Source organism: Amphibalanus amphitrite, unplaced genomic scaffold (assembly GCF_019059575.1).
Source record: "Amphibalanus amphitrite isolate SeventyFive unplaced genomic scaffold, NRLGWU_Aamphi_draft 000724F_arrow, whole genome shotgun sequence".
Lineage (NCBI taxonomy): Eukaryota > Metazoa > Arthropoda > Thecostraca > Balanomorpha > Balanidae > Amphibalanus > Amphibalanus amphitrite.
The window spans coordinates 1-121,652 of record NW_024882218.1 but is presented as its reverse complement, the minus strand read 5'-3'; the positions used below and the strand labels follow the sequence as shown (position 1 = coordinate 121,652).

At 50.2% G+C, this 121,652-nt stretch overlaps 2 protein-coding genes across 5 annotated transcripts; one reads left to right on the top strand and one right to left on the bottom strand.

The window, feature by feature from the left end:
- Positions 1-12,910: 12,910 nt before the first annotated feature.
- On the top strand, positions 12,911-68,297 carry LOC122365234 (sodium- and chloride-dependent taurine transporter-like). The gene is made up of 14 exons (XM_043336236.1): positions 12,911-12,974; positions 23,471-23,739; positions 26,885-27,016; positions 28,886-28,983; positions 31,947-32,071; positions 35,557-35,705; positions 36,488-36,606; positions 36,834-36,987; positions 39,399-39,473; positions 40,071-40,242; positions 41,138-41,216; positions 54,708-54,911; positions 56,282-56,452; positions 65,727-68,297. Exons 2-14 carry the CDS (start codon positions 23,550-23,552, stop codon positions 65,817-65,819), a joined length of 1,761 nt encoding a protein of 586 aa, XP_043192171.1. The 5' UTR covers positions 12,911-12,974; positions 23,471-23,549; the 3' UTR covers positions 65,820-68,297.
- A 53-nt stretch (positions 68,298-68,350) lies between these two features.
- LOC122365235 (ubiquitin-conjugating enzyme E2-17 kDa) lies at positions 68,351-98,624 on the bottom strand. Of its 4 annotated transcripts, none has more exons than XM_043336238.1 (7): positions 98,450-98,624; positions 97,222-97,285; positions 96,786-96,895; positions 93,649-93,754; positions 71,148-71,173; positions 69,261-69,338; positions 68,351-68,769 (listed from the first exon to the last, which is right to left on the bottom strand). In XM_043336238.1, the coding sequence occupies exons 1-7, from the start codon at positions 98,471-98,473 to the stop codon at positions 68,734-68,736; spliced, it is 444 nt and encodes a 147-aa protein (XP_043192173.1). In that variant the 5' UTR covers positions 98,474-98,624; the 3' UTR covers positions 68,351-68,733. The 4 variants fall into 4 exon arrangements, with proteins under 4 accessions (XP_043192173.1, XP_043192172.1, XP_043192174.1 ...); XM_043336237.1 differs by lacking the exon at positions 71,148-71,173 and having other exon boundaries at positions 68,351-68,619; positions 68,687-68,769; positions 69,261-69,364; positions 98,450-98,623; XM_043336239.1 differs by lacking the exon at positions 71,148-71,173 and having other exon boundaries at positions 69,261-69,364; positions 98,450-98,623.
- Positions 98,625-121,652: the final 23,028 nt, after the last annotated feature.

The following is a 121,652-nucleotide window of genomic DNA, read 5'->3' as shown; positions in this document are numbered from 1 at the left end:
ATTGGCAAAGGTCAACGACCTCCGACTCTGTTTTCCCTCATTTTCGCAGCGAACAATCTGAGCCTAAGGCGCGTGCCGTCTGCTCGAAGCCGGCCGCGGCACAAAATCCCGCAAAGATGCGCCCGCCACGTGCACACCGCTGCACGCACCCCCTCGAAAAGTTGATACGACAAACAGATGCACGCGTCCGACTTAAGTCCAAAATTTCACCCCCGTAGCCCGCACCGTTCCGGAGCAATAGCCCTTAAAGCGTGACTGACGCGTTACATACATACATACATACATACATACGTACAGACGTTTTGATGTTCCTTCAAAAGTTGAATGTTCCTTCAAAAAGGAACATTCAACCGACATGGCTATATATGCCCTTAAAGAAATAAGTGACTATTATCTGCGAAATAGAAGTCCGGTATTTGTATGCTTTCTCGATGCACGGAAGGCTTTTGACCGAGTCAACCACTGGAAGTTATTTGCTATACTTCTAGAGAGGAAAATTGAAGTGAGTCTTGTGAAGTTTCTTTCTTCGTGGTACGAGACTCAACAATTTTATGTTTTATGGGGTGGCTTGTTATCCGAAGGGTTTACGGTGACAAACGGGGTAAGGCAAGGTGGGATATTATCTCCATATCTGTTTAATGCGTACACTGATGGTCTATCGACGCTTCTTGATCGGAGTGGTGTTGGGTGTCATTTTCAAGGTAGTGTAAATCATTTATATTATGCTGATGACATGGTCCTGCTATCCCCTTCATCATATGGACTGCAGAAAATGTTGAATGTCTGTGATTCCTATGCAATTGAGCATGATATCAAATTCAACACTAGAAAGACTGTTTGCATGAAAATATGTCCTAAGTTATTTCGTGATCTCTATGTTCCTACTATCTGGCTTGGTGGCTGTGCTTTGAAATTCGTTGACTCTTACAAGTATCTTGGGTATCAACTCAGCAATGTGGGCTCTAGAGTCGATGACTTAGAAATCCGACAGCAATATCGTAATCTTTGTTGCCGTGCTAATACGATCAGTCGCAAATTTGCCATGTGTTCATACTCGGTTAAGAAATATTTGTATGATGCCTATTGTTCAAATGTCAGTTGCATGCATTTGTGGCACTCGTTTCATGTGTCTGTTCTGAAGAAATTTAAAGTGTGTTTTAACAATGCTGCTAGGACGTTATTTGGCTACGACAGGTTCTGCAGTGCTTCGAACATGTTCGTTCAAGAATGCTTGCCCGGCTTTGATGCCTTGTGCCGAAAATCAGTGTGGAACTTTATGACGCGCCTTCAGTGTTCCTCTAATCAAATCATATTTACATTGTTCAACAGTGACCTGGCTGTGACTTCCTCGATAAGGAAGGCATGGCGGCAATGTCTGTATTTAAGTTGAGGGTCTTATGACCTCTCATGATTCTTTATGGACCTAGAGTCTGCTAATAAAGGGATCTCTCTCTCTCTCTCTCTCCTCTCTCTCTCTCTCTCTCTCTCTCTCTCTCTCTCTCTCTCTCTCTCTCTCTCTCTCTCTCTCTCTCTCTCCTCTCTCTCTCTCTCTCTCTCTCTCTCTCTCTCTCTCTCTCTCTCTCTCTCTCTCTCTCTCTCTCTCTCTCTCTCTCTCTCCTCTCTCTCTCTCTCTCTCTCTCTCTCTCTCTCTCCTCTCTCTCTCTCTCTCTCTCTCTCTCTCTCTCTCTCTCTCTCTCTCTCCTCTCTCTCTCTCTCTCTCTCTCTCTCTCTCTCTCTCTCTCTCTCTCTCTCTCTCTCTCTCTCTCTCTCTCTCTCTCTCTCTCTCTCTCTCCTCTCTCTCTCTCTCTCTCTCTCTCTCTCTCTCTCTCTCTCTCTCTCTCTCTCTCTCTCTCTCTCTCTCTCTCTCTCTCTCTCTCTCTCTCTCTCTCTCTCTCTCTCTCTCTCTCTCTCTCTCTCTCTCTCTCTCTCTCTCTCTCTCTCTCTCTCTCTCTCTCTCTCTCTCTCTCTCTCTCTCTCTCTCTCTCTCTCTCTCTCTCTCTCTCTCTCTCTCTCTCTCTCTCTCTCTCTCTCTCTCTCTCTCTCTCTCTCTCTCTCTCTCTCTCTCTCTCTCTCTCTCTCTCTCTCTCTCTCTCTCTCTCTCTCTCTCTCTCTCTCTCTCTCTCTCTCTCTCTCTCTCTCTCTCTCTCTCTCTCTCTCTCTCTCTCTCTCTCTCTCTCTATCAGTATCGGCCGCAAAATTAAATTTGTCATGTGGCTATGAGACAGGCCGTGTGATCAACAATGGATTTTCAAACGCACGTGCACGCATTGCTTCTGACGAGGGTATTTCCAAGAGAAAAATCTGGCGGGCGGCGGTTTAACCCTATTAGTGGCAGCGGGGGTTGTTTTTATCCACCCCTCAGGTTTTTCGGGAATATCTCCGAAACCGCTGAAGCTACGATGCTGAAATTTTCTGACTTTTCCTAAAACTAAATTGGGCACATTCCCTGAAAATTTCAAGTTCATAACTTTACCAGGGGCGGCTCCAGAGCACTGGGAATTGGGGGGTCCTATTCGTGAAGCGAGTCATTTGGGCGAAGATAACGATGCTGCACCAGTTTTACGAACAGTGAATGAAAGGTATCATGTGATAACATATACAAAGTTATTGTGCATCCTCTTTTGACACGTTTTTGCTATAATAGGCGGCTCCAGGCGTCCAAAAAGGGGGGTTATTTTTTACCTCCCAACATAGGTGCCCTGACACCGCCTATGCATGACCAATACAATTTTAGTCGTTCTCTCATAAGAAAATTGTAACATAACAAGACCATTGCCACCCTTTTTAGAAACAGTACCAACAAAAACCTTATTTACTTTACTTTTTGTGTACCCCCAATCTCAATGATCTGTATCCGCCTATGATTTTTGAAAATGCATATTTTTAGGATCCATGTGAATTCCTGGTTCATTCTCTATCGATCGGCAAAAGTTGCGTTAAGATTGGTTCAGAAACCTGGCCGTGATAAACAGTTTAAAATGTATCTGCAATTTGCCCGTTTTTACCCCCCTCTACCCCCCTATTGACATTTTTTTAATTTTATTTTTTTTAGAAATGTAGATCTCGTTGAGCCAAATCGAATGCCGTTTGAATTTTGAAAATCGGCCGGTTAGATCTCGAGATATCAAGGGGGGGTCGTAAACAGCCCCCCCCCCCCCTGCCACTAATATGGGGTAGTCAGGAGCCTGCCACTAATAGGGTTAACCCGCTCCCCACTGGGGGTCCTGGATTTCCACGCCCTGCTGGGGGGGGGGCGGGGATTTGAACACCCCCCTTCTAAGTCGGCTCCTGGGCCAAGTAGCGACACGCGGTAAGCGGCATCCGAAAGGACGTCAAAAACCATGACGAAAATACCCACTTGTTATTTTTTAGGTCAGGTCAAAGGTCAGGTCACCAAAGGTCATCAAAGGTCAAATTTTGTTATTTCAACATTTTTCGAAACTGCCGACGGACAACTCGGGAACCAATAGAGCTACAGCGCCGCGGAAAAGCGCAATCGATAGCTCTTTTACAGGGCTTTCTGAATAATGTTCTCAGGTTTGACCTCAGGTCAACGGTTTAGCCTCCAGAGTGCAAAAACTTCGTTTTCTTCAATAACTTTTGACTCAAGAGAGACACGACAGTATTTTTGCCAGCATGGCGTTCCTCTCGTCTAGACGCGTCGAATGAACTATAATTTGACCTTGAAAGGTCAACTTGAAAATTTGACTACAGGTCAAGGTAATGACCTGACCGGAAAAGGTCGTGCTGCATATCAGTCGATCCGCAACGTCGAGCCGAACACATCTAAGGCGTTTTCATCGCTCTAGCTTGCCTCTATCAGAATGAGAAGTTATTAGCGAAAAACTGTTAGATACCATTCGTGACCTGATATGACCTCGGGGGCATAACGAGGGGTCACGGGTGCCATTTTCTGGTTCAGCGTGTCATGTTAACTCGTAATTTAGTGTTTGAAAATGTTTAGAATGGCGTTCGTCTAAAAGAGGCGCTTTTCAATTTTCTCCCATTGACTTATACCTAATGGAGAGGTCGAAAAATTGACCTGACCTTAGGTCATCGATATCGAAATTTCAAGATAAAGTGACCTCGAGTGACGCCGGCTGCTTGGTATGGGAAGGTGTTTATCATGGACGGATCGGGGGGGGGGGGGATTTGAGGGCCATCGGCATAAGCAGTAAAAGTTCTCTGACGAAAGGGGGTTGCACCATGCACAGCCGACTTTTGGCTTAATTCTTTCCATGCATCGCCCGAAAGGGCTATGTAAGAAAAAAACTATGCCAACAAAGGCCTCCAGACACTTTCCCGAAACGTTAGTCCTTACGTACTACCGTCACAAAGAAAAGATTCTGAGACTCGATTGCGACGCCCCCCCCCATCGAAATGCTGCGCACAGCAGTATTTCGGTGGGGGGGGGGGGGCGCCAACACAAGAGACAGGGGCGCCACCACTGCCTGGCCACCCCAGTCCAATTGTCTTAAAATAGGCCCTGACGCAAAGTGCTTTGCGTAAGACGATAGGAGAGTGATGTTGCTGGGAAAACGTAGGTAACTATGACCACGTTTCCATGGGCATCACTGATCCGGATCAGTAAAAATGGATTAGCTAATCTAGTATATTTAGACACTAAATGAAAATGAAAACAAGGGATTCACTGGTTATATAAGCCTCATCCACTTTGAATTATATCATGTAGCGAATAGTTCGAGAAATATAATACGATTTAAGTTTGCTGATCCGGATCAGTGATGCCCATGGAAACGGGGTCTGTATGTGCTTTTCTACGCAAGAATTCGACGCTTCCATTCGCCAGATGCTAGAAAAGCACCCCCTGGGATTATGACAATTCTCCGCCCCTGCCCGGCAATAGGCGTCTTCACGACGGGCTATCCGGTGAATGTACCTGATTTGACCTAATCTGCACCTAATTTCTTTTACAGCAAATATCTTCATTTTATGAATTCATTTCAGTGTTTTAACCCGCGACCTGGTGGGGGGGGGGCTATTTTTTGCCCCCCTCCAGACTTTTCAATATATCTCCAGAACCGCTGCGTCGATCGTCACCAAACTTTCAGTACCCTCCCGGACATCAATTTTACACATTGTAACCAAAAATTTTTTCCAAAAGCTATGATAGGTTGGCCGGAAATGACGTCAGAGTGACGTCATGTTCTGCCGTTTTCGACCCAAAAAAGGGTTTCGCGGGAAGAGCTGTCAGGCCTATAGCTTTGCAAATACAGAAAAATGATCAGGACATAAAAGCTGTAGATTGGATAGGGCTACAAAACTGCTATCTCGGAGTTTTGAAATTTTTGGATTTTGAACCTCAAAAATCAAAAAATAGATTTTTTGGATATAATAGTCGAAAAATCCAAAAAGTTCTTTTTTAATATCGCAAAAACCGGAATAAATGTGATAGTCCTTACCGCCTTCCATCCACATACCAAATTTGAGATTGATACCTCTTTTTTTGGCGAAGTTATAGCGAAAAAACTGTTCAAAATTGATGACGTCAAATTTTCAAACACAATTTTTAGCAATTCCAGACCTTGTAGCGCAAAACAAAGACCACCATTGGACTCCTCGTGACGAGCTGCATCGAATCAATACCCATTTTATGCAAAACTATCAACTTTAAAAACTTGACCTTTTTTGGCCTGACCTTGACCTGACTTTGACCTGACCTTCACCAGAAAGTAACCTAAGCCTTACCTGATAGTCTTATAACCAACACCATTGAGTTGGAAATGAAAAATTGGCCATAAAACATGCATCACACAACCTAAGTAAAGTTGGGTTCATGTGACCTGACCTGTGACCCTTGGTGACCTGACCTGTGACCTGACCTGTTATTGTCAGTGACCTCTAATAGCAACATATCTACTAGGCAACTGACGCCCTATCGCTGATTCTCGACAAAATGCGTTTTCCTCGGTGTTATCCCTCGCATGTGTGCGGCGTTTGCCAGCTTCTAATGTGTAGGGGGGGGGGTCGGTTGGACCCCCCCTTGCCGTTTGGCCCCTGATCGAGCTAGAGCTTCGCGGAAAAAACGAGCGTGTTGCCCGTGACGAGAGGAAGCCGATGATACCCAATTTTAAGGTCCTAGGTCATTGGTTGACCTTCCAGGTCAGGTCAATGACCCAAAGTCGGGAAAATCGGGACCTGTTAGAAAGTCGTAAAGTGTGGCTACTGAGGGGTTTTTCGGGGTGCTGATCACGAATATCGTGTTAGTTTTGATCACAGATGATGTCTTTAAGCATTTAGCCCTATTCCTGGCGGGGGGGGGGGCCTCAGGAGCCCCCCTGAGGTTTTTTGGTTATTTCTCCCAAACGCGTTGAGCTAGGAAGCTCAAATTTTCTGACTTTTCCTAAAAGGCTTCTACGCAACATGTCTGAAAATTTTGAGTTGATCTGACCTCAGGTCAGGTCACCAGAGGCGGTTTGGTGACCCTACCTCAGAAAAGTTTGCAATCACGCCAGAGCTAGAGTTTTTGACCGATCAATTTCTTCTCTTCAGGGTTTAGTTAGGGTACCAGTATGTGCAATTTGTATATCTCGGAATTTTGATATCGGTGACCTAAGGTCAGGTCAATTTCGCGACCTCCCCATTATCCCGGCAGTTGCTGGGGTATTTCGCCACCCACCGTTTGCTGGGGGGGGGCGTTAAACGCCCCCAGCCGATAACTCGAGAACCAATAGGCGCAGCGAAACGCACGAGGCGGCAAACGAAAGAGCGCGACGAGACGCTTCAGATGAGTACTTTAAAGTTGAATTTTGAGGTCACAGGTCGGGTCAAGGTCAGGTCAAACACCTGAAATCGGGCTTTCAGTAGCATGGACTTCAGGACTTCGCAATGGGCGCCTCTCGCCATAAACTCTGTCAAAACGGTGCACAATCCATCTTATAAGGCCCACAAGAGTGTCAGCTCCATGTAGGGGTCAGTCAAGCATAGGTCAGGGTCAAGGTCAGGTCAACCGGGTAGGCACATATCCCCGAAAATCAAAACTGATATTCGCAGCCTGTGACACATGTTTTATAGGTAATTTGGGGCGTAGAACACGATGGTGACATTCATTTTATCATATGTGTACGTGTTTGGCTCAAAAAGTTCAGTTTAAGAAATGCATGTATCATGGTCGTGAAGTAGTCACGAAAAATTGCCAAGATTCAGTTCAAGATTATGGAAAATTCGGAACAATAATCAATAATCGAAGATAGCCATTTGATTGACCATGGTATTGGCAGTCTAATGGCGTTTACGGCATGTCTGTATGTCTATTCTGTGATTTTATATGATTTTTTGAACATATGCCGTTTTTGGTCGAAAACTCAGAAATCATGACGTCACTAAAACCTCGATATCTCAAAAATTTTCCGACCGATTTTTTTGAAACTTTGTCACAATAAACTTCAATCAATTCCCTACAGGTACCCAAAATTTGGCGCGCCTGCGGCGCGCCGTTTTTATGCTATGGCCCGGCGAAAAAAGTGGGGGCGTCTAACGCCCCCCCCAGCAACTCGCGGGTTATAAGTCAATGGGGGAAAAATCAACTCCCTGTTTTTACCACTAAAACGGGTCGGAATGGCCCCATATACCATACATGACTTCATATACGATCAACCTTCACTACCTTGAGGTCTGTTTTGCTGTTGGGCAGCTGTGAGGTCATGTGACGTCATCAAAGGTCACCAAAGGTTTTTGGCCGATAACTCCGTACAGGAACAAGATACAGACGCGTGGATGGTCTCATTGTGTTCAGCTCGTCAAGACGCATCGAATGATATACATGATGACCTCGAGGTCACGTGACCTGAGGTCAACCTTTGACCTTGACCTTTCGAGGTCAACATATATATCATTCGATGCGGATTGACGAGAGGATCACGATGATGCCCTTAGTTTGTTCCTAGCTTGACTAATTCGAAAGTTATTCGAGAAAAACTCTCTCCATATCTAGCGCCGCCATTTTGACTTTTTCAACCCCTGTGACGTCATCTTTGACCTGACCTGAAAATGACCTTTGTAAAAATTGTAGATCTTGGCCGTGCGTATCCGATGCCGTTTACCGCTTGTCGCTATCTTGCTTCGTTCTCGAGATCTCAGGGGGGGCCGAATCGGCCCCCCCCGCCAGTTTCTTGTCCCGGCGGAGCCCGCCAGGAATAGGGTTAGACCAGGTCGGGTCAGGTCAGGTCAGGTCAACCAGTAGGCGTCGTGACGGGTATTCGTAGTACGTGTCAACCGCCTCTGACAGCTTCGTAACATGTTACGAAGGCACCAAAACTACTTCGTAAATGTTCAAATGGTTGCTAAATTCGAATTCAGCTCCAAAAACTAGCCTAGAAACATGTACAGCTCGAAAAAGTGAACCGAGGTCACCCGAGGTCACCAAAGGTCAATGACCTGACCTGACCTTCAGGTGACCTTGACACCCACCCTAATGCATGGAAGCAGCATCAAATCACATGTTTGAACGTTTGAAACCACGAAAAGCTTGCAAACGCGCGGCTAATGCGAGCCGACATACGCAGAATCGCGATTCTGGCCAAACATGGTCTCGGAAAAGAGGTCACAGGTCAAAGGTCATTTGGGTCAGGGTCATGAAATTTTCAGGGTAGGTGTAAAATTGATCAATGTGAGGGTACTGAAAGTTTCGTCGCGATCGGCCGCTTTTTACGCGAGTTATTCGCGAAAAACCATGGGGGGTCCATCCGACCCCCCTACACATGCGAGGGTTATAGCGCATTCCCTAGTAGACCCGTAAACGGCGAAACATTTCATCTTTGACCTGACCTGTGACGTCATCGGTGACCCCGTGGTCAATGAAATTTGGTTTCCGTCGACAAATTTGACAGGGCTTTCGAACGCCGTTTGAATTTTGCGGATCCGTCCAGTAGTTTCGGAGATACGAGGGGGAGCAAAAAATAGCCGCCCCCCCCCCACCAGGTCGCGTTATAAACAGACCCCACCAGGGCGCGGGTTAATCGATGATGCTCTCTGATAATATGACAAAGCAGGCATATAAGCAATTAGTGCAACCCTAGCTGATAACTGCTAAGAGGCACACAGCACACTGAACCTGATTTGACCAAATCTGCACCTAATCTGTACCAGATGTGCACCAAATGTGTACCAGATGGCCGTCGTGAAAACGGGTAATATAAGTCCGGGTTCGAAGCGCGACCGGCGCTCGATAGGTATTTATGAGCCTCCTGGCGGGTATGGTTGCAGACGGTGGCAGACCGTAGACAGCCGAAGTCAATGAGGGGACCGCCGACCGGCCGTGCGCATAGGCGGCGGAACGGGGGGGGGGGGGGTAAACCGGGGCATTGTGCCCCGGGAACCTTGCCGGGACCCCGGCAAGGGCGGATCTAGGCTAAAGTTTCTTTTGGAGGGGGGGGGGGGGGTCCACAGGTCGGCCCGGGCCGACATGCCGGGTCTGATGGATGAATCCTGCGGGCTGCGAGTATGTCAAATTAAAAAAAAATTATATTCGTTGTTTCTAGATACAGTTTTATCGTTGTACCTAAGTCACTCGGCTCAGCTCAGTCTCTTTAGTAATACCTATGTAGGGTAGAGTGGGGCAAAGCGCCCTGGGCGTGTAAAACGTCCATCCCTCTACTTTGTGAAATGCTAGACTTTTCAAAGATTCCTTGATAGCCATTTTCAAGAACACAGGGGAATCTGCTTGTAGGTACTCCTTGTTTTTGGTTCCACAAGTGGGTTGTTCTGAACGTAACATAGGAAGATAGGTATATTTCGTTTTTTTAAGTAGGTACATGCTTTCTTTTTGCTAAAACTGTGTGTGATAAAATTTAAAGAAGGCAATGAAATTTTGTCATGTCGAGCCTGTGTATTTTTAAGCTATGCTTTGAGCGTTTATTTGTTTGTGACACAATCGTGACAGGCTTGATTTTAGTGGTCTTTGTTTTGAATGTGCTGTTGGGGTAATACGCCCACTTTAGTGTGGGGCAAAGCGTCCATCCTGCGCCAATGAGAGTTATACCTACAACACGGGAAATTCCGAGCATTTTGGGCTCAAACTGAGTGGCGGGATACGTTTCTAAATTCTAATGCTCAGAAAATTCTTATTAACCCATTTACGCCCTTCGTTGCGTTTTCGCAACGCAAGCAAGCGTCGACGTAATCGAAGCTTGAGAAGTGTGTAAAAGAGACTAACCGACGAGACAAGTTTCAGCGTGTGTAGCATGGTTGTGCGCATGATGCTACGCAGTTACAAGTCAGTGCGGCCGGTAAGTTACTGCCTAGAGCTCCCAGAGGGAAGTCGAAGGTTTTGTGACTGATGACGTCACGAAAACCAAGATGAGTAGGCCAAGTGCTTAATAATATCGTAATGAAAATTGTGTAAACATATTCTGCAGAGTCCCTACAATAGCGTAGATATGCGTTTTGTTAAGAAATAATGCTACAAAAAGGGTTTGTGACTATTTTCAAATATGACTACGGTCGCGTTGCGGGAACGCAACGAAGGGCACATCGGAAAGACAGCGGTGTTGCGAAAACGCAACGATGGGCACATCGGCAGGGTAGCGGAAGTATGAATATCAACAGTAGACTTCACTCGTGATACGCTGTGGGTTCTCTCTTTCTCTCCCCCATCTTCCTCCCTCTCCTCCTCGTTCCCCAACTCTCTCTCTCTCTCCCTCTCTCTCTCTCTCTCTCTCTCTCTCTCTCTCTCTCTCTCTCTCTCTCTCTCTCTCTCTCTCTCTCTTTCTCTCTTTCATTTTGTAGCCATGAGGCTGTAGCGGCGGAATATCTTCAATTAAGGGGGGGGGGGGGGCACTGCCGACTTTTGGTCCCATTCTTTCCATTTCCATTTCCATGCAACGCCTATAGGGATACCTAATGTTAAAATGGCAAAATCAAGGGGGGCACGGTGTTCTGGTGCCCCCTCCCCCCCCGCTCCGCCGCCTATGCCACGAGGGACGTGTATAGGATAGGTATGTTTAGTGCAAGGTGCGTTCGCACGTAAAATGTTGCGACACATTTCATATTTGCTGGCTCAAACAGCCACAAACACTCCTTTCTTTTTCTCTCGCAGATTATCGGCCTCGGGCTGTTCGTTCACCAAGCAATGTGTTCCCATGCATCTGAAAATCACATGGTAGGAAAAGGACCCATGCATCAAACGGTCGGCGATGCTAACGGAGCTGAGAGATAATTAGGTCCTTTGGAAATTGGATCTACTATGTACATTGTGCATAAATAATGAATAACGGGGACGTATTCTGGTATTAGGCGACAGATAACTAGGCATCGCCATTCTCTGGATAGAAACTGCTGACTACCAACATTTACGTTAGAAAAGATAACTGAGGGTCGGTAAATAGTGGGATAGGCCCCCTCTGGGGGTAGCTGAGCCCTTCGGCAGGGGTAATGAGGGCGGACCTGGAAAAATAATAGTTTTTAGGATTCATAACTCGCATAGATTCATAAGCTGCTTGATGTGGAGTATACGCTTGTTTTCTTACTTTGATAAGCTTTTTATCTAATCAGACCATTTTTAGAGCTAGCAGGATTATTGGAATTAGGGGAGACATTTGTCCGACCGGACACGGTTAATCGTAGACTGGAGACTGAGCCCAGCCAGTGGGCAGGCCACCCATGACCCACCTCCTTCCCCCTCCCAAGCACTCACTGCACCCGGCTACAGGCGCGCTCCGCTGCCCGATTGCGATATACGTTGCCGGTCCAGCCCGGAACAGGGGGTTGAGGCGTGGAGGAGGATTCAACTATCCTGAAGATGGAAAGGACGGATTGACGTCGAATCACCATTCTGTCCTGGCATTGTCTCGAGAAAGAGGTTACACGTGAAGGTCGCTGAGAGTGGGGCCATGAAAATTTTGGATTAGGTGTAAACATGATAAACTGGGAGTCGATTTGTTGTGATGCGCTATACCTTACGCGGGTAATTTGTTAGAGCCGGATCGGTCCTTTTTTCTTTTTGCTGAGAGTGGGTACGACTAACCTGCAATGGAATTTAGCTTTACTCCTAGGAGGGTGGTTAACAATGATTGCGGATATACGCGCATACGTGAGGCACTGGTTTACTCCCAATCCTCCGTTTAATTGTATTCACTTATTCAGTGTGGGGTCTGATAGGTGGGGGTAATGGCTCTGTCTAGCTTCCAAAAAGAAAGCATCACCCTGGATACGTGTCGACCACAACTTTAAATGAACAGCAATGGACAACGTAAATGGTTGATAATGACCGTGTTGCCATCTCCCCGTTCGCGAATCATGAAGTTATGCTTCCTCACCGAGGCTCTTAGGCGGGTTATAGAGCACGACGGATGTGGGTTCCGCATTTTCAAGCAATAGTTGTCAACAGTTGATTGATGTTTTGTCAAAACATATTAGCATATACGGCAGTTCAGTGTACTTTATGTCCGTCTGATGTGCCCGTCGTTGCGTTTTCGCAACGCTGATGGCGCCCGGTGTGCCCTTCGTTGCGATTTCGCAACGCATGTTTTTTACGTTTTTCTCGAAAAACTTTTCCTGCAGGCAAAAATTATTTTCGGTTCCATGCAAGGCCCTGGTGGGAGCATAACATATTTTGATTTCGTCGATTTTCATTATGGTCAATATTCCTGGGCATAAATGGGTTAAATATGCAATTTTCTGGTTAGTATCGTCTGGAACGATTTATGCAGCAGGTACCTCCATGTTCTGCAGTAGGATCTCCATGTTCTCCAATGCCTCTGTTTTCTGCAGTGTGTCCATGGTTTTCTCCGTGGGTTGTCGTCCCGTCGCGTGTGCTGCGTTTCCAAGGCTGCCGCGTCTGTTACCAATCAGTCGGAATGAGCTAAACACTCGGGTTTCCGCTCGCCCCCCCCCCCCGTCCCCCGGCGGGGGGGGGGTCGTTTTGACCGTCACCGCCGAGTGCCGGCTCTCAGTCGGCGTGGCTCCCAGTCGGACCGAGCAGCTGTTGAGTCGCCGTGCCGCCGCGCCCCGGAAAGGTAGGTGCCCGTCTATCACAGCCTCATTAGAGCATCTCAGTTTGATGTCTGAAAAGTCAGAAGCTTATACAGCTTTTCATGTTTCTATTTTTCAATTGATTTTGTAGGGTTACGATGGCTTCTAACTGAAATGCCAGTTCTGGATGTTGCACATAAAAACGATTAGAATATCGGATTTCTGAGCTCGAGCGGCAGCTCTAAGGACAAATTTGGGCGAAAATATCACATTGTTTCCCATGAGCAATCCAGTGACATTCCATGGACATTCGATGTCCATGGAATGTCCATGAGGGAAAATCAACTGATCAATAGCTCGATCAGGGGCCAAACGTGAGGGGGCCGTACCTACCGCCCCCCCCCCCCTGTGCCATCGAAGGACGCAAAATGGCCTCTGTCGGCGAGGGTTAAGAAGCTTTCAGTTTTTCCTCAGTGTTTTTTTTTTGTTCGACCTTCGGTCACCCGGGGTCCCATATCTCTGTGGTTCGATGGAATAAGTGAGGAACACTTGTGTACTCCATACCATGAGACTTCTTTTATGACTAGCATGAATGTGACACTTGTGGTACCCCTTAACCCGGCAGGTGGTGGGCCTCCCGGCCACCTAATTTTTTGCCCCCCCCCCCCCCGTATCTCCGAAACTACTGGACAAGTGGACAGATCCGTACAATTCAAACGGCGTTCGATAGCCCTGTCGAATTTGTCGATGGAAACCAAATTTCACTGACGTCGGAGTAACTGATGACGTCACAGGTCAGGTCAAAGACAAAATGTTTCACCGTTCACGAGTCTTCTAGGGAATGCTCTATAACATCGAGTAAAACGCATTTTGTCGAAAATCAGCGATAGGACGTCAGTTGCCTAGTACATATGTTGATATTAGAGGTCACTGATAACACCAGGTCAGGTCACAGGTCAGGTCATCAAGGGTCAGCACATGAATCCAACTTTCCTAAGGCTGTGCGATGCATGTTTTATGGCCAGTTTTTCATTTCGAACTCAATAGTGCTGGTTATAAGACCGTCAGGTATGGTTTAGGTCACATTCTGGTGGAGGTCAGGTCAAGGTCAGGTAAAAAAAGGTCAAATTTTTAAGTTGATAGTTTTGCATAAAATGGGTCTTGATTCGATGCAGCTCGTCACGGCGAGTCTAATGGTGGTCTTTGTTTTGCGCTACCTGGTCTAGAATTGCTAAAAAAAAATGTAGTTTGAAAATTTGACGTCTTCAATTTTGAGCGTTTTTTTTTTCGCTATAACTTGGCTAAAAGAAGAGGCATCGATCTCAAATTTGGTATGTCGATAGAAGGCGGTAGGGACTATCACATTAACCCGCGCCGGGCCGGTGCTCTGAGATTCCGCGCCGGGCCGTGGGGGGATGTCTGAACACCCCCCCCCCCCCTTCTAACTCGGCTCCTGGGCCACGTAGCGACACGCGGTAAGCGGCAATCGAAAGAACGTCCAAAATAAGAACGAAAACACTTCGGTAATTTTTTGGGTCAGGTCAAAAGTCAGGTCACCAGAGGTCACCAAAGGTAAAATGTTGACTATTTCAACATTTTGGAAACTGCCAACGGCTATCTCGGGAACCGATAGAGCTACAGCGCCACGGAAAAGCGCATTCGATAGCCTTTTACAGACCTTTCTGAGTAATGTTCTCATATTTGACCTCAGGTCAACGGTTTAGCCTCCAGAGGGCAAAAAACCCCAAAATAGCAGTTTTTACGAAAATCGTTTTTTTTTTCGGCAATGACTTTTGACTCGAAAGAGCCATGAGTCATGACATTACTTTTGCCAGCATCGTGTTCCTCTCGTCGAGACGCGTCGAATGAACTATAAGTTGACCTTGAAAGGTCAACTTGAAAATTTGACCTCAGGTCAAGGTCATGACCTGACCGGAAAAGGTAATGTTGCATATCAGTCGATCCGCAACGTCGAGCCAAACACATCTAAGGCGTTTTCAGCGCTCTAGCACGCCTCTATCAAAAGTTATTAGCGAAAAACGTTTGATTCTGTTCGTGACCTGAGATGACCTGGGGGACATAACGAGGGGTCACAGTTGCCATTTTCTGGTTCAGTGTGTCAATTTTGCCTACATTTCGATGTTTGAGATTGTCTAGAATAGCGTTCGTGCAAAACAGACGCTTTTCAATTTTCTCCCCTTGACTTATAATGGAGAGGCCGCAAAAATGACCTGACCTTAGGTCACCGATATCAAAATTCCGAGATAAACATTTTATAGATAATGTTGCTCTAATCAATCGCTGAAAGGTTCAAGGCAATCGATCAATCGGTGTAGCTATGACGAGCATTCTTATTTTGTCTGAGGTGAGGTCACTTGGCGTGACCTGGTGACCTGACCTAGGGTGACCTGGGTCTGAAATTTTATAAACATGTGCGGAAATGATACACGAACAGGTGTGCCAAAAACCACAGGGGGGGGGGTGTTCAAACACCCCTGCCCCCGGCCCGGCGCGGGTTAATACCGGTTTTTCGAAATTCAAAAAACTTTTAGGATGTTTCGGCTATTATATTCATTTTTTTATTTTTGGGGGTCAAAATCCAAAAACGTCAAATATCGGAGTTACAAATTTGTAGTACTGGTGATTCTACACCTTTTATGTCGAAACATTTTTCTGTATCCCTAAAGCTGTAGGCCTGACAGCTCTTCCCGCGAAACCCTTTTTGGGTCGAAAATGGCAGAAATGACCTCACTCCGACGTCATTAGTGGCCAACCTATCATAGCCTTTGGAAAAAAGATTGGTTACAGTGTGTAAAAGCTATTCACGGGAGGGTACTGAAGGTTTGTGTGACGATCGGCGCGCGATTCTGGAGAAATATCCAAAAATCTAAGGAGGGGCAAAGATATGCCCCCCCGGGCCCCCCCCCCCCCACCGCCTGGATGGAAGGACCACGCATGACTGGGGTATTTTCCATAACGCGAATGACTGAGGGGGGCTCTCCAGAACCCCCTCCTATCTCCGAAACGACTGGATCGATTGTCAAAATTCAAACGGCGTCTGATAGCCCTGGAAATACTGTCGAGCGTAACCTATTTTTATTGACCTCGAGGTCATAAATGTTGTCACATTTCAGGTCAAAGAAAAAATTATCAGAATTTTTGCTTGTTCACAATTTAGACTTTGACCGCCGGCGGGCGTGTCCGATCAGGCTCATTTTTGGTTTACGCCAGGGATGCGGATTGCGAAGCCGTGGAGATTTCAGACAGCTTCGGCTCCGGCTCCGGCTTCGGAGAAATAAAATCGGCTTCGGCTCCGGCTCCGGCTCCGGAGTCCGGGGAAATGTCATGGCAGCTCTGTCTCCGGCTCCGGCTCCGGGCAAAAATGTGCCGGCTCCGACGGCTCCGGCTCCGGCTCCGCACCCCTGGTTTATGCACTCCTTGATATATGCCTTAGCCCGCGCCCTGGTGGGGTCTGTTTATAACGCGACCTGGTGGTGGGGGGGGGGGGGGGGGGAGGGGGCTATTTTTTGCCCCCCCCCTCGTATCTCCGAAACTACTGGACGGATCCGCAAAATTCAAACGGCGTTCGAAAGGCCTGTCAAATTTATCGAATGAAACCAAATTTCATTGACCTCGGGGTCACCGATGACGTCACAGGTCAGGTCAAAGATGAAACGTTTCACCGTTCACGGGTCTTCTAGGGAATGCGCTATAACACCGAGGAAAACGCATTTTGTCGAGAATCAGTGGTAGGGCGTCAGTTGCCTAGTAGATATGTTGCTATTAGAGGTCACTGGCAATACCAGGTCAGGTCAGAGGTCAGGTCACCAAGGGTCACAGGTCAGGTCACATGAGCCCAACTTTACTAAGGTTGTGTGATACATGTTTTATGGCCAATTTTTCATTTCCAACTCAATGGTGTTGGTTATAAGACTATCAGGTACGGCTTAGGTCACTTTCTGGTAAAGTTGAGGTCAAGGTCAGGCCAAAAAAGGTCAAATTTTAAAGTTGATAGTTTTGCATAAAATGGGTATTGATTCGATGCAGCTCGTCACGGGGAGTCTAATGGTGGTCTTTGTTTTGCGCTACGGGGTCTAGAATTGCTAAAAATTGAGTTTGAAAATTTGACGTCATCAATTTTGAACAGTTTTTTCGCTATAACTTCGCCAAAAAAGAGGTATCAATCTCAAATTTGGTATGTGGATGGAAGGTGGTAAGGACTATCACATATATTCCGGTTTTTTGCGAAATTCAAAAAACGTTTTGGATTTTTCGATTATCATATCAAAAAAAAATATTTTTTGATTTTTGTGGGTCAAAATCCAAAAAATTCAAAAATCCGAGATAGCAGTTTTGTAGCCCTGTCCAATCTATAGCTTTTATGTCTGATCATTTTTCTGTATTTGCAAAGCTATAGGCCTGACAGCTCTTCCCGCGAAACCCTTTCTTGGGTCGAACACGGCAGAACATGACGTCACTCTGACGTCATTTCCGGCCAACCTATCATAGCCTTTGGAAAAAATTTTGGTCACAATGTGTAAAATTGATGTCCGGGAGGGTACTGAAAGTTTGGTGACGATCGGCGCAGCGGTTCTGGAGATATATCGAAAAGTCTGGAGGGGGGGGGGGCAAAAAATAGCCCCCCCACCAGGTCGCGGGTTAGATACCTTGAAGGTACCGAACTTTTACTTCGAATTTTTAGGTCAAGGCCAGGCCATCCTAGGTCACGAAAATTGTTTATCATGTATCGGTCACGTGACGCAAGTTTTATGGTCCATTTTACTCGTAGATTTCGAAAACAATGTCGTCTGTGTCATTTGAGGTTATTTTCAACTGCATTTACCGGAGATCAGGTCACTTTCAAGTCAGAAAAGGGCAAAGTTAGAAAATATAATTTTTTTCATAAAAAAGGTGCCTATTAGATGTAGTTGGAGCTCAGGAGCACGATGGTGCCATTGATATTGCTGTACGATGTCAAAAACTTGCTTAGCCCTCGCCGGACCTATTGGTTTTCTACATACGCGCCGGCCGAGTGGAAGGGGGGGGGCGGGTACGACCCCCTCGCCGTTTCGCCCCTGGTGGAGCTAGCGCGTCGGGGAAAAAACGAGCGTGTGCACCGTTACGAGACGCAGAGATTGGTACCCGATTTTAAGGTCCTGGGTCAACCGGTGACCTCTGAGGTCAGGTCAAGTGCCCCAAGGTACGGTTCAGTTTTTGGTGCCCGAATAACTTCGCAAAAAAAAAACGGCCGCAGAGCCGCGATTTTGGCAGCATCGTGTTCGCCTCGCTCAGGCGCGTCGAATTATGTACTTTTTGTCCGGGTCAGGTCAACTTCGGGTGTTGACCTCAGGTCAAGGTCAGGTCAGCACCCCCAGGTCACGAAGTTGGTCGAAAGAGGTCATGTCGCATATCATTCGATTCGGCAGGTCTCCCTGAGTCCATTGGTGGCTTTTCCGACTCGCTAGCTCAATTTGATCAAGAGTTATTGACGAAAAACTAATATGACCTTGATGACGTCATAAATGACGTCACGCAAGGTCAACATTGCAAAAGTGACGCATCTAACCTTGCAAGGAGTGCATCAAATCACGATTCTGTGTGCTTGAGATAGTTGGAGATCGTTCCCGGCGCCAGAATAGCAGTTTTCATTTTTCCCCATTGACTTATAATGGTGAGGTCACGAAAATGACCTGACCTCATATGACCTTTAGGAAAATCCGAGATATACAAGTTGTGAGACTCATAATGGATACTAGATCCTGCAAGTTTCATTTCCCTGTGACATCTCCTCTGGCAGTGAGGGCGTTGCGAGGTTGCAACATCTGAAGACCATGCAGAGGTTCACTTATGACGTCATAGGTCAGTGACCTGACCTGACCCAAAAATGCGGTTGGTGTCAAAAGGTTCGGCTTGAATCAAAGGTCAGGTATGCCAAGTTTCAGCTCTCTATCGCCAGCGTGTTCGGAGCTATCGCGAAAAACCCTATGGGGGGCGGCACGCACCCCTCCCCCCTCGGCCGGCGAGGGTTGAAAAGGGTTTTGAAAACACATATTTGTAAAGTTTTGACCATGAAGCAAATAATTTCATGCCAATAATGCCCTGCACATGCCGTGTCCTATTCCCTTGCAAAATGCAGATCCCCTACCTTACCCTGCCCTAACCTACTCTACCCTACCTTATCTTTGTCCTGCCCTGTGCCCTGTCGATTCCCATGCCCGACCTATCACAGTGCCTTCTCCTATGTTTCAACGCTACAATTTCCCCATGGCCCATCGACTGATGTAGAGTGACCCGCCCACTCCGCTCAGCTCGGTTGGACCGGGTCTAGTCAGTTTACGTCCGCTGGCTTTGCCCTTCCTTTGCTGCTCAGCAGGGAGAGAGTCAGGGCTGGGAGGGAGGTCCCCTGCCAACTGCTCTGCAGTGTAAGGACGAATTCTGCAAGCTGATATGTCCATCTGAAATCGGTCGGTACCTACCCAATCTCGGCCCCCACTCAACAGATCTGGCAGCTCGGTACATACCCAATCTCGGCCCCCGCTCAACAGATCTGGCAGCTCGGTACATACCTAGTCTCGGCCCCCGGTTCACAGATCTGGCAGCTCGATACATACCTAGTCTCGGCCCCGTTCAACATCTGGCAGCTCGGTACATATGCATACACAATCTCGGCCCCCGCTCAACAGGGCAGCTCGGTACATACACAATCTCGGCCCCCGCTCAACAGATCTGGCAGCTCAGGCGCGGCCCCCGCCGAAGTTAGTTGGTAGCACTGCTGCTCCACGGCGTACATTTCCTACCAGCCCATAGGGTTTACATGTTAAATGGCCTGTTTTCGGCGAGCGATATCTCGGTCAACCTTTGAAGGAATCAATTGTTCTTAGTCTCAAATGATAGATCGATGAATTTTCTTTCCACAATTCCTCTACCATTTTTCACGAAACCCAGCCGATCTTCTACGGCGTACAGGGTAAAGATTTCTCTGCACGCCAGCACCCGCGATCCGCCTCTCCGATCGTCGGCGCGCGGTCCTCGGTAGCGCAGTCGGTAGCGTATCGGGCTACGGATCCGAGGGTCGTGAGTTCGAATCCTGGGAGTGGCGCGTAATTTTGGCTAGAATTGAATAATGTAGATTCTTGAATGTTTGCATAATCAATTATTAATAGCTAATTGAATGTATCTGCCCACTAATCGGCCCCTAAAACCTGTTATTTGAGAAATTTAAGAAATGAATGTCACGTGCGCGTCATGACTGCCAACCATAAGCGCTACCATATTCTAGCTTGAACTAACTTTTCGCTAGTCCCCACCACATATAGTACGTTTTCTAGTAGTTATGCTAGAAATTCCTTCCAAAGTTCGTCCTACCCTTCACTCAATATACCCTGGCTCAGGCGTGCGCTGGGACGGGCAGTTTTTTCGCTTGGACTTTCCGCGCTGAATAATTCCTCGCGAAAACGGCCGTTCGGGCAGCGCGAAACGCGAGGAACCCTGCGGGACCCCGCGAAACGGCGAGAAATGCCGAGAGTGTGTCGCGCCCTTTTTCAAGATAGCAGCTGCCATGGAGACGATGTGCAATGCATCTATGATGTTAGGATTGCTATACATGTGCTTTTTAGCAAAATATTCCGTTGGGTTGTGTAATATGCTGTGAACAACTGATTGGTATTATATGATTTTTGTTTTACTGAGGCTTTATCGAAAACGCAGTACGTACAAATAATTTTAGTCGATATTTATGGATAAATAACTAAACTAAACGTAAATCATAAATTAATAAATAAGTATTATTGAATTTAGAATGCGTTACAGCGAACCATTATATGTCGCCGCCGGTTTTTACGCACGCTCTACGAAAACTTGCCCGAACGGTCCGAGGAATATTCCCCGGTGGAGAGAAAAAACGAAAGGACCTTTCTGAGCACACGGGAAATCTAATCGAATATGAACATTAGAACATTCTGTCTAACCCGTAGATTTCAATGTTAAATTGACTATCTTCGAGATTGAGTTGTGAAAAATGTGGGACCGATACAGGAAAAGTGCCTCTTCTATCTGAGCCTTTTAAAACCTGCGCCCCATTGGGCTATGCCGAGCAACCCGTCCCGTTGGGGGGGGGGGTCCGTTTTGGCCCCCCCCCCCTAAGATCTCGAGAACCACGCAACCTAGCGACAAGCGGCAAACGGTGTTGGATAGCCCTATCAGGGAACTACCTTGTGACCCAATTTGCTGACCCAGTTCAAACCGATGACGTCACAGGTCAGGTCAAAGGTCCCATTTTCACCGTTTACAGGCATTTCAAGAAATGCGTTGTAAAATCGAGTGAAATGCATTTCATTGAAAATCATCGATGGGGAAATGTTCTTCAAACACATATTTTGCTATTTGAGGTCATTGATACCAGGTCAGGTCACAGAGGTCAGGTCACTGGGGGTCACAATATGAAAGTGTCGTGTGATACATGTTTTATGGCCCATTTTACATGACAAATGCGATTATGTGGGTCCGGCAGCCTTTCGGGCCAGCTTAGGTCACGTTTTGGTCAAGGTCAGGTCAAGGTCAGGTCAAATTAGGTCAAATTTCAAAGTTAATATTTTTGAGTAAAGTGGGTATTGAATCGATGCAGCTCGTCACGGGGTATTCAATGGTGGTCTTTCTTTTGCCGTACGTGGTCTAGAATCGCTAAAAATTGAGTTCAAAAATTTGACATCATCATTTTTGAACAGTTTTTTCGCTATAACTTGGCCAAAAAACGAGATATCGATCTGAAATTCGGTATGTATATAGAAGAGCGCAGGGACTATCACATATATTCCGGGTTTTTTCGAAATTCACAAAAATTTTGATTTTTTTAGTTTTCCTACAAAAATCAATTTTTGAATTTTTCGGGGTCAAAAACCCAAAATTTTGAACATCCGAGATAGCAGTTTTGTAGCGCCGCTTTTTGTCTACTAGACCATATAAAGAACTTTGAAATTGCTTGATAACTGTAGATTTGGTGAGCGTTTCAAGATGGCATGTTTTTTGCTCATTTTTGCTCGAACATGACCTCAGATTGACCTCAATAACTCCTGACCTAAGGTGACCTAAGACTTAAAATTTGGTGTGAAGGTGTCAAATTGATGCCCGGGAGGGTACTGAAAATTTGGCGGCGCTGCGCGGTTTTCTTGCTATTCAGGAAAAACCACAGGGGGGGGGCCAAAATGCCCCCTCTCCCAACGGGGCGAGGGTTTTAACCCTCTCCGGCCGAAGGGGGGGGGCGGGTGCCGCCCCCAGAGTTTTTTTCGCGATAGCTCCGAACACGTTGGTGATAGAGAGCTGAAACTTGGCATATCTGACTTTTGATTCAAGGCGAATCTTGTGACACCAACCGCATTTTCAGGTCAGGTCAGGTCACTGATCTATGACGTCATAAGTGAACCTCTGCATGGTCTTCAGATGTCGCAACTTCGCAACGCCCTCACTGCCAGAGGAGCTTTCACAGGAAATGAAACTTGCAGTATCTACTATCTAGTATCCATTACGAGTCTCACAGCTTGTATATCTCGAATTTTTCCTAAAGGTCATATGAGGTAAGGTCATTTTCGTGACCTCGACCATTATAAGTCAATGGGGAAAAATTGAAACTGCTATTCTGGCGCCGGGAACGATCTCCAACTATCTCAAGCACACAGAATCGTGATTTGATGCACTCCTTGCAAGGTTAGATGCGTCACGTTTGCATTGTTGACCTTGTGTGACGTCATTTATGACGTCATCAAGGTCATATTAGTTTTTCGTCAATAACTCCCGATCAAATTGCGCTAGCGAGTCGGGAAAGCCACCAATGCACTCAGGAAGACCTGACAAATCGAATGATATGCGAGATGACCTCTTTCGGCCAACTTCGTGACCTGGGGGCGCTGATCTGACCTTGACCTGAGGTCAACACCCTTAGCTGACCTGAAACAAACAAAAAAGTATATCATTCGACGCGCCTGAGCGAGGCAAACACGATGCTGCCAAAATCGCGGCTCTGCGGCCGTTTTTTTGCGAAGTTGTTCACCAAAAACTGAACCGTACCTTGGGGCACTTGACCTGACATCAGAGGTCACCGGTTGACCTAGGACCTTAAAATCGGGTACCCATCTCTGCGTCTTGTGACGGCGCACACGCTCGTTTTTTCCGCGACGCCCTAGTTCCACCAGGGGCGAAACGGCGAGGGGGTCGTACCCCTCCCCCTCGGCCAGCGCGTATGTAGAAAACCAGTAGGTCCGGCGATGTTTTTTTTTAAGTGTTTTCACTATGTGATACGGAAATCGTTGGTTATAAGGGCTAATTTGAGGTCTTACTGAATTAGTCATTTCCACGGAACTTGGATTAAATCAGATCAATGAAACACAAAAAAAAACAGAAGCATTGCCTCGGGCAATACATACGTTCGTTCATTCATTCATTCATTCATTCATTCATTCATTCATTCATTCATTCATTCATTCATTCATTCATTCATTCATTCATTCATTCATTCATTCATTCAGCCCCATCTGCCTGTTGTCCACAGTGCCGTCTGAGTCGACTCCGGACGCTCGCTCCGTCGCTCTCTCTCCGTCTCTCTCCGCTCTCTCCGCTCTCCCCGGACGATGGAGAAGCAGCCCGCTGCGCCGGCCGACCCGGAGAAGGTGGACCCCGCCGGCGGCGGACAGCAGCCCGAATACCGACAGCGCGAGACCTGGGCCAACAATGCCGAGTTCGTCCTCTCGGTGATGGGCTTCTGCGTGGGGCTGGGAAACGTGTGGCGCTTCCCGTACCTCTGCTACAAAAACGGCGGCGGTGAGTGATACATACGAGTACCGAGTACATACCGAGTACATACCGTGGGGCTGGGAAACGTGTGGCGCTTCCCGTACCTCTGCTACAAAAACGGCGGCGGTGAGTGATACATGCCGAGTACATACCGAGTACATACCGAGTACATACCGAGTACATACCGTGGGGCTGGGAAACGTGTGGCGCTTCCCGTACCTCTGCTACAAAAACGGCGGCGGTGAGTGATACATACCGAGTACATACCGAGTACATACCGAGTACATACCGTGGGGCTGGGAAACGTGTGGCGCTTCCCGTACCTCTGCTACAAAAACGGCGGCGGTGAGTACTGAGTACCGAGTACCTCTGCTACAAACACGGCGGCGGTGAGTACCGAGTACCTCTGCTACAAAAACGACGGCGGTGAGTACCTCTGCTACAAAAACGGCGGCGGTGCGTGAGTACCTCGGCTACAAAAGCGGCGGCGGTGAGTACCGAGTACCTTTGCTACAAAAGCGGCGGCGGTGAGTACCTCTGGGGCATTCCACGTCAAATCGAACAAAAATCGGCTGTTTTGCACCTTACCATCAGCGATTTCATTATAAATTTGTGAGCGAGTTCCTGTGTCGCCCCGAACATTACATTGATGTTTTTTGCACATTCTGACCACAGGTCTTCTAAATATAGGGCATCGAATTTTTACAAAATGTTGCATCTTTATATTTTTGAACGACCATAACTTTGGTTGTACTTGTTTGATTTGAATGAAATAAACCTTACTGTTTAGGTAATTTCTTAAGCATTTGTTTAGAATTGCACCTACTTAAATATATGACCTTGAAATTTGCTTAACTCTGTTCTTAAGCACAAAAATTGAAATAGCAAAAAACACGTCACCTTCGATTTGGCTAATTTTCATATATTTTATTGCCTACCATATTCTTAACAACCTGTGAAAAAATTAGAGTGGGCCATTCATAAGTTTTGAAGAAAATGGCACATATGCAAACGTATGTTAGCACGCGCAGTGGAGGGGGAAGAGTGAATTTCGCCCCACCCCTCCTGTTTTTCGCCAATATCTCATAGTATTAATGCGAAATTAATTATAGCTACCTGTCCAAAATTGAATTGCACATCTCATCGTGCAAGCAAGAAGAAAATCGGTTCACAACTGGTCTAGTAATAGCGGTGTAAAGTGAACATCCTGTCGCCGCGGCGACGCGGCGACTCGGCAGCCGGCGCAGACCGCTAGCCGCCGCCTGAATTGTAGACTGTGCCGGGACGGAACGGAACGGTTCCGTCTTTACATCGCGTTCCTTACCGCTGATTACGTTCGATTCGCGTCAAATTTTGTGAGAAGACTAAGAAATGTACAGGCAATCTTATGGTGTAAGAATTTTGAAAATCGGTTGGTAAACAATTGAAATATGAACGTGTAGACACAAAATTGTGATTGCTGCGTTTCCCGCGTCGGCCGATCCCGCCTCAGCCGGCGACATGTTAACTCTTAGCAGGTCTCTAACTGCCATATTTATTATTGGATTAACTAGAAATTCCTCACACATAATCAAAAATGTATATTCTTTCGTATAGTGAAGATAAAAGACGTGAAGATATCGTTGCGTGATAATGTTTTCGTTGAATTTTTGGCTTCATAATGGCTAATGCATTTCCACACGGCTCAAAATTCACCGCAAAATACCGTTTGCCTGAGACACTTTTACTATGGAACTTGAATGCTTGACTACGGTGACTATGTATTTCCATTCTCGCAGAGTTTGGGATATCACTAATCAGCAATCATTCATTTCAGAAAGTGTACACAAGCAAGCATGTCTTGACTCCGTCTTTCAAGGTCACGCGCGGTTGCGTGATGTTGATGCATGAAAACGGCGTTTGCCGCGAAAGTTATGAATGGCCCACTCCAATTTTTTTCACAGATGGTTAGGAACATTGTGACGGACATAATATGTAAAAATTACCCGAATCGAAGGTGACGTGTTTTTTGCTATTTAGATTTTTCTGTTTTAATTCAAGGTCAAATGCATTTCAAGGTCACTTCAATTTAATTTTATAATTAAAAATCAAAGCCTTATCAATTGCCTACAAGACCCTGTTAATATCATTTTGATACCAGAAAAGGAACCAGAGTTATAGACATTTAAAAAATTGATGTGTGGCATTTTTGGCTATATTCGATGACCTATATCTCAGCGATACTTTATCAAATTTCGAAAATATTATACATAACTCAGTTTTGAACCATGCACAGTCTGCCTACAAATTTTCAGAAAAATCGAAGGAGATGACGGATTTCGGTGTTTGATTTGACGTGGAATGCCCCCTCTGCTACAAAAACGGCGGCGGTGAGTGATACATACCGGGTACAAAAACGGCTGCGGTGAGTGACCATCGTACTTTCATACTCTTCTCTCTCTCTCACTTATTATCCTTATTTTCCTTTGAATGTCAAATTTTCATTGCCTTTCAAATAGAAGTTATCGATGACTTTGTGAGACACAACTATTGTGTGATATCATTTGGTTTTCTATGGCCAATCCCTCGCTCAGTCGTATTCTGACTTCCACTTTTTGCTCCGCCACATGTGTTTTCTGATATTTCTTCCCCGTTTACCGTTCCCTGTTCTGTTCGTGGGGATCCAGTTTCTGACCCAGCTGTCCACTGATCGGTGGCGTTCCTCTCATCCAGAGGCTTTTTTGATACCCTGTGCCATTAGCGCTTCTGAATTCTGATTACCTGTTTCTCAGGGGCGTTTCTGATGCCCTGTTTCCCTGTTCCAGTGGCGTTTCTGATCCCCTGTTTCTGCGTTCCAGGACCGTATCTGATCGCCTGCTTCCCTGTACCAGGGTGTTAATGATCCCCTGTTTCTGCCTTCCCGGGGCGTTTCTGATCCCCTGTTTCTGCGTTCCAGGGCCGTTTCTGATCCCCTGTTTCTGCGTTCCAGGGCCGTTTCTGATCACCTGCTTCCCTGTACCAGGGTGTTCCTGATCCCCTGTTTCTGTGTTCTGGGGACGTTTCTGATGTCCTGTGTCCCTGTTCCAGTGGCATTTCTGATGCCCTGTTTCTGAGTTCCAGTGGCGTTTCTGATGCCCTGTTTGCTGTTTCTGCGTTCCAGGGCCGTTTCTGATGCCCTGTTTCTGCGTTCCAGGGGCGTTTCTGATTCCGTACGCCATCTGCCTGGTGACTGGCGGTGTGCCCATGTTTTTCCTGGAAGTCGGCATCGGCCAGTTCATGGGAGAGGGCGGCATCTCCGTCTGGAAACTCTGCCCGGCGTTCACAGGTTCGAATCCCACAGAGGTCCGATATTTTCGGAACACTGCACCGTCGCTGTTTGTTATCCTACGGCAGGTACGGGCGGATGGCGTTTGTAAGAAATTGACACGGAAAAGATGATGAAAATCTAGAAAAAGGAACTCTGATTTAAATCTAAGATTTCAGCTTTAAAGAATGCATTTTATTGTTATTAAAATCGAAGGATGACGGGCAATTTAAAGGTAGTGTGCCAGCTTTCCTGGACCGTATGGAGTTAATGGCCCAGATAAGGAGAACCGGATTTTTAGAACTTATCCATACCTTCAAAACTCATGGAAACGTCTTAAATTCTTCAAATTTTGAGTACCCCAGTGCGAAATTCACCCCGACGGGTTGTCGGTCGTACCCCAACCACATTTCACACCACTATGAACAATAAATGCACACACTGAAATCGCTATTACCGATATGCTCATCCAATCAAGTTTCGATAAACCCGTTCATCATCAGCTCCTGCGGTTTCGAACACGACTGTTAGGTAGTGCGGTAGACCGCGCCCAAAGCCAGGGCCCCGGTAACGTGAGGTAGCCGAGTCAGGGCAGCGTGCGCTGACCCAAGCCGGAGCCGCGCGTCCTCCCGGTGTCATGTGATAGCCCGGAGCTGCCCGCGGGGATGCGGTAGACCGCGCCCAAAGCTGCGGCCCCGGCTTGGGTCAGCGCACGCTGCCCCGACTCGGCTACCTCACGTTACCGGGGCACTGGCTTTGGGCGCGGCTTCTGCTCATACTTTGTGGTGCGGTGGTGGTGCGTCGGGCCGCGCGCTCTGACTTCGGCCAAGAAAAATGCGTCAGCTGATCATTGTCATTTCTGCCACTTGCGTGTGGTGAAATGGGGTCATAACTTATGAGACGGCTTTTTCATATCAATTATTTTACATAAAATCATATTTCAAACCATAAATAATGTTCGACAGCCAAATAAAAGAAACAATACCAATACAGGCTTACAGTTTAAGGCTCGACATTGTGTTGTCTACGATTAGACAGCTGATAACTCATTCCCGTACGTCGTATGGTCGTAACGCTATAATGACCTTTGCTTATTGTCACATGTGCGCCGCATTCGCGATTGTTGCCGACGCCTGTTTGCGGGTGAGCCCACTACAGTTGTTATACATATCTAAAAACCGATAAACTTTTAGGCGAAAAAGGCACTATTCCAGGCCCATTTTTGATTTTTTTTGCGATATTAGGTAAAAACAGAAGCTTCTTATCCTAGGAAAAATAAAATGTGAAATCTTTCAAAGGTGGCACACTACCTTTAAGAAAGCCAAACCATGATTACAACCAAACATCTACATACAAAAACTTCGACTCTATAGCGTAAGTACTGCGATTAGGCACACTTTAAGTTGTCTAGCGTTACATACTTTGAGCCATGAGAATATCAATAAGGCATGTAGTTGAAATGTATCGTAATATCTTACATATTAGATCACTTTAATTCGGTTCAGCACGAGCCAGGGTTTGATCTTGTCTGTGCCATCTAAAGAAATATCATGACCAGTCATTCGACCTTCAGTATCGGCCCGAAGTCACTGTCTCGTAGCGCCGCGCCAGCCATTCACGTGTGTTTATATGACATTGGCCCCAAAATGTGTAAACATTTTCAGAACCTGATATGTGAGAGCTTCGTGTAGCCACTATTTGGGCTGTGTGGCGATCTAATCAAGCCCTAAGACCTCTGGGTGTTTTGAATACATGACAAGCGCCTGTAATGAATTCCTAGACGTGGTCTGTTTTGTGTCCAGTTGACTTTACATCGCTGGAGACCGGTGGTGGTGGTGAAAAGCGCTGCCCTCGCTGGGGTTCGAACTCACGGCCGCCCTATTGCGCCAGGTATCGGACTGGGAACTACGGTGATCTCCTTCCTGCTCAACATCTACTACATCGTCATCCTGGCGTGGGGCCTGCTCTATATGTTCCACTCGTTCCAGGTGGGTACCTACTCCATGCACCCGTTCAGTTAGTTCAATTAGTTCCAGCCGTGAGTGATACCACGCCCGCTCAGCTGGTTCCAGGTGAGCCCATACACCCATCAGTTCCATTTCAGGTGAGCCGTCCCAGTTCATTGTGCCCGCAGAGATCCGGATTGTGTATTGCGTTTTGTGTTGTGTTCCAGCCTATTAACTGTGCTCGATGCTGCTGTGTCCCAGTCGCCGCTGCCGTGGGCAACCTGCGACAACTGTATTGTACTCCAGTCTGTTATCATCATCATTTATTCTTATGTCCATCCATGGTAAATGGCTTTTCGGGACAAGTGTCAAAGTACATACAAAGATAGAATACACATACGAAAGCTAATAGTAACACTAAAATGCACAACACCCATACGGAAGCACAAAGTATATGTTTGAAGACACATTAGTGACAAATTCATATCAGTCGCGTTCCCTCAGCCAGTCTCTCGCTCTTTTGCGACACAGCGCTGCTGAGCGAGCCCCTGTCACACCGGCAGGGGCGCGATTCCATTGGGCGGGCGCGCGGGAAAAGAAAAACTTCCGCGCATGTTCACTGTTTACCCTGGGAATCTGCAGGGCACCAGCCACAGCGGCTCTGGTGTCCCTGGTGGAGACATCGGATCGGTGCACAATGCCCTGGGTTACGTTGGACGGCGCTTGGGGGTGATAAAGCAAATAATGCACCTGTGCAACATCACGCTCAGTGATCATTGAGTCAATGGATGGCCAGTTCATGTCTACCATCAGTGGTGATACATGGGCAGACCGTCTGGTGCCCTTCACCACCTGCGCACAGTGGTTGATAACCTTTTGTAAACGGTGGCGCTGGATCTTGGTACACCCGGCCCACACCGTGGGACAATACGAAATGTGTGGAAAGATCAGCGTTTCTACTATCATTTTTTTCACCATCTCGGGCAATTTGCCGGTCATTTTTGAGAGACCACCGAGTGTGGCATAGCAGCGCCGCACCACGCTTGAGACGTGAGCTTCGAATGTGAGTCCTCCGTCTACTGTCATCCCCAACACTTTGACTGTTGGAGAAGGTTTGATAGTTGCATTGCCAAAACGAACAGATAATTGAGACGGAGATCGTCTTCTGGTAGATTTGATAAGAGTTAGATCAGTTTTGTTGGGATTGATTTTCAAACAATTTTCATCAAACCAACTATGCGCAGTGGTCACGGTGCTCTCAACAGTCGCTTGGAGTTCCGTCAAATTATTGGACAATCCCTGGTGCAAGAACTGCACATCATCGGCGTACATCACAATTTTTGAGCCATCCATATAAGACACCAAGACCTCGACTTGAAGCAGCTGGTCACCAGTCCCACTCGTCCCGAGTCGGGATCACTGATAGACCATGTCGTGGTCCGGTCAACAGATGACGTCACCACCGCCCGAGTCATCCCCAGCAGCTGCAGCGACCACGACCTGGTGGTGGCCGAGACGCCGCTGAGCAGAGAGCGCCGCCGGCCGGCCGAGATTACCATCCGCTCCACGAGAGGTCTGGTGCCGGACCGGCTGCGTCTCGAGCTGCTGCTGGCCGACTGGGCGGCTGTGTACGACGCGGTCAGCCCGGAGGAGAAGTGGTCGGCGTGGCTGGCGGTGTGGACGCCGGTGATAAATCAGCACATGCCTTTTGTCAAGATGAGGCCTCGTCATCAGCCGTGCCCATGGCTAAACGAAAATGGCGAACTGCGCGCCCTCATGCGGGAACGAGATCTGGCTCGTAGTGCGCGGTCTGACGACCCCTCCCCAGCTAGCCGTGAACACTACACAGCATGCCGCAATAAAGTCAAGAGAGCGCAGAGTGAGGCAAGATCTTCGTTCTTCCTATCGTCATATCATCACGCGAGGAAAACGACATGGAAGGACATCCGGCGGTTTTTGATAGCGCCCAAGGGCGGGGTTCGCCGGTCCGTCCCGAGTGAACGGAGCTGTCAGTGGGCAGACGAACTGAATGCGCACTTCGCTACGGTGGGGGCGCGGGTGGCGGCCACGTTTGAGGCGGCCCGGACTGGAGCGAACCGTCTGCCTCCGCGCCCGACCCGTGTTGTCAGTGGCGCGTTCAGGGTGCGGCCGGCGACCTTGCCAGAACTGTCCGCGGCACTCAAACGTATGTCAGCGTCAAGGGCATGCGGAGCAGACGGAATTACTGTTGGGATGCTGCGCATGACTTTCGAGGTGACGGGGCCGCACCTACTTACCGTCGTGAACTCGTCCATTGTGTCTGGAGTATTGCCGCCGGAGTGGAAACTCGCGACTGTAGTACCGATACATAAGGCAGGAAACACAGAGGACCCTAACAATTACCGACCGGTGTCTGTTTTGCCGACCGTTGCGAAGCTAGTAGAGAGCGTCGTGTGTACACAGCTAATGTCATTCTTGCTGACTCATAATGTTCTCTGCGATGAACAGCATGGCTTCCGGCCGGGACGATCCACGGAGTCGGCGATGCTGGATGCTGTTGGCTATCTAATGGATGGTATGGACCGTGGGTTCATTGGTTGCCTTACCACAGCTGATACATCCAAGGCCTTCGACAGCGTCCAGCATCGCCGGCTCCTGGAGAAGCTCGGCTGGTACGGGATTGACACTCATTGGTTTGAAAATTGGCTGGGCGGTCGCAGGCAGTCTGTGAGAGGTGGAACTGGAGGTACGCTACCCATTACTCATGGGGTGGTTCAGGGGTCATTGTTAGGACCAATTTTATTTTTATTTTATGCCGACGCAGTTTATTTTATGCTGTGTTCTGTATTGTTTGCCACTGTGTTATGCTGCGTTCTGTATTGTGTTCCGGTGCCTTATGCTGTGCTCTTTATTGTGTTCCAGTGTGTAATACATACTGTGTTCTGTATTGTGTTCCAGTAGCCGCTGCCGTGTGTCAGCTGTATTGTGTTCCGGTGTGTTATGGTGTGTTCTGTATTGTGTTCCAGTCGCCGCTGCCGTGGGCCACCTGCGACAACTGGTGGAACACCGAGCTGTGCTCCACCTTCGCTAACGGCACGGCCAACGGCTCGGCGGCGGCGGTAAAGACAGACCCCGTGGTGGAGTTCTGGGAGTGAGTACCTGCCTATAGTTTTTTTTTTTTCAAAAGGCCTTTAGCAGTTGGCTCTAAGGCATGTTTTCCGAACAAGCACGTGTTTTAGTCAGGGAACTGACTAAAACGTGTTTTTTCAGGGAACGTGTCAAATTGATGCATAATAAGGTACTGAAAATTTAACGTTGCTGGCGTAACGCGTTTAGAAGTTATTGGCGAAAAACGGGAGGGGGCAGATTCTGCCCCCTCCCCCAGCGGGGCGCGGGTTAACTCCGACTCCGGGCAGAACTGTCGACTCCGACCGACTCCAGCTCCGACTCCGACTCCGACTCCGCAGCCCTGCTTACACGCTCATAATTCAAATGTTTACGGGCTGACTTTCAATTTTCTTTGACCATATGAATGTCTGCACATTTCTACGTCTTCACAAAAGATTTGACGGGAATCGATAATAACCAGCGGTAACGAGCGCGATGTAAAGACAGAACCATCCCTACACGGCACAGTCTACAATTCAGGCGGCGCAGCGGCCGCGTCAGCTGCCGGGCAACCGCGCCGCCGCGGAGGCAGGATATTTGCCTTTACACTGTTACTTCAGAAAAGTTGTAAATGAATTTACTGATTGTTTGCACGAAAAGATCCGCAATTCTATTCTGGACAGGTATAAAAAATCAACGTTAATATTTCCATAAGGGCGTGAGTTATTGGCGCAAAACAAGAGGGGTGGACGAAATTTACCCCCGCCCCCAATTCCACGGTGCGTGTCAACTGTCAAGTTCTTGTATCCTGGGACTGAGCTCCGGGATAGACGACGTGAACGGTCCCCAGTGGTGCTGACATTGCTGACATTACAGACACAATATCCTGGGATTGAGCTCCGGGATAGACGACGTGGGCATTCCCCAATGACACTGACATTGCTGACATTACAGACACAATATCCTGGGATTGAGCTCCGGGATAGACGACGTGGGCGTTCCCCAGTGGTGCTGACATTGCTGACATTACAGACACAATATCCTGGGATTGAGCTCCGGGATAGACGACGTGGACGTTCCCCAGTGGTGCTGACATTGCTGACATTACAGACACAATATCCTGGGACTGAGCTCCGGGATAGACGACGTGGGCGTTCCCCAATGACACTGACATTGCTGACATTACAGATACAATATCCTGGGACTGAGCTCCGGGATAGACGACGTGGGCGTTCCCCAATGACACTGACATTGCTGACATTACAGACACAATATCCTGGGACTGAGTTCCGGGATAGACGACGTGGGCGTTCCCCAGTGGTGCTGACATTGCTGACATTACAGACACAATATCCTGAGATTGAGCTCCGGGATAGACGACGTGGGCGTTCCCCAATGACACTGACATTGCTGACATTACAGGCACAATATCCTGGGACTGAGCTCCGGGATAGACGACGTGGACGTTCCCCAGTGGTGCTGACATTGCTGACATTACAGACACAATATCCTGGGACTGAGCTCCGGGATAGACGACGTGGACGTTCCCCAGTGGTGCTGACATTGCTGACATTACAGACACAATATCCTGGGACTGAGCTCCGGGATAGACGACGTGGACGTTCCCCAGTGGTGCTGACATTGCTGACATTACAGACACAATATCCTTGGACTGAGCTCCGGTATAGACGACGTGGGCGTTCCCCAGTGGTGCTGACATTGCTGACATTACAGGCACAATATCCTGGGACTGAGCTCCGGGATAGACGACGTGGACGTTCCCCAGTGGTGCTGACATTGCTGACATTACAGACACAATATCCTTGGACTGAGCTCCGGTATAGACGACGTGGGCGTTCACCAGTGGTGCTGACATTGCTGACATTACAGACACAATATCCTGAGATTGAGCTCCGGGATAGACGACGTGGGCGTTCCCCAATGACACTGACATTGCTGACATTACAGGCACAATATCCTGGGACTGAGCTCCGGGATAGACGACGTGGACGTTCCCCAGTGGTGCTGACATTGCTGACATTACAGACACAATATCCTTGGACTGAGCTCCGGTATAGACGACGTGGGCGTTTCCCAGTGGTGCTGACATTGCTGACATTACAGACACAATATCCTGGGACTGAGCTCCGGGATAGACGACGTGGGCGTTCCCCAATGACGCTGACATTTCTGACATTACAGATACAATATCCTGGGACTGAGCTCCGGGATAGACGACGTGGGCGTTCCCCAGTGGTGCTGACATTGCTGACATTGCAGACACAATATCCTGGGACTGAGCTCCGGGATAGACGACGTGGGCGTTCCCCAGTGGTGCTGACATTGTTGACATTACAGACACAATATCCTTGGACTGAGCTCCGGGATAGATGACGTGGGCGTTCCCCAGTGGTGCTGACATTGCTGACATTGCAGACACAATATCCTGGGATTGAGCTCCGGGATAGACGACGTGGGCATTCCCCAATGACACTGACATTGCTGACATTACAGACACAATATCCTGGGACTAAGCTCCGGGATAGACGACGTGGGCGTTCCCCAGTGGTCCTGACATTGCTGACATTACAGACACAATATCCTGGGACTGAGCTCCGGGATAGACGACGTGGGCGTTCCCCAGTGGTGCTGACATTGCTGACATTACAGACACAATATCCTGGGACTGAGCTCCGGTATAGACGACGTGGACGTTCCCCAATGACACTGACATTGCTGACATTACAGACGCAATATCCTGGGACTGAGCTCCGGTATAGACGACGTGGGCGTTCCCCAGTGGTGCTGACATTGCTGACATTACAGACACAATATCCTGGGACTGAGCTCCGGTATAGACGACGTGGACGTTCCCCAATGACACTGACATTGCTGACATTGCAGACACAATATCCTGGGACTGAGCTCCGGGATAGACGACGTGGGCGCTCCCCAGTGGTCCTGACATTGCTGACATTACAGACACAATATCCTGGGACTGAGCTCCGGGATAGACGACGTGGGCGTTCCCCAGTGGTGCTGACATTGCTGACATTACAGACACAATATCCTGGGACTGAGCTCCGGTATAGACGACGTGGACGTTCCCCAATGACACTGACATTGCTGACATTACAGACGCAATATCCTGGGACTGAGCTCCGGTATAGACGACGTGGGCGTTCCCCAGTGGTGCTGACATTGCTGACATTACAGACACAATATCCTGGGACTGAGCTCCGGTATAGACGACGTGGGCGTTCCCCAGTGGTGCTGACATTGCTGACATTGCAGACACAATATCCTGGGACTGAGCTCCGGTATAGACGACGTGGGCGTTCCCCAGTGGTGCTGACATTGCTGACATTGCAGACACAATATCCTGGGACTGAGCTCCGGTATAGACGACGTGGGCGTTCCCCAGTGGTGCTGACATTGCTGACATTACAGACACAATATCCTGGGACTGAGCTCCGGGATAGACGACGTGGGCGTTCCCCAATGACGCTGACATTGCTGACATTACAGACACAATATCCTGGGACTGAGCTCCGGGATAGACGACGTGGGCGTTCCCCAGTGGCGCCTCGTGCTGACACTGCTGCTCGCCTGGATCATGGTGTACTTCATCGTGTGGAAAGGCATCAAGTCCTCCGGCAAGGTCGTCTACTTCACCGGTGAGTGGCAGACAAGGTGGTCAACTTCACCGGTGAGTGGCAGACAAGGTGATCAACTTCACCGGTGAGTGAGAAAAGCGTTCACAGCTGGCTGAAATTCTTGCGCTTTTATGACCATGCGGGCTAGTCAAAATCGATTCAGTATCATGGCAACGTCCAGACAAAAATTTTCAGCGGCTGTGTTCAGTGAATACCGGGTGTGACGGAGTTCATAGAGCCGCGGGGCCTCTGCTGACTCCCCCTGGTCGCCACCCACGCTCGTATTTCTACCATGCCGTTCGTGTGTGCCGCTCTCTGTGTGCTGCTGTTGCTGTGCTGTGTCTGACTCTCCCTGTGCCGCTGTGGCTGTGCTGTGTCTGACTCTCGCTGTGCCGCTGTTGCTGTGCTGTGTCTGACTCTCCCTGTGCCGCTGTTGCTGCGCTGTGTCTGACTCTCCCTATGCTGCTGTTGCTGTGCTGTATCTGACTCTCCCTGTGCCGCTGTGGCTGTGCTGTGTCTGACTCTCCCTGTGCCGCTGTGGCTGTGTCTGACTCTTGCTGTGCCGCTGTGGCTGTGCTATGTGTGACTCTCCCTGTGCCGCTGTGGCTGTGTCTGACTCTCCCTGTGCCGCTGTGGCTGTGCTGTGTCTGTTTCGTTGTGCTGTTGCTGTGCTGTGTCTGACTCTCGCTGTGCCGCTGTTGCTGTGCTGTGTCTGACTCTCCCTGTGCCGCTGCTGCTGTGCTGTGTCTGACTCTCCCTGTGCCGCTGTGGCTGAGTATCTGACGCTGAACCATCGCCCACAGCCACCTTTCCGTACATCATGCTGTTCGTCTTGCTGGTGCGGGGCGTCACCCTGCCCGGCGCCAAGCTGGGCATTCTGTTCTACCTGACCCCCGACTTCGGAAAACTGCTGGAGGCGCAGGTAATTAGAAATACACTCACACTGCTGGAGACGCAGGTAAGACTAACACACTGCAGGGCTGTCTAATACATTGCCGGTAGGCTCTAACCGCTCGCTTCCTTCGTCCCTCATAGTGCTATCGCAATCCCTAAAAAGATTATTGCTCAGCACCTATCGATAGGTATTACCGACCGTTACCATGCTGACCCGTTCCGTCGCTCCCCCCCCCCCCCCCCGTTGTCGGTCAGGTCTGGATAGACGCCGGGACGCAGATTTTCTTCAGCTACGCCATCGCCCTGGGCTCGATGACGGCGCTAGGATCGTACAACAAGTACAACCACAACTTCATACGCGACTGCACGCTGCTCTCCGTGGTCAACAGCTGCACCAGCCTCTTCGCAGGTGAGGAGTCCTCGGCGACACGACACGAGATCGCACCAGCCTCTCCGCAGGTGAGACGCGCTCGGTAACACGCCACGAGACTTCCTCTTCGCAGGTGAGGCACCCTCGGCAACACCAGCTTCTTAGCAAGTGAGGCATCCTCGGCGAGACCGCAAGAGACTGGGAACAGAGCAGAACACGCGAAAACAGTTGTACCAACCTCTTCGAAGGTAAGGTGACCCGGCGATACCGCACCAGCCTCTTCGCAGGTGAGGTGCCCTCGGCGAGACTGCACGAGACTGCGAACTGGGGAGGACACGCGGCAACAGTTTTACCAGCATCTTTAAAGGTGAGGTGATCCCGGCGACACGACACGATACCGCACCAGCCTCTTCGCAGGTGAGGTGCCCTCGGCCAGACCGTACGAGACTGCGAACTGGGAAGGACACGCGGCTGGCACTACCCGCCCCAGATCGCGGATCGTTAACTTCTCAGTTTCCTGCTTAGTGCATAAACTGTTCCTTTACACCTGGAATGATCTCCTGATAACTGACAAACCCCCAGGAATCACTGATGCTAGTTGTCCCCATCTTATGTGAGATGTTTCACAACGTTTCGGCCACTTACTTCTCCGCCCGTCGTCAGGTGTTCTTTGGTCCTTAGCAGGACCTGGGTGTTGTTGGCGTTGCGCCGTAAGTGTCATGCCTTTCGAAAGTTTCTGTGGTTAGCGGGGATTGAACTTGAGTTCCCCCGGTCATAAGCCACGGTTCTAGCCACTCCACTATCGAAGCAGACAAATCAACCAACTCCCCAGGAACCCCACAGCCTACGTGTCTTTGCCGGCGACGTCTCCTGCGTCCCTCGGCGCAGTCTCCCAGTAAACATGCCGACGTCGGCCCGACGTCGGCCGACGTCGGGGTGACGTCGGCAACTCGGCATCGGCATGCCGACGTCGGCCCGACGTCGGTCCAACCTCGGCACGACGTCGGCTGGATGTCGGATATGCCCGCATGTTCCGACGTCCAGCCGAGGTCCAGCCTACGTCGGGCCGACGTCGGACCGAGATCAATTGCTGAGGTCCAGCCGACGTCGGGCCGACGTCGGGGCGACGTCGGACCGACATCGGCCGCTGTTTTGACCGTTAAAATAAGATAAAATACATGTTTCATGTTTCATAAAGAGCTTCTGTATTCAAAATATCCTCAGGAAACTCAAATCTTCCTCCACGCCGAAACCCCTGATCCGGGCTGGACGGGAAACTTTATCTCATTTGGGATTGCCCGTAAGCCGAGCTCGCCCGTAGCCGGGTGCGGTGAGTGCTTGGGGGCTGCTCGGCCTATCCTTTGGTCAGGCTCAGCCCCGGCAACTCACCAGGGCCGGGCCCAGTTCATATAGAAAGGCCAGTCGGCAAGTGTCACTTTGCCAAAGTGCCACTTATCAAAGGGACACTTTGGGAAACGTTGGTGCAGGTGTGTAAGAGTGGCTATATGAATCCATTGTGGGGTCGCCCTTTCCAATAAGTGTCACGTAACAGCAATGGGACCAGGGACTCTATATGAACTGGACCCAGGGTGCTCGTCAAGAAGACCAATGTCTCCATCATATCATCCTTCCGGCTCTGAAATGGTCTTGTCAGACCGAAAGGGCATAACCCAACAAAACAAACTCAATTCGCTATCTGGCTGCGTGGTGTAGTGATTAGCGCACTAACCTCCCGTTCAAATGACACGGGGTTCGAATCCCATCGCCAGCTGATGCTTTTGGCGTGTTGTCCCAGTAAACATGTCGACGTCGGCGACTGGCGGGCCCGCCGCCGCCGGTTGATATTTTTTGCGCGTTGTCCCAATAAACATGCCGACGTCGGCCCCGTCGGTCCAACGACAAACGATCTCGTCAACCTCGGCAAACGATCTCGGCCCGACGTCGGCTCGACGTCGGCTGGACTACGGCTGGACGTCGGAACATGCGGGCATATCCGACGTCCAGCCGATGTCGGGCCGAGGTTGAACCGACGTTGGGCCGACGTCGGGCCGAGCCTCGGCCCGACGTCGGGCCGACGTCGGCATGTTTACTGGGTCTAAGCTGTCTGCAGATTCTGGAAGTGCACTCAGCACTGTCAGCGGAATGCCTGCTGTTGAGTGTCCATGACAGGTTGGATGATGATGTAAATAATAAGCAAATTATTACAAATGCATTCAAATGCATTCTCTTTTTGAATATATATGAATGCATTTGTAACAATTTGTTTATCATTTACATCATCATCCAATGCCTGCTGTCATATCAACATCCACCCATTCCAGGGTTCGTGGTGTTCAGCGTACTCGGCTGTCTACTGTAGGTATATGGTCTGTTCTGTTGTATGATCTTCTTCTTCTATGGTTCTTCTGTTGTGTATGGTCTGTATATGGTTCTGTTCCTCTGTGTTCCAGGGTTCGTGGTATTCAGCGTTCTCGGTTTCATGGCCACCGAACAGGGTGTCACCGTTGACGTCGTGGCAAAGTCAGGTGAGAAAGTAGTCGTCTTTGGGCCGAGAATGCCATACTTGTCATAGGTATCATAGTCCTTAGAATGTAGAGCCATTGAGAACAAAAATAAGATTAAAACATGACAAGGGTAGCTTCCGCTGGCAGGACCGGGTCTGGCGTTAATCGCCCTCTCCCCCTGGCAGGACCGGGCCTGGCGTTAATCCCTCTCCCGCTGGCAGGACCGGGTCTGGCGTTAATCGCCCCCTCTCCCGCTGGCAGGACCGGGCCTGGCGTTAATCCCTCTCCCGCTGGCAGGACCGGGTCTGGCGTTAATCGCCCTCTCCCCCTGGCAGGACCGGGCCTGGCGTTAATCCCTCTCCCGCTGGCAGGACCGGGCCTGGCGTTAATCGCCCTCTCCCGCTGGCAGGACCGGGCCTGGCGTTAATCCCTCTCCCGCTGGCAGGACCGGGCCTGGCGTTAATCCCTCTCCCGCTGGCAGGACCGGGCCTGGCGTTAATCCCTCTCCCGCTGGCAGGACCGGGCCTGGCGTTAATCCCTCTCCCGCTGGCAGGACCGGGCCTGGCGTTCTCCCCCTGGCAGGACCGGGCCTGGCGTTAATCCCTCTCCCGCTGGCAGGACCGGGCCTGGCGTTTATCGCCTACCCGAAGGCGGTGTCGCTGATGCCGCTGGCGCCGCTCTGGTCCATCCTGTTCTTCGTGATGCTGCTCACGCTGGGCCTGGACTCGCAGTTCGTGGCCGTCGAGGGCTTCGTCACCGCCATCGTCGACCTCTACCCGCAGTACCTCAGGTACCGTACCCGCAGTACCTCAGGTACCGTACCCGCAGTACCTCAGGTACCGTACCCGCAGTACCTCAGGTACCGTACCGTCAGTACCCCAGGTACCGTACCCGCAGTACCTCAGGTACCGTACCCGCAGTGTCTCAGATACCGTACTACAGTACCTCAGGTACCGTACCCTCAGTACCTTAGGTACCGTACCCGCAGTACCTCAGGTACCGTACCCGCAGTACCTCAGGTACCGTACCCGCAGTACCTCAGGTACCGTACTACAGTACCTCAGGTACCGTACTACAGTACCTCAGGTACCGTACCCGCAGTACCTCAGGTATCGTACCCGCAGTACCTCAGGTACCGTACCCGCAGTACCTCAGGTACCGTACCCTCAGTACTACAGGTACCGTACCCTCAGTACCTGAGGTACCGTATCCGCAGTGTCTCAGATACCGTACTACAGTACCTCAGGTACCGTACCCTCAGTACCTCAGGTACCGTACCCGCAGTACCTCAGGTACCGTACCCGCAGTACCTCAGGTACCGTACCCTCAGTACCTCAGGTACCGTACCCGCAGTACCTCAGGTACCGTACCCGCAGTGTCTCAGATACCGTACTACAGTACCTCAGGTACCGTACCCTCAGTACTTCAGGTACCGTACCCGCAGTACCTCAGATGTCGTACTACAGTACCTCGGGTACGGTACTTGCAATTCCTCAGGTACAGTACTAAAGTACCTCAAGTACTTATCGTTAAATGATTAACGTTTGCGTGGTAACAATTATTAATCCTATACATCACAATACATCAATTTTACTCGACTGACAGATAATGAAATTGCGTGGCGTGTCCCATGTGATGTCATCTGCAGACCGTATCCAGTGACGTCATTCTGTGTCTATTTTCAGGGTCGGCCGGCGCCGGGAGATATTCATTCTGGTGACGTCACTGGTCGGGTTTCTGCTCGGCCTGTTTCACGTAACCAATGTAAGTGGCTGCCACCCGGTCTGAACGGAATATACCTGATGCAGGTAACTAGGCTTATCCTATTCAGACTGGACACGACACTGGACAGTGCAGGGTATATCACTACAGAAGCAATGCCTCGTGACATTCGTGCCCGATGAGATGAAGTGTTCTGTTTTAATGTGTCACTCATTTTGCACCGGTTAGGGGAGAGCGGGGCCAGTTGAAACACGGGGTCAGATGAAACATGGCTTTATTTTCAACAGTATGCAACATATGGCGTTGCCGACTCCACTGCGCATCCGCGCTCGACCACTTCCTTTGTCAACGGCGTTTGGGCGGCAAACGGACGGTAATTTTGATTTGACACTTGTTTTTGTGTTTTTGAGGGGCGTTTGGGAGAAATCGTTCTTATGAATATTTTGTGATATCTCATATACCTTTGTTTGCTGAAAGAAGAACTCCTGGCTCCGGAATAACACCTTATTTGGCCCTTCATTCAGCATGATGCCGTCCCTCCAGCTCGTTTGACATGTGCTTTACGGCGCGTGCGAGATGGCGGGAGCGGATGGGGTCAATTGAAACGCTTCTCTGAGGGTCAGTTGAAACAGGGCCACAGGCCGTTTCAATGGACCCCGGTGACCTTTGCAATGGTTATTGTTCAGGAGCTGTAAACATTAAAGGAAATAGTCCACCTTTGAAATGAGCTTTTAACCCATTTATGCCCAGGAATATTGACCATCATGAAAATCGATGAAATCAAGATATGTTACGCTTCTACCAGGGCCTTGCATGGAATCGAAAATATTTTTTGCCGGCAGCAAAAGTTTTTCGAGAAAAACGTAAAAAACGTGCGTTGCGAAATCGCAACGAAGGGCACACCGGGCGCCATCAGCGTTGCGAAAACGCAACGACGGGCACATCAGACGGACATAAAGTACACTAAACCGCCGTATATGCTAGTTTGTTTTAACATATATTTCACCAACTGTTGAAAAATATTGCTTGAGAATGCGGAACCCACATCCCTCTTGCTTTATTACCCGCCTAAGAGCCTCAATGAAGGAGCATAACTTAACCCTCGCCCGTAAACGGCTTTCTGCCACCTTCGCCCATGCAGGGGGGGGGGGGTTGGTGCGACCCCCCCCTTGGCGTTTGAAAACGGAGCGTCGTAGAGCTTAGCGGAAAAGACCAACGGATTGCTCTCAACGAGATCTCGCGATTGGTGGTATATTTTTTGGTCCTAGGTCAACATTTGACCTACTTTTGACCGGTCAAAGGTCAAATTTTCGGAAAAATAGACTTTTTTCAACTTTCGGCGGCGATTGCGGCAAAACGGTGGGAGATATCGACTTGAAACCTTCACTATCGTGTTCCTTGATCAATTCTCTATCGTTTGGTATGTATTTCGTTTCCCTAGCTCTAAAAATGGCGCGTTGGGAGCGCCGGAAGTCGGCAAGGTCACAGTCGGCGGCAGAAATTCGAAAAATCAAAATTTAAATTTTTGAAATCTGATTGTATTTTTGGATTTGGGAGGTCCATTTGCTCCCTATAGAAGCTAATATTGCTGCATATTCCCATTGAGGTGACAAGAATTAGCAAAATAGTGGTTCGGGCGCTTTTCAAAAATAGTACCGGACGCTGTTCCTCTTGTGACGTCATAGCTCCGTGACCTGACCTGACCCGGTCAAGTTTCTTATACCATATGATAGCCAATACCTGCCCCAACATGCATGGAAAGTTTCATCACGATCCATCAACCGATCTTCGTACCACCGGCAGGAAACCTCGGGCGTTGGCACTCAGTTTGTGAAAATCCGGCCGGAGGCTGTTCCCTTTGTGACGTCATAACTCCGTGACCTGACATGACCCGGTCAAATTTTTTTTTATCAAAAGATGCGCAAGGTTTGCCCCATAAGGTACCCAAAATTTGGCGGCGCTGCGCGCCGCCGTTTTTGCACTATTTCCGAAAAACCTCAGGGGGGGGGGTTGCACCAACCCCCCCCTACATGGGCGAGGGTTAAGGGTTCGCGAACGGGGAGATGGCAACAAACGTTCATTATCAACAACAATTTATTTATTATTTATTTATTTATTTCACATCGTGACTGTCCTTTCCATCATACAATGGCTGTTCTTGGCAGTCGTGTCCAATAATCACGGAATTGGGAATCGTATGCACATCATTCAGGACAGACAAACAATATACGACCATACAGCGTGTAAAAATATACCTCATCATGCAGTGTTCTTCTTAAACAGGGAGAACTAGTCATCGCCATACTGTTCCCTCAGCAGCATCGCCCGGTACTCCTTCTTAAATCTGTGCAGGCCTAGCTCGCGGAGTGCTGCTGGGAGGCTGTTATACATGGTCACAGCGCTATACAGAAATCGACGGCGGCCGGCCTCCGTTCGGATCATAGGCGTGTCCAGATGATCGGCTTGTCGAGTGCCGCGGCCATGCACGCTCCCTCGACACGCTATACTAGCACGCAGAACCTCGGGCTGTCCCGTGGCGAGCATCTTCTTCAGCAGCATGACTGATTGAAATCGCCACAAGTTCTCAGCTGAGAGCCATCGCAGTTCTCTCATGACGTCACTTATATGATCGAACTTTCGGCGACCCGAGACAACCCGAGCGCCGAAGTTCAACAGCCTCTGAAGCCTACTGGTCTGCGTGACACCGCAGACACCGTAAACACTGATGGCGTACCGAATCGTTGACACAGCCAAAGCCTGCACGAGCGTGACTAGCGTGTCCCTGGGTAGGTAGTGTCTGGTGTGGCAGAGGCCACTCAACACTCCTGTACATACAGCGGCGCACAACCTCGGATACGTGAGTGTCAAACGACAGGTGTGCATCAAATGTGACGCCAAGGTTCTTCGCCGTCGGTGACTGCTCTATGGTGGCGCCCATAAAATCGACCGTGATGGGTGGAAGTTGCCGTGTGTTTTGGCGTGTGCCGATGACCAATAATTGAGTTTTGTCTGCGTTAACTTTGAGACCGTTTTTACGAAGCCAAACTGCGAGCGCTGCTAAATTTTGCTCCATGCACGCCACCAGAGCGTCAGCGTCCCGGGGGCTACCGAACACGGCCAACTGAGTGTCATCACAGTACTGCACTAGACACGTGGCATGCGAGACACTCTCAGGCTGAAACAACGGCATGTCATTTGCATATGCACTGTACAACAGGGGGCCCAAGGCGGATCCCTGGTAGGTGCCAATGGGGTTGGCCAATGGTTGAGAGAGCATGCTACGACCGTCCGGTGTCCGCGTCACAACCTTTTTTTTTTTTTTTTTTTTTTTAATTTATTTCGTTCATATACGCACATATGATGTATAGGTACACGTACATCGTGAATCACATGTCACTCATGTATATGGATGCTTGCACATATTGGGCATGTCACAATGCGAGCGCACCAAACGTTCACAAAAATCGCCCCGCCCCGCATCGCCCCGCGAATCCCACATGTACTCGTTCTCGCTGGGGCGATGCCCCAGGCCGCCGGCCGGGCCCGCGACCCGTCACCCTGATAGGGTGGCGAGCCGCGCGCCCGGCCGGCCGGCCGACCCTTAATAGGGCCGGCCTCCGGTTAGCCGGGTTGGGTTAGGGGCGGGCGGGACACGCTATGCAACAGAGGCGTTTCTTAGAGAAAGCGGGCATGTGAGAGTATGTGTTTGTGTGTGATGTTTGTGTTGTGTGTATAGGTGTGTGTGTGTGTGGGTGGGTGTGGGTGTGGGTGTGTGTTTGCATTTGTGTGTGTGTGTATAGGTGCGTGCGTGTGTGTGCGTGGGTGCGTGGGCCGGAAGCTCCGGGGATGCCGCGGCGACCTTGTTTTCTCAATTAGTTGCTTTGCAGAATTTGTGCGAGTGTTCCCCACTTTGTCTGAAATTCGTTCAGTTTGTCCTTTGACTTATATCGATTGTATTCTTTTTGCGCTTCCATCTTCAGCGTATTTAGCATGAAATTGAGAGAAGGGGTGCTTTTATTCAATCGGGCCCTGTGTACGACGTATTTACAAACTGTTATGACAATGATATCTATGCTTTGCATATCGTTAAGAAAGAACCAGTTTGTTATGTTAACGTATATAGCTTTGTTATATCTTTGCTTTATGTGTGATAAAACTTCTTTGATAAATATTTTAACTTTTGGGCAGAACCATAAGAGGTGAACTAGTGTTTCGATCGGTTCTCGACAGAAGGAACATTCGCTCGACGGCTCTATTTTCATTAGATGTAGCGATTTGTTTGTTGGAAATAAGCGTGTAACTATTCTATAATGAAAATACATAAAATAAGTGGACATGGTGGCAAGTAATACATTTTTTGTCGTTCCTATGATGTGACTACCGGTATCTCGTACCCACTTTTCTTTAATCCTCCGGTCGGCTGATATGTGTTTTTGGGTAAGGGATTGAACAAATATGTTGTATGCATACTTCGAAAATTTTTGTTCATTCATCACCAATTTTATTTTAAAAGGTATGTTTGGATTATCAATTGTTATTTTTTCACCGGACCGCAAACAATTTGGGAGGCTACGTACTAAACCCTCGTAGCAGAGAAAGGACATTTTAATTTGATAACTATTTTCTATTTCTTCTCTAGAATACAATTTTTCGGTTGTTTTGTCAAACAAATCGCAAATAAAACGAAGTCCTTTCCTTTCCCATGCAGTGATGATGGTTTTGGAAAATTTAGTATGATCCGAGAACCAGATTGTTTCCGATAAAATTTCTTCTGCGGTTGGTTTATAAACTGTAGCCAGTCTCATAAGGGCGTTTATGATATCTTTGTAGAAAGTGTTAGTTATCTTGGATTTTTCCACAGACAGTTTTTCTTTCCCGTAAGTGAGCAATCTTGTCGCATCGGGTATCTGTGTGTACGCCACATGTGTCCATTCAGCTTTAGATATCATTAACCGCTTCAGCCATGCTAGTTTCATGCTATCGATGAATGCCTTAACATCTACCATCTTCAGTCCATCGCGTTCATACCTTTGGATGAGTTTGGTGCGTTTTATTTTATCCCCCTTGTTACACCATATGAAGTTGTAAAGAAGGGTTTCAATCTCTTTTATCTGTTGGGCAGGGGGATTTGGCAGTGCCATAAATATGTGTACTAGCTTGGATATTAGTAAGGCTTTAATTATGCATATTTTCCCTATTGGGGTGAGATTTCTTCTTTTCCATTGTTCGATATCTCTGTTAATATTATGAACTTTTTCCTCCAAGTTTCGCTGCGTAATATTGTCAGTATTGTTGCTAAAATAAATCCCAAGAATTTTGAGTTCCTTCACTACCTTTATATGGCACCTGGAAGATAGTTGGTCTGTTGTTAATGTTCCTATTGGTAGACATGACGTTTTGTCTAGATTTACTTTTAGTCCTGATAGTTTAGCGAATTTCATCAATATCTCTAAGGCGCCTGATATCGAGGTGCTTGTTCCGTCAAGTAACAAGATCGTATCATCGGCATATTGTGAAATTCGGATTTGTTTATTTGGGGATACATTAACTCCTTTAATTGATTTAGATTTATTTATTAACCCTGCTAAAACTTCGACTGCAATATTAAACAAATATCCTGAAGACGGGTCGCCTTGTCTGATTCCACGCTGTAACGTTATCGCTGAGCCTAAGTGTCCGTTGATCATAATTCGGGAATAGTTTTCAGGATTAAGATACAGACAGTTAATCATTTTTAAGAAATAGGGGCCGAGTTTTAGACATCGGAGGACTGATCTTAAATATGTCCACGATACTGACTCGAAAGCCGCTTCGAAGTCTGCAGCTAGAATCATTGCGTCCATATTCTTTTCTTTTACTGACTCTATTGTATCAAAAAGTAAGCGAGTATTTTCTCCAATATATCTTCCAGATATATAAGCAGTTTGGGAGGAGCTAATTATTTTATCTATTATACTCTTGAAACGAATAGCTACGGCGGATGAAACTATTTTATAGTCGACATTTAACAATGTTATCGGCCTCCACCCTTTCAATGAATGTGGTGATTTACCTTGTTTGGGAATCATTTTTATTATCCCTTCTCTGTGAGAATTTAATTTTTGGCCTTGTGTGAGTGATGCGATAAAAGCTCTGTGTAAAAATGGCCCTAGTTCTGCCCAGAAAGTTCTAAAAAATTCAACGGGAAAGCCATTTGATCCCGGTGTTTTCCCTCTTTTCATAGAACGTAACGCGTTAGTTAACTCTTCCATTGTAAGTTGCGATTCTAATCTTAAGCTATCGCTTTGAGACACTGTCTTAGTAATGTTCTTCTTCACGACTGATTCCTCAACTGTTTCGTCTTTTCTGCTGCTATATTTAGCCTCTAGATTCCCTGTGAATTCTGATATAATGTTTTTTGTCTGAGTAATAATGCGATCTCCTTCTTTTATATATTGAATATGCTTAGATTTCCCGTTCCTCTTTTCTAGCGAGAGGAAATATTTAGAATTTTTCTCACCTTGTTCGTACCATGAAACGCGGGACCGAATAATGAGTCCTTCTATCATTGGCTGTCTCATTTCTTCTAATTTATATTTCGCCAACTCAAGAGAATCTAAATCCTCCTTCAGTCTGGATTCACTATAACGTTTTTGCGCTCTGATTACTTCTTGTTTCAAATTATTTTCAACTGTTCTCTTTTGTCTGGCTTGTTGCTTGGAAAATTTGATACTTTCTCCTCGTACCATCATAAGGAGTGTTTCGTAAAAAAGACATTCGCTTATTGTCAGCTGAATAGTTGAGTATTCAAAGTGGTCGGTGTAAACGTCTGAGTGATATGTTGGCACTGCGTATTGCTTTAAAGTGTCTACTATGCAAGTTTTTATGCGTTTTATAAATTCCTCGTTGAGTAGATGCGATGTGTTCAGCATCCACATTCCATTCCCTCTCAAGTCTTGTTTTATTTTAATTGTTAGAGTTATAGCATTATGGTCGGTTCGATAACCTGGTATAATTGTTGCATTCGTGATGATATTTGCCGAGTGATCGGTGACAAAGAATATGTCAAGTCGGCCACACTGGAATGGGTTTCTGCGTTCCCACGTATATTCGCGCTCACTGGGATTCAATCTTCTCCATATATCTATTATATTAAATTTATTTGCGAGCTGCATAAACGTTTTTCTTGCGTTTACATTGTTTTCTCTTTTGTAATTGAGACAGTCTATTTTTGGGTCTACCACGAAATTTAAGTCTCCGGCAAGAATAATATGATCGACCTCAATATTTTCTAGATGCGCAAATACCTCCTCAAAAAATATTGGGTTATCTCTGTTGGGGCCGTATATATTGATGAAAACAAATATTTCCGTTGATATTTCACATATAACAATCACATAATTTCCACACTCTGAGCTAATATTTTTTATTAAAGTGTGCTGTGTATTTTTATCGATTAATATGCATGTTCCTCGACTACGTGAAGAAACACACGAGTGGTAACAAGTTCCTCTCCACAAACTATTAAAGTACGGCAATGTGCGGGATGTCATATGCGTATCTTGGAGGAAAACTACGTTAAAATTGGATTTACGAATGTAGTGCAAGACATCGCGTCTTTTGCTTTGTTGGCTTAAGCCTCTGCAATTCATAGACAAAACATTTAGATTATCCATTGTCTGTTGGTTGCCCAATTGATTTTTTGCATGTCCCCGCTGCATCCCCAGAGCTACCAGCGAATATGTGAGTGTATGGGTGTGGGTGTTTGCGTATGTGTGTGTGCGTGTGTACTGTGACAGGTAGACGCGACATAGATTCACAGCAACGATTGGGTACGACTACTAATCCGCTCCTTCCAGACCCGACACTCCCCTCGCCTGGCACGTTGCCAGAAACAGTGGGCTAAAAGAGAGCCCGGGCGGCTATCAGACAACTTATCGCCTAATAACTAATAACTAACTAGCCGGAGTGTCATAACAAAAACGACCAGAAAGACCAGAAACACGTAAGGCAACTAATAAGCCGCTCAGCCAATCTCCTACTGATATCGTAAGAAGTCATTCTAGAGCGCTACTCATTAGATGAGCATATATTCATCGCTCCAGGCAGTAACATGGCGAATATGTAGTCTTACTTAACCTAGAACACTACTGAACTTAACTGACGTGCGCAAGGTGCAAGGTACCGGGAGTCGCCACCACTGCGACCGCCGGCAGCCGGGCCGCAACGCCGCGTCACAACCTGTTGAAAATGGTCACCGAGATAGCTAGCAAACCAGCGAGTATCGACACCATACTGTTGGAGTTTCTCCAGTAGCCGGTCGTGAGGGATGACGTCGAAGCATTTGTCCATTTAAAGTACCTAGTGGTCGGCACGTACCCTGGGCGGTGCTTTCTTTTTGGAAGTAAGACAGAGCCATTAGCCCATTACCCTCTCATATGAGAACCCCAAACTGAAAACAATTTAACCGAGGATTGGGAGTCAACCAGTGCCTCGCCTAAGCGCCTATCCGCAATACAATTGTTAACCATGCCCTCCTTTCAAATGCAGGGTAGTCGTGCACACTCTTATCAAAAAATGAACCTATCCGGCTTTCACAAATTACCTGCGTAAGGCGTAGAGCGTCATAACAACTCGGCTTTAAGTTTCTCCCAGGACCCATTTTATCACTTTTACACCTAATCCAAAATTTTCATTGTCCCACTCTCAGCGACCTTCACACTTGTAACCTCTTTCTCGAAATAATGCCAGGGCAGACTGGTGATTCGATGCAGTTCACACTTTCCAAGTGTTTCGTCAATCCGTCCTTTCCATCTTCAGGATAGTAGAATCCTTCGACCTTCTCCATGCCTCAACCTTTGTTTCGAGCTGGACGGGCAACTAGGTATATCGCATTCGAGCAGCTCCCATAGGAGCACAGGTCTGTAACCGGATACAGAAAGTGCTTGGGAAGGGGGGGGGGCTGGTTCATGGGTGGCCTGGATGGATGGGCTCAGCCTCGACGATTCACCATGCCCGCTCAGACCAATGTTTTCCCTAATTCCAATAATGCTTCTAGCTCTAAAATGGTCTGATTAGACAAAAGGCCTACCCTCAGTAAACAAATAAGCAATGCTTCACATCAACCACCTTATCAATCCGTGCAAACCATGAATTCTAAAAATAAACTATTATTTTCCAGACGCCCTCATCACTCCTGCCGAAGGGGTCTGTTGCCCCCCCCCCCCCCCGAGGGGGCATATCCCACATTTGCCGCTTCTGGGAGTTATCTTTTCTAACGTAAGGGCCAGCGGATTGCATCCCAGAGAATGACAATGCTATCTGTCGTCTGATACCAGACTACGTCCCCATTATTTAGTACAAAGTAGATCCAATTTTCAAAGTACCTCGCTATCTCTCAGCTCCGTTAGCATCGCCGACCGTTTGATGCAGGTCCTTTTCCTACCATGCGATTTTCAGATACTCGAAAACCCATTGCTCGAATAGCCCGATAAGCTGCGAGAAAAAGAAATGAGTGTTTGATAGCTGTTTAAGTGAGTTAATGTGAAACGTGTCGCAACATTCACGTGCAAATGCACCTTGCACTTTACATACCTACACGTCCCTCACGACTACAAAACGAGAGAGAGAGAGAGAGAGAGAGAGAGAGAGAGAGAGAGAGAGAGAGAGAGAGAGAGAGAGAGAGAGAGAGAGAGAGAGAGAGAGAGAGAGAGAGAGAGAGAGAGGGGGGGAAGGAGAGAGAGTTGGGGGAGCGTGGAAGAGAGGGAGGAAGATTGGGGAGAGAAGGAAAGAACCCACAACGTATCTCAAGTGAAGTCTATTTGATGTTCCTATACTTCCGCTGCCCTGCCAATTTGCCCCTCGTTGCGTTTTCGCAACACCCCTGTCTTTCCGATGTGCCCAACGTTGCGTTACCGCAACACGACTGTAGTCATATTTGAAAATAGTCACAAACCCTATTTGCAGCATAATTTGTTAACCCGCGCCCTGGTGTGGGTCTGAGCCACCTTCGCCCTGGTGGGGGGGGGCCAAAATGACCCCCCCCGTCTAACTCGAAAACGAAGAGGGCTAGGAAGACGCGGAAAAAAGCAAACGAAAGCCCATAACAAGTACGTTCGAAAGTATTTAGGTCATTTTTCCGCTAAGGTCAATATTGAGGTCGCTAGAGGTCATCATAGGTCAAATTTCAGTGTTTTCGGTGTTGCCGGACATATTCCGCTGTAGCTCGGAAACTAGAAGAGCTAGAGAGCCGCGGAAAAAAGCAATCGATAGCTCTTTTCAAGCTCTTTCGCCAAGGTTCGTCAGATTTGACCTCAGCTCAACGGTTTGGCCTACAGAGGTCATGCAAGGTCAACTTGGCAAATTTCGTTGAAAATGTTTTTAACTATAGCATGCATTCACGAGAAAATAGAGAAACGATTCATGCACCATCGTGCTTGGCTCGTCGAGACGCGTCGAATGATATATAGTTTGACCTCGAAAGGTCATTTTGAAAATTTGACCTCAGGTCAAGGTCATGACCTTACCGAAATAGGTCATGCTGCATATCATTCGATCCGCATTGACGAGACAAACACGATAAACGTCGAACGGAGTCTCTATCTCTATTCAATAACAAGTAAGTGCAGAAAAACCGCTGGTGACCTCTGGTGACCAGGGAGATGACCTAGCGTGACCTCAGCGAGGTCACAAGCAAATGGTTTCACATGGGCTGTGATTTGCTGACCCAAGACACTTCAATAACGAAATATAGGAACAATCACGCCCGATTTAGCTGAAAAACAACTACTTTCCGATTCTCCCATTGACTTATAATGGGGAGCAGCGATGACCTGACCTGACCTTAGGTCACATTTATAAAAAATCCGAGATAGCCATTTTGTAGAGCTGGGTGACATCTTCAAGTACTGTAAATTTTACATCGATCGGATAAAAGCTGTGCCTTTGAGAGAGCTTTGAACTTTTTTAGAGGTGGTGTCAGTTTTGGTGACCTTGTGACCTGACCTGACCTGACCCGAACCCCCCAAAAAAGGACATGATGTAAAAATGTTGAATAAACAGCTATACAAAGTTTCAGGGCGCTAACTCAAGTGGTTTCTGAGTTATCGCTGAAAAACCACAGGGGGGGGCCAAAATGGCCCCCCCCCACCAGGGCGAAGGTTAATAAAATGTATATTCTAACTATTGTAGGGACTCTGCAGAATATGTTCACACATTATTCATTACGATATAATTAATCACTTAATCTACTTATTTTGGTTTTCGTGACGTCATCACTGACGGGACCTTCGACTTCCCTCTGGGAGCTCTGGACGGTAAGTTACCGGCCGCACAGACTTGTAACTGCGTAGCATCATGCGCGGATTCATGCTAAACGCGCTGAAACTTGTCTCATCGGCGAGACGCCATTATACACTTCTCAAGATTTGATCACGTCGACGCTTGCTTGTGTTGCGAAAACGCAACGAAGGGCGTAAATGGGTTAAACTGAAATAGTAGTTTAATAGAGCTCAATTTTTGACCCCTTTTTCTCCAGCCTTTTGCTTGAAAGCACACTATAGCCTGAGATATTTCTCATTTTTCTCATCCGCCCATTTTACCATAGTCTATGTACTTTATGTCACCTATTATGAGGAACTTTGCACTTTTAGCTTTCCAACGAGCTATTGAATGTAGCATTTGGAAAAGTAAACCGGACAAAATATCTCCTTAAGAAAGTGGCCTTTAAGAGGAAAACATCCCATTGTTAAGGATAGGTGCAATTGACCCCATGGGCTGGTTCAATTGACCCTCGCATCGGGGTCATTTGAAACGGGCGTAGAGCTGTTTTATAAGCATGCGTTTGGCAGCAAAATATGTTTGAAACATAATTTTACATATCTTAAAATAAAGCCAAAAGAGCATATTTTTCCATGGCATTGTGCATTTTTCGATATGACAACTAGATCTCGCTGTTCAGGTCAATATATAAAAAGTGGTTCAACTGGCCCCGCTCTCCCCTATTAACTACTGAATTGATCAAACCACTAAACAGGGTGCAGCTTTTATTTTACTCTCACACTATAAGACACGTCTCACTTCTTCGCATAGAGGTAGTTAAAATAGCAATACCCAATGGCGAAAGTAGCGCTCTAAGGAAAAAGGCGGTGTCGAATGGTTTCGACGGTTAAACGAATGGTAAAAAGTTATCCCATTGCTAAAGTGTTGCGCATTTACTAACGTGTTGAGTTAAAAGCTTATTGACCCAGTGAATAGCTAAGTTGTTAAAGGGACAGTATCACCATTTTGATGAAATTTGACATTGCATAGGCCCCACCTTTCTGGTCCGGGAACTGAAGACCGATCCTCGAAGCTCCACACCGTTATCCCGCTATCGCCGCTCAAAGTACGAAAGGTGTACCACACTTTGAATCGTGCTTCACTGTCTTCACTGTTTAAATGTTTGCGCCGTTTTGAATTGACCGCCAGTAGGTAATAAAACTTTTACCCTGGTCATTTCATCAAATTTTATAAAGCCAAAACGTTTTTCGCACTTATTCATCACCGTTAAATTCATTAAATAGTCGTAGGCAATTTCCGCTGTTTCCTTCGGATTCTAGCGGCTCAACAAAGGAATTCCTCCAGCTTGAATCACAATCTCCCTCCAATGTATGACGTTTATCACGTGATTGTCACGTGATATTTTCTCCCATTGTCAATTGTCACGTCCAATTGTCACTCCCTCCAATTGTCACGTTATATTTTTATAGGCAATACCTAAGGCTACCTCTCCCTAAGGACAACTCAATCAGAAGAACGACCGCGTAAGCGTAGCGTCAATAATGTATTATCTGCGCCAGTTCTGTAGCAATTTTGCATGCTTCCAAACTGGCGGCCATGCTTGAATAGTGGTGGTTCGCTCATGAAAATGAATCATGAAAATGAAATGTGGTTGCAATATTTTTCACCGAGTTCGGTCCTCAAACTATGTTTTTCTGATTCAGAAAAATAAGAAATGCTAGTAAAAAAAAAATCAGCTCCATACATGGATTTTTTTCGATGATACTGTCCCTTTAAACCCCAGTCACGTTTTCCCCACCGGGCGGAGGACGTACGCGTGTATGTACAGCCCTCTGCAGACTGCGTGGTAGGTATTCTTTTTTCGAAAAAACCGAGAATAACGCGAATACAATGCTATCGGGCACTCGGAAATCGTAGCAGCAAGATGCGCGAGACTCCGCAGCTTAGATTGGCATTATCATCGTATGCATTTTCCATCCAGTTTGGCAACAAAACCCAAAAGTCCATATTTGCCCCCAAATCGAACTTTTACATTTTGTTGCCACACAAGGCGTATGCTTTATTTATTGATAGGCCCTATCGAAGGAGTGGAGCATGGCGCATCTATTTGCAGTGAGTTTCGACCGACTGATAACATGACTTTTGAATTATTATCAGTTTTGTCGGAAAAAGAATACCTACCACGCAGTCTGCTGAGGGCTGTACGTGATGACACTGTGCCTCGGATGACGTCACGGGGCGGTGTGTTGATGCCGTGTCCCGGATATTCCACAGGGCGGTGTATACGTGTTCACGCTGTTCGACTACTACTCGGCCTCGGGCATGGTGCTGCTGTGGTTCTGCTTCTTCGAGTGCGTGGCCGTCGCCTGGGTGTACGGTGGCGAGCGGTTCTACGACAACATACAGGGCATGGTGGGCTCCCGGCCCGGACCCTGGCTGAGAATCTGCTGGACCGTGCTGACACCGCTGCTCACTGCGGTAAGTCACTGACACTGACATAGTGACATACTGACACTGACATAGTGACATACTGAAACCACTGCTGACCGCAGTCAGGGTGACCTGGCTGACCGGTGGATTGTACCCACTACCCCCACCCCAGGCCGGTGCCTCGTGACCGAACGGACACCGGCCTGGGGTGACCTCCACCCCCACCCCCGGCACCCCATGGGGTACATTCGTAATCTGACCGGCGCGGTGTCCTTCCCCCAGGGTATATTCGTGTCCTGTCTACTGACCGCTCCCCCCTCCCCCAGGGTATATTCGTGTCCTGTCTACTGACCGCTCCCCCCTCCCCCCAGGATATATTTGTGTCCTGTCTACTGACCGCTGCCCCCCCCCCGGGTATATTCGTGTTCTGTCTACTGACCACCGCTCCCCCCCCCCCCTAAGGTATATTTGTGTCCTGTCTACTTGCCGCTGCCCCTCCTCCCCCCAGGGTATATTTGTGTCCTGTCTACTGACCGCTGCCCCCTCCTCCCCCAGGGTATATACGTGTCCTGTCTACTGACCGCTGCTCCCCCCCGGGTAGGTATATTTGTGTCCTGTCTACTAACCGCTCCCCCCTCCCCCAGGGTATATTCGTGTCCTGTCTACTGACCGCTCCCCTCGGGTATATTTGTGTTCTGTCGACAGACCGCTGCCCCCCCCCCCCCAGGGTATATACGTGTCCTATTCCTGTCTACTGACCGCTGCCCCCTCCCCAGGGTATATTTGTGTCCTGTCTACTGACCGCTGCCCCCTACCCCCAGGGTATATTCGTGTCCTGTCTACTGACCGCTGCTCCCCCCTCCCAGGGTATATTCGTGCCCTGTCTACTGACCGCTGCCCCCTGCCCCCCAGGGTATATTTGTGTCCTGTCTACTGACCGCTCCCCCCGGGTATATTTGTGTCCTGTCTACTGACCGCTGCCCCCCCTCCCCCTAGGGTAAATACGTGTCCTGTCTACTGACCGCTCCCTCCCCCCCCCCCCAAGGGTATATTTGTGTCCTGTCTACTGACCACTCCCCTCCCCCTCCCCCAGGGTATATTCGTGTCCTACTCTTGTCTACTGATCGCTCCCCCAGGGTATATTCGTGTCCTACTCTTGTCTACTGACCGTTGCCCCCCCCCCCCCGGGTATATTCGTGTCCTACTCCTGTCTACTGACCGCTGCCCCCTACCCCAGGGTATATTCGTGTCCTGTCTACTGACCGCTGCCCCCTACCCCAGGGTATATACGTGTCCTGTCTACTGACCACCGCCCCCCCCCCAGGGTATATACATACGTGTCCTGTCTACTGACCGCTGCCCCCGCCCCCCCCGGGTATATTTGTGTCCTGTCTACTGACCGCTCCCCCTCCCCCCAGGGTATATTCGTGTTCTCCCTGGTGACGCACACCCCGCTGAAGTACGACGGGTACGTGTACCCGCGGTACGCCGACGCCGTCGGCTGGATGCTGGCTCTGCTCTCCATGGTTACCATACCGGGCTACCTGGTCATCAGACTGGTACTGACACCTGGCGGCAGCCTCCTACAGGTGAGGATACCATACCGGGCTACCTGGTCAACAGACTGGTACTGACACCTGGCGGCAGCCTCCTACAGGTGAGGGAGGGGTACCATACCGGGCTACCTGGTCATCAGACTGGTACTGACACCTGGCGGCAGCCTCCTACAGGTGAGGGTGCCATACCGGGCTACCTGGTCATCAGACTTGTACTGACACCTGGCGGCAGCCTCCTACAGGTGAGGGTACCATACCGGGCTACCTGGTCATCAGACTGGTACTGACACCTGAGGGGTGTTCACGGGCACCGCACACTGCTGCGTGCGGTGTGTGCGGTACGTCCAGCAGGCGTGGGGGTAGGGGATGGGTAGGCGGCTCTGACGGCTCTGCTCTCCATGGTTACCATACCGGGCTACCTGGTCATCAGACTGGTACTGACACCTGGCGGCAGCCTCCTTCAGGTGAGGATACCATACCGGGCTACCTGGTCAACAGACTGGTACTGACACCTGGCGGCAGCCTCCTACAGGTGAGGGAGGGGTACCATACCGGGCTACCTGGTCATCAGACTGGTACTGACACCTGGCGGCAGCCTCCTACAGGTGAGGGTGCCATACCGGGCTACCTGGTCATCAGACTTGTACTGACACCTGGCGGCAGCCTCCTACAGGTGAGGGTACCATACCGGGCCCTCAGGTGTCAGTACCAGTCTGATGACCAGGTAGCCCGGTATGGTACCCTCACCTGTAGGAGGCTGCCGCCAGGTGTCAGTACAAGTCTGATGACCAGGTAGCCCGGTATGGCACCCTCACCTGTAGGAGGCTGCCGCCAGGTGTCAGTACCAGTCTGATGACCAGGTAGCCCGGTATGGTACCCCTCCCTCACCTGTAGGAGGCTGCCGCCAGGTGTCAGTACCAGTCTGTTGACCAGGTAGCCCGGTATGGTATCCTCACCTGAAGGAGGCTGCCGCCAGGAGGCTGTTCACGGACCCTGTGTGCGGTCGGACCGCACACAGCCTCCAAGCTCCGCCCACTGCGTCCCTACGTCAGCCTTGCGTCACCGCACACAGCGACCGCTGTGGCCGGTCGGGACTGGCCACAGCGGACCGTCCACCGCACGCAGCCGTGACGTCAGAGCCGCCTACCCATCCCCTACCCCCACGCCTGCTGGACGTACCGCACACACCGCACGCAGCAGTGTGCGGTGCCCGTGAACACCCCTCAGGTGTCAGTACCAGTCTGATGACCAGGTAGCCCGGTACTGACACCTGGCGGCAGCCTCCTTCAGGTGAGGATACCATACCGGGCTACCTGGTCATCAGACTTGTACTGACACCTGGCGGCAGCCTCCTACAGGTGAGGGTACCATACCGGGCTACCTGGTCATCAAACTGGTACTGACACCTGGCGGCAGCCTCATACAGGTGAGGGAGGTGTACCATACCGGGCTACCTGGTCATCAGACTGGTACTGACACCTGGCGGCAGCCTCCTACAGGTGAGGGTACCATACCGGGCTAACTGGTCATCAGACTGGTGCTGACACCTGGCGGCAGCCTCCTACAGGTGAGGGTACCATACCGGGCTACTTGGTCATCAGACTGGTACTGACACCTGGCGGCAGCCTCATACAGGTGAGGGAGGGGTACCATACCGGGCTACCTGGTCATCAGACTGGTACTGACACCTGGCGGCAGCCTCCTACAGGTGAGGGTACCATACCGGGCTACCTGGTCATCAGACTGGTACTGACACCTGGCGGCAGCCTCCTACAGGTGAGGGTACCATACCGGGCTACCTGGTCATCAGACTGGTACTGACACCTGGCGGCAGCCTCCTACAGGTGAGGGTACCATACCGGGCTACCTGGTCATCAGACTGGCACTGACACCTGGCGGCAGCCTCCTACAAGTGAGGGTACCATACCGGGCTACCTGGTCATCAGACTGGTACTGACACCTGGCGGCAGCCTCCTACAGGTGAGGTACCATACCGGGCTACCTGGTCATCAGACTGGTACTGACACCTGGCGGCAGCCTCCTACAGGTGAGGGTACCATACCGGGCTACCTGGTCATCAGACTGGTACTGACACCTGGCGGCAGCCTCCTACAAGTGAGGGTACCATACCGGGCTACCTGGTCATCAGACTGGTACTGACACCTGGCGGCAGCCTACTACAGGTGAGGGTACCATACCGGGCTACCTGGTCATCAGACTGGTACTGACACCTGGCGGCAGCCTCCTACAGGTGAGGATACCATACCGGGCTACCTGGTCATCAGACTGGTACTGACACCTGGCGGCAGCCTCCTACAGGTGAGGATACCATACCGGGCTACCTGGTCATCAGACTGGTGCTGACACCTGGCGGCAGCCTCCTACAGGTGAGGGTACCATATCGGGCTACTTGGTCATCAGACTGGTACTGACACCTGGCGGCAGCCTCATACAGGTGAGGGAGGGGTACCATACCGGGCTACCTGGTCATCAGACTGGTACTGACACCTGGCGGCAGCCTCCTACAGGTGAGAGAGGGTACCATACCGGGCTACCTGGTCATCAGACTGGTACTGACACCTGGCGGCAGCCTCCTACAGGTGAGGGTACCATACCGGGCTACCTGGTCATCAGACTGGTACTGACACCTGGCGGCAGCCTCCTACAGGTGAGGGTACCATACCGGGCTACCTGGTCATCAGACTGGTACTGACACCTGGCGGCAGCCTCCTACAGGTGAGGGTGCCATACCGGGCTACCTGGTCATCAGACTGGTACTGACACCTGGCGGCAGCCTCCTACAGGTGAGGGAGGGGTACCATACCGGGTAGGGTGGCACTTAGCAATAGGGCGAATTTCATTTTATCCTATTTTTAGGCGTGCGGGTGGTTTTCTGGTTCCATCCCCGTAGAAAATAATGTGTGAAAAATGATTTTGAAAAATATTGATATTTACGGGTCGCAAATTGAGGTCAGTTAACAGTTTTTGGGGAAAATCAACTTTTTTTTTTAACTGTTTGAAACCTATTTGGAATAACATATGCGGTCATCAAACGTCATTTCCGACGTATTTTGGCCTTTATTTGTTAAGCAATTGCTTATCCCATCACTTCCGGCCGGTCGTAGCCAGTCCAGGTCAGGCCAAAACAGGTCTGACCTGGGCTGTTTTACCCATCCCAGGCCTGTTTTGGCCTGCGACCGGTGCCCTATGCGAGATATGTCCCTTTTCTGCCAAAGAGAAGGTGAAGAAGAAGTTGGAGTCAACCAATCGCAGACGGGCGAAAGCAGAGGCGAGAGTGTGCATTGAGCTGCACCGGTCTATTGTGATTTCGGGAATTTCTTCCGTGGGCGCTTCTTCCGTCTCTAGAGCCAGTGCCAGCAACAGACTTAATTCGTATATGATGTGCGGCGCGCACACGAAGAGAACGTCTTCGACGATGGCGACCATTTATAGAAAATCTAAACGTCGACTCACGCGGGTAAGCGCATGGGGGCGAGTGGGCGTCCCCAACAGTGAACTAGCCTCGACTGGACCCAACTGTCCAACCGTAATGTGTGAAGCACACGTGAACCTGCTATCAACTGCGGCTCGGAACTTAGGATACGTTTTCGGCTGAACCGCGAGTCCTGAACCGTGAGGGAAGGGGAGCATCGACCGATTATTCGTGCTGGTGTTGGAGAGGGGGGGGGGGTCAGGGTGTCGAAGCTCATCGCCGTTCCCAAACTCTCGTCCATCCAAGCACAGGTCATGTGCTCACAGCACTGGGGGACTAGGAGCTGGAGAAGCGAATCTGCGGCCTTTTCCTTCGACACCACGACGGCGAACAGCATGCTGGTGAACGGAGATTTAGCCCTCATCGAGCAAAAGTTGGATCGGCCCTGGATCGTTTCGCCGTCGACGACGTCCCGGAGAGGGACGAGGTGCTGGTCAGCTTCCGCCGCTTCCTCGACTACGCCCAGCTCCGGGAAGACTACCAAAAACTCCTGGAGCTCTGCGTAATTGCTCTCGGTGGAGTTCCAAAGCACGGCATCCGCTTCTTCGCTGCAGAGTACTCCACTGAGTTATGTGGATAGCAAAGGCCATCCGTCCTGTGGATGTCTTCCTCTTCAGGGAGCAGTTCCGGCTGACGGCGGCCGAGGCCCAGGTCATCAGACGCTGTGCGCTGTCGTCGTCTGCACTCTGCACGTACGCCGCCGCCGCCGCCGCCGCCTGGTCTCGGACTCTACTCCCCCTACTGCGCCGGCTCGGGACCTGACCTCCGTGAATGCGCTCTGCAACTACCCCGACAAGGAGCTGTCGAAGGCGACAGTCCCGGTCTTCGGCCGTCACCTGTAGTGATCGACTGGTGACTGGAGCTTTTCGACCCAGACCCTCGGGATCAATCAAGTCATGGTGTGGGTAATAGTCTTGCAGGAGAGAGAGGGGACGAGGACCCGCCCCACAAGCCCTTAGTGGACACCATGAACGCCGCTCTCGCGACCAAGACGTTGGCGAGCTTCCTCACACCATCGTTCAAACAGCTCTCAAGGATCCACGACCTGGACGCAGGGCTCATCATCAATGACCAAGACCACTGGGAGGACAGTAGCTACCAAAGCGCCGCTCGTGTGGTCCGGGAGCTGCGGGTGGTGAATGACTTCACCAGGCGCGGTGTGGCACTGATGTAGGCCTGGCACTCATGAAAGACACAGATTAGCGCCAGTTCTTCCTCCATGTCGTTGAAGATCACAGACAACGCTAGCCTGAAGCCCGAAGATCGGCTGCAACTGCTACCCAGGCCACACACAAAGGGATCTGGGTATCCACTGCCCATGATACCCCTCCCTCCAATGAGGCGCCAATAGTCTACAAAAGGGGGGAACTGGAGTAGCGAAGTACATAGACCAGTGGTCCGGTGTGACCGAAAATGCGTGGAATATCGATAAACAATATGAAAATGACCAAGAAATGCCTTATTATCATCCAAATACAGTTACATAGCAAAGTCAGAAGAGAATTTGATGATATCGAAATTTCTTACAAAAATCTCAACTTTGACCTTGATTCGCGACCTCTAAATATCAATATTTTCCCACAAAAATTTGCCTACCTTATTTTTTACGGGAATGGAACCGTTAAACCACCCGCACGCATTAAAAATCAAAAATCGATTTTTAACCCTCGCCCGCACATGCCATTTTCCCATCCTAGAACGCACATGGGGGGGGGGGGGTGGTTGCCACCCCCCGCGCCATTTCGTTCCTGTTGGAGATAGAGCTTAGCAGTAAAGACCAAAAAGATTCTTTGGGAAGAGACGAATCCAATGATACCCAGTTTTACCTTCTCAGGTCAGTCATTGACCTTCCAGGTCAGGTCAAACTAAAAAATGTTGCTGTTTTGGGTCACCGTTGGATATCAAGTGCGCTGCTTATCAAATACCGATGACGATGCTGTTTTCTGGTGCCAAGCCAGCTAGAACCCCTTTGTCACACTATCCGACCAGAATTTTGCTGCTGAGGTCATTTCAGGTCAAGTTAGGTCAAGGTCAATTATATGTGTTTGTATGTCTGTGTGTGTCTGTGTGTATACTGATGTGTGCACCGATTGTTTTTGGGTCCATATCACATGAAATCATGATCTGAGAAGCTTTTACCAAAAATGCAGTCAAAAAAATTCACAAAAAGTAAATTCAGCTTGCCTAAAACGCAATTATCTTAGATGACCTAGGTTGACCTTGACCCTGACCTTGACCCCTGTACATCGTCGAACAACATGTTCCATGATAGGTGGGAGGTAAGACTGGCAAAAAAGGCCGAAATCAGGGTGTCAAAAGCTCACAAGGCCCATGGCAAACGCAAGATGTTGAGAATTGGCCATTTGGGTCATGACATGACCTGAAAAACAAGGTCATATCTCCGAAACCAAAAATCACAGAAACTTGAAATTTTCAGGGGACATCAAGAAAGGATAGACGAGCAGCTATACGAAAAATCAGCCTTCTAGCTCTAAAAATGTTGAGTGCAGAGCAGAAAGACTGCCTGGGGGGGGGGGGTGGCAACCACCCCCCCCCCCATGTGCGGGCGAGGGTTAAGTGCCACCCTAATACCGGGCTACCTGGTCATCAGACTGGTACTGAAACCTGGCGGCAGCCTCCTACAGGTGAGGGAGGGTACCATACCGGGCTACCTGGTCATCAGACTGGTACTGACACCTGGCGGCAGCCTCCTACAGGTGAGGGCACCATACCGGGATACCTGGTCATCAGACTGGTACGGGGACCCGCAGTTGCTACTGTATAGCGACCCTGAGTAAATTGTCCCAGCACCCTCACAGGGAACAACGATAAGCTGTCAGAGGGCACGCACAGAAAACCTCAGCTGCTCTTGTACAGGGACGGGCAGTCGATATCAATGTTATCACTTGTTACTGGACAGGACAGACGGTTAGGCTTGGGGTTCGTGTACAGTAGCAACTGCGGGTCCCCGTACTGACACCTGGCGGCAGCCTCCTACAGGTGAGGGAGGGGTACCATACCGGGCTACCTGGTCATCAGACTGGTACTGACACCTGGCGGCAGCCTCCTACAGGTGAGGGAGGGGTACCATACCGGGCTACCTGGTCATCAGACTGGTACTGACACCTGGCGGCAGCCTCCTACAGGTGAGGGAGGGGTACCATACCGGGCTACCTGGTCATCAGACTGGTACTGACACCTGGCGGCAGCCTCCTACAGGTGAGGGAGGGGTACCATACCGGGCTACCTGGTCATCAGACTGGTACTGACACATGGCGGCAGCCTCCTACAGGTGAGGGTACCATACCGGGCTACCTGGTCATCAGACTGGTACTGACACCTGGCGGCAGCCTCCTACAGGTGAGGGTACCATACCGGGCTACCTGGTCATCAGACTGGTACTGACACCTGGCGGCAGCCTCCTACAGGTGAGGGTGCCATACCGGGCTACCTGGTCATCAGACTGGTACTGACACCTGGCGGCAGCCTCCTACAGGTGAGGGAGGGGTACCATACCGGGCTACCTGGTCATCAGACTGGTACTGAAACCTGGCGGCAGCCTCCTACAGGTGAGGGAGGGTACCATACCGGGCTACCTGGTCATCAGACTGGTACTGACACCTGGCGGCAGCCTCCTACAGGTGAGGGCACCATACCGGGATACCTGGTCATCAGACTGGTACTGACACCTGGCGGCAGCCTCCTACAGGTGAGGGAGGGTACCATACCGGGCTACCTGGTCAACAGACTGGTACTGACACCTGGCGGCAGCCTCCTACAGGTGAGGATACCATACCGGGCTACCTGGTCATCAGACTGGTACTGACACCTGGCGGCAGCCTCCTACAGGTGAGGATACCATACCGGGCTACCTGGTCATCAGACTGGTACTGACACCTGGCGGCAGCCTCCTACAGGTGAGGGTGCCATACCGGGCTACCTGGTCATCAGACTGGTACTGACACCTGGCGGCAGCCTCCTACAGGTGATGGAGGGGTACCATACCGGGCTACCTGGTCATCAGACTGGTACTGACACCTGGCGGCAGCCTCCTACAGGTGAGGGAGGGGTACCATACCGGGCTACCTGGTCATCAGACTGGTACTGAAACCTGGCGGCAGCCTCCTACAGGTGAGGGAGGGTACCATACCGGGCTACCTGGTCATCAGACTGGTACTGACACCTGGCGGCAGCCTCCTACAGGTGAGGGAGGGGTACCATACCGGGCTACCTGGTCATCAGACTGGTACTGACACCTGGCGGCAGCCTCCTACAGGTGAGGGAGGGGTACCATACAGGGCTACCTGGTCATCAGACTGGTACTGACACCTGGCGGCAGCCTCCTACAGGTGAGGGCACCATACCGGGATACCTGGTCATCAGACTGGTACTGACACCTGGCGGCAGCCTCCTACAGGTGAGGGAGGGGTACCATACCGGGCTACCTGGTCATCAGACTGGTACTCAGGCGCGGATACAAGGGGGGGGGGCATGGGGGCCATGGCCCCCCCCCCCTTGGCCGATTTTTTTTCAAAAATAAAATAAAAAGTTAAAAAGCTGAAAAGGGGGCCTCCTGAAAATAAAGTGGCTATTCATGTTGAGATGTTGCCTGAACAGCTAGATAAGCTCAATAGACGCAGTTTTTTTTTTGGGGGGGCCAACAAGTGGGAAGATGGGGCCTCCAACAGGTGGGATTATGGGGGCCTCCTGGTTTCTAATGGCCCCTCCCTTGGAGATTTTCTGGATCCGCCCCTGCTGGTACTGACACCTGGCGGCAGCCTCATACAGGTGAGGGCACCATACCGGGCTACCTGGTCATCAGACTGGTACTGACACCTGGCGGCAGCCTCCTACAGGTGAGGGTGCCATACCGGGCTACCTGGTCATCAGACTTGTACTGACACCTGGCGGCAGCCTCCTAGAAGTGAGGGTGCCATACCGGGCTACCTGGTCATCAGACTGGTACTGACACCTGGCGGCAGCCTACTACAGGTGAGGGTACCATACCGGGCTACCTGGTCATCAGACTGGTACTGACACCTGGCGGCAGCCTCCTACAGGTGAGGATACCATACCGGGCTACTTGGTCATCAGACTGGTACTGACACCTGGCGGCAGCCTCATACAGGTGAGGGAGGGGTACCATACCGGGCTACCTGGTCATCAGACTGGTACTGACACCTGGCGGCAGCCTCCTACAGGTGAGGGAGGGGTACCATACCGGGCTACCTGGTCATCAGACTGGTACTGACACCTGGCGGCAGCCTCCTTCAGGTAAAGGGTAGGGAGGAGCGTTAACCCTCCCTCGGACAGGGTGGTTGATATACCCACTTACTACAAATTCTCGCGTAGATAAAAGCGAGGGCGTAAAGCGGCGCCAAATTTGGCAGACCTCATGACGTTTTTTTTTGTACATATTTAATTCAAGTCTCAGTCACAAGTTTGCTTATTTACTGAAAAACGTGGTCGGGTCACCTGAGGTCAAATGGGTCCAACATCATTTTTGCTAATACATCGGCATTCAGTGAAGATAAGGTTTGAAAAATGGAGTCAATGACACCCGTGGTACACCGTCTGACACCTCTGTGGTACACCGTCTGACACCCCTGTGGTACACGGCCTGACACCCCTGTGGTACACCGTCTGACACCTCTGTGGTACACCGTCTGACACCCCTGTGGTACACCGTCTGACACCCCTGTGGTACACCGTCTGACACCCCTGTGCTACACCGTCTGACACCCCTGTGGTACACCGTCTGACACCCCTGTGGTAGGTACACCGCCTGACACCTCTGTGGTGCCCTGTCGGCAGCGCTGGAGGACGGCCACCGCTCCCGTACTGGAGCCCCATCAGCTGAGAGCGCGCGACCGGCCCCAGGTGCCCATGTACCAGCTGAGGCACTGAGAGCGCCGAACGGAAACCACGGCGGAGTTCAGATGAAGACGCCTGGGACTTCTCGTGGCGACTCGGCGGGACAGGGCGGATCGGTGGTCTCACTGAGGGAAATGGGACGACCGACGGGACGTGGTGGCTCTATGGGAGGGGGTGGGGGGACGACCGACGGGCCGTGTTGGCTCTATGGGAGGGACGACCGATGGGCCGTGGTGGCTCTATGGGAGGGACGACCGACGGGCCGTGGTGGCTCTATGGGAGGGACGACCGACGGGCCGTGGTGGCTCTATGGGAGGGAAGGGGGGGGGGGCGACGGATGGGCCGTGGTAGCTCTATGGGAGGGGGGACGGATGGGCCATGGTGGCTCTATGGGAGGGGGGACCGACGGGCCGTGGTGGCTCTATGGGAGGGGGGAAGGATGGACCATGGTGGCTCTATGGGAGGGACGACCGACGGGCCGTGGTGGCTCTATGGGAGGGAAGGGGGGGGGCGACGGATGGGCCGTGGTAGCTCTATGGGAGGGGGGACGGATGGGCCATGGTGGCTCTATGGGAGGGGGGACCGACGGGCCGTGGTGGCTCTATGGGAGGGGGGAAGGATGGACCATGGTGGCTCTATGGGAGGAGGGACCGACGGGCCGTGGTGGCTCTATGGGAGGGGGGGGGGGAAGGATGGACCATGGTGGCTCTATGGGGGGGGGGGCGCACTGCCAGCCGCTCATAGTACTGCTCACGACGGCCCGCTCTGTGGACCGGGCGGCTCACGGTGGCTCACTCTGTGGATCGGACGGCTCACTCTGTGGACTGGACAGCTCACTCTGTGGACTGGACGCGGGGCGGCTCACGGCGGCTCGCGGCGGAGATATCGGCGGTTCAGTGCGACTCGCGGGTGGACTCCGTCGTCGGCGGAGATATCGGCGGTTCAGGGCGACTCGCGGGTGGCGGCAGAGATATCGGCGGTTCAGGGCGGCTCGCGGGTAGACTCCGTCGTCTGTGTCTGAGGGTGGACGGCGGAGATATCGGCGGTTCAGGGCGACTCGCGGGTGGACTCCGTCGTCGGCGGAGATATCGGCGGTTCAGGGCGACTCGCGGGTGGCGGCAGAGATATCGGCGGTTCAGGGCGGCTCGCGGGTAGACTCCGTCGTCTGTATCTGAGGGTGGACGGTGGACTCCGTCGTCTGTGTCTGAGGGTGGACGGCTCTTTGAACGAGTCACAGCTGCTCAGGGTTGTTTTGGTTGTCCGGTTACAGGTGTCCAATGGCCCTCACAGTCACTGGCACCCTGGGCTGTGCGGGTTGGGTGTGCCATAGTTCGGCTCAAATGGCCACGGCTCAGTCATGAGTCACAGGAACCTGGGGCTCTGTGGGTTGGATGTGGCGCAGTTCGGCTCCAATGGCCACTCCCAGTCACAGGAACCCGGGCCTCTGTGGGTTGGATGTGGCGCAGTTCGGCTCAAATATGGCCACTCCCAGTCACAGGTAGCCGGGCCTCTGTGAGATGGATGTGGCGCAGTTCAGCTCAGGTGGCCACTCCCAGTCACAGGAACCCGGGCCTCTGTGAGTTGGATGTGGCGCAGTTCAGCTCAGGTGGCCACTTCCAGTCACAGGAACCCGGGCCTCTGTGAGTTGGATGTGGCGCAGTTCGGCTCCAATGGCCACTCCCAGTCACAGGTAGCCGGGCCTCTGTGAGACAGGTGCTCGGCCGGCCAGCTGTTCAGAGGCTCTGCGAGTTTAGAGACGGTTACACGACGACTCTGAGCGGCCGGATAGTGTGACTCGCTGTACCATTTCACGCTCCAGGGACCACTCACAGGGGCCGTGGATATGACCATGAGCCATCCGCCTTCAGCGCGTTACGACCCGGCAGTGGGTGGACCCGGTCCTGGAGCAGCTGACGGCGGCACACAACTGCAGTCGGGGTAGGGCGCCTTCACAGCACAGAGTGTACTGAGCCGACACACTGACAGCTGTACCCGAGGTACTCGGTAGACCTCGCCGGGTCTTGTGCTAACGACCGGGCACTGTGTTCTGTGTTCTATATGCTGTGTTCTGAGCGCAAGTCGTACAATTAACGTAAGCCGTAACCTTTCCACCTGTGTCGTGACCACCACGGCTTCAACATGTGGCTTCAGCGATATATGTCTAGCTTTTCACATTTTATATAGGATTTTACATTTGAATGGCTATGAATGGTCATTCACGTCCGCCTAGCCGTGTCATTTCAGTGCCAAATTGATGGAGAGCGCTGGAGACCAGTGAATGATCTCAAATGAGACCAGTGACTGTTCTACTGTAAGATCCAGCATTGTCATCAGGTGCCCGTTGTCCCGCCCCTGAGATGTGCGAACCCCGTCAGTGAGCTGCTTGTTCTCCAAACACGGCTGGCCAAAATGACGGCCGTCAACAGCCTATGCCATTTGATACAGATATTTTGAAGCAGTGAGGTAATTGTGGAGCATTATTAAGGCAATACATGATATGCATGCTTGATGTACGAGCTACTTTTTAACACAGGCCAGTTTGCTGGCATAATAAACACTGACGATGAGTGGTGTATACGGATTACGGTGTATTTATCTGAATCACTTTCATTGCTCCGTCCGGACAGCCAATCAAAACGCGCCGCGCGCCGCAGCGCGACACCCATTGGTCGGCTGCGCCCCAATGCCGCACCGACACTGTGAGGCAGCCAATCAAATCGCGCCGCGCGCCGCAGCACGACGCTGGTTGGACGCCCGCGCCCCGTTTCCATGGCGACGGTGTGAGATGTCGCCGCGCGCCGCACACGCCGACACAGAGTACACGGCCCGGCGGCCGGCCGCGCGCCGCCCCGCGGCCACCGACCGCACTGCAGCTGCGCCGGCCGGCCGCCAGGCGGCGGTGGCGGCGGCGCGGCGCCGACAGCGCCCCTGGTGGTCAGTTCCGCTATCACATGGCGTACTTGCGCGTCCACTCCCGGGCCACCTGGCGGACGAGCGCGGAAACACAGGTCACAAACAACAACAACAACAGAGTCAGAAACGCCAAACACCGAAGCACAGGCCCGAAACGCCAGAATACAATCAGAAACCCTTATAAGTAAGCACCAAAAAACGGAAACAGATAAAAACCGAGCACGGAAGCCCAGGTAAGAGACGCGACGGGTGATGATACGCATATACAAGGACAAAGTCGCATTATGAGGATAAAATCAACTGAAAGTGGCAAAGGCACGGTCAGCTGAGACAAGGCAACCATATGGAATTTTAAACTTCGGGTTCCACGTGCTGGAATTTCAGCATGGTCACTCAATAGCACCGGCTATATAGTATATACGCGTTTACATTACACTTCGGTACACATTAACCAGCGCATTTTTTTAGAACTGAAGATCGCCAAGCCCCGGAGACCTCTCACACCACCCGTCAGTGAGAATCGAACCCACCGCCCCGACGAGCCGGCGGCTCTCGGCTTACCTCGTTGTACTTGTCTCGGTCGGTTTTGTAGATGCGGGCGATCTCGGGCACCAGGGGGTCGTCCGGGTTCGGGTCGCAGAGCAGGGAACAGATCGAGAGCAGCACTGAAACACACAGCGACATCTGTCGGACGGAGCGGCACACAGTGGCGCTGGAGGTCGCCGCTAGGGTCGCAGAGCAGGGAACAGATGGACAGCAGCACTGAAACACACAGCGACATCTGTCGGACGGAGCGGCACACAGTGGCGCTGGAGGTCGCCGCTAGGGTCGCACAGCAGGGAACAGATGGACAGCAGCACTGAAACACACAGCGACATCTGTCGGACGGAGCGGCACACAGTGGCGCTGGAGGTCGCCGCTAGGGTCGCAGAGCAGGGAACAGATGGACAGCAGCACTGAAACACACAGCGACATCTGTCGGACGGAGCGGCACACAGTGGCGCTGGAGGTCGCCGCTAGGGTCGCAGAGCAGGGAACAGATGGACAGCAGCACTGAAACACACAGCGACATCTGTCGGACGGAGCGGTAAACAGTGGCGCTGGAGGTCGCCGCTAGGGTCGCAGAGCAGGGAACAGATGGACAGCAGCACTGAAACACACAGCGACATCTGTCGGACGGAGCGGCACACAGTGGCGCTGGAGGTCGCCGCTAGGGTCGCACAGCAGGGAACAGATGGACAGCAGCACTGAAACACACAGTAATGAGTGTATGACATACAGCAACATCTGTCAGACACAGCGGCACACAATAGTCCAAGAGGTGGCCGCTAGGGTCACACAGCAGGGAACAGATGGACAGCAGCACTGAAACACACAGCGACATCTGTCAGACGGAGCGGTAAACAGTAGTGCAGGCGGTCGCCGCTAGGGTCGCAGAGCAGGGAACAGATGGACAGCAGCACTGAAACACACAGCGACATCTGTCAGACGGAGCGGTAAACAGTAGTGTAGGAGGTCGCCACCAGAGGCTCAGCAGGGAACAGATGGACAGCAGCACTGAAACACACAGCGACATCTGTCGGACGGAGCGGTAAACAGTAGTGCAGGCGGTCGCCGCCAGTGGCACAGGGACGGAGCGGTAAACAGTAGTGCAGGAGGTCGCCGCTAGGATCGCACAGCAGGGAACAGATGGACAGCAGCACTGAAACACACAGCGACATCTGTCAGACGGAGCGGTAAACAGTAGTGCAGGAGGTGGCCGCTAGGGTCGCACAGCAGGGAACAGATGGACAGCAGCACTGAAACACACAGCGACATCTGTCAGACGGAGCGGTAAACAGTAGTGCGGGCAGTCGCCACCAGAGGCTCAGCAGGGAACAGATGGACAGCAGCACTGAAACACACAGCGACATCTGTCGGACGGAGCGGCACACAGTGGCGCTGGAGGTCGCCGCTAGGATCGCAGAGCAGGGAACAGATGGACAGCAGCACTGAAACACACAGCGACATCTGTCGGACGGAGCGGTAAACAGTAGTGCGGGCAGTCGCCACCAGAGGCACAGCAGGGAACAGATGGACAGCAGCACTGAAACACACAGCGACATCTGTCGGACGGAGCGGCACACAGTGGCGCTGGAGGTCGCCGCTAGGGTCGCACAGCAGGGAACAGATGGACAGCAGCACTGAAACACACAGCGACATCTGTCGGACGGGGCGGTAAACAGCAGTGCAGGAGGTCACCGCTAGGGTCGCAGAGCAGGGAACAGATGGACAGCAGCACTGAAACACACAGCGACATCTGTCAGACGGAGCGGTAAACAGTAGTGCTGGAGGTCGCCGCTAGGGTCGCAGAGCAGGGAACAGATGGACAGCAGCCCTGAAACACACAGCGACATCTGTCAGACGGAGCGGCACACAGTGGCGCTGGAGGTCGCCGCTAGGGTCGCACAGCAGGGAACAGATGGACAGCAGCACTGAAACACACAGCGACATCTGTCGGACGGGGCGGTAAACAGCAGTGCAGGAGGTCACCGCTAGAGGAGCCAGCACTCCTCCACTCCGGGGACTGTGGACATCAACGGAGCAGCCGTTTTGAAGGAGCAGTCAACTACGAGCATAACATATCTACCATATATATACCTACGGTACAGAACACCATGAGCGTAATGGAATCAGTAAACAAGAACACAATGTCATCTGAAAAAATCTATGAAACGCAAAAACCTTCTACGAATAAAAAATATGCCGCGAGTCACGGATGTGCTCTATTCAGCAACTATAGTACACGGCACGAGCAGTGGTCAAATATCGGCCCTCGACGGGAGCCAGACAGGGCCGGAACGGCCGCTGCTCCGTGGGAGCCGGCGTCCCCAGCAGTGGGGACAGTATTTGACCACGAGCAGTGGTCAAATATCGGTAGGTACGCCACGGGAGCCAGACAGGGCCGGAGCGGCCGCTGCTCCGTGGGAGCGATCGTCCCCCGACTCCCAGCCGGGGGAGCCTACGGACGGACCGGGACGGACGGACGGGTTGTAAAGGACGAGATCCCCACACCGGCAGCCGGCCGGTCCGACTTGTGCTGGAGCCCCCCGCCTCTCGCCCCAGAGGTTCCCAGACAGCTGGACGGACGGAGGGACGGTGAACGGGTGAGTCGGACGGACGGTGATCCGAGCTGGACGGCCAGCTGCCCGTCGGAGGGACTGTGACGACCGCCAGCTGCCCGTCGGACGGACTGTGACGATGGACCGCCAGCTGCCCGTCAGACGGACTGTGATGGACCCCCAGCTGCCCGTCGGACCGTGATGGACCCCCAGCTGCCCGTCGGACTACTGTGATGGACCCCCAGCTGCCCGTCGGACTACTGTGATGGACCCCCAGCTGCCCGTCGGAAGGTGATGGACCGCCAGCTGCCCGTCGGATGGTGATGTGATGGACCCCCAGCTGCCCGTCGGACTACTGTGATGGACCCCCAGCTGCCCGTCGGACGGACTGTGATGGACCGCCAGCTGCCCGTCAGACGGACTGTGATGGACCCCCAGCTGCCCGTCAGACGGACGGACTGTGATGGACCCCCAGCTGCCCGTCGGACTGTGACGGACGGCCCCCAGCTGCCCGTCGGACAGACCGTGATGGACGGCCAGCTGCTCGTCAGACGGACCGTGATGGACGGCCAGCTGCCCGTCGGACGGACTGTGACGACCGCCAGCTGCCCGTCAGACTGTGATGGACCGCCAGCTGCCCGTCAGACTGTGACGGATGGACGGACGGCTGCCCGTCGGACGGACTGTGATCCCCAGCTGCCCGTCGGACGGCCTGTGACGGACCCCCAGCTGCCCGACGGACGGACCCCCAGCTGCTCGTCAGACGGACCGTGATGGACGGCCAGCTGCCCGTCGGACGGACGGTGACGGACCGTCAGCTGCCCGTCGGACCAACTATACCGGGGGAGGGGCACGGGCGAGGTTTGATTTTCATTAGGTATTCTCATCACTATCATATCTACTGTAAAAAGCTACACAAATAACACATCGAGAATGTCTTTCATAGGGTCAGGAAAAAGACAATTATTTGACATCTTATGTAAGTTTCCCACAATCATACCAAAACGTCAAGGGCAGGCTCCGAATCAAAACTCAGAAGAATGACTTGCACATTGGAACTGAAAACACCCGCGGCCGGCGGGCGATAGGCGACACAATGCTGGGTCCGACAGATTTCGTCTGCTACGACGAAATTCCGCCCTTTCAGTGAGCAGGCGGTTACACCCAGTTGACGTTTAGATTTTTAATCAAGTCACTAACCCTTCTCAGTCGGGTCACTGCTTCATCTGGTCACCACCACAACTCAGGTCATTGCCCCCTCGCAATCAGGTCGCTGACCCCTGTCAGGTCACTGGCCCCGTTCCCACTCCCACCACCACTCCGGGAGGCTGGCAGCCGCCACTACCGGCCCGGCTCGGCGTGGCGTCATTGTAGGCCGGTGGCCAACAGCCGGCGTACACTGCCGCAGGCGCGGATACAAGGGGGGGGGGCCATGGGGGCCATGGCCCCCCCTTGGCCGATTTTTTTCAAAAATAAAATAAAAAGTTAAAAAGTTAAAAAGCTGAAAAGGGGGCCTCCTGAAAATAAAGTGGCCGAAATCCGATGAGTTTTTTTTTTAACCTACCCATTTAGTTATTTCTTAGAAGACTAGCTGAGAAGACTTCTTTGTTAGAAGATTGGTAAAGCTTTTCATAACTTGGAGGTCTCTTATACTCACAGAGATGACCACTTTTACAGGGCCTCCTAACCTGCACAGAGGGCCTCCAAGCCTGCACAGATGTTGAGATGTTGCCTGAACAGCTAGATAAGCTCAAAAGACGCAGTTTTTTTTTGGGAGGGGGCCCAACAAGTGGGAAGATGGGGCCTCCAACAGGTGGGATTATGGGGGGGGGGGCTCCTGGTTTCTAATGGCCCCTCCCTTGGAGATTTTCTGGATCCGCCCCTGCACTGCCGACACACCGAAACTGGCCGGTACAGCTGACACAGTACACACCGAAACTGGCCAGCACTGCCGGTACAGCCGACACACCGACAGTGGCCGGCCGAGCCGTCCAACGCCGACCAATAATAGCCAGCTGATACTACTCACTACTCACTGAGTAGTGAGTAGTGAGTAGTACTCAGCCCTCTCTTACACACACACAAAAAGACCAGCCGTAAACAGTTAACAATAGCCAAGGTAAGTCACCAATACTGGATACCCTGATAACAATACATATGTCAGCAATCTTATCTAACCAATCTTATCTTTTGGTGACAAAAAGCCATCGTTCACATGCGAGCATTTACTGTTAAATAGTCACCTTCGAATGTTCTCAATACCGCCAAGGCACTTATCGCCTCCACATACCAGACGTGCGTCAGCCACATGAAATGAACAGTCAGAAAATGGACCCATGGGAACAAACGAGACCTAGACCAATACCACGTCACATCAGTTAAGCACGACCCTGTGCTCTGACCCTGGCCCCGCCCCACGCGCACCCGGCCGGCCGCGCTCTGCCGGACCTCACGCCCTTCTTCCCTGGACAGGCGCCAACAGGTTTGGCACGCCCCGCACTACCGGGCGGCGGGCGGCGGGCGGCGGGCGGCGGGAGAGTTCCCCGCCTACCGCCCTCAGTGGTCTCGGTACTCCCCAGCAGCCACCGACCGTCCCTCCACAGGAATCAGCTGATCGGGAGAGCCGAGTCAGCTGGTAGAGGGGCCACATTACGGACCCGGCCAGTGCAACAGAGTGGCCAGAATACCCTGCGGTAAAATGGTCCGAGTACAGTCACGGATAGTTCCATCTTGGGATAGGTATTCGTCAAGGCAAACTTCAGCAACGCTCGACAATTCGTCCATGCCTTTCGATGACGGACGATACTGGGTCTAAACGCTATAAGTCAAAGAGTGGTATGACGGGGCAGACAGCACAAAAGGGTAACTGAGAAAGAACACAACCAGTGACGAAGAGACGACGAATATTGCGCAGCTTCCCAGGCAGAGCATTTACCGCGTCGGCGAGCCGATTCACCAGTCATTGCGTGATGCGTGATACGTCCACCACACCTGATATACTGGGAGTCTAATGGTAGCTCCGGTTGACCCGCAGTGAAATACGCATCAATCAGACCAGAACCAGTCACCACGACAGACAGCCAGACTTCAAAGGGGCCAATCTGTTCAAATCGTTAGAATGAGTTACCCAGTTAATTGCAAGAACAGACAGTCAATTAACTTAATAAACTCACATGACCCATCCGGCTGCCTGAAGCGAGACAGAACCAAAAAATGCATCATCCACTTGTAAAGCCCTGAATAAAATATTCAAAACCGCTAGATGACAAGCCCGGACCATCTCACACCTGAACTGCATGTTAGGTAATCGCATTCCGCCTTGTCCATGAACCGGCCAACCGCCCCCTCCTCCCTCACCTCTTCCATGGTTTGACGGCCGTGCCCCACACCGCGCGCTCAGCTGACCGCCTCCCCTCCCTCCCGCAGAACAGCTGACTGCCCCTCCCCTCTCCCCCTGAGAGCGGCGGACCAGCTGACCGCGGCCCGGTCCGGCTCTCCGGCCATACAGGTGGGAGAGGGGGAGGGGAGGGAGGGAGGTGCGGTGTTCCAAATAGCCGCACCGCTCGGCGCGCGGCAACAGGTGGCGAGGGAGGGCACCACGCTCTAACGGCGCCAGGGCAACGGAAACAAATGCCGAGTACCAGATCTCTTTGGCTTGCTATTCACCCGACACCGGCCAAACACGTGATCGCGTACCTGTCCCCCGTGTACCGTCAGGTATCGAGTACCGGTACAGCCATGAGTACCGCCATGTACCGTCCCAACATAGAGAGTAGAGTATCGCTCCTGTCCGCCGACCATTCGGTAAACAGCGGCCTGCTCAGTGCAGTCGGGAGCGCAAAACGACCGGCGATGGCGACACTGGACGCGCTCAGAACGCCCTGGTAACACAGACGGGGCTGAGCGGCGACCCTAGAGGAACGGTGGACTCCCTCAGCGCACATTCCAAACTGTGATGGAAATCTGGCAGCCCGTGTTGACAGCATGTCTGGCGGTGGGTGTGACCATTCCAGTCGCCGCTAGCCCAGCGCCGTTAGGTCCGACGCAGTGCCGGAGCAGGGCCGTGGTCGGAAAGTTGACCAACTGTATGAGCTACGCAGTACACAATGCGTCGAAACGCAAAAGTTATTTACCTATGCCATTTCCCAAAAACACCAGTTGATCAACATTTAAAACCGCACAAGGCTCACGTCATCCGAAAACGCGACAATTCCAGGGGCGGATCCAGGAAAACTCCAAGGGGAGGGTCATGAATCGAAGTGGTGCCCCTACCTATACCCAAAATTAAAAACTCAACGGATTTCGTCCACTTCATTTTGGTGGTGCCCCCATTTTCAGTTTTTTATTTTTATTTTTTATTTTTAGTCAGTATCTTACCTCTTAGCCACAACCACATTTACCAATTGTAAGCAAGTATATATGAATGTGCTATGTGTATATATGATGTCGACGCTGAGTAATGAGTACTTACCAGGAACGTTATCAGGTAAGCAAATCGTTGTCATTCCGACGAACTTGACCCTGGCGTCTAAAGGGTCTGTCCTTGACACTTCAGGCTTGTCAGGGGCACCAAAGTCCAGGAAGCAGGGGCACCACAGGTCTAGCAAGTATACACGACAGGCCTGTCAGGGGCACAACGGGCCTGTTGGGCCCATGAGCACCCCTAGGGGCAGGGGCACCACAGTCCTTCCAGGGGCACCGCAGGCCTGTGAGGGGCACCAGCGGCCTAGCAGGGGCACCAGTCAACACAGGCCTGCCAGGGGCACCACAGACCTGCCAGGGGCACCAGAGGCCTGCCAGGAGCACCACCGACCTCGCAGGGGTAACTTGGGCCTGTCAGGGCCCAGGGGCACCACGGGCCTGTCGAGAGGCACTTCAGGCTTTTCAGGGGCACCATAGTCCTCTCAGGGCGCAGGGGTAGCAGGGGCACCAGAGGCCTGCCAGGGGCACTACAGGCCTAGCAAGGGCACCACTGGTCTATCAGGGGCATCACGAGCCTGTCATAGCCAGGCATCTCAGGATTGTCAAGGCCCAGCGGCACCACAGGTCTGTGAGGGGCACCAGCGACCTAGCAGGTGCACCAGTCAACACAGGTCTGCCAGGGGCGCCACAGACCTGCCAGGGGCACCACAGACCTGCCAGGGGCACCAGAGGCCTGTCAGGGGCACCACCGGCCTCGCAGGGGCACCTTGGGCCTGTCAGGGGCACGACGGGCCTGCCGAGGGGCACTTCAGACTTTTCAGGGGCACCAGTCCTCTCCGGGCGCAGGGGCACCAGAGGCCTGCCAGGGGCACCAGCGGCCTAGCAAGGGCACCAGAGGCCTGCCAGGGGCACCAGCGGCCTAGCAAGGGCACCAGAGGCCTGCCAGGGGCACCACAGGCCTAACAAGGGCACCACGGGCCTGTCAGGGGCACCTCAGGCTTGTCAGGGCCCAGGGACACCACAGTCCTTCCAAGGGCACCGCAAGCCTGTCAGGGGCACCAGAGGCCTACCAGGGGCACCACAGGCCTAGCAAGGGCACCTCTGGCCTGTCAGGGGCACCTCAGGCTTGTCAGGGCCCAGGGGCACCACAGTCCATCCAGGGGCATTACAAGCCTGTCAGGGGCACCAGAGGCCTAGCAAGGGCACCACAGGCCTGCCAGGGGCACCACCGGCCTTGCAGGGGCGCCTCAGGCCTGTCAGGGGCACCACATGCCTGCCGGGGACACTTCAGGCTTGTCAGGGGCGTTACAGTCCTGTCAGGGCCCAGGGGCACCAGGCCCGTGGTGTCCCTGCTAGGCCTGTGGTGCCCCTGGCGGTCCTGTGGTGCCCCTGTCAGGACTGTGATACCCCTGATAGGCCGGTGGTGCCCCTGGAAGGTCTTTGGGCCCCCGGGCCTCAAGGGGGGGGGGGGCCATGACCCATGTGACCCCCCCTTGGATCCGCCCCTGGACAATTCTAAAAAAAAAACGGCGACAAGTTGAAGCACTGGCCATTTAGTGCCGGGTTTCTTCCGTGTCTGTCCGCGGCACAAAGTGCCCGCTCTGCTGCTGCTGTCGTGTCTGTCCGCGGTACAGACTGCCCGCTCTGCTGCTGCTGTCGTCTGGCGTCGGAACTCGGGGTGACCGCGTCCGTCGGGGGATTCACCGTTCCGTCCCCGTCCCGGCGGACGGGGCCCAGATAGGCGGGACGGACTACAGAGCCGACCGAGTGTGTATCACCATCCACCCTGCGAGGGTACCCGAGTGTGTGTCACCATCCACCCTGTGAGGGTAGCCGAGTGTGTGTCACCGTCCACCCTGAGAGGGTAGCCGAGTGTGTGTCACCATCCACTCTGTGAGGGTAGTCGAGTGTGTGTCACCGTCCACCCTGTGAGGGTAGTCGAGTGTGTGTCACCGTCCACCCTGAGAGGGTAGCCGAGTGTGTGTCACCATCCACTCTGTGAGGGTAGCCGAGTGTGTGTCACCGTCCACCCTGAGAGGGTAGCCGAGTGTGTGTCACCATCCACTCTGTGAGGGTAGCCGAGTGTGTGTCACCATCCACCCTGTGAGGGTAGCCGAGTGTGTGTCACCTCACCATCCACCCTGTGAGGGTAGCCGGGTGTGTGTCACCGTCCACCCTGTGAGGGTAGCCGAGTGTGTGTCACCATCCACCCTGTGAGGGTAGTCGAGTGTGTGTCACCGTCCACCCTGTGAGGGTAGTCGAGTGTGTGTCACCGTCCACCCTGTGAGGGTAGTCGAGTGTGTGTCACCGTCCACCCTGAGAGGGTAGCCGAGTGTGTGTCACCATCCACTCTGTGAGGGTAGCCGAGTGTGTGTCACCATCCACCCTGTGAGGGTAGCCGAGTGTGTGTCACCTCACCATCCACCCTGTGAGGGTAGCCGGGTGTGTGTCACCGTCCACCCTGTGAGGGTAGCCGAGTGTGTGTCACCATCCACCCTGTAAGGGTAGCCGAGTGTGTCACCGTCCACCCTGTAAGGGTAGCCGAGTGTGTGTCACCGTCCACCCTGTGGGGGTAGCCGAGTGTGTGCCACCGTCCACCATGCGAGGGTAGCCGGGAACGGAGGGGCATCTGTAACTACGGCTGGATTATACTGGGTTGGGATGGGCCGGGTTAGACTGGCATTGGTTGGACCGGGTTAGTCCAGGACATAGGGCTAGGCTGGTCTGGACAAAGTTGAGTGACGTCACATGAGTCACAGGGGAGTCGCAATCGGCGGGTGGCCCTAGCGTGTTCGAGTCGGTCTATTCGTCATTCAATGGAGTTCAGTTCAGGGTCAAAGAGGGTGCTGTCTGCCCAACAGGCGGAAAAAAACGAAAATTCATGCGCATTTAAGCAGACAGATTAAACCCCATTGGGAGAAAACGACCTTCCATCCATCACAACGCTTCCAAAACATCTCGAACCCCCGAGAGGCGTCTGATTCCACTGAGTGATGCGTCAGCCCCATCAGTTGTGGGAAGCGGAATCATAGCCGACCCACCGGAACACGCTGACCGCGCCGGAGCCCTGATTCACCTCCACTGCGTCGCTTCATGAGTCCGAAACAAAGCATCCTGGCGGTACCGGTACCGGTATGTCGTACCGGTATCTGTACAGCTGGAGCGGCCGATAGGAAACCCTGCAACGCTTCAAACACATTACTTTAGTCTGCCTTCTTGCCCTACCCCTATCCGAACCATCGCCCTCAAACGAGACAGGCAGCCGTTTGTTCAGCCTCGGCCTTCGCTCGGCGGCCCGCGCGGGCCGATCAGCTGACTGGCTGGTGTGTGTGTGTGTGTATGTGACGTCACGGCAGCTATCAGCTGACCGGCCTGACGTCATCGCCCGCCGCCAAGGTCATCGAGCGAGCCGGAGAGCGCAGCTGAGCGGCGAGTCGGGCTGGGCCAGAGGGCAGAGCCCTCGACTCGACTTCTACAGGCGCCAGCGCAGAGTGAGGACTATCTTAACTGGAACAATAATGTGGAAATGATGACGATAATTTTGATTACGATGAGTCTTTGTCCTTCAAGAAGAAGAAAACTGTATTTGAAAGTAGCCATGCCACCAAATTAGCATCTACGTCAAGACCGCACACTCCTGATGATCTATGCCAGCTAAAACGTCCCTTTTGCATCTATCGCTGCAGTGCGAGCCAAAATGGTAGAATGAGAGCATTCCCGTGCCACTAGACTGTGGACATCAGGGCGGTGTTTCACTGGACGCTGCTACATGCTGCTATGACATCTCGCGAGCTGACGTCACACATTGTGGTGATGTTGGGGATACGAGTTGGTTTATAGGCTGTTTGTTTACATGCTCCATGGAAACCCAATTTGACACGTGTGATCGCAGCGTGCGGTGAAACAGCACCCAGGCAGCGTGCTGAACTTCTCCCGCCCTTAATCGCCGACAATCTCAGCCATGACGTCACTGCAGCAGCACCACCTGTGACGTCACTATGATGTGACCAGCAGTACAGAGCGCGGCCGGCGTCCGCCCCGCACGCAGGCGGGTGAAAGGAGAGCTCATGGAGGCGTGGCAGACCGGCAGACACGCAGATCAGCGAGCGGAGCGGAGCAGCGCCGACATTTCTACGAGCCAGCTCACTGGCGTGTTCCCCAGCGAGCTCCCCGATCTCGTCCCGTGTCTTACCGCGACTCCAAAGAGTCCTCTGTCATGGGGAGCGAAATAGCAGAGGCAGCCCAGCCAGCAGACTTGTAAACGACTCTGAGTTGATTCGTGAATCGACTCAGAATCAAACCGTTTTTCGATGAGTCATGAGTTGATTCGAATCACTTCATCGAGGAACTTGATGAGTCATGAGTTGATTCGAATCAATTAAATTTAACATCATGAGTCATTTGATGAATCGATTCAAATTTTCAGACTCAAACAAAGAATCGACTCAAAAAAATTTGAGTCGTTTACAAGTCACCATCAACACCCTAATAACCAATGCTAGATCACCCCCTCAGCTTTAGCCATCACTTAACTCCATATTTCAGACTTACAAGAGCCTCAGAGGCTCAGGCACAGGCGCCTAATGAGCCAAAAGCATTTGGCAGTTGGTACCTAGGTACTACAGGGTTATAAGTGGAAAACAATGGGAACGTTTTTGGTTATATTACTTTAAGTTGGCTACACATGTGTTTCGATATAAATCTTTTTCAAGCCATAAAGACAAAATAAAATGCAAATAATTCGCCTAAACATCAAAGTTGTCAAAATAGTTTGCGGCACAGATTAAAATTCAAATAGCAATGCTTCACACCCGTCGCTTCTCACTTTGCACTTCTGGTTTTTAGATCGTGCAAAATAAGTTCAGCCGTAAATCTGCTCAGTTTCACTTTTCCTGCATTACCATTTAGATTGTCAAAGATGTGAATATAAGCTGCTTCTACAGCCTGCCTATGCTTCTTTGTCAAACCCCTACACAACACAGACATATCATCCCAGTTGGGGAGATGTCCCGCCTCATCTACGTGTTGCACAAGGGCGTTGGACAGACGGTGGTACCTAAGGTCACTCTTATGCTCCTTTTGCCTGGTTCTAATGCCCCTGTATGTTTCACCGACGTAACATTTATCACATGCACCACAAGGAATTTTGTAAACGACACTATCCTCATTAGTAGAACCTTTCTTCTTCGTTTGCACAAGGTTTTTAATGGTCAGGCCCGCTGGGGATGAAATATTGATAGTTTCCCTTACAAAATTGTCCACAGCTTCTACTTCTTTTGATGCTGGGACTGAGAGATACCTCCTCTTGCTATTCCTTGTGGCGTTTGAAGCTCTAGCTCGTATTTTGACGGCCCTCTTCTCTAGCTGACATAAAAGACCTGGCGGGTACTTGAGTCCAATAAATACTTCTTTAATGTAGTTCAGCTCGTCCCTGATAAATTCTTCTGAGCAAATGCGAAGTGCTCGAAGATAAAATCCCAGCACGACTCCAGTTTTTGTTCGACTGCTGTGCGCCGAGTAGAAGTGTATCAGGTCATTCTTGTTGGTGGGCTTCCGGTATTCTTCTTCTTCCGGGGCATTCTTGTTCCGGGCTTCTGGAGTCGTGCTGGGATTTTATCTTCGAGCACTTCGCATTTGCTCAGAAGAATTTATCAGGGACGAGCTGAACTACATTAAAGAAGTATTTATTGGACTCAAGTACCCGCCAGGTCTTTTATGTCAGCTAGAGAAGAGGGCCGTCAAAATACGAGCTAGAGCTTCAAACGCCACAAGGAATAGCAAGAGGAGGTATCTCTCAGTCCCAGCATCAAAAGAAGTAGAAGCTGTGGACAATTTTGTAAGGGAAACTATCAATATTTCATCCCCAGCGGGCCTGACCATTAAAAACCTTGTGCAAACGAAGAAGAAAGGTTCTACTAATGAGGATAGTGTCGTTTACAAAATTCCTTGTGGTGCATGTGATAAATGTTACGTCGGTGAAACATACAGGGGCATTAGAACCAGGCAAAAGGAGCATAAGAGTGACCTTAGGTACCACCGTCTGTCCAACGCCCTTGTGCAACACGTAGATGAGGCGGGACATCTCCCCAACTGGGATGATATGTCTGTGTTGTGTAGGGGTTTGACAAAGAAGCATAGGCAGGCTGTAGAAGCAGCTTATATTCACATCTTTGACAATCTAAATGGTAATGCAGGAAAAGTGAAACTGAGCAGATTTACGGCTGAACTTATTTTGCACGATCTAAAAACCAGAAGTGCAAAGTGAGAAGCGACGGGTGTGAAGCATTGCTATTTGAATTTTAATCTGTGCCGCAAACTATTTTGACAACTTTGATGTTTAGGCGAATTATTTGCATTTTATTTTGTCTTTATGGCTTGAAAAAGATTTATATCGAAACACATGTGTAGCCAACTTAAAGTAATATAACCAAAAACGTTCCCATTGTTTTCCACTTATAATTCAATTTGTCTATCTATATCAAGTACTACAGGGTGTAACGAAATTATCCGGACATCTTTCTTCGCGCTGTAATTAAGAAGCAAGACATTCTGATATTTTCCCTTTTGAATTATTATATAGCCACCTTTCATAAGAGCGCAGGTACACATTTTTGGAGCATTCCAGCCACTGGATTTTCCAGCACAGTGGGTTTCATATAGAGTAGCGCCTTACTAACCTGTGCCCGCAGTTGGGCGGCGCTGGTGGCGGGTGTCCCCTCATTCATCTCCTGATGGACAATAGTCCATGATATATCGACGGAATTGCATGGGAACTATTTCCAAGCCATAGCCCTTTAGCCCAGAAGAACAAAAAGGTCCTCTCGGCATCACTTCTCATTCTGCTAGGGACTTGAAGGTGGTGCGCCGCCCCGTATGAAGACTGCGCGGCTTGAATCAGGTATCGGTACACGTTCAGAAACCGAGCCATCCTGTGCCGTCTGGTTGAGTGGCTCCAACCAATCGCTAGCCAGGATGTTGCGCCGGTAACACTCGTCACTGATAGTGGTTTTCTGTGTCGTCATGAACAGCTTGAATATTACACAGCAGCTGAACATGCTCCAGGTCTGGATTTTGGCCGGATGTTTGACGCCGGCGACGGCCGGCACATTCGAGCTGCTGGCAGCCCACACATGGCCGATTTGACGGTTCAACGGGTATCGCAGCTCGAACAGCTTCCCATCCGACCAGGTCACCTCATTCGTGTCTTCCTTCGACCAGTGGACACGCCCTGGCCTGAAGCCAAAGGTGGTGGACTGGTTGTTTTCCCGTCAATTTCATTGTCTTTTCCAGTTTGAAGGGCAGTAAAACCAAGCTAAAGGGCGGGTAACGGTGAATCATGATGTGGGACCTCTTATTATCTACCTTGGTAAGAATTCGAGTCAGTATGCGGATTAATTGGTGCCGTTTCCTTGTCGCTATCTTGACAACTCTCCTCACCACTTGGCAAAGGGCGCCTTTTGCGATCGAGGCCGGGCTGAGTCTGCCACCAAGTCCCAGCTTATTACGCCTCAGGCAGATGTGCTACTGGCTGCTGCTGATGTCCAGCTGCTGACAGACCAGCTTCTGGCTCATGCCACCATGCCACCAACACGTAGCCTTACTACGAAACGAGAGACTGTACTCCTTTCTCTCCACTGCCTTAACCCTCGCCCGCACATGGGGGGGGGGTGGTTGCCACCCCCCCCCCCCCCCCCAGGTAGTCTTTCTGCTCTGCACTCAACATTTTTAGAGCTAGAAGGCTGATTTTTCGTATAGCTGCTCCTCTATCCTTTCTTGATGTCCACTGAAAATTTCAAGTTTCTGTGATTTTTGGTTTCGGAGATATGACCTTGTTTGTCAGGTCATGTCATGACCCAAATGGCCAATTCTCAACATATTGCGTTTGCCATGGGCCTTATGAGCTTTTGACACCCTGATTTCGGCCTTTTTTGCCAGTCTTACCTCCCACCTATCATGGAACATGTTGTTCGACGATGTACAGGGGTCAAGGTCAGGGTCAAGGTCAACCTAGGTCATCTAAGATAATTGCGTTTTAGGCAAGCTGAATTTACTTTTTTGAAGTTTTTTGACTGCATTTTTGCTAAAAGCTTCTCAGATCATGATTTCATGTAATATGGACCCAAAAACAATCGGTGCACACATCAGTATACACACAGACACACACAGACATACAAACACATATAATTGACCTTGACCTAACTTGACCTGAAATGACCTCAGCAGCAAAATTCTGGTCGGGTAGTGTGACAAAGAGGTTCTAGCTGGCTTGGCACCAGAAAACAGCATCGTCATCGGTATTTGGTAAGCAGCACACTTGATATCCAACGGTGACCCAAAACAGCAACATTTTTTAGTTTGACCTGACCTGGAAGGTCAATGACTGACCTGAGAAGGTAAAACTGGGTATCATTGGATTCGTCTCTTCCCAAAGAATCTTTTTGGTCTTTACCGCTAAGCTCTATCTCCAACAGGAACGAAATGGCGCGGGGGGGGGGGGTGGCAACCACCCCCCCCATGTGCGTTCTAGGATGGGAAAATGGCATGTGCGGGCGAGGGTTAAACGAAAAATATCAAATGAACCCGTCGGCGACTCGACTCTTACTCAGAGCAAGAGTCATTTCGCAAGGTCAGGTCACTGCTGAGTTGAGAGCAGATACCAGAGGTATGCATTCATCCAATTTTCCAGCTTCTGACATTAAAAGAGAAACTGTGCGAGCAGATATGGCGAAAAAAATAGATGTCCGGATAATTTCGTTACACCCTGTAGAGGTGGCAAAACTGGAAAATTTTGGGACCCGGACCCGGACCCAGTCTGACTGGCACATTTCCAGAACCGGTCAGACCCGGTCTAGGTCAGCATTGGAACCAGATGGACCCGTTCCCGAAATTCATTTGGAAAATTGTGTACTGTGCAAGAAGAAAATATTTTCTTTCCAATTGAGCAACCTTGTGTTGCAAAGTAAAACACTCATGCCATGGTCATTTCACTTCGCTTCACAGTTTGTATTTTAGAACCAGATTCAGGTCATATTTAATAATATAAGGCGTAAGAAGAACAATGAATTTCATGCTCACCTAAGCCCCTTTTACTACAGCTGCTAAAAATGATGTGAACTGGGGATCCATGGAGCAGTGACTTCAGCAGCAGGGGCTCCGCCACAGGGGGGTACGCGGGGGTCCGGACCCCCTCAATAATTTACCTGGGGGGTACAGTACCCCCCAATATTCCGAATACCTATAAGCTTGTTTTCGCGTAAGAATGACTAAATCATTCACAGAATGTGTTGAATAATTACGAGCGAGCGAGCGCAGCGAGCGAAGTGAGTCTTTTCAATATAACGGAAAAATCTCAGTATGAGCGGCCCGGCCCGGCCCGGCCCGGCCCGGCCTGTAACGCTTTTGAGAGGCTTATATCTCAGCAACCGCTGGACCGATTGGCCTGCGGTCTTTTTTGTTGGGTAGCCCCATCCCTTCTACCCCGTAATTGACTACTTTTGATACATCTCAGTGACCGTCGTGGCACGTGCCACGTGAAAAGTCAAGGGTGTTCAAGCTGTTTTGCAAAAGTAGTGATATTGAGAGGCTCATATCTCAGCAGCCGCTTGGGCGATTGACTTGCGGTAATTTTTGTAGGGTAGCAGCATCCCTTCTACCCAAAATAGGACACTCTCGATGTATGTGGGTCACCCCCAGTGCACGTGCAAAATACAACAATAAGAGGTGCCAAATTTGTTCCCATTTCAGTAACTCGGTAATTACTGGGGCGATTTCGCTGAAACTTGGTATACAGGTAGGCACCCACCAGGCGATGCATTCCCATGTGTTGCGGTTAGGGTGCTACTGCACGTGCGCACGTGCAGGGGGCGTTTCCAGATCTCGAGAACGGCTGGGCCGATTGCGCTCAAATTTGGTACACGGTTGGGGACCAGTTAGTAGGGTGCCGTGCAAAAGTCATTTTGGACCCCGTTTGCACGTGCGCACGTGCAGAGTGCCGCTTCCAGATCTCAGGAACGGCTGGGCCGATTGCGTTCAAATTTGGCACACCGCTAGCGACCGGTTAGAAGGGTGCTTTGCACAAGCCCGTTGGAAGCACCCTCTCGCCCTTCCGCACGTGCAGGGCTCACTATCTCGCTCGCTCGTTCTTCGCCCAAAAGGCGTTTTACTGGTTTAGAATGTGCAGTGTTGACAGTCGCAAAGCTAAGGAATTTAAGATCTAGAAATGTAGGGATCCCTTAAAATGTGACACACGAAGCACTCAACTCTCGCCGACCTATATGTAGGTACGGAAGTGTCATTATTTTACCATTTTGTTATTAAAATGAATGCGTTTAAGATTGCTATAGGATTAGCTCAGCATGCTAGAATTCGGCTATAATTTCGTGAGAGAGGTCCAGCTTGCAGGACACCTCCATAGACACAATACCCGCCCCAAAAGAGCTTCAAATCGATCTGAGAATCCTTTTTCCATGTGAGGTCAACCGATAGTGTTGGGGGAAGGGGGTTAAGCCGGTCTTTCAAGCACCGTACTAGTCTAAGCAGCCTCACACCGTTCTGAGGTAATCTGCAATAATCTGCACAGGACTCTGAATGCAGGTCGGTAGAGATACGTCTACAAATCACAACTCTTACAGGATCCCCTGCATAACCTGACCTTTGATTCAATTGCAGCATTTTGATATCCATTTTCAGGTCAAGCTAGGTCACTCTCTGATCACAGAGACTGAATGTCAGTCTCTAAGGACTCCATACTGCTATATGTATGAGGGCAGGGCTTTCAAATCCCTTCAACGACTCCTAAAGCCCTGCGCTTTCCTTAAATACGGCCTTGGAGGATCCGGCACTGGCCTAAGAGCCTACGTAGATATCTGAGCGCCTATGAAGGTCCCTGAATTCCCAAGCGCATGCCAGTCACTGAGAGCCTAATGCGCTGTCTGATGGCTAGCACCGCCCTTGGAGCGCGCAACAGTGGCCTCCATTCTTCAAGAACGTTGATTTGAGAGGCCGCCATGTCGGTGTCAATGGGCTCCGCTTCTCGGTTTTCGATTTCTTGTGCAAATTGAACCTTGGGTTTTCAGTTTAAAGCAAAATTATCCCGAAAAAATTATTAAGTTTTCTTTGAGTTCTAGAAAAGCGGCAAGCTTTCAGCATCTTCGGGAGCTGCAGGGGGGGGGGGGAGGATGAATTCGCCCAAAATGCCCACCCTGGATCCGCCAGCGAGGTTTTGTGTTTTGAGTCGGACCCCCCCAATCCCAAAACCGTGGCGGAGCCCCTGTTCAGCAGTCAGAACCTAACATCAAACATGGAACAAGATAAATATACTGATACCTTTGCTAATATTCTTGGTAAAAGATATTCGTTTTTAGAATGGAATACATAAGTCATTCAAATATCAACTATATAACGTCCCAAACCAGAAAATCAAAATCAAAATAGAGAAACATAAAACTGTAAGGTCCGCCAGAAATGTCGACACCAATAGCAAGACAAAGCAGGCGTTAAAACACTGCAAAATTTTGTTGGCGTTAAAGTACTGCAAAATCGAAATGGCATTAAAGTACCGCAAGGTTGCGATCATGACTTAGTGCCAATTCATTAACGTAGAAAACAAACTACAATTTGTTGTTAGTACTTAGATATAGAATAAAAACCAAAGTTTCTGGGACTGACCTGATTTTCATCTTAGCGTTTTTGAGCTGGGATCCATGAGCAGAGTAATTGCGTATTACAAACGTATCACTATGATGAACAAGTAGGAAAATCCGTTCCTGATGCACATTTACTCAGCAATGCATTCGGGGTCTTTGTATCAATGTCATTAGGCGTTTAGTATGTGCTAGAGTGGAGACTTTGTCCTCTTCCCGATCGTGTTCCAAAATTGTTACCTTTATGCAGTAGATTAGCGTGCGTAGGGCTTAGCATATATGACGCTCAAATGCGCCGTTTTCATATCAACACCGAATCATTGGCCTTGGAGAATGGCATTGGTATTGACTCAGTTATTTGCCAGCTGATGCCGTATGATGGCGCTAGTAGAGCGCTAGTGTTATACGCTCTGCTAGCGCCACCATGCGGCGCCAGTTGGCTAAAAATCTGTTCAATATCACGGCTTCTGGAGAATGCCTTAGATTCATTTCATACAGATAGAAATAATTTCAAAGCTGATTGAGTTATGAAATGCATTTAAATTTCAAACCAAGGCCATGGGTATCAGACATGAACTGCGATTTCCGGTGGGCACAGTGACTTTGGTAATTGGTATGTCAATGTCTTTGAAAAGGCAGGTAAGATTTGCAACTGGTCAGCCTTGCTTCAATTGGATTTGTGTCCATTATAAATGGATTTCAGTCATACTTACCTCATTACGGAGCGAGCGAAGCGAGCGTAGTCTTTCCTTAGATTAACAGAAATTTCTGAGTATGAGCGGCCGGCCGGCCGGCCGGCCGTGCGGACGCTTTTGCGAGGCTTATATCTCAGCAACCACTTGACCGATTTACACGCGGTAAATTTTGTAGGGTAGCTTCATTCCTTCTACCAAGTATTGGACTATTCCCGATGCATGTGGATGACCCCTTATGCACGTGCCACGTGCAAAACGAAGAGGTGTCAGTTTTGTAATTGTTGCAATATCTCGGTAACTACTTGGCCGATTGCGCTGAAAGTTGGCATGTAGATAGGCACCCACTAGGCACTGCATATCCATGTGCCAGAGTTGGGGTGCTGCTGCACGTGCGCACGTGCAGGGGTCGTTTCCAGATCTCGAGAACGGCTGGACCGATGGCGCTCAAATTTGGTACACGATTAGGGACCAGTTAGTAGGGTGCCGTGCACAAGTCAGTTGGGACCCATTTTGCACGTGCGCACGTGCAGGGTGCCACTTCCAGATCTCGAGAACGGCTGGGCCGATTGTGCTCAAATTTGGCACATCGCTAGAAACCGGTCAGTAGGGTGCCGTGCACAAGTCAGTTGGAGGTACCCCCTCGAAATTTCGCACGTGCAAGACTCACCCCCTCGCTCGCTCCGTTAGTCGCCCCAAAAGGCGTTATACTGGTATGTTATTGGTATTTGATTTCTACAGCCCAAAATATTGTTGGGTGTGTACAGCAAACTGAATGGAAGTGATGTGTACAAACATTTGAAGTATTTTCTGGACTGCTTGCAGTTAGAACTTGTTTGCTTTGTTGTAGGTGACAAGATAAGAAATTGAAGCAAGACTGACCAGTGACCAGTATGCTACAGAATAGGTAGCCCAATCTGCAGGAATATTAGAATTCAAAAGTGGAATTGGGACTTGGGAACTGGAAACTGCATCAACCATGTTTGCCAAAGTAGGTACCTATCACTATGTACCTAGTCCTACTAGGTAGCTGCTTGAATCTTTGGTCAAGGCTACTATGCTGCTTAATACAATTGTGGTATGCGGCATATTCATTTTATCATAGCTTTGAGTCAAATAATCAACAAATGCCTATAGTGAGTCATGGGTTGAATGAAATAAGTTCAATAAAAATGTCGTGTGAGTCATGAGTTGATTTGAATCGATTCATCAAAATGTGTGAGTCATGAGTTGATTCGAATCATTCCGTTGGCTAGTTGCTCGAGTCATGAGTTGATTCGAATCATTTTATCGAGGAACTTGATGAGTCATGAGTTGATTCGAATCAATTAAACTTAACATCATGAGTCGTTTGATGAATCGATTCAAATTTCCAGACTCAAACAAAGAATCGACTCAAAAAAAATTTGAGTCGTTTACAAGTCTGCCAGCCAGGGAGGGGTGAGTGGGGACAGTGTATCAGTGGACGGAGGGGGCGGGGGTACACTCGGTGCACGCGCACTCGGTGAGGACCATCACAGACGCCTGACGGGAACGCTCATACAGTGGACTGTGGAACACATTTGCAGAAAAAAAAATCAGACTCCATAGAGTCACAGTGGCAGATTTCGCATAAAAAGAAAATCATCAAAAGACGCCACTAGGTGGTATAATTTTCATAATCAAGAAAATACACAAGAAGGAGGGTGGAAAACACATGTGAAAATAAATAAAACCACATGCCACTCTCGTTACATCCGTAATACAGAAGCCTATGGTAAAACATATAGGGAATTGCCACCTCACAAATAAACCTCTCTATAAATGAAGGTATGGACAAGAAAGTCCCATTCCACACAATCCGGCGGCTTTAATAAAAGTAAAAAAAAATCATAACTGAAGGCAGCGGCACCCCTCGCTGCCAGCTCCGTCCAACACAGCCAGCCACCCAGACGGTGCGCTCCACAGCTCAGCCGCTGCCGCTGTCCCACCAACTGATGGTGAATCGGCTCCACCAGGTCAGCGGCTCGACGCGCCTGGTCCCGGGCTCCAGCGCGCAGCGATCCAACAGTGAATACACGCCGAGTTTGCGTACACGTCACTCAAATCACATTCACCGGCGTTAGGTGTGGAAGACAGCAGCCAATCATCCAATGGGCGCTGTACATACGGACCGCCGCTCCCCATCCCAATAACGGTGCGACTGCCCGGACTGACAGCTACCCGAGCAGACCCCGAACATAACCCGAGTAGACCCCGAGCAGACCCCGGTAACGTACTGCCGCTCCCCATCCATATAATGGTGTGACCGCCCGGACTGATAGCTACCCCGAGCAGACCCCGAACATAACCCGAGCAGACCCCGAACATCACCCGAGCAGACCCCGAGCAGACCCCAGTAACGTACCGCCGCTCCCTATCCATATAATGGTGTGACCGCCCGGACTGACAGGTGGGCGGTGTTTCACCGACGCTGCCAGCACACGTGACAATTTGGGCTTCCATTGAAACATCAACAGACCCATAGCTCCAACACTAACCACAAGTATGGCGCCAGCTCGCGAAATGCGCTGGCAGTGGCTGGCAGCGTGGCCGTGAAACACCGCCCTGACCTCAGTATGCGAGTACATTGGTCATACCCCAATCAGCCCAGCCCGCTGACTCCGTCTGGCGCCTCAATTCCGGCTCGCAGTGCTGACACAGCGGCGTGCAGCCAGCAGGGCAGACCGCGGCCCATTCACTCTATGTTAATACAGGCAGCGGTGGCGGGGTGGCCGTCCGAACAGTGGTCCGGGACACGGCGTCCGTCCGTCACTGCGGGACATGTGACGTCACTGTGGCTAGGTGTGACGTCATCCAGCGCCGTGGAGCCGCTGCCGACGGTCGAGCCACGCGGCTCCCTGGTGCTCCCGGCCACTATCGCTGCTGCAGTGCTCAACAAAGGCATCGCGGCTCTGCCGTGCCCGATTTCCGCCCCTCTAACCGCTGCGTGAAGTGGCATTATGACGTCACAGGGAGTGAGTCAGCGCCGCGCGCGCCGGCCGGCCGACAGAACTGCCGCCCCGGCACGGCGGCAGCGGGCCGAGCGTCGGCACAGTCGGCACTCGGCGGCCCAGCGGCGGTGGGGATGCCGGTCTGGGCGGCAGGACGGACAGCTGAGCCGCCAGAGCTGCCGGTTTGGGCGGCGGGACGGACAGCTGAGCCGCCAGAGCTGCCGGTTTGGGCGGCGGGACGGACAGCTGAGCCGCCAGAGCTGCCGGTCTGGGCGGCGGGACGGACAGCTGAGCCGCCAGAGCTGCCGGTCTGGGCCCGCAGCCTAATCACTGATCAGTGAGCACATACTTAATTGATGTGATGTGATCACAACCTAACCAGGCACGATAGCCACGGCCCCACCGAATATGTAAAACGTGAAAATACGAAGAAAATTACAACATAAATTACCGACACCAAGGGCGCATAAACATCCTCATAAAGAATAAAGACTCTTCAATCCAAAACGTGAGTTCAGTCAAGGTTCAAAGCCCAGTGCGACCACCATATTTCGCCATGTCATTGCCGTCAAAGTTCAGTGTTAGCCCTCGCCGGCCGGGGAGTGTCATGATAGTTTTTCGCGAACAACTTCCGATCAAATTGAGCTAGCGAGTCGGGAAAGCCACCAATGGACTCGGGAAGACCTGCCAATCGAATGATGTGCGATATGACCTCCTTCAACAAGCTTCGTGACCTGGGGGGGGGGGGGGGGGGTTCTGACCTGACCGTGACCTAAGGTCAATACCCTAAGTTGACCTCACCCAAACAAAAAGTACATATATCATTCGATGCGCCCGAGCGAGGCGATCACGATTATGCCAAAAAACGCAGCGCTGCGACCGTTTTTTGCGAAGTTATTTATCAAAACCGAACCCGTACCTCGCAGCGCTTGACCTGACATCTCAGAGGTCACCGGTTTATCTGAGACGTTAAAATTGGGTATCAATCTCTGCGTCTCGTAGCGGCGCACACGCTAGTTTTTTCCGCGGCGCTCTAGCTCCATCAGGGACGAAACGGCGAGGGGGGTCGTACCCCCCCCCCCCCTCGGCCGGCGCGTATGTAGAAAGCCAATAGGCCCGGCGAGGGGGTTATGTGCCGAAATGTGTCCCAATTGAGACACTGGGAAGTCTGGCGCTGCCAAAGACGGCGCTGCCACTCAGGCGTCCATTTCTCCCACTTGCGTCAAAGATAACCAGAGATTACACCAACTGCTGGACTATCTCTCCTGTTGTCAATCGGGGCCAAGTACTAGTACAGAGCGGCCACTTTTAGAGGACCACACGCCCGGCTCAGAGTGCGACCACAAACCCGGCTCAGAGTGCAGAGCAGCCACTTCTCGGACCACCAGCCCGGCTCAGAGTGCAGAGCGGCCACTTCTCGGACCACCAGCAGCCACCCAGCTGGCCAGTTCCGTATCCGTATGTTGGTAACCGAAGGCGTGCTGCCTTTATTCATGAAGCCAGTAGACAGATTCTGTCCGCACCTTTTGAGATGGTCACCACGGCGCGGGGCCGGTGTATAATGTGCGTACTTTTTGAGATGGTCACCACGGCGCGGGGCGGGTGTATAATGTGCGTACTTTTTGAGATGGTCACCACGGCGCGGGGCCGGTTTATAATGTGCGTACCTTTTGAGATGGTCAGCACGGCGCGGGGCCGGTGTATAATGTGCGTACCTTTTGAGATGGTCAGCACGGCGCGGGGCGGGTGTATAATGTGCGTACCTTTTGAGATGGTCACCACGGCGCGGAGCGGGTGTATGTGTGCGTACCTTTTGAGATGGTCAGCGGCGCGGCGCGGGGCGGTTGTATAATGTGCGTACCTTTTGAGATGGTCACCATGGCGCGGGGTGGGTGTATAATGTGCGTACCTTTTGAGATGGTCAGCGGCGCGGCGCGGGGCGGTTGTATAACGTGCGTACCTTTTGAGATGGTCAGCGGCACGGCGCGGGGCGGTTGTATAATGTGCGTACCTTTTGAGATGGTCAGCGGCGCGGCGCGGCGCGGGGCGGTTGTATAACGTGCGTACCTTTTGAGATGGTCAGCACGGCGCGGGGCGGGGCGGGTGTATAACGTGCGTACCTTTTGAGATGGTCAGCGCTGGCGACCACTGCGACCGTAGAATGTCCAGACATATGCTGCCATTGCTGTTGATGTTCGGGTGGTAGATTCGTGTGGTAAACGCCACCTGAACGGGAGGCACACCGAGTCAGTACCGCACGAGACAACACGTCAGCACCGTGCCAAAGACAACACGTACAACACAACAGCAGCGAATGACAAACACGAGACAACACACACAACCAGGGTTGGCAGGGGGTGGCAAAAACTGGTTTTTGCCAGTGGTTTTAACCGGTTTAAACCGGCTGGCAGAAACCCTTGGTGGCAAAAACTGGCAAAAACTGGCTAAAACTCAGGTGGCTAAAGCTACATCTTTTCTAGCAAGGAATGGCTTTGAAATGTACTTATGCATTTCTGGATATTATAGAGGCGCACTAAACATTCTGAACTTTGCCTCATTACTTATCCCTGCTTAAAATGTATATGCATTTCGGTAGACATCCACCACCCTAATGCATTTCCATGTATAGGGGAGAGTGGGGCCAGGGCTGTCTCATCCCTATCTCCGTAACGTGTCGTGTGCGACCAATGACGTCACGGCATTGCGGCGTTCTGATTGGGCGGCAGCTCCGAATCGCCCGACTGGTGGTCCCCGCTCGACAAGCGCACGTGCACCGACTATAGGCATTTGTGGTGGCATTGACGGCAGAAAAAGTGAGCTAATGCAGAGCTCTGAATATACTTGAATAGTGTCTAAGCCGGTAGTAATACGTAAAAACGTCAGATAGGTTTCTTGTTCGTCTTGATTTGAGCTTTTATATGATACGATTTTTACCTTGGTGTCGAGTCTGGCAGCTATGTGGGAGAGCCCTGAAGTTGGGTCATTTTCCATAGGATTGCATTACAGCCGTCCGACGCTTCGTACCTGTGACGTCACGGAAATCGCTGCTTTGGCCTAATGAGCATACCTTCTATATAGGGCCTTGGAGTGGGGCAAAGCGGCCACGGTAAGTAAGGTGCCGTGCGGTGCCGTGTGCATGTCAGCGGCAGATACCCCTTCGCACCTCCTATTGTGCAGGACTCACCCTTGCACTGGCTCATTTGTGATCCCAAAAGGCGGCTTACTGGTTCCTTATGGAAAGCCCATGAAAAATGTTTTTGAGTTATGAACCACTTCAATGGTCAACGTCACTACTGTTTGAAAGCATAAAGCTTTCATTGAATTCTCCTTAAAATGTTTCCTGTTCAAATCCATGTTTAGGCATTGCATTGTGATGGTTTTTAGTTTTTGCCAGTTTTTGCCACTTTTTGCCGGTTAAAACCGGTTTAAACCGGCAAATGGCATAAACTAGTTTTTGCCGGCAAAAATGCCAACCCTGCACACAACACACACGAGCGCCACAAATACCTACGACCAGCGATGAAAGCTTATGATGAGTTCAGTTGTCCACGCCTGGCATCACAAATAAACAATACGTAGCTCTATGAAAGACAATCAGTCAGCAGCAATCGTCAGATATGTATTGCACAACACTGGCAACATGACGCTGATTTAACCCTCGCCCATGTAGGGGGGGTTGGTGCACCCCCCCCCCCCCGAGGTTTTTCGGAAATAGTGCAAAAACGGCGGCCCGCAGCGCCGCCAAATTTTGGGTACCTTATGGGGCAAACCTTGCGCATCTTTTGATAAAAAAAAAATTTGACCGGGTCATGTCAGGTCACGGAGTTATGACGTCACAAAGGGAACAGCCTCCGGCCGGATTTTCACAAACTGAGTGCCAACGCCCGAGGTTTCCTGCCGGTGGTACGGAGATCGGTTGATGGATCGTGATGAAACTTCCCATGCATGTTGGGGCAAGTATTGGCTATCATATGGTATAAGAAACTTGACCGGGTCAGGTCAGGTCATGGAGCTATGACGTCACAAGAGGAACAGCGTCCGGTACTATTTTTGAAAAGCGCCCGAACCACTATTTTGCTAATTCTTGTCACCGCAATGGGAATATGCAGCAATATTAGCTTCTATAGGGAGCAAATGGACTTCCCAAATCCAAAAATACAATCAGATTTCAAAAATTTAAATTTTGATTTTTCGAATTTCTGCCGCCGACTGTGACCTTGCCGACTTCCGGCGCTCCCAACGCGCCATTTTTAGAGCTAGGGAAACGAAATACATACCAAACGATAGAGAATTGATCAAGAAACACGATAGTGAAGGTTTCAAGTCGATATCTCCCACCGTTTTGCCGCAATCGCCGCCGAAAGTTGAAAAAGTCTATTTTTCCGAAAATTTGACCTTTGACCGGTCAAAAGTAGGTCAAATGTTGACCTAGGACCAAAAAATATACCACCAATCGCGAGATCTCGGCGAGAGCAATCCGTTGGTCTTTTCCGCTAAGCTCTACGACGCTCCGTTTTCAAACGCCAAGGGGGGGGGGTCGCACCAACCCCCCCCCCCCCCCCCTGCATGGGCGAAGGTGGCAGATCGCCGTTTACGGGCGAGGGTTAACGAGAACCAGGTCAAATCAGTACTGCTCAAATAATATCGGCCGCGTAAACGCTAACAATGAAAGGGATCACGTTCCATCAATCCAGAACTAACCGCACAAGCCCTGGACGATGCGACATTGATAGGACCAAGGAATTAAGAACGCACCGATACCGATATCGATCAGCCTTCCCGTAGTGAACGTCTGTATCGACTCGCATCTCTCAAATATCGAGGGAACGGCGTCAAAGATTGCACAGCGGTTCGTCTTACAATTTTGAGAACATCATTAGTTCATCGGGCATGACGTGAAAACACATTACGACAGAGCTGACACCATCACTTAAAAAATGGCCACAAATGCCGCTAAAGCAAGGTTACCTACCTTTTACGTTTAACGAGCTGCGAGTCTCCAAAAAAAACACACACTCATTAGCACGCTCGTTATTTTCGCAATACCTTTTCTGGTTGTGAGTGGAACAAGTACATTACAACTTTGGCGGCTAGTCTGTGACTCACTATTGGTGGTTTTCAGGGGTAGTTTGGCGGTTTGAAGGGATAATTTAGCAGTTTGAAGGGGTAGTTTGGCGGTTTGAAGGGGTAATTTGGCGGCTTGGAGGGGTGGTTTGTAACTCACTTTTGGCGGTTTGGAGGTGAATCTTTAACTCACCTTTGGCGGTTTGAAGGGGTAGTCTGTGGGGAAGTGAATTGTGAGGAAGAAGACGCCCCCCTGGTACGGACTGTCGGGCGGGCCCATAATAGTCGCCTGCCAGTGAAACACTGAAACAAACAGAACACACCACGTAACGAATACACCACATGGCCAAAAAGACATGAGGTAAACGAATGAAGATAATGATTATTATGATAATCTGGTGTATGGGAGGAGTGATTTCCGAATTCAAATGACATCGGCGTCCAACAAGGACTGCAAAAACACGCCTGACCAAACGCGGCCCACAGATCTCTAGCTCTGCTAATTCATTCCCGACTCATGTCCTACCAGCTCCCATCCTTCCCAGTCGTACCCGTCTAGCTCATAATCATTCCCAACCAACCAAAAATTGCCACCATCAAACACTATCCATCAAGCTCTCAGTACTCACAGTCGTCTCCTACTGGTCCCGCTGAGCACTGTGCTGGGGGGTCCCGACCCAGGTCCTGTAGCTCCTGTGAACGGAAAAACAACACCTTGTTACACATAAATACACTGAGCACTGTGCTGGGGGGTCCCGACCCAGGTCCTGTAGCTCCTGTGAACGGAAAACCTGCACTGCTTTACCATAAGCAGGTTGAAGTTAGGTACCATAAACGGGGGTGACTTTGTATCACTTTTGACCATTATGGTACAATATCCTCTATATCACTTAAGATTTCACTCTGGAAACTGTTTCATCATACCAATTGGACAATTCTCTTGCCACACTGCTCATGCCCCTCCCAGTTGATTGTCTTTTTCACTTCTCATTGATGCTCCAATTACCACTGTGTGTTAGAGCAGCTCAATGCTCATCTTCCATCCTCAGTATCTAAGCCTTCACTTTCTCTTTCTTTATCAGGGTCATTTCTCCTCTTTACCATTATTATTGCTGGAGATGCTAGCAACTTCATACTTCAAGTCAATGACAAAAAAAAACAAGCTGTGACATCAACATGATTATCTTAGCTTGAACTGGGACCAAAGTGTCTACTATAATGCTTCATTGGTTTATTTAACCATTGGCATAGAAAATACAGTTCACAGCAGCAAAATGCTCATTTTAGGCCCAAAAGTGGTCTATGATCAGTCACCCCGGGTATCATCATCATTGTCACCCTGATTTACGGTACTTTCCATATTGTATTGGTGCTTTTCAACTTGTTTGAGCCATGAATAATTATCAGATATGAAATCAGGTCAAAGGATATCACGTGATTTGCTTCTTTATTGGGGATTGCACCAAAAGTAAATTGGTGACCCGTCCTAAAGCAGATAAATACCCAATTGTCTTGTCTGCTTCAAAATTGTATTAGAGTTATGAAATCAGGAGGTCAAAGGATATCACGTAATTTGCTTCTTAATTGGGGATTGCACCAAAAGTAAATTGGTGACCCGTCCTAAAGCAGATAAATACCCAATTGTCTTGTATGCTTCAAAATTATATTAGAGTAAAATTAACAATATTCCTGTCCCTAACAGCCCACTTAACGCATTTTTAATCCATCATTTACACCAATAAGTTTAAAATGGAATGTAGTGCACAGCACAAATAAGTTGAAATGCACAAAAAGAACAAGGGTAGACGAACCATTTACCTCACTTGCATGCATTCACTTCTGGTACACTCAACTTACCTTATTAATCCGTTTTAGAGACATTTTATTTGTTTGTGATTAGGAACCCTTGTCTCCCAAGGATCTATTAAACCGAACTTAAAACAAAACAATCCACACAACACCACCCGTCGCTCACAATCCGACGACCACACAACACAACTTCTCACAAAGATGGCTGAAAACAGTTGCGAATCTTGCGAATCGCGTATTTACAAATTGCAACCGAGCTCCGCCGTAGGGTATTTTATTTCCGCCGTAGTGTATTTCACTTGGGGTATTTTCTACCATACATCTGCCTGAGCTTGGGGTAATTACAATTTGTCGGCGACGGTCAAAAATGATGCACCTTTTTCGCAGTATAGGTTATCGCATGTGCATATTTTTGCCTTTTGGTTGCGCTTTTCCCTCGCCCGTATAGGGGGAGGCGTTGAGCGGACCCCATCGGTTTTTCGTGAGTAACTCGCGTAAAAACCGTCCGATCGCGACGAAACTTTCAATACCCCCGATTTTATCAATTTTACACCTACCCTGAAAATTTCATGGCCCTGACCCAAATGACCTTTGACCTGTGACCTAGGTATTTCTCGAGACCATGTTTGGCCCGAATCGCGATTCGGCGTATGTCGGCTCGCATTGGCCGCGCGTTTGCAGTCTTTACGTGGCTTCAAGCGTTGAAAAATGTGATATGATGCTGGTCCCATGCATTAGGGTGGGTGTCAAGGTCACCTGAAGGTCAGGTCAGCTCAATGACCTTTGATGACCTCGGTTCACTTTTTCGAGTTTTACATGTTTCTAGGCTAGTTTTTGGAGCTGATTTCGAATTTAGCAACCATTTGAACATTACAGCTGGGGGTGTAACGAAATTATCCGGACACCTTTCTTCCCGCTGTAATTAAAAAGCAAAACATTCTGGTACTTTTTCTTTTAACTGAGCATGTAGCCACCTTTCATAAAAACACAGTGGCGAATGTTCTGGAGCATTTCAGCCACTGGATTCTCCAGCACACTGGCTTTAATGCGACGCCCTCTAAACCTGTGCCTGCGGTTGGGCGGTGCTTGTGGCGGGCGTCTCTTCAGTCACCTGCTGAACAAGAGCCCACAGGTTTTCGATTGAATTGGGATCGCGACTTTTTCCAAGTCATAAGCGTTAGCCCAGAATGATTGAAGGTTCTATCGGCATCACTTCCCGTTCTTTTAGGGACTTTTAAGTAGCGCGCCGCCCCGCATGAAGACAGCGTGGCTTGAATCAGGCACCATGACCAGTGCGCGTTCAGAAACCGAGCCCTCCTATACCGTCTGGTTGAGCGACTCCAACCAATTAGGACATAGTGTCACAAAATACCGCGTTCAACGTCAAGTATTACCGGAGCAACATACTGGCCAATGAATGGTTGGCAACCATTCATTGGCCAGTATGTTGCTCCGGTAATACTTGACGTTGATCGCGGTATTTTGTGACACTATGTCCTATTGGAGCATCGCTAGGCAGCTGAACATGCTCCAGTTCTGGATATTGTCCGGATGTTTGACGGCGGCGAAGGCCAGCAAGTTCGAGCGGCTGGCCGCCCATACATGGCCGATTTGACGGTTCAAAGGATAATACAGCTCGAACGGCTACCCATCCAACCAGACCACCTCACCCTTATCTTTGTTCAACCAGTGGACGCGATCTGGCGTGAGGCGAAAGGTGGTGAACTGGTTATTTTCCCGTCAGTTTGATTGGTGCCGTTTTCTTGCTGCTATCTTGATGACTCTCCTCACCACTTGACAAAGGGCGGCTTTTGTGGTCGCGACCGGGCTGAATCTGCCACCAAAGTCCCAGCTTATTACGCCTCAGGCAGATGTGCAATTGGCTGCTGCTGATGTCCAGCTGCTGGCAGAGCAGCTTCTGGCTCATGACGCCGTGGATGCCGCTATGCAATTTTACCACGAAAGGAGAGATTGTATCCCTTTCTCGCAACTGCCTTGGACGAAAACTACCGTGTGAACCCGTCTGTGAATCGACTCCTCCTACTCAGAGCAACAGTCACACTCACATGACAAGGTCAGGTCACTGCTGAGTTGAAAAACCGATAGCAGAGGCACGTATTCATCCAATATTCCCACTTCTAACATCAGAAAGGATTAGGAAACTGCGCAAACAGATATGGCGAAAAAATAGATGCCCGGATAATTTCGTTACACCCTGTACTGAAGTAGTTTCGGTGCCTTCGTAACAAGTTACGAAGCTGTCAGAGAAAAAATAGCGTTCTGGCCCTCCAACTTTTGCTGATTTGTATAGAACTTCGTTGCTTAGCAAACCACTATGTTGTTCGCATTAAGGAGCTTTGAAATGTCTGTGTAATTCAAAATGTTAGTTCTGTAATTTAGAGAAATGATTCAGTGTTGCACATAATCTAACTTAACAACCGAGCATTGCAGGTTTGACGGCTTTTTGCCCCACCACCTTCCCTGGAAAAGCTCCACCCTTGCATATGGGGCAAAGCATAAGGGACAAAAACACAAAACAAGACAGATAAAAAACAAAACAAAATGAACTCATTACCTAATGAAGTTCAGTCTGGAGCAAAAACATAGGTAATAGGTATCTATGTCAAATTAGAATGAAAGATTAAAATCAACCTGACCAGGCCTTACGGTCTGACCTGGTCCTAACCGCCTTACTTCACCTAACCAATTCAACCTAAGCTAGGTACCACAACACCTGCAGAGGTACCTTCCTGGAAAATGACGCCCAGGGAGGTGTCCAACTTTTTGGAATATTACCATGATTGCTTGTCAAAATGTGTGTCATCATGGCCATGCTCTTGTTTGACAAGTGATTTATAATAAATGTGACATTCAAAAATGGTCTCCTGACTGTTGAGTGATCAGAATATTCAAATAATCAGGGTACAACGCTGTGCATAATAGTGCAAACTAATCATGTTGTTTTGTGTAGGCCCTCTGCGCATTAGGTATGTATTGTGTACACTGCCATGTGCACCTTAAGGGAAAAAGTGACTGGTGGTACATGACAAAGGGTTGTGCAACAGTGAAGTTCATGCCCTTGGTCTTGCTGGTGCCAAATGCCTATAGCTATAGCAGGATCAGTGAGGGTTGTAGACATGCTAATTACACTGTGCATTGAAGATATTGGCACAAAGTTCATCCATAATTACTATGCTTAACACCTAATGTAAGAAGCAATATAAATGCCCAGATGATACAGCTCTTTGGTCAACATCACACAAATTTATTGACATATTTTGCAGGTACATATTCACATTCATAGCAAATACTTTCGATTTGATCAATAATTAGGTGCTAGTAAGCTTGTATTTTTGTAGGTACAACAATGACCATACATTAAATCATAAAACAACCTTCTCGTGGCATTCATTGCATACCTTTTTACCGAACAAGTACCTGTCTACCATGCAATGACTCTAAATTTTGTCCGCAATCCACCTATATCTCAACTGACACATTGAAATTGAAATACCCTAACAAAACCTAGAACTGTACATAAGAAGAATGCAATACTACAAGAACTATGAAGTTCTGAAGTTATTCTCACATGCTGGAATGTTGAAACTTTACTTTTGTCGTCCATTTCCACGTTTGATTGAGCCATCATATAGAACTGTTTTCGCTCTTCAGTCATAAGCAATTGCACAAATCTTGAATTTTTACACATCATCTTGAACCATGCTCCAGTCTTTCCAACAAGGTACTATGGAACATCAAAGCATTTTTGATTTGTTACAACAGCTTCAGATCATGATGATAGGCTTGAAATTTCAGTTTGTTACACCATTTGCCAGACAAACCTCGACAACATGTGTATCAATTCCCAAAATAAGCAAATATCAGTATTTGCAGTTTCCACACAATATTTCATTAAATTATTCGATTTTTATATCAAGAAACTCAAATAATCCACAAATTGTTATTGAAACACTCCCACTTCAAGAGCTCACAGCAAGAACAATACAAGTTCAGAAGCAAACAAACATTGCGCCAGATTTCGTATGAAACGCGCCATCATCTTGAAGTTTCTACCACAGACGGTAGTTCAACCGCAGCCGTAGTGCAAAAACCCCTGCCCACCTTACCCCACGGCGGAGCTCGGTTGCAATTTGTAAATACGCTTGCGAATCAAGGTCCGTAAACAGGAACACAGCTGAGCGTATAATCAAAAGTTTGATATAAATTAAAGTCAATTAATTTTTTATTTAGATTAAGGAAAAACGGAACAATCTTAGTGTCTAATAAATATTGAAAAATTTTGTAACAAAACGTAGAAAATGAATATATCCCAGAACATTCAAAAATACTTAATCCTTATTTTGCAGTCGTTTTCATATCGTAAAAATACAGCCCTCGTCTCACAGTGGGATAGGTACAGGGACCCGCAGTTGCTACTGTACACATATATTACCAATTTAGAATTGCGCTATTATTTGCTAAGTGCCGGCCATTGGAGAAAGGAAATGTAGCGCAAAGTATGGAGGAATAACACATGTTTGCTCCTAGGACGTATGTTTTGTATAATTCCTCTTACCGCAACAGATATTCTTCCAAAACTACAATCGTGCTATTTTTCCGCGCCGGTTGCCTCCCTAGAGCCCGTCCTTGGTATCGCCTATAGCTTCCGTTCCCGCTACGTGAATGAAAGTCACGTGACTACTACAGGTTTGCGCTCAGTACTAACACACCTAGCCCGAGGGCCGGTCCGTAGCGGGGAGGGGTAGAACGCCAGAGCTCCAGCGCAGTGGAGGTGGTGGTGGCCCGTATCATAAAGAGGCAACCGTAAGCAGAACTACAATTGCCGCAGTATAAGATTATGATCAAGTTTTCTTTAGATGTATTGATTGACAAGAAATTGCAATGCTTATCCGATATAATAAAACGGTGTCCAAGGCCTTGGAAGAACTATAGAATTTATTCAGCAACGTATAAATTTCTGATACAGGCCATGACCTTTCACCTTGCCTCCGGGGAGGACCGCTCAGGAAGCCACATACCGAACGAATCGAGGCCTCGCAGCGCGGCGGCAGAGGAGGTAAACCATCGCCAGATCTTTCGGTTACTTATGTTTCCAGAAGAAGGAGGGGGGGGCGGAGGGTGAGGGCTGTTTTCAACCCACTCACCAATCCTTTCCTTATTAACTTATAACTTACCGAAAAAATGCAACACAATGGTGGTCGTCACGAGATGTAGCGAAGAGTGCCTCAGCCACACCGGTTTTGAGTAAACTTTAAGCATTGGAATTCAGGCCAGTGATCCTGAAGCATTATTTTATTTTTGTCGTGCATAAGCTGGGATGACGTGGTCCAAGTTAATTGCGAAGAAACGGTTTTAGTTTCAGAACATTTATGAGGCTAGTCGCGCCAAATAGTTATACGTTTGTTGTAAAATGTCAAATAGAATGTTGACGTGCTATCCAGATGATGGAATTTATTTGACACAAGAAGTCAAAAAAGTGACATCGTTAGTCATCCTGCATACCTATAAATCGATTCGTCACCTTGGTTCGAGCTCAATAGTTCCTTTCGCGGATGATCGGTTTCGTTTTCTTTTTTTTTTTGGGGGGGGGGAGACAGTTTATGAGCCAGTAACCACCCTCCCCAGTCCCCCAAACAACAATTGTTGACAAATACTGTGATGGCCTAAAAAATGCCCTCAATTGTGTTACGTAGGGGAGAATGAGGTAAGTTGAGTCGCTTTTTGTTTTTCGAAAGCTACAGGCTAACTTACTGATCATTTTTCGGCGTTTACGGGTTGGACGGACAGAGTGGTCATTTGCGCATGTAATGGTGGCCAGAAAATGTTTCATACCGCTTATTTTTGTACTGAAAGGCTACGTCAAAAGTCATCTTGCACGTTGCTCATCTTACCCCATGGGCGGGGTAAGTTGAGACACGTCGTGGGGAAAGTTGAGCATGGATAGAAAAAGCGAGCCTCTTCTTTTCCCGGGCGCGGCGAAGAGTGGGCTCTTTTATTCACTCCATGGCATACATACTTATGGCAGTTTTTTCCTCCATCAAAAAGTGACTGTTTAAGCCTTCCAATAACTCGTCAAGTTTTCTATCACGGAAGAAATCATTTTATCCTTCAGATAATCTGCAAATCACTTACAACTTGTGTAATCAACAAAGAAAAACAATTTCCTACCATTTTTATACAGCAGAAACAAGCGCAGCTCAGTTTGGTTTTCGACAGCGGAGACAACAGTGGCTTATCCGGCTCATCTTCCCCCAGGTGAGAGTGGCTCATCTTGCCCCACCCGTGGCCATTTTCGATTAATGACACCCGCTAAGGAAAATAACCATGCACAGCAGATAACAACCATCTCATTTTAAAGGCAAAACATGTCTTAGTTATCAGGGGCGATACCACATGTTACCGGGTGCTGAGCGTGAGAACGTTGCCGTCTCACGTGAAAGACTGCAGCATCGTAAGCGAATGGCACCTGGAAGCTCAAGTTAATTAGCGTCATAGGAGCTGAGAAACATGGGGTGGCTAAACTTGCCCCTTGGCTCATCTTACCTCACTCTCCCCTATTTGGGGCTCTCAACCTTGATTTGTTAAAGTTATTTGTCTGTTCATTATAAAAGCTGTCAAATTTGCCGTATCATTTAACTTTTATTGAGTTTGTATTTCACACTTATCTAAAATGAACAATTTTGTCACTGGCTTCTTTTATTAATGGAATTGGATGGTCGCATGACTGAACGAATGAATAGCTCCATTTGAGCATCAGCTGAAATCAATCCTAAAATTTAATCTACCAGTCTGCAACGAAAAAGTTTAAAAACCAGTGCAAGTTAGGTGCAGTTTCTAATCTATGCCGTTTTTTATTAAGTGTCTCATAGCTCCTTAATCTTGAGTCGCTTCTCTCACGATTCCTTTTATGTGGTGCTTCTTACATTGACTTCAAGAAGTTATAGTATTCGAGCTCGTTGGTCTTAAAAACTGCTATCGAAGTAAATTAAAGTGCTTCGAGCTTCGGCACTTAAAAACCAATCGATATTTAACCCTCACCCATTTAGGCATTTCTTTTCAGCGTCTTACATGTAGCGGAGGGGCGTAGAAACCCTCAGCCATTCGGCCCTTGATAAAAAGAGCCAGAGCTTCGCTGAAAAATAAAAAAAAGAGCGAGCTGCTCGTGACGAGAGAAATCCGATGATTTGAGGGTCCTGGTCATCGCTGACAAGAAAAAGCCAATTATTTTTATGTCCTGGTCAATGCTGAGATCCTAGGTCACTGGTTGACCTCCCAGATCAGGTTAATAACCCAAAAGCACGGAAAATTGGGTCCTGCTAGAATTTCTACAAGTGAAGTTTTCTGGGACGTGGCTTGCTTCTGACTCCGAATTTGCACTTGTTTTGATCAAAGATGATGTATCAAAGCATTTGGGGTAGGACGGGTCACGCCAGATCACCCCTTAGGCGTTCTGCCGGCTTCCCATAGAATGTTAACCAGCACTTACAGCCTTGCAACATATTGCATAGGCACTATAACTGATACCTAAGTAAGTATGCCTAGTTTTCAAATGCTAAAATGGGTGCTAAATTCCAAACCAACACTTCCTAAAAACCACAGTAAAAAGGGGTAAATTTAAGGAAGTTAACCGAGATCATTTCAAGTAAATGACCTTAACCTGAGTTTCACGTGACCTTGGCACCCACAACAATCAATGAGACAAACATTAGATAGTATATTTCACATGTTGTCACGTTGCTAATCACGAAACGACTATGGAAACACACAGAAGATGTGCGCTGACTTTCAATTGCTATTCTGGCCTGACATGATCTTGAGAAAAATAATCACAGGTTAAAGATATTTTGGTTCAGGGATTTAAAATTCTCAGACAAGATGCAAAAAATGATAAGGGCTATTTAATTTTCCGGGAAGTTGTAAAATTGATTAACTCCAGGGCACCAAAGAATCGTCGCAATCCTTCGCTTTGCCGCGATTTATTGGTGAAAAACAGGGGGCGCGGTCTACTTACCTCTACTTATATGTGTGGTGAGGGCAAATATTCATTTTATCTGTGTTGATGAATGTGCAACAATTTCTACATGAACTGAGACCAGTCCATATGAGTAGGTATGTTCTTCTCACGGATAATGACAATATAAAGACAATGCGAATAAAACCAAACGTTTCGGACAACAACGTGCCTTCGTCAGTGGAGAAAAATAAGTGTATAGGTTTAACATCGATGAGAACTAAATGCGGCACCGTCTCGGTCTGGCCAGCCGGGTTGCCGATAAAATACACAAATGTTTATAAGCTTCCATGATGTGCTTAAAAAACTGCTGAAAATATATTTTAAAAATGAAGATAACTACTTCATCGATTTTATCGAAAGAAAACATGTATGCCTAATTACTTATTTCTTGCCACTGACGGAGGCACTTTTTGTGCGAAACGTCTGGTTTTATTCGTATTGTTATTTATTGTCATTTCCTGTGAGAAAAAAGGATAAATCTTCAGTTAGTAACCATAACAGTGAAAAGGCTTATTGTAACACAATTCACTGTGTATACGAAACCTATAAGTCCATAAAAATAATCCTATTTACAACTTTTAAAAAGATACAGCTTATACAGCTTGAGCATACAATTTTTCTGTATTAAGATAATATTAATTTATCTCCACAGAATATGGTAAATTAGTGCTGCTGAAGTTCGCTTTCGAAGAGTCTCCTTCAGGCATTTCACAGCTCTCGTGCCATTTTGGATCACGGAACATGGCTGGGCGCAGGACAGGTCGTCTGCGAGCTTGGACGGACCACGTGACCACCTCCTCCACTCCCGCTCACTCCCGTCCCCTTCCCCAGCAGGGCGTCCGATCTAACCGCGCCCCAGGCAGTCGGCACGGTCCGACCCTCCCCATGGTCGAGCCACGGCCCGGTGCCGCCTGAGTTTGTGCCGGGTGCAAAACTGGAGCAGTTACTAGCGCCGGAACTAGTAGTCAGCACGACCATCGTCAGATGGCAGGAGTAAATGGAATAAGCGGTTCCAGGTTTCAGAAGGAATGGGGCAGGAAAAAGCGCTGAAAACAGTGTTTTGCTGATACAGCCATAAAAAGTTCACTGAATTAGGAGAGCAGCACATCAGTTTAAAGCCCTTCAGATGGTGGTTTTAATAAGCACACAATCATTTCCCAATTCGCCTCCAACGGTGTCACAGGCCAAGAATACGCTGAAATACTAGTGTGTACAGAAGCAACTGCGGGTCCCTGTACCTACGGCTCTCCAGTAAATTAGTGGTTGGTTTTGCTTTTTGGGTTATATCCATGGACGCGGGAACTGCGGGGGCATGCTGCCCCCCACAGCTTGAAGGCTGTGGGGGCGACGCCCCCACAACTTGAAGGCGTGGGATGACGCCACCCCCACACTTTAATCTTCGCTAAATGTTTACGACTCTGAGGGTCCCACAGCGGCGCCTCCGGAGTCTGGGCCTCTGGGGCCCTCACACCGGCGCGTCTTAGACCCAGCCAACGGCGACTCTGAACCTACTATTCCGGTGTGAATCGGTGAGCCCCACAATGGATTTTCGAGTACCAATACCTATATTTTTTCTATTTTCCGAATAAAAGCTTGGTTTTCATTTTATTCTCGAAAAGCCGCAAATTATCCTGGATTTCGGGCGCATCGGGGGTATTTGCCCCAAATGCCTCCTTCCTCTGGATCCGCCAGATGGGTCAGGTATAAAGATTACACGTCAGATGGCCTACCATTTTTTTCTTCGAAAAACAAAACAAATAAAGTAAAAAAATTATATCTTCAGGGCTGTGACAAAAAATAAGTGGCAAATCCGATGAGAAAACAGGATTTAGGGATGTTATAAATCGAGGACTAAGACAACTTCAACAAATTCATTTATATTGCCGAAGCAACAATCAAGGTACAAACAATACGAATAGCTCAGATTAGAAATTCGAATTTCAATTCACAAACTCGCTGATCTTCAATTTCACAATATTTGTCGCGCGCGGTTCGTGCACTTTTGGGCAGACGACTTTCAATACACAACATACTCCCCCGTTGCAGAAGGTTTGAGTGGACCAATCACATACCTACCTACTGCAACACATGTCAGTCCCTAGATGCAAAACTGATACAGTTTACAGAGCACATGTCACAATCAACAAACACTGTCTTTCCACCTCCGCTCTAGCACTCGGTTGTAACAGTCGGGCTACCGAGCGCTGCCGGTGCTGCTATCGCTCTGCTCTCCTACACCAGCTCCAGGTTGTGTAGTCGCTGAACCGCACAGCATGTGCGGCGCCCATCACTGGTGCGGACCTGCACGGACCGAACCACACCATCCGGTCCATGATACAGTTTTTCAACCGTTGCCATAGGCCATGTCAAACGCGGAGCATTGTCCCGCCTGATGATCACTACACTGCCGAGCTTTACATTGCCTCTGGTTCCAAACTTGGGAACGATAGCTGGCAGGTTTCGTATATACTCGTCACGCCACACACGCCAGAACCGCTCTAATCGCTCGCTACGAACTGAGTTCAGTCGGCCTAATGCCTCCCCTGACGCACCCTCGATACCTTCTGAGCTCTCCAGACTCAAGACTGAGGCACGACCAATGAGAAAGTGATTGGGAGTGAGTGGACCAGGGCATCCACTATCATCACTGACAAATGTCAGAGGTCTGGAATTGACGCACGCCTCAACTTCATGTAGGATCGTTTCTAGCTCACGTTGTGCCAGATGCCGCTGCCCTACTGACTTCCTCAGTCCGACTTTGACTGATCGAATCAGTCTCTCCCACCAGCCACCATGCCACGGCGCGTAGGGCACTGAAAACCTCCACTCGGGAGCCGCGTGTCCAATGCTCGACTGTAGATGAGTCGAGCACGCCTTGAAGGTCTTTGCGTTGTCCGAGTAGATCACTACTGGCCAGCCTCGTCTGGCCACAAAACTCCGCAAAGCCAGCAAAAGGCACGACAGCGACATGGACTCTGTTAGCTCCAAGTGGACCGCTCCCGTTGTGGCACACGTGAAAAGACAAACGTATAGCTTGTGCCGCGGCCGATCGACTGAGAACAGAGGTCCCGCGAAGTCTATTCCAGTCACGGAGAACGGGCTAGACTCAGTCACTCTGAGACGTGGGAGAGGACCAGCCGGTTCACAGCAGGGCTGTGCGTCCTGTCTCTGACATGAAACGCACTCTCGTTTCACCGTCTTTGCTATGCGGCGGGCGCCAACAATCCAATATGAGCTTCGCAAAGCAGTCAGCATGGTGTTGACGCCTGCGTGAGACATCAGTGTATGCTGAAAGCGGACTATCAGCATAGAGAGATGACATTTTGGGAGGATGACGGGGTGCTTTTCATCTGTTGACATTTCTGCCATTTGGAGACGACCCTTCATGCAAATCAAACCATCATCAGACAAAAAGGGGCCCAGTTTGTAGATGGATGATGACTTCGCCACAGCCTGGCCCCGAGCCAGCGAAGTGTACTCCGCATGGTACAGTGATCGCTGAGTCTGGCCGATGAGAGTCATTTTGGCCTCACGGATCTCTCCGTAAGACAAGTCGGCAGCTGTGATTCGACTGTCAGGGTTTCTCGCGTTGTGAATGAAACGCTTCACTCATGCTGTAACACGGACAGCCGTCACAAAAGAGCTCCAGTGACTCAATGGGAGCACACTCTCTGAGGCGATCGAGTCAGTGCGCAGCATCATAGCATCCTGTTCGGATCCCGACTCGCCCAAACTTTTCCGCAGAACATCTGGTCCGTCTGGAGACTCGCATGCTGCCGCGGACTCCTCTGTCTCGGCTAGCTCCTCGCTGGTCACGAAGAGTCCGCATCCGGCTGACTCTAGAGGGGAGCGAAGCCACTCAGGCCCGCGGGCCCATAGCTCAGAGCCAACCAGCTCGTCCGCTAGCAGTCCCCTCGAAGCAGCGTCAGCTGGGTTGTCCACACCCGCCGTATGACTCCATACGGACGGCTCAGTCAATGTGTGGATCTCCACCACACGGTTCCTGACGAACTGTTTCCATTTCGTAGGCTCGCTCTTTATCCATGCCAACGCTATGGTAGAGTCTGTCCAACAGCGAACGCGTACTTCTGAAGACAGTTTCAGAGCTTTGCAGACATAGTCTGCCGTGCGAGCTGCTAGTAAGCATGCTAACAGCTCCAATCGAGGAAGGGTGACGGTCTTCACCGGTGCCACTCGCGCTCGTGCTAATAGAAAGGACACATCAAAGTCACCGCTGGGCGTACGATATCTGAGGTAACTCACGCAGCCATAAGCGCTCTGACTAGCGTCTCCGAAAATATGCACCTCGAGATCTGGCATATCGGACCAGCACACACCGTTTTGCGTGTAGCAGCGAGGTATTCTGAGCTCCTGCAGCTGCGAAATGCCACCGAGCCATTTCAGAAAAATGCTCGCCTCGTCGCTCGGGATAGGATCGTCCCACTCTAGTCCCTTTAGCCAGAGCCGCTGGAAAAGGATTTTTGCTGTCATCACAAATGGGACCAAAAAGCCCAGAGGATCGAACAGCCTTGCAACAAAGCTGAGCACGACACGTTTTGTCGGCACTATATTAGTCGGCACAGAGACACCGTCATATTTTAGGACATCTTCTGATGGATCCCATCGAACTCCAAGAATCTTTAGTCTGTCTGTGTCTGAGGCTGCGCCGTTCCTGTCAAGTACGAGTTCACTATTCGAATGACACTTGCTCAGTGTCATACCCGCCTGAGAGAGAATATCACTTATTTATTTATTTATTTATTTGACAATAGCAGACACTCTACAGCAACGCGTAGCTTTTACGTGTCCTTAGTCAGAGATGAATAAAAGAGCAAGGCAATGATGTCGCATAAACACACACACAATGACACACACGCACACACAGTACACACAGTCACGCATACAAGTCATCGCCGAGTAAAAATACGTTTCACAGCTCGTTTAAATGCCGCGGGGTCTAGATTTCTCGCGTCTCTCGGCATGGAGTTGAGGAGACTAGCAGCGCGGTACTGAAAACAGCGCTGCCCCGTCGCTGTGCGCACGGCTGAGAGGCGCAAACAGTTGTCCTGTCTAGTCGAACGCTCATCATTCCTAGTGTCAGCATGGGTATGTAAAAGCATGGCAAGCTCGGCGGGTTCTTGATATAAAATGGCTTTGTGAGCAGCAATCGCTGTCTGCATATCACACATTTGCCGAGGCGTGTGCAGGTGCAGGTCATCCCGCGCGCGAGACACATGGTCGAACTTCTTTAGCCCCGTTACCACTCTCGCGGCAAAATTGACCACTTTAAGCAGTCTAGTATCGTTTTTAGACGAGCCGTTGCCATACACCGAGATACAATATCTCACGCGCGAGATGACCAGCCCCTGCACAATGGTTAACATCACATGCCGCGGGAGGAAGTGTCTCAGGTGGCGGAGACCTATCAGGAGGCCGACGCACTTTTGAACCACGTCACTGACGTGAACGTCCCAGCTGAGGTGACGGTCAAACGTCACACCGAGGTTTTTAACGCTAGGGCTCTCCTGAATGGTCTCGCCACCGACCCGTACGCTGACAGGTGGTAGGTTACGGGTGTTCTGGCGGGTGCCAAGGAGAAGGATTTCCGTTTTGGATTCGTTGAGCTTAAGGCCGTGGGCATGGAACCACGATGCTAAAGAAGACAGGGTGGACTCCATGCGCAGGATGAGATCAGGAAGGTTGCGTTTGACATCGGATAGGAGGATTTGGGTGTCGTCAGCGTACTGGGTCACATGAGCGTCCGGCGCGTGCAAGCTGAGATCATTGGAGAAGATTGTGAACAACAAAGGACCAAGGGCGGATCCCTGGAAGACTCCCATGGTGTTGGGAAGAGGCTTGGAAACCACTCTGTCACCGGTAGAGGAAGAGATGCAGACAGACTGAGTATGACCACTGAGATAAGATGAAAACCATGAAGGATCGATACCATAAAGCTGAAGTTTGGTTAGGAGTTGGTCGTGAGGGATAACATCGAAACATTTACTGAGGTCGAGGAGGCACAACAGTGAGACATGACCGTGGTCCATGTTCGAAAAGATACGGTTCGTGACGGAAAGGAGTGCGGTTTCAGTGGAATGGTGGCGGCGGAAACCATGCTGGGACGGGGAGAGGAGATGGTTATCGGACATGAAGGCAAACAGCTGCCGCTGTACCAGCCGTTCAACTGTTTTTGCCATGATGGGAACAATGGATATAGGACGGTAGTTTGAGACAAGGGTAGGATCACCGGATTTGTAGATAGGATGAACCAGGGAGTGCTTCCAGGAATCGGGAAAGTCACAGGAGGTAAGGCAGGTATTGACAATATGGAGTAGGATGGGACCTATGGCATCAAAACAAAGGAGAAGGATGCGAATACATATACCATCAGGCCCGCACGCACCAGAACGCTTCATGGAGAACACTAGGGGAGAGCGGGGAGAGTTGTATCATGTCCAAGTTGTATCAGGGCGAATTGTGCCAAACTTATCCAATGGATGGCGCTCGCGACACGACCAGCCGACGAGGTTTTCCGGGCGCCATCTTTCCCTGTTCTGTCTTGTGGCTGAGTGGACGCGTCTCGAGGTGAGAGCCGATTTTATGTTTTTTTAATGTCATTCTAAAAAAATCAGTTGCAAGAAAATGTGTGTTCTGGGCATTTAGATGTGCACGAATTTGAAAGATCTCCGTAGCGGTGGTGAGGGTAGGTTCTAAGGCTGCGTGAGTGAAAACGGATTTCTCCAGCTGTTCGCTGTTTTTTGAGCACGAGGATGTTTTTTCCAAGATGGCGGCTAGGTACATGTTGTATCAGAGCCGGGTGGGGTATGTTGTAACATGTATGTATGCATGTATGTATGGGTATGTAGCTTTTGATCGCGAAAGCTAAGCCCTGGCTCGCGTTTGTAGGTAGCTAGTCAATGCTCGTTCCATTTCGGCACAATGTGTTGGCTTCTTTGCTATTAACGGGCCACTTTTGCGTCTAGTCTGTTGATGTTTCGTTCGGATTGCATTGACCTAAGTTTGGTCTAATAAAGTGAAGCCTTTGAGCATACCTATACATTGTATTAACCCCATTTAATGTTGTTGTTATGTTCAAAACCAGTAGCAAGCACACTCCCTGAAACGTGAAATAGTGATACAAATTACCCCACCATGTGATACAACTCACCCAAGCCATGGGGCAAGTTGTATCAAAAACATTGTTCTATTCGGGAGACCGTAGAAGAAAAACTGGTAGAGGTAGCGGAAAAGTTACTTTGCACAAAAAAGCAGAAGAATCAAGGAAGGGGATAGTATGGAAATAATGAGTTTATCACGGATAGTTACGAGGTTATGGGTCTCGGAGTAAAAACTGATACAACCCACCCCACTCTCCCCTACCTCCCGCAGCTCGGCCAGCGTGACAGCAGCGACACGAAAGCCGCAGGCACCAACTCGCGGTAGACGACAAGGTACATCGGGAGGCACCCCGCGGCTAGAAAGATCGGCAGCAACACGGGGCCCCACATTCACAAAATGCGAGTTCAGTTCATCTGGTGTAGCAGTCGGCAGAGCGGCAGTGCTGCTCCGTTTACTGGCGATCAGCGGGCGGACGGTACGGTACAGAGCGCTGCTCCCCTGCTCTCGCAGTCTCTCCTCGATGTCCGTTCGGCTGTCACGCCTGATCGCCGACCTGACGCGCCGGTCAAGCTCTCGGAAAGCCGATGACCTCCCCTCACGGCGCAGCACGCCCCTCCGCTGGGCCATCAGGTCAAGGGTCGCCGGGGTGACAGGTGGCGCGCGCGGGTTCATGATCGATACCGTTTTCAACGGGGCAAACCTATCGAGTACCGGTAAAAGACGCTGAGTTACGTAAAACCACTTGTCAGAAACAGATGCACAGCTAAAAACACCCGACCAGTCAACAAGGCGCAAAGCATGATGAAAACTTAAACCATTGATGCGTTTCAGAACACGCGTTTGAATGCGTATTGGCCGTTTACGGGGTTTCGGTAAATGTAAAAGTATCCGGACAAAGTAATGAGGGCTAAAAGTACACTTAAAAGCGTGAACACGTTTTACGACGTCACTAGAGTTACAAATCACCACATCTAAAAGCGAGCCTGAGGAAAAAGTAGGTTGCGTCACAAACTGCGATAAAGAGAACGACTGAAACATTTCTAAAAGACGGTCTTTTCCGGCATTGCTCGTTGTGTCAAGTAAATTACAGTTTACGTCCCCCATTATAAATACAGGTCCGGAGTGTCGCAGCAAAACCCGCTGGAACTGCATCTCGAGCTCCTGGATATCCGCGTTCACTGCAGACACCGAACGCCTCGGAGGCCGGTACACAACGCCAACACAGAAGTGCCGGCCGGAGTCGGGCTTCACGCGCACCCACAGCGATTCCAGTCGACAGTCGTCACAATCTGAGGCCGGCTGAGAGATGACAGACGCCGTGATATGGTCGCGTATCAGTAAGGCCACCCCGCCATGACCCGCGCCGCCGGGCCGGTCGGCACGGTACAGCGCGTACCCGGGGAAGGTGACCAGCCGGGACGCAGTGGCGGGCGGAAGCCATGTCTCCGTAATGGCGCAAACGTCGTAATCGAGCCTGTTGAGGTGGTCGTGCTGCAGCGATACGGTCTTGGGAAGTAGGGACTGTATGTTGATGAGTCCCATAAGTAGGCTCCGCTGGCGACCACCGGGGCCTGAGCGCCGCCACGCGCCGCCCCCTCTGCACCCCCGGCGCCTGGCGCTGGCGCCGCGCCTGCCGCGCCGGGTCACGTGACCGCCCGGGTGCCGGTCAAGGCCGCGGCCGCCATAGCCAGTCTGCGGCGGCGGGGGCGGTGGCGGGGGCGGACGTTGCGCAGCACAGCGACAGGCCCATCGATCAGCGACGTCGTGACGGTGGAGCAGTGGTGGCGGCGGAGCCGCCCAGCGGCGACCGAGCGAAGCAGACCCGGCAGCCGACACCAGCAGGCAAGTCAACGCCAGGAACACCAAGTGACGGGCGAGGTCACGGTGCATGACGACGACGACTCGGCACAAAAGTGACGGGAGCCACTCGTAGTCGCAGTCAGGAAACCACTCATGCAATTAATCACCACTCAATCAGCAATCACTCACTCAAAACACTCGCTCGTGGAGGCAGGACGAGGCCCAGAGCGGCAGGGAGGGAGGGAGCGGAGCTCCCGGCGCCGCAGCCAACCAGGGGCGCGGCGCGCAGAGAACTCACTCCCCTCCAAGAACATCGCTCTCGCCTCTGCCTCACTATCGGCTCCGGTGAGCCAGTCATCCACGTACAGGTTGTCCTGAAGCTCGACCACAGTCCTGCTTTGTGGCTGGAGACTGAGGTGGTGCTGGATGGTAGCGTTAAGCAGAAACGGGGACGATGTGACGCCGAAGGGAACCCGACAGAAGCGCATCACTCTCTCCCTTCCATTGACGTCCCACAAGAATCTCAGACAGTCTCGATCCTTTGGTTGAACGGAGACTTGGAGGAAGGCCTTTGTGATGTCACCTGTAACGGCGTACTTATGCCTGCGGAATCTCAGTAGAACGTCTGTCAGACTCGGAATCAAAGAAGGGCCGGCCTCGAGACAGTCGTTTAGAGACACACCATTAGGCCCACGTGCTGAGGCATCAAACACCGGCCGAACCTTCGTTGATGCACTGTCTGGACGGACTACTGGGAGATGAGGCATGTAAAATGTAGGATATGACCCTTTCAGCTCGTTTACTGGCACTTCCTCAATTATGCCTCCGTTTTCCATGTCTCCGAGTGCCTCGTTATATGAATGAGCCAGCGACTGGTCTCGGGTCAGTTTCCGAGACAGACTACTTAGACGGCTCTCTGCACCCGCTCGGTTATCCTGCAACTGACCTGGGCTCACTCCTGACTTCCAAGGGAGAGCCACCTCATACCTGCCGTCCTTGTACACTACTTTGGAAGAAAAATCATCCAACACGGCTTTGGCGTCATCATCTCGATCTTCCTTCACTCCAATGACGTCCAGATCCCACAAGTTACGAAGGGCCGACTCCGACATGTCATTCATAAGCAGAAGCTGATAGGATGCCGGCTGGGTCTGGTCACACGTCGCCGCGCCTGAGACTACCCATCCGAAGGAAGTCTCCTGAGCGACTAAGCTGCCTGGACAGCGAACTATTCCGTCCTTCATGAAGCGCCAGTATGCGTCAAGGCCCACAAGGATGTCTATGGACAGTGTTTGATCTGGGTCGTGCAGCTCTGCTAGCTCTAGGTCTCTGAACACTTGTAGAGCTTCAGAAGGTACCGAGGGACGTTGTAAGGGGGCGCATATGACAGGAACCTCTAGAGCACTGATAGTCTCCATTGAGACACTAGACTGATTAGCCCCTGACACCGTTATCTGGACCAAGTTCCTCCTGCACGTGACTGATTTACCTCCCCCAAAGACCGCATACGAGCTATTCTGCTCACCTAACCACTTAGCACCTACTCGTTTAGCTAGACAAGAGGTGACATAGCTTCTGTCAGAGCCACTATCAAACAGCAAGGTGGCTTGGACGGGCCCTTTTTCCCCTTGCACCCATACTCGAGCCGTGGGCAGAACAGTACACTGTTTGGTCAGAGCACACGACAGTGAAGCCTCAGGGTTTTCAGAGTTTTCCCGCGCATCATCACAGCCGGGCTCGTTGTTGTTAGGCGACACCTGCGTTTTGACACTATCAGGAACTCCGTGCTTTTTAAAGCAGCACACGGCATGATGTTTCCCTTTACACACCGTGCACCTTGCACGACAGTTCGCAGCTACATGTCCCCTTTTAAGACAAACAAAACACAATCTGGCAGCTTTAATCTTACCGTGACGGTCGTCAATCGAAGCCCCATTCAGGTCAGGGCACTTTGCTGTCGCGTGGCGTCCATCACAGAGCCCACACCTGCCAGTGTGAGCTGTCGCGCCGCCAGTTTCTGGTCCTCCGCGGCCATCCTGATCAGCGGCTGAGTGCAGAGCCGTGGCCGAGGAAGTCGTGTGTCCGGTTTTCTGCTCCCGGCCGCGTTCTCTGACGTCTCGTTTTGTTTTGCTGCTGTTATCGATAGTAATCGATCTGTCGATGCGGTCGATTTCGCTTCTGAGACAGCTTAGAAGATAGCTGAGATCACTTTCTCGACCTTCACTTCCACGAGCCCACTCCAGCCTAAAGGATTCTGGCAGGCGGCTCAGCACGAGGGGTGTTAGGATGACCCCATATCTGTCGCCTCCTACTCCAAGTCGCTCGAGGCTGCGGATGTGGAGCAGGAGTGAATCTTGGACGGCTTTTAGAGTCATGTCTCGTCGCTCTGTACCCAGCACCAATAACTTCTCTACGTGAGCGAATATTATCTTTGCTGGCCTCGCAAACCGCTCCTTCAATATTTCGCAAGCTACTTTGTAGTTAGCGCTGACAACTGGTAGTCCTTCAATGGCCTGCTTTGCCTCTCCAAATAACAATGACTTCAGATACACAAGTTTTGTCACTTCTGGTATCTCAGAGGAATCTATCCCTGCCTGAAACTGATCCCAAAAGGAGTCCCATTCCAGGATCGCTCCACCAAACTTGGGCAGCTCTAGCTTGGGAAGTCTTGCATTTTGACCTGCAGAACCGTTTGACGAGGTGGTACTGGCCGTCGTCGACTGACCACTCGGTGAACTACCACTTTCCGTCGAATCTCGATCACAAGTGGACATCCTTTTTAGTATCCGAACTGCTTTCAAGCGCGCCTCCATAGCGCCGTCTCTCACTTCGGCAGCCTCTTCTACATCGGCTTCAAGTTCGGTGTCATTAATCACAAGTTCGATCTTCTCTTGGAACGCGTCCACATTTGACGTTCGCTTGTCCAGCTCTGTAAGAGCACTTCGAAGTTCTTCTTCTTCACATTCAATGTCAATGAGCTTCTCTATTTTCGCAATGGATCGTTTGAGCCAGGTTCGAGACGCTGCTCGTCCACGCCTTAATTCAGCGATTGTCGTCATGCTTAAACACAAGATATGACGACCTATTTTAACTTCGGCAATATAAGTTCCCGGGTTTCGGCACCATGTTATAAATCGAGGACTAAGACAACTTCAACAAATTCATTTATATTGCCGAAGCAACAATCAAGGTACAAACAATACGAATAGCTCAGATTAGAAATTCGAATTTCAATTCACAAACTCGCTGATCTTCAATTTCACAATATTTGTCGCGCGCGGTTCGTGCACTTTTGGGCAGACGACTTTCAATACACAACAGGGATATCTAGGCCTACAGGGTGTTTCACTAAAAATGTCAAAAAGTAAATGCCTATTAAAGTTATATAAAATGTGCAAATCACGTGGTTGCGCACGTGGCTTTGTTGCAAATTTTTGGACATTTATGCTTTGTCCATTTAAGATATATTTTACACTCATACGGAGCGAGGGCAGGAGGCCAAAGTTACTAGTCGTTTTTTTCCTTATGCAGAACAAGAACAGGTTATTTACACTGCAACAGGAGGGGTGAATTACCCTTACCTTTGGTGCCATCAGAAACATTGAAACCGTATGCCGACTTTTCAGGAAACGTTTATTCTCTCACCTCGCTACGTTCCAGATTATAAAAGGTTCAAAGGGCTTCTTGAGAGGTTTAAAAGGGTTCCTTCGATGCCGGTCCCAGTCCAAAAAAGACGGGGTCCCCCACCTCTCGGCGGAAACAGTTACAAAGGTCGGGGTCTTTTTGAGGGTCTTTGAAGATAACAAGAAGCTAATTTCAACATCAGAAATAGCCAAGGCCTTACACGTTATCAAAAACAGCCACTATAATGGCTGTAACCACCAGGAACTGGCTGGATTAGAAGTTCCTGCGCCGAAAAATCAGCTGCCTCGCCGCCCGCCTCTGGCCAGCGCAAAGCCCCGATCTGTCACCGCTTTACTTCTGGTTTTGGTCAGTAGCTCTCGCAGATCTGAGGAAGACTCAAGTCGCATCACTTCGGGAGCTGAAGAGCACCATTCAAGGCTTTGCCGACAGTCTGGACGCTGAAGATGAAAACGGGCTGTGAGGCACCTCCGGACACGTGCCGAAACGGTGCATCAAAAGAAGGGGCGGATATGTGGAATAGGTTTGAGTGACGGTGCTATCGTTTTTATATATTCAAATGTCCAACAATTGCGGATGAAATGGTATGCAAATTTCCGTAGAAAACATTGTTATTATGTGCATTATGACCTTTTACTTTTTGACACTTTTAGTGAAACACCCTGTAGGTATATTTGTATTTGTATTTGTATTTTAACCCGCGCCCCAGTGTCACGCAGGCACGTACCCAGGATTTCGCCCAGGAGGGGGCCACCTGCTTTCGAAGGGGCCCCAGGTCACCCGGGGGCCCATGCGACCAGGTCCCCGGCTGCCAGGGCCCCCTAGGTGACCAGAGGCCCAGGAAACCGGGAGCCCTCGGATGACTGCAAGGGCCCATCGGGTCATCAGGGGCCCCTCGGGTAACCAGGGGCACATAAATGAAACTTTGATATCAATATTTCTTTCGAGTAAAAGACGTTTTATCCAGTGTTTGAGAAAAAAATCCCGGGGCCTGAGGGGCCCCCTGAGCGCCAAAGGCGCTCAGGAGGGGGCCATGGTCCCCGTTGCCCCCCTTGGGTACGTCACTGAGTGTCAGTCTGAATTTTCCACGACCTGGTGTGTGTGTGTGGGGGGGGGGGGTGTTTGAACACACCCCCCCCCACTAACTCGGCTCATAGGCATCGTAGTAAGAAACGGCAAAAAGCAATGGAAAGCTCGTCAAAAATCAATACAAATTTATTTCAGTCATTTTTTACCTCAGGTTAACCCTCGCCGGACCTATTGGTTTTCTACATACGCGCCGGCCGAGGGGGGGGGGGGCGGGTACGACCCCCCCCCCCCTCGCCGTTTCGCCCCTGGTGGAGCTAGCGCGTCGCGGAAAAAACGAGCGTGTGCGCCGTTACGAGACGCAGAGATTGGTACCCAATTTTAAGGTCCTAGGTCAACCGGTGACCTCTGAGGTCAGGTCAAGTGCCCCAGGGTACGGTTCAGTTTTTGGTGAATAACTTCGCAAAAAACGGCCGCAGCGCCGCGATTTGGGCAGCATCGTGTTCGCCTCGCTCAGGCGCGTCGAATGATATACTTTTGTTCGGGTCAGGTCAACTTGGGGTGTTGACCTCAGATCAAGGTCAGGTCAGCACCCCCAGGTCACGAAGTTGGTTGAAAGAGGTCATGTCGCATATCATTCGATTCGGCAGGTCTTCCTGAGTCCATTGGTGGCTTTCTCGACTCGCTAGCTCAATTTGATCGGGAGTTATTGACGAAAAACTAATATGACCTTGATGACGTCATAAATGACGTCACGACAGGTCAACATTGCAAAAGTGACGCATCTAACCTTGCAAGGAGTGCATCAAATCACGATTCTGTGTGCTTGAGATAGTTGGAGATCGTTCCCGGCGCCAGAATAGCAGTTTTCATTTTTCCCCATTGACTTATAATGGTGAGGTCACGAAAATGACCTGACCTCATATGACCTTTAGGAAAAATCCGAGATATACAAGCTGTGAGACTCATAATGGATACTAGATCCTGCAAGTTTCATTTCCCTGTGACATCTCCTCTGGCAGTGAGGGCGTTGCGAATTTGCGACATCTGAAGACCGTGCAGAGGTTCACTTATGACGTCATAGGTCAGTGACCTGACCTGACCCAAAAATGCGGTTGGTGTCAAAAGATGCGGCTTGGATCAAAGGTCAGGTATGCCAAGTTTCAGCTCTCTATCGCCAGCGTGTTCGGAGCTATCGCGAAAAAAACCTATGGGGGGGGCGGCACCCGCCCCCCCCCCTCGGCCGGCGAGGGTTAATATTGAGGTCACCAGAGGTCAATGAAAAAACTGTTTTGAAAATGTTACTTTTTCAATCATCTGCGTTATTTCGTAAAATAATGAAGTGAGAGTAAAATCCAACTAGGTGAGAAGAGCCAATATAACTGGCGACAGGGCACAAATGTAGGATTTGTGCTTAGGTCATTATTCGTGGTCCAGAGGTCCAATACACCAATACCTGCCTATAAGTACCGTTCAGACCAGATGACCTGATATGACCTTGAAAGGTCAAGATCATAAAATAGTCCTGTAACAGCCTCTCCTTTTATGAAAACCATCTACACAACTCTAACACAACTTATCAACGTTTCCTAGCCAGTAGCTTTGACACATCGTAGATAGGTAGGTACC

Excerpts from the sequence above, each read along its gene's own strand:
- LOC122365234 (XM_043336236.1), top strand. The coding sequence starts at position 23,550 with ATGGAGAAGCAGCCCGCTGCGCCGGCCGACCCGGAGAAGGTGGACCCC. Across the intron at positions 28,984-31,946 it reads ATATGTTCCACTCGTTCCAG|TCGCCGCTGCCGTGGGCCAC; the intron begins GTGGGTACCTAC and ends ATTGTGTTCCAG. Across the intron at positions 36,988-39,398 it reads CTGCACCAGCCTCTTCGCAG|GGTTCGTGGTATTCAGCGTT; the intron begins GTGAGGAGTCCT and ends TCTGTGTTCCAG.
- LOC122365235 (XM_043336238.1), bottom strand. The coding sequence starts at position 98,473 with ATGTCTCTAAAACGGATTAATAAG. Across the intron at positions 69,339-71,147 it reads TGTCCATCTGTTCCCTGCTG|TGCGACCCGAACCCGGACGA; the intron begins TGCGACCCTAGC and ends TGTTCCCTGCTC. Across the intron at positions 68,770-69,260 it reads ACCGAGACAAGTACAACGAG|GTGGCCCGGGAGTGGACGCG; the intron begins GTAAGCCGAGAG and ends CTCGTCCGCCAG.